A 108,255-nucleotide genomic window follows, 5' to 3' on the forward strand; every position below is an offset into this window, starting at 1 on the left:
TTGGTTGGAGCGCGGGCTCTCACCCACAAGGTTGCTAGTTTGATTCCTTGACTCCCGCAAGGGATGGTGGGCTGCACCCCCTGCAACTAGCAACGTCAACTGGACCTGGAGCTGAGCTGAGCCCTCCACAACTAAGATTGAAAGGACAACAATTTGACTTTGGGGGGAAAAAAAGTCCTGGAAGTACACACTGTTCCACAATAAAGTCCTGTTCCCCTTCCCCTCCCCAAAAAGTATAAATTGCTTTAGGAATACAAAGTGGGATTATTGTTGGTTCTTATAGAATCCCTGCAAAATCCTCTCTCCTGACTGCTTCTGACATTCCAAGACAGTGCCCCAGGTTCAAATGTATATAGGGGACACTTGCCTTCCCACTTCAGCTAGCAGCTTCTTGAAGCTGGTGCTGTTTCTACTGGCCCTGGCCGTGAGTTTCACCGCCTTTGGGGGTCTTCTGGCCTGGGGCTGAGCTTAAAGCAATGTTTTTAACATATTCTCACACTATCCTATAGAGTAGGATACCAATTTGTCTGTAGGATGACAATTAGGGGCCAGATTGGAATAGTGAGGCAGTTACAACCTAGTAGTCAAGGGTCTGTCTTGGGAAACAGGTCAGTTTTGATTTGAGCCCTTACTGCAAGGCTTGGGTGAATTGCTTCTCCCTCTAGGAGCCTGTTTCCTCATTTTTACCATAGGAATAATAAGAGCACATATCTCATGGGTGTTGGAGGGATTTAAAGAGATAAGTAAGGTCCACTATATCTTAACACATGTCTTCACATTGATGGCTGTTATCATTACACTCCTTATAATTCTGTGGGATGTGGACCTTGCCTAGAGTTCCAACCTCATCCTTGCCACTCTTCCTACCTTACTGGATTTTATCCGTGCTGGCCTGGGAGTCAGCCTGGGGACAGATCATGCCTTTGCATCTGCTGTTCACTCTTTTATGTCTCAGTTCATGTCATCTGCTCAGTGAGGCCTTCCTTGGCCCCACTACCCTGCCTCCAACACGTTCTCCTGTTTTATTGTGTTCATATCACTTATCGGTACCTGATACGATGAATTGATGTTTCTTTTTCTCCTCCCATTTGTTTTAAGTTCCAAAATGACACAGATTTTGTCTGTTTTGTTCTTGGTAGCCTCCCCAGCATCAAGAACGGTGTCTGGTACGTCTGGTGTTCCGTAAATCGTGAATTGAATGAATGAATGAATGGGTGAATGAATGAAGGTGTGTACCGAGCTCTCCTGCCTACGATCCCAGATATTCTGCCGAACTTGGCGACCAGCCGCTTCAGACATTGCAGACGGCCCCTTGGCTCCCGGGTTGGGGGCGCCCCTACGCGAAGGCTCCCAGCACTTGAGCGACGCTCCCCAAAAACCTGGGCGGTGGCCGAGCGGGGAGAGGGGCTGTCGCCATTTGGCTACTTTCCCTGAGGGCCGCCGCGAGAGCCGGGCGGCGAGCACGCTCGAGCGGGTCTTTTACGACGGTGCCCGGCGGCGCTGGCCCCGCCCCCGCCCCGCCCCCGCGGGTCGCCCCGCCCCCTTCGCTGCGCTCACTCGGGGCCGCTCCGGCCCCCGCCCGCTTCATGTGGCCCGGCCCTCGGCGGCCGGCGGCTGGGAGCGGCGAGGTAGCGGCCAGCGGCGGCCGGCGAGGCCTGGGAGGTGGTGGCCGAGGCCCAGGCGGCGGCGGAGGCCCAGGAGGCGACGGACGGGGAACGGCGGGAGCAGGCCCGGCCCGGCCCTCCAGCGGCCGCCCGGCTGCAGCATGCGCGTTCGCCGGGGACTGCTGCGGCTGCCGCGCCGCTCGCTGATCGCCGCGCTCTTCTTCTTCTCGCTCTCGTCCTCGCTGCTCTACTTCGTCTATGTAGCGCCCGGCATAGGTAGGAAGGGGGCCTGGGATCCGGGGGGCGGTGGGGGGTGCGCTCTGGCCTCTAGAGGATTCCGGGGATCCCCGCCCCGCCCTGAAGGCACCGGTCCTTGTTGGATCCCCGGCCGGGAGGCGACCCCGAGTCTGGCCCTCTGAAGACTGGGGGGACCCCGGCCTGACCCTCGGGTGATCCCAGGACATTCCCGCCCTCTGCAACCCGACGGGGTTCGGAACCCTCCTCCCCTCGCCAGCTTCCCGCCCACCCCGACGCCCAAACCCCAGCTCCTCCCGACCCTCATGTGCCGTCACACACCCCTCCTTCGGGCTGGGACGCCCCCTTTCCCGCTCTCGCCTCACTGGAACCCCCGCTTCCCGCGTCTCGGCTGGAGAACTCCCACTCCTCCCCCGGGGTCCCCGCAAGCCCTGGTTCCCGGCATTCCGCGCACCCCGAACCCACCTCCCCCCACAACCGGCTCGGCGCTCCTCGCGGAGCAGCGAGACCCGGTGCCCTGGTTTAGAGGCTCCCCACCTTCCCGGTTGCCCTCCATCCATCTCCTCCCGCTTCCTCGGTGACTCCACGGTTTCCTGCTCACCGTCCCTTCCCTACCCTTTCTTCCCTCCACTTTCCCCAGGCACATCTTCCTCCAGGTCCGCCTCCCCAACACACATTCTCCTCCAAGTGGCGGGATCCCTTTCCTCTCCCAGTGGCACCTCCTACCCGGTGTGGAGGCCCACCCCCCCATTCAGTCTACTAACCCACGAGAGTCCCCAGCCTTTTCCATGTCTCCGTCCCACCCCCGCCCCGCCTACCCCCAAGGGCACGCTCTTGTCACTTCCCTGCCTACCCCCCCCCCACTCCCCCATCCCTACACCTCTCTGCGGTCCTCAGCCACAGTTTCCTCCTGAATGAAGACGTGGGGTAGGGGTGCTGGCTGGGCTCTTCTTTTTCTTTCACTTCTGCCCTCCTAGCCTTGAGCTAGAAGGTGGCCCTTCAGTGTTCTATGCTGCCTGCTCGGGGGTGAAAGGGGACATTTATACTGGCCCTAAAAGAGTCTTTGGGAAATGGGGTCGGGTGGAAAGGAGGAACGTGGAGAAAAGATGGAATGGATACTCCTTCTTCTCTAAGGCATGTCCTTTAAAGGAAAGACAGTCTCGGGGCCTTTTTGAACCCCTTCTCTTGCCCGGCCTGCTCCCAACTCTTTGGAGTGTACTTTTTCTCCTAGTAATAACGCCCTGGTCCAGACCCTTGGCTCTTTGGCCCTTTGGCCCTTTGAGCCCTGGACCTTGCCCTTTGGTCCTTGGAGCCTTTGAGCCTTTCGAGCGCTTTGAATCACGCTTCTGCTTGGACCCGCTTCTACCTCTTTGAAGTGTACTTTCTCTTCTAATAAACTGCTCTTGCACTTCTTTAAAAAATAATAATAATAAAAATAAAGGAAAGACAGCCTTTGAAGAAACTGAACCCTGCCCAAGACTTTGTAAGACCACGGAGCAGACATCTAGGACATGAAAAAAGAGATGAGAGGGCTAAGGTCAGAGGACATTGAAGTCAGACTTGGATTTGAATCCCTGCCCTGTATGACCTTGGGCAAGTTATTAAGCCTTAGCTTTTCTCCTCTGTAAAATGGGGTACAAATCCTAATCTCATAGGTTTCAAGGATGGAAGTTGATAAATTCTCTTTTAAAGCACTTATCACCGTACCTGATGCATAGTTTAAAAAACAAAACAAAGCAAAACTTTAGAGAAAAGGGATGGAAGGTTTCAGGAATGTATTCACCTGACTTGGCATCACTACGGGGCTCTAGAGTAAACCTCAGTTTAGGGTGAAAAATGATCAGGAGATGCTGTTGGGGGTGGGACAAAGAGAGTGAATTCTGCTAGAAAAAGTCTGGATTATTTGGATGTTACGAAAAGATTGATGGTTTAATTACAGGGAAATGCTCTGTAGGATTGTAGTACGGTAGAGACTGGTACCAATCTCTGTTGACCTATCAACGCTGAACTAGCTGAATAGAGACATTGCCAGATAGAGCAGGAGATTCTCTCAATTTTTTTTTTTTAGAGCATATTTCACTTGATGGTTAATATTGATGATTTGTACTATAAACTAGATCTAGGAAGATAGAAGAGGCAACATCAGATTGCCCTAACAGTTTATGAGGTGTCGTAGGAAAAGCATCCCTCTAGGAAGCTGCTGTATGTAGCCTGGTGGATCAGTTGAGTAGAATTTTGGCAGAACAAGAACAGGTTGAGTAATTAGTGGAATTAATTGAGAAAAGAGTTCATTAGCATATTGGATATTAGACTCTGACAAAAATGGGTGTGCGTTAATGGACTTGGACCTAGAGGCAGTCTTGGAACCATCATAACCTCTTTTGTGAAGGTGACAGGTTATTTCTGGTGGGTGCATAAATCAGCCATATCGAAATGGAAAAATATATCCCATTGGTATGGTAATAACCCTTTTGATTAGAAAGATTAGAAGCCAGATTCTCCAACAGAAATGGAACTTAATTAAAATTCCTCACTGGTAGATTTTTAGGTCAGTGGAACACCAGGGTAAAGGGCTGCTACTCCCACTCTGCTTAGATTCCTATGTCACTGGTCACTGAAAAGGATGCAAAGCGCTTACATTTTTCATTGTATCTCCTTAAATGTAAATCTTCTAAAAGGCAGACCTGCCTAGAATTCAAATTCTTTTAGTGGGAAAGGGGAACAGTAAAAAGGATGTGGAGTGGTCTTAGGGTTCCTGAAAGCATGGTTACATTCAGCATGGTTACATTGGTGGTTTTACTTATCTTGGCTTTCCTGTTAGTGAACTTAATTTTTCAAATGACTTGGTTTGGACAGTGGGATGGCAAATCTTTTCAAAAGGTTAGGCAATCTCGAAAATTATGAGGTTTTATGTGCTTTGGGATATGAAGACTTTATTTGAGATAATTATTAAAATGAGCTTAGAAAATAACATTAGATTGAACCATATGAAATTTCTGTTTTTGCAGGTCAAAGACAGTTAAATATATCGGCAATTTAGTATGGCTCGACCTAATACGTTTCCAAGTAATGGCAATTCTGTTTTCTGGCATAATGGAAAGTGTCAGACTTGTAGTTCCTTCCAGGTTTAATTTTTTCCAGTCCTTGGTTTTGATTAGCTTTGTATACCCTGTGGCCACATTTTTGCTCAAGGGCTAAAGAGAAATCATCACTCCAAGAGTGTGTTACAGCTATATTCAGAAATAGGTAGACTTGAATTTGAGACGCGAAAAATCATCTTGGTTATAAAAGTTTTAAAGTTGTTTATGTATAATACCACGCAACCACAATTTCAGCCTAGCCATTAACTTAGTACTTCTGAGATCTAACGCCAGCTCTAAATATCAGTGACTCATAATTTCAGAGCAAAGGGGAATTTTCCTGGACGTGAGAGGCCTCTGAAATGGGGGTGATGGACTATTTGACTTAGAAAATTGGATGTGAGGAAACTTAAATAATAAGACTAGTGTGTTTGTAACAAATACAAAGTACTTTTTGCTACTTTGATATCCCCATCCCTATCCAATTAGTATTTTTTTAAAAAATATGATTTCATTGGACGTTATTTTTGTTGTTAATTCAAAAGTAGTGTTTTATATCAGTAGTTGAAAAGTAGAAATGGAAAGGATGGGACGGAAAATATGATGGAGGTGGTGGATTTGAAAAAAGAAGAGGAGGGTGATACGGTGATGAAAATGCCTCTTCTATCTAGTCCTCTCTGCCTGAGTGATTCTTGTTTATCAATCGCCTATTTTACCCGCACTGTTGAAATATGCCTATTCTTTTCAGGGTTCTGAAGAAAACTTTGAACTTATTTGTGACCCTTTACCTTAAGAAAGATCTAAGAGCTCAGAGTACTTCCATATTCCAGTATGACCATGTCTTTCGGAAGATAAGTGAATTATTTATAGATGTGCATATGAAGTGACGATTTCAAAACATCTTAAGTTTATGATGCGATCATCTGGGAAGGCTGTATAGGTTACTGACCTTCCCAACTTGTTCAAGGTTATTGATTTTGAGAGGTGCCTGTGCATAGTTAGAGGTCATAGTCTATGCAATGATGAAATTTGATTAAAGTTCTACCATTTAAACTAATTTTTTTTTTAATCCTTTGAGTGTTGAGGAAAGAAAATGGGGAATGGTTTTTCCCTTTTGGCCTGCTTAGTTACAAGAAAAGTTTGATTTATGGCTGGCTTTTGGAAAGTAGAAACCGGTAATTCTAATCCCACCTGACTTGACCAGATGACCTTGAGGAAGTCACTTGATTCTCTGATCCTATACTTGGCACAAAAAACAAAGTTGTTTGAAAAACTAGAACTCCTTCTTAATCAAACTTCTAATGAGATGTTTTGACATATAGAAAGTTGAGAATTCATTCACATTCTATACAAATAGTGGACCTAAGATTTTAAATAAGATACTGTATTTTGCCGTGTATAATGCACACTTTTCCCCCAGAATTTGTGAGGGAAAAACCAGGGTGTGCATTATACATGGGTAATACTAATTCCATATCTGTATAAATGTTTTTAATTCTTTTATTTATGCTTATGAGTTAAAAGTGTAACTCTAGAAATCAATAACAATATCGATGGATAATCGGTTTTGTTGCGCTTACAACAAACTTGCAACAATGTAGAGTTCTTCGACTTCTATGATGTGTAAATATTGTAAATTTGTTACCAGTACATAAAATTTCTTGTACCATAATATGTTAAAGAATAAATGCTAAAATTCCTTTATAATACAAAAAAACAAGTACCTAAATGTGAACAAAGAAACATTTGAATTCAAACGAAAGATTTTTCTCCCTGAATGTTTGGGCCAAAAACATGGATATGCATTATACATGGGAGCACATGATACACGGCAAAATATGATGCATGTTTTATATAATCAAATGCAACCTTTTCTAATAATTGTCACAGGACAATTTCAGATTCTCCCAGTAAGTATTATATGAAAATAGCCTTTAGTTGTTGTTCCTCACATGCAAATGCCCTCTAAATGCCTCAGTGCACTTCCTGAGCTTTTCTGGAGTGAAATGAATATGGTGACATGTGGGTTATTTTATTTTAGAAAATAAAGAAGCTTCACCCTGCTAAAGACACCCCTCTCTTTCCATATGTGCCTTCATGCGTACACTCACATATTTTCTTTGAGTATTGCGTCATGTCATTCTTTTTAGAAGGAAATCATATTTGGAGAACAGGTTGAAGGTATAAATCTGAAACGGGACCCTTTTGACCAGGACTTTGGTCATGTTTTATGTCCTCTCTGCAGAATTTTGCTGTTTTGGAAACAGGGTCTTGGGTTTGGGGCTGAAATGTCTTTAACAGTGGAAATCTGCTAGACTTGGACAGTCTTTGGAATCACCCATTCAGACTGTATCAGTTACCGCTCCAGGTCGTTGGTACTCGAGCCAATAGATGACTCTGCTCCAATCCAGACGTTTCCTCCACTGAGCGTGACAGGCCAGTGGGAGTGACTTGTAATAAATCACCAGGAAGGAAGGTCTCTCTGTTGCCTTGGCTCTTTAGGGCCCTTCAAGGGAGTAGGAATTCCAAAGCCATGGAAGCCAAATGCTTGCCCTACTTGCCCTAATTTTATAGTTTTTTTAGATAACAGAAGGTACACTGGTTACATCCAACCACATAAAGCAAACAAAACTTGAGCAAGCAAGAAGTAAGAAATGTGATGCTGCTGAGGCCTGTCAGAGAAACAGAGAAAACTGGAGGTTAATGCTGGTCGAGATAAAAGATAATCAGAAGCGAACAGGTTGGGTGTTGCCTTAAATTAATGGCGCTGTTATGAGAAGAGAGAGACTTGTGCGTACTCTTTCTAGTGCAAGGGCCGTTATTTCTAATACTAGCTAAATAAAGGAATGTGTTCCTTTGCACACGAGGTGTATTCTTGTAGAATGTTGTTGAGAATATGCAGGGAATTTAAGATCTGTGAGTCAATAATAATCCAGTATTTGAGTGTTTACCTGTCATGTTACCAGCTATGGGAGATATTTAAGTTCTAGGCTTTTGACTGCTTCTTTCATTTTATAGATGATTTTATAAGCCCAGGGTGAATTATTAACTTGCCCGGAGCAGAAAATTATGAGGTATCCATGAGGCATGTACAGTATGGTTGCAGAGACATGATTAATCACAGGAAACAACTAGAGAAAAATAGAAGATAGTATATAATCAGTTGCTGAATTGTATGATACTGGCCCTTAATGAGTTGGAAGTTCAGACACAGATATTCATTCCTTCATCCTATATATATATTGAGTGCCTCCTCTTGTCAAATACTCTTGGATATCGGGTGGTCTAGAAATGAATAAGGTGGACCATTTCTGCCATTGTGGTGCTTTCATTCTAGTGGGAAGTTTTTGTCCATTGGTATTTTTATTCTAATGGGGAGACGACCAATATACAAGATAATTTCAGATAGTGGTGGGAGTGACTGAGGGTTTGTTTTAGATTGAGTGGTTAGGGAAGAGGTGATACTTGACTTGAAGGGGTAGAACCAGTCACTCACAGGTCTGGGGGTGGCAGCTGTGGTGGGCTGGGGGTGGGCACTCAGCACACATGAAAAGGCCCTGAGGCAGGGATGGGCTTGACTGAATGCAGGGTGACTGGATTTTTGTGAGTGATGGGAGAGTGGTAGGAGATGAGTTCAGAAGGGTAGGAGGGTTCAGGACCTTTAGGCCGTGGTAAGGACTGTAGGATAGACATGACCTTCAGCTGAGAGAAATCAGCCAGAACTAGGTTTGGATCAGTCCTGACCAAGTGGGCAAATACATTTTCTTACCTGCCAAATGGATACTATCTTTTTGATATGCATGTAAAACTGCTTAGCACAGGCTTGACACAAAGCTCTGTGTTTGTAATGATTGTTTATAACCATAGGAGGTGTCCATTTGGTCTAATACTACATAGTACGAAACTGAGAGTTAGGACGATTGGGCTCCAGTCGGACTTTACCAATAACTAGATATAAATTTTTACTTCAGTTTCCTCATCTGTAAACTGATGTAATTGGATAGATTCGAGGGTCCCTTTTAGATCTGAAGTTAACCTGATTCGAGAAACGGTATGTTGAACTTATAAGTATAAAAAGGAATAATGACTTCTGTCACTGTTGAAAATGACCCCATTTAAAAAAATTCAGATTGCCCATTCACTTAGTCTCCCAGCTTTAATGCAACACTGAGCCATAGATTCTGCAGGCCTGCTGGAATGGTGAAGTTGCACCAGACTTCACAGTTTTACTCTTTGGGAGGAGCTCACACTGTGCAATGCTGTTGTTTTAGGACATAGGCCCTAAAAGACTTAGAATTTCTACACTGGGGGAAAAAAAAGAAAGAAAAAAAGGAAACTTGTGTTGTCTTGGTCAAAGGCAAAAACTAAAAGAATTTTATGGAAGTATATCTTTGGGATGTTAAGACCATCCACCCTCCTTTTGTCTTCTGTCATCCTTTTAAGTTCTAATCTGCTCAATCAGTCCTTTCCTGCGGCTTCACACTTTTGCTTTTAAGCATGAAATCGAGCTCTGGACTCATTAGCTCCTGCCTCATCCTCAATCCTCTAGGTAATTGGATGTTAAATGAAAATGAATATTACATTTTGATCCAGTAATTCTTTTTATAATGTGGCTTTTTACTGAAGAACATTGATACCTCCTGCTGATCCCCTGAATTCAGTGTTTTCCCAAGCATGGGAATCACATTGAATAATTTAAAGTGCTGTCTCTTCTCAAATTCCCGCTTGCCCTCCCTCCTTTTGTTAGTTTCAGTAAGCGATTATTAGACTCGAGTTATTGTTCCTCCTCCTCCTTCCCAGGTTACAGAGACACACAGGTACTTTGCTGCGACCAGAAGGGAGCTTGGTCATTGTTTCTGAGGTACCTTAGTTACTGTCATCAATTATGAACAGTTCTCTGAGGCGATTAGTGGCCTAATTATGAAGATGAAAAATGTGGAATGTCAGGTACAGGAAAGTGTATAGTAGGAAAGCTCAGTGTTGTGTTTTAAAGCTTAAATTAATCTAAGGAATACTAGTGAGCACAGTTGTGTATTATTTTCATGGAAGAGCTATAAAACATTTAAATATCAGTAAAAAGGGAGCTGTTGTTTTTTTTTTCACCTTCCAGGTGGTCCTCAAAGTATTAGTAGTCATTTAAACTTTTGCTTAATTCTCATGTGTTGAACAACCATAAACTTGGAAAGATGGAAAAACAGGAGTATTTTTTTCCTCATAGACCTTCTGATTACCCCATTTTGAGGAGTTCTGCTTTTAGGCACTAAGACTAAATTATATTCATGACTGTTATGTATATATTTTCTGATCAGGAGACCATTGGCTCGTAAAGATAAAAAAAATAGTATTTTCCTAAATGATGTGTTGTGATCATGTTTGTGTAGTTAAAAAAGAAAAAGAAAAAAATCTTTCATTCCAGTTCAGAAAAATGACAAAATTGCCAATTTAAAGAAGTTAAACCAGATGGATCAAAAATGATGGTAGACTGGCTTTAGGATTCTTCATGCACTTATTTTGAATTCGTGTATTTTAAAAGCGTTTAATCTCTTAACTTTTTAAGGAAAGATTATTTTATTGATATCCTCACAATCTTAAATGATAGGGAAGTTTTCTGGATGGTAATTTCCTTGTGCCTAGAATAGGGCTGCCACATTACATTGTATGCATTTAAATGTGTAATGAAATGAATGAAGAAACTTGTCTGGGCAAGCCAGCCTCTTCACTGTTGGATTGCGCTTACGGTGGCAGAAGGAACGCTTCTTGTATTAATTCTGATTTCATTTTGCCCAAAATTACTTTGTACTGTTTTTTCTTTTGCTGGGTTTTTTTTCTTTTTTCTTTTTTCTTTTTTTGGTGGAAAAAATCTATGTAACATCAAGTTTGCCTTGTATTTTGGTAATCTAAGTGTGCAATTCAGTGGTATTAATTACATTCACAATGTAATACAACCATCACCACTCTGCCAAATTTTTTGTCACCTCAAACAAAACTTACTGCTAAGCACTAACTCCTTACTCCCTCACCTCAGTCTACGTTCTGTCTCTATGAATTTGCCTTTTCTAGATACTTCATAAAAGTGAATCATATAATATTTGTCCTTTTGTGTCTGGTTTATTTCACTTAGCATGATATTTTCAAGGTTCATTCATGTGGTAGCATTGTCAGAACTGCATTGTTTTTGTGAGTGAATGATATTCCATTTTATGTATTCATCTGTTGATGAACTCTTGAATTGTTTCCACCTTTGGCTATTGTGAATAATGCTGCTATGAGTTTCAGTTCGCAAGTATGTGTTTGAGTCCTGTTTTCAGTTCTTTTGGATATCTACCTAGGAGTGGAATTGCTAGGCCATGTGGTATTCTATTTAATTTTTTATGGAACTGCCAGGCTTTTCCACGGTGGTGGCACCGTTTTACATTCCCACCAGCAATGTATGAGGACTTCAGCTTGTCCACGTCCTGGCCAATGCTTGTTACTTTACTCCCTGCCCTCCCCTCCCCTCGCCTCCCCTACCTTCCCCTCCCCTCCCATCCCTTCTCCTCCCTTCTTCCACCCTCTTTCTTTCAAGTATAGGTATCCTAGTAGGTGTAGCTCATTGTGATTTTGCTTTTCATTTCCTTAATGACTAATGTTGAGCATCTTTTCATGTGTTTATTGGCCATTTGTGTATCTTCTTTGGAGAAATGTTTGTTTTGGTCCTTTGCCCATTTTTTTGATTAGATTGTTTGTTGTTGAGTTGTTAGCAGTTCTTTATATATTCCGAATATTAAACCATTATCAGATACATGATTTGCAAATATTTTCTCCCATTCTGTAGGTTGTCTTTTCACTTTTTTGATAGTATCCTTTGATGCGGAAAACTTTTAATTTTAATGAGGTCCAATTTATTTATTTTTTCTTTTGTTTGTACTTTTAAAAATATACTATTCGGTAGGTAGTATTACTTAACTTTAGCTTCCTACAGTGTGCTCATTTGTTTTTCTGCCTGTGAAGGTCGGATAGGCATTGCTAATGCCTAAGTTATTGGTAGGCATTTTTTACATAAGCTACAACTGATCTGATTTTTGAGAAAGCAGAAGTCAAAGTTTATCTTTCTCAAGTTTGATGCTGGTTTCTTGATTTCTGATTCTTTATCTTTAAAATACTGTTTGCCACACTTGACATGCTCTGTAGATTCCATTAAATATTTCAAGTGTTTGAAGAGTCCTATGACCTTTTCTGATGAAAGGGGGACTATCATATCTTCTTATTTGATGTTTTTCTGTTTGTTGATTATTTTGTTCAAAGACTGAAATAGAACTGAAATTTAAATGTTTTCTGCTTCTAATTGCAGTTCTCTGAAAGTTCTTATAAGGCAGGGCCAGATGTGCGGACACCAAATTTTTGGTGTTGGGGACAGTACAGTTTACTGATTAAACATATGATATAAAGGAGAAATTTGGAAAATATTACAGATTGGTAAACACTGTTAATAAAACACTGCGCTAATTTTTTTCCATACAGAAGTGAAAGAACCTGATGATTTTGAAGATAGGGAAAAGTAAATTTTACTTGGCATTTTGTTGGCCTCAAATCTCCATTAACCAGCACCTTTTTATTTACTTTTTATTTTTTATATTGGGGAACAGTGTGTTTCTCCAGGGCTCATCAGCTCCTGTTTCTCCAGGGCTCATCAGCTCCAAGTAACTGTCCTTCAGTCTATTTGTGGAGGGCGCAGCTCAGCTCCAAGTCCAGTTGTTGTTTTCAATCTTTAGTTGCAGGGGGCACAGCCCACCATCCCATGCGGGAATTGAACCGGCAACCTTGTTGAGAGCTCGTGCTCTAACCATCTGAGCCATCTGGCTGCCCCCTAACCAGCACCTTTTATATTTTGCTATGTAATAAGTGATGGTAGTTAGAATGAAGACCTGGAGACATGACTTGGAGTTTCGTGTTAAGTATTTTTTTCTTTTCCGTTTTGATTTTTGGTTTCCTGCTTCTTTGACTCTTGGTAATTCTTTATTCACCAGAGCATTCTTTTCCCTCATGCCTCCCCAGTCCATGGCACAGGCACAGGATGGCAGGTGGTGATGAAAAATAGCTGCCAGGATGGATGACTAGAAGGTGTGTGATGTGAACATAGGATTATTTTTTTCCTGTTTCCTTCAAAACATTATCAGAAAATGAAGAGATAGCTAAAGAATGAGGAAATAGAAAAATCTAACACGTAAAACCTGCTGGACTCCTACAACTTTGACATGATAAAATTTAGCAATTTGATTTTTTTCCCCTGGTATCAGCTGAACTTCAAATGTATTTATTTAAATGGGAATGATACTGGTAATAATTAAAGACAGGTGGGTACTTAGAAAATTTTTGTATTTTGGGCCTGCGATAAAAGAGAAAAATTATAACTTGGCTTTGCATTTGCCTGATTTGGCTGTTTTCTCAGAGCTAACTTCGTGAATGCAATCTCTATAATGTTACACCCCTGCAGTGTGCTCCCTGGGACAGTGATGAGTGAAGCCCACATTGTGTCTCTGGCCCTTTTCTTACTTCAACGAGGGAAGTAGATTAGTAAAACCACAGCTTTCGTTTAGTGAAAAATTTTCAGTTTTGTATACTCCTGGATGGATGTATTCAATTGTGGTTAACATTCCTTAATTGCCAGGAATCATAGTTGAGTATATTGTAATTGTAGACATGTGAGACAGAAAAAGAATGTAAAGAAATTCTTGAAAAGATGTTTAATGTCTTACCCCCTTGGGCCCTGGGTTGTGCCTGTTCATATTCACAGGGAGTGTTTCTGCTGTTTCTCTCCTGAACAGAGTCACAGCTGTGGTATTGAGCAGTGATCTGATGTTTCTTAGTAACACAGATGCTTTCAGGACCGGTGGAGGAGGGATGTATGTCCCTGCTGAGGCCTCTTCCCTTCCACTTTGAAGAGTGTCAGATTTAGAAGTCTGGCACTTAGTAGGTGCTCAGGAAGCATTTGTCAGACATGATGACTCCTTCTTCTACTCTTCAGTGACTCTCACTGCACTTAGGATAAAGTTCAAACTCCTTGTTGTAGCTTAGAAGACCTTTGGTGATCTGGCCTCTCCTCCCCTCTCCAGCCTCATTGTGCCATTCCTCTCCCATCCCTCCCACTACGTGGGCCTCCACCTGGTTTCCAGCACAGACGAGCCTCTTTCCTTATCTTTTTCACTGGCTAACAACTCCTAAACTCCTTTCCATCCTCAGACCTCTATTTCAGTGTTAAACTCACGGGCCTTGTTTCTGTTGCACATTGTTGTATCGCTAATGCCTAGAACACTGTTTTGGCACACAGTAGGTGCTCAGTTAACATTTATTTGTTAAGTCAGTGAAGTAAAGTTGAGGCATAAAATGTGAGGTTCCTAAAAAGTACAACTAGCCAGTTCCCTGCTCATTTGGGTAAATGAAAGATTGGTGTACTATTAAGACTTCAAGGTGAGGAACTAGATAAAAGGATCAAATAAAAAACGGATGAATTTGTAAAAATGTTAATTACAAGTGATTTATAGCATAGTTTTAGATTAACTATGCCAAATGCAGTCAGATGTTTGGTTATGTGAGGGCCTGGTTTGCTGACAGATGACAAGTAGGAGTTTTAAGTTTTGCCCATTTAGGATTCAACATGGATTTTATTTAAACCTTTTAAGCATTTTGTGTCTTACATAGTATATATATGATAATACTTTGAAGTTGCAAATCACAAATGAATGTATTAATGGTTTGTCTTGTACCTAAACCTTAGATGAAAAAAATTGGTGAACATAGGAAAACAATCGGTCCTCATTTAGGATGGAGCAGGTCCAGTAAAATTCTTATATCTTGCTAGGAACATGGTTTCTGATTTTTAACTGCAAAAGTAGTTAGGTTAATGGCTTTGGTGTTTTCAAATTTATGTTGAAAGCTATACCTCTATGTCTTGAATATGCTTGCCTACTCGTATCTTTAATTTGAGACGTAGTTTTTGCCTAAGAAGTGAGAAACTGTTTTATATTTACTTTCTCCAAGGATAGATGAGGAAAAAACTTTGTGAAATTGAAAGTCCATATGGATGGTATACAAAGTAAGTCTGTTATTCATAAATAACTAGTTTCTTGTGCTCCATGCTATTGTATGGAGGGTGGAAATAACTTTGCCTCTTTTGCTAAGATTATTTTTCAGTAAAAGCTTGAGCTTTTTTTTTTCGTTGCCAGGCTGGCATCCATTAGTTGTCTTGTCTGGAAGGGACAACTGTGCAGTTGTCCCTTCATTGTGCAGTGTTTGTGTGTGTGTGTGTGTGTGTGTGTGTGTGTGTGTGTGTGTGAATGTGAGAGTGGGAGGAAGTGAAATAGTTTGGTTTTGGCTTGATTTTCTATTTCATTGTTGACTTGGCGTGCCTGGCTTTTTCATTCTGGTTTTAAGTATCCAGAAGTCTTATGATGTATGTGAATTAAAAGAATTTGGATTTATATGAATTTCATTTGTCACTAGGGGTAAGAGCTCCTTTTTTGTGGGCTTTCTGTTTAAGATAATGTTTTTCCTTAATTATTTTATTTTATTATCGAAAATGTCAAACATATACAAAAGTAAAGTGATTAGTATAATGGCCCCCATGAACAAAGGTAATTTTTTCACAAATATAAAGATGAAAAGGCCCAAAGCCACCCCCACCCAAAACAAAACAAAACAAAACAACAAAACGTAAGTACTAGCTTTGGCTAATGAATAACCTGGATTTTTAAAGCTTTTGGATAATTGGATTTTATTTTTGTTTAGATGTCTTGTTGATCTAGTTACTTAAAAGAGAGTTTCTTTATATGTGAAAAGGGAAGACAGTCTATAAACACAGGGTTACTGTGAGGATTAAAGGAGAGCATATTTGTGAGATGTTTGCAAGTCTTGGAGTTGTCAGGTATTCAACAGATAAATGTCTCCTTCCCCTTCCACAATCCCTTAATGACAGTGTGGGGTAGGGACCGCGAGAGAGAAAGGGAACTGAGGGCCGCTTCTGCGAGTGTTAGCAATTCAGACGACCTGGAACGTGGTCGAGCAGGGTTGAAGCAGTTAATTACAGCAAAGTTTCCAGAGGATTTAATTTTTTCCATTATGCTGCCCTTCATTTGAACCCTTGAAATTTAGATTTGGAAGAACAAGGGTCAGCATGTTTGCCAAGGATAAGCCTTCCCATGCTGTGTGGTGGTACCTCCAAGGCTCTCTGAGCTGGGGAGCAGGTGCTATGGCTGAGGAGGCGTAAGCCTGCCAGGCGCCCTGGGAGCAGACGATTACTGCTGGTGTGTGTACCACCTGTGTTCTTTTGCTTCCTTGGCCTTTTTTCCTGAGAATGTATTGCTGATTTCCCTAGCTGTGTGCGTCAGCTTTGACCAGAGCCAAGTGCAAAGCTTCCAACGGAAAGAATGGCAAAAAAAAAAAAAGACCTCTTGTAGGACTTGCTTTGGTGCAGATTCTGTGGTGTATGCTTAGTGGCATTCCCCAGTCGCCACAAATTCAACCCCGCCACTATTGATTTTAGTATTGTTTTATTAACTTAATAGCTCTATTATTAAAATAGTAAAACAGTCGGCATAGATTGAAGCTATAGTTTCAGGTTGTATGTCTGAAAAACTGACTCTTTTCATTGTGATATTTGAACAAACACAGATACTTGTGTCATCAGAAACATCCCAGAATCTTACCTAATTAGACTCTAACAAATATTACCACCCTTGTTCTGTTGAACAATATTTTTAAACTATTAAATCAACTTTAAGAATGATAAAAGGAAATTATAATAATTTATTCATAATCATCTTTTCATCACAAGTGTTCATTTTTTTGTTTCTGTCTCATCTTTATACACACAGGTATTTAAAAATTTTGCACTTCAGGAATTGCTAGGCTGAGAGAATTGAGAAGGGCGGCAGCAATATAGTAAATGCTGTGTTTGTGCTGTAATAAGCTTTTACAGTCTCTTTGCTATAATATCTTTTCCTAGGTAGTTCTGTGTTTCTCCACTGTAACTTAACATAGTGTTTTGATATAAGATTAATTCTGGCAAGAGATTCTTGAAAGGAAAGCTATAAAGAAGACATACCTGCTATGTTTACCACTATGTGGAAAACTCGTTGGGAAATTCTAGCCCCATTTGGTGTCAAGTTGATTTACTCTCATTCCTAAATATCATTAATAAAATTAAATAGAAGAATTTCAAATTTCATTAAGTATCCTAACAGTGTGGCTAATTTAATATGAAAGTGTAATGTTTGGTTTGTCTACTCTTTTGATTGGATTCTACAAAGTAGAAATAAAGGCTTTCTCAGAAACTTATTTGTACATAGTGATTATTTTTCTCCAGTCTGGTATTTTTTTTCATTTGTCATGAGTGACTAACCGTTGAATGATTGAGAACCTATTCAGAGATATATCAGATCATTTGAGCAGAAACCAAAGGTTGTGCTGTCCTGGTCACATTAAATATACACATTACTGCCATTAGTTCCTTTGTTTTTTTAAAACGTAGCGTGTGTGACACAGCCTGCCCTCTAAATCTGTAGTTAAAGGAATTAAGTCTGTAGTTAAAGTTAATTTATGTAGCCTTCGCTAGGCTGACCCAGGCTTTCCTAGGCCTTTGGAAGATTCCCACCTGGAACATTAGACATAATGAAACTCAGGAGTTTCCTTTGCTTCTGAGTTGTTGGAAATGATTAAGTTGAAACTGTGATATTTTCTTTTCCAGCCTCTCTTTTTTTGTGTACTCTTACATCCCCATGTACAGAATGGGGAGATTCTTGATGTTATGCAGTTCTTCTTTGTGGACGTGATTATGTTAAACAGTTACTTCTTCTATAACATGACTTAAGCATTCCTGAAAGTCACCATGCTATATAAAATTGTTGATTAAAAACTGTAGCACTTATGAAAAATATGGGATTAGGCACTCAACACTCAAAACTGTATTGGCAACACATTAAAAAAAAAAAAAAAGGAACCGAATGCAAATAGCACAGTTTTACACGTTAAGTGGTTAAGAAAAACCGTAAATATGGCCCTTTGCTTCGAAAAAGACCTGAAGTTTTCTGTGGAAGTGGATATTAGAAGGACAGGCAGTCTGTGACTTGTGAGTTGTGAGGGGGTGGACAGAGTGTTCTCTGAAGTACTATTGAGAGTTGTAATGTCAGGTGTGTGTGGGATGCCCTTTGGTGAACTGAGGGCTCTGGTAGATGTGTGAGGTGTGTGCAGAGTGTGTGCACGTGTGTGTCTGTGTCCTGGGTGTTCCTCATGGGTGGAATTGTGAAGAAGCAAACCTGACATTGTTTATGCTCCCACTGTTCCCAAATATATCAATTGTGTTGCAACAAATTTTCAAAGTATTGTAGCAAAACTTATTTTTGTCTATAAGACAAAATGTGATGTAATTTGTATAAATATGTGAAACTTTAAAATTATTTTTAAAGAGTTTTATCTCAAACTTCCAGAAAAGTTGCAAGTATAGTATAGTGGGTTTTTTTAACTATCAGGTGACTTGATGCTCCATCACCCAAAAAACTAGAGGGTGTTTTTAAAACAAACAAGGGCATTCCAACAAAGGACAATCCAACCTTAAATTTAAGAAATTAACATTGATACTTTATGGCCATCTAATCCTCCAACCCCCGTTAAAGTTTTCCAGTTGCCCCAATAGTGTCCTTTATATCAAAAGGATCCAGTTCAGAATCACTCATTGTGTTTCGTTATCATGTTTCTTTAGTCTCCTCCAAGAAAATCTGGAAAAGTTCCTCAGTCTCTCCTTGACTTTCATGATCTTGACACTTCTGAGGATGAAAGGCCAGCTGTTTTGTAGCATGTCTCTCACTTTGGGTGTGTCTGATGTAGCCTTATGTTTAGATTCAGGTTGTGCGTCTTTGGCAGCAAAATCACAGAAATATTATGTATTTATCCTTCCAGTGCATCCTGTCAGGTGACGTGGGATTGTGATTTGTCCTATTGCTGATGATGTTCGCTTTGATCATTTGAAGAGTTATCTGCCCAGTTTTTCCACCATAAAGTAACTCTTTTCCCTTTTGTGATCAGTAAGTATTTTGTGGGGAGTTACTTTAAAACTATGTAAATATCTTGTTCATCAGACTTTTCAATGTATTTATTTTTCTATCTGTTGATCAGTTTATCACTCCATCAGTCTGGATCCATGCTTTTTAATGTTTAAAGTTCCCTTATTTTTATCAGCATGAGCTTGTGGTTTTACTGTTACTGTCATTATTTATGTTAACGCTCAACCAAACCGTCCTGATGAAGCCCGTGGAAACCCCTTTGCCCGGCATCTATCCTTTTGACATGTACCCATCCTTCTTGAATACTTCCTCACTGGGATAACAGTGTTCTAGGTACGTTTTGTGCTTTCCTTATCCCAGGCCCGGGATCACCTGCTTCTCCACAGAACTGATTCTTTTTAGTGGGTATTTAGAAGCCAAGATCCGGGTGCTGGCGCATCCATTGCTGTGGGAGTGGGATGGCTTCTAGGCCTTCTCAATGGATAGGGCTGTGGGATATGTGGAGGCATACACACCCACACACTGTGCATTTTTTGCTAGCCAAAGAGTGACAAAGTGAAACATTTAGCCCATGTCGTCATGGTGAATGCCCCCCACCTCCCCCTTCAGCTTTTTCTATGACTTAGATACGGACTGGCGGACTGGCGTTTGAGAAAGCCTGTTTCCCAGAAGGGACGATCCTGGTCAACACTTTGCATGTCTGTCTGTCTCCTCTCCTGGCTCAGTAGTCGTCTTCCTGCCTCCCCACATGACAGTGGCAGCAGGCGCTGCTTCCATTTGTTGAACTCTTTCTATAGATGTTTTGCATGTGTTATCCTATTCATTAAAACCCCGGCCCTGAGACGGAATGTTTTACAGATGAGGAGACCAAGGCTTGGAGAGATTAAATAATTTGCTCAAGGCCACATAATTTGTAAGGGGTAGAGGTGTAATTTGAGCCCAAGCCTGCTTTTTTTTTTTTTTCTTTTGCCTAGAGCCTATGCTCTTGAGTAAGTCTGTGCTGCCTCTGGGGGATTAGCATCTATTTGATTAGATCAAAGTTTTTCTGGTCACTGTTTTTGATTCCTTTTGGTTTGGGAAGAGAATGTGTAGACCCTTAAAAGTGACAGTTGGATGAGTTACAATAGCTGTCTGGAAACACTGACACTTAAATGACTCTATGACTGGAATAGCCCAAAGGAGTGACAGGGGTGAAGCCCAGATAAGGGCTTTCTTTTCTGATCCGGACACAGTTTCTCTCTTTATATGGGAAGGGGACTTTGAAGTATGAAGATCAAAACTTTTCTAACTTCTCTTTGGAAACTACTGTGAAAATCAAGGTCTTAAGAAAAGTGTACTTAAGCTGTCTGATGCTTTTTAAGGAAGAGCCGCTTAGACTTCTGCTGAGCTTACGCACTTTATCAGCCCATCTCAGTGTGAATGGAATGACGTGGCTGCTTGTTATGTTGGAAGTGGATGTCCGTCATGTGGTTTTGAGTTGTCTTTTAGGTGCAGAGTTTGTTTGGCCTCTTTGTCCCCCCTTCCCATTGCTCTCCCTTGTGACTGGCGTTAGGGTAGCCGGCTTGGTTTGGGGAACTTCCTCCAGGCTACTCCTTATGCAAAGAGTTGTTCAAAGCTGCAGGCCTGCCCTGGAGTCAGAATGGCACCCTGACCTCGTTTGCACTACTGAACTATGGAGCTGAGCTAATCATATCTGAGCATAAACACTCACTGTCAGTGTGTTTGAAAGTGGTAAGGAAAGTAAGCTTGTTTCTTGATGATGTATAATTATGAAAATAGTAAGGCTATTAATACTCAATTCCTAAACTCCTAGAGAGCAGAGGTGTAGAAAGCTAGCTAGCTTGCTTTCTGTCAATATGGCTTCCAGACCTCGAGAAACACTTAAGTGATACAGTGCTCTGTGGGTCTCTGTTCAGGACAAAGGGAATTCGCCTGCATCTGGGAGATAGAAACCTCAGTGAGCTCTGCAGCTGCACGGTCTGAGCTCCTGTCCCAGCTCTGCAGTTTGTGACTGTGGGCAAGATACTGAACCATTCTGTTCCTACTTCAGTTTCTTCATGGGACGATGATAGTTCCCACCTCATACGGAAGTGTTTTGCAAGGTCCCTGACACTGGTGAGCTTATCTAATAAATGTTAGCTGGTCCTGTGATTGATACTCTGCCTCTTGGAAGACTGCCACTTTAGGTTTGTTTCTGGGACCTAATTTACGTGTATAGGATATAACAGGATCCAAAAAATGACAACATAAAAGAGTGGGAGAGGATATTCAAGGCCAGTGGAACAACTTCTGTATTTAACAGATGGGGAAATGGAACCTTCGAGATGGTAAAGGATGTACTCAGTCTTCCAGGCAACGCCAAGACTAGAACTGAGTCCCAGTCTAGTTATTAAACCAAGGATTTTCATCATGTTAGCATTGGGTGATGATGATGATATGATGACAGCAGGATTTTGTTTTTGGTTGGGGGTGAGGCAGAGAGAGGACTTGGATATAAATAGAAGAAGCACTCAACATACTTGTTGTTTTCATAATGCAGACGACGGTGAATAAGTTAAAAAACACTTGGCAGATGGGAATACACCAAAGATAGTGAGAAAGCATGACTGTAGGGGGCATAGGTTTAAAACAGTTGAATTACTGTCTGCTATCCTTAACAAACACAGGGCAAGTGGAATGTCAAGGTGTTTTGTTGCTGGAAAAACCAGGTTATATGCATCTTTGGGGGTGAGCAGCAAGGATAAACCAGGTGCAAAGGGCGTTGTTGTTCTCTGATCCGTGTGTGATAGGCATTCTTACAGGTCAGGTACTGCTAGGGTTTTGGGTTTTTTCCCCCAGTAGTTTTTATTCAGTTTGGATTAGAAAAATAATATATTCAGTGTCTGAAATTTGGAAAATGCAGAAAAGCATAAAGAAAATAAAGACAGCCTAACATCTCATAACCCAAAGATAATTAATTCACTATTAATATTTTGGTGCTGTTTCTTTCTTTTTTTGGTATGTGTGTAATTTTTGAAGAACATAATGGAGCTCACATTATATGCACAGTTTTATATACTAACTTAAAATGTTAAAGTACACTCCAGAGGCAAAGTGACTGGCAGGTTTTCAGTCCTATAAGAAAATGTAGACTTTTCCATATATCAAAGAACGTTCTTTGATGTGGGTTTTAAATAGTGGTAACATCTAAAGCAGGCTGATTGTGTTACACCTTGGTTTTTATCAGAATGACTCATTTTTTCCTATTGATAGTCTCAGAAATGAAGTAATAATACATTAATCAACCCTCAAGGAAGGTTTGCCTGGTTCCACAAGTACCTTTTGATTGCTTAAAGCTCTTATCTGCTGTCTGTTAACATAATATTCTAGGACCAGTGTACAGGTGTAATCTGCTAATTTATGTTAAATTGACTGGTTGCCAGATAAAGCCAGGCAACCCCAGTTCACAGCAGAGAGGGCAGTCCATTCTTGCCAAGAATAATTTGGTTTGGTCATAAGTAAGTAGAAAGGAAAGCCGAATATTCAAGGAATATAAATCACAGATAAAATTGAAATTCGAGGGTGAGGATTCTTCCCTAGAATATTTTGTGCTTCCATGAATTAATAAAAATAGAACTTCAGGAAACATGAATAGTTGTTAAATAAAGGTTACATATGTTGGACAGTTGGACATACCAATCAGTGTGCCTTTTTGGGTGCTGGCTATTATCACATTGAAAGATATAGTAAATTAGCGATTAGGTTAATGTCACTTATAGTGGTTTATAAGAATTTAAAGTAGTTTTTTTTTCTACTTTACATATGTCAGCATATTAAATTTAATTTCAGGAATATGCCCTCTTTTAATATTTTATAATTAAAGTGATTGTCCTTTTTAAACATTACTTTTCTAAGATTGACTCTTCACACCAGAGACTTACAGATTGTTCCAAATGCAGTTCTCAAAAATAGTGGGTTAAAAATAACACTTGTTCTGGGAGGGAGACTAAGCATGGGATTGACTTGAGGGCTTGAGGAAACTTTCAGGGGGTGGTAATGTTTCCTATCTTGATAGGGATTTGGGTTAAGGGGTGTGTGCATCCGTCAAAGCTCAGCAAATACACACGTTTTATGAACTTTTACACCAAAAGTGAAAAATTTATACAAATATTGATCTTTTATTAATGACATAAATGCCGAAGTATTTAGAAGGCAGTGTACTGATCTCTGCAGTTTACTTGGAAATGCATCAAAGAATAAGATGAACTGATGGATGGGATGGATGTATTTGTGATAAGAAAGTTAAGAGTAGAATCAAGATGGTGAGTATATGGGTGTTCACTATAAAATTCTTTCAACTTTGCTGTATATGTTTGGCATTTTTCATAATAATATGTTGGTTAAAAGAATGTTATAAATTAGTGCCTTTAAGGTCCTAGTTACGATTTTGGGGTAGAAATGGAGCCATTTGAATCTGACCACTGCCTTGACCATTTTCATTTTCACTTTGAGATCGCTAGAGGGAGAGCTAAGAATTGTTGGATTCTTCCTCTTTACTATGTTAAGGATCTCGCAGTGTCTTATTGAACCCAAAGATTTTTCTTTCTGATTATTAAGCTGTCCTGGAAATGACCAAGTGATACAAACCCTGTATTATTGTCAAAGAGGTAGCACGTGTGTTCATTTCTATATAGGATACATAAGCATGATTTTGCCAAGACACTTCCCAAGGCTAACACTCAGTACAAATCTGTATTTTTCTATTCATCTCCCCTACTCTCCGTACGTCAGCCTGGATATTTTCTATTGTCCTGAATTCTCATTCACTAATTCTCCTTTTTTGCTGTGTCTAATCCAATATTAAACCCATCTATGAAATTAATTTTGATTACTGGGATTCCCAGTGGATCTTTTCCTATCGTCTGGTTCTTTTTTTGATATTCAGTTGTTTGGTCCTGTCGCTTGGCATACCTGGTAATGTTGATTGAAAACTGGATCTTATGTATAAAAGTTACAGTGGCCCAAGATTATTCTATCCTCTAAAGAGGGCTCACTCCATTTGCTAGGCAAATGGGATGGGGACTGATCCCATTTATCTTATCAGGGTTTTAGCTGCCCAGAGCAAAGGTGTGGTTTTGGTAAGGCTCCATTTACTTCTGCAGGTTAGCCTGTAGTCTCAGCAAGGAGCCCTGCAAGAATTCAGCTGAGAACCTGAGGTGTTCATCAAGACCCTTCTCCTATGGTGCGTCCTGAGCTTTACTCTTTGTCTCCTCGGGACTTGGGATGAACGAAAACCCTCCTGTGCTCTTGGCGGGCTTTCTGTTTAGTCTCTTAGCATCGGGACTGTGAGGACAGAGCCCCAGAAAGCAGTTTCCAGGCTCTCGGCCTCACATAGACAGGTTCTGGCTCAGGTAGTAAATGGCCATCGACTGTGATTGGATGGCCATCAGCTGTGGCTAGTTGGCCATCAGCTGTAACCAGTGAGCCATTGGCCACTAATATAACTGCTGTGGCTATGCTAGCAAGAAAAGATGGGGGCTAGCAAGAAGATGGGGGCTGAGCTTGCAAGCGGCGCAGTGAGGGTTGAGAATTGTGTGGCTCCTGTTTCCTGTTTCTCCAACCCAGCTGCCAATGAGAGTATAGTGGTATGACTCCCCTACCTATGGCTCCATGGGTGTTCCTTTTGGGCCTGGCCATATCCTGCGTTCTAGTGCAGGGAGCGGGACCAGAGACCCTGCAGGCCTCCCTGCACGACACGGACCTACACCGCTTTGGGACTGACTCATCTCTTTTTTTTTTTTTTTTTTTTAAATGACTCATCTCTTAAGAGGAAAACACGCTCAATCCTTTAACCAGAATGCTGTCCCCTTACATCTCCATTTTGGTTTCTTCAGACCTGAGATACTGCCACAAGTTCTGCTGGTTTCTCTGCCTCTTAGTAGGGGCTCCAGTCCTGTGCCCAGAGTGTTTGCCTGCTTTCTCAGCCTTGTTCTTGGTCCCCAGAAGTGGCCAGTGCACTGAGGGCAAAACCCATTGCAGCGTGTTGGCTCACTCCAAAGGGGGTCGTCCTTTTCTAGGAGTTTGTCCCCTCAAGTCCTCGCTGCCTCAGCAGCTCTCCAGAGTCTTTAGACTTCAAGGCACTAGTCATAGTCAAAAGCAGAAGCCACTTTATATAAATCTTGCTCATGTGTTTTATTCTTTATGTTGTAGAAAAGAAGTTAGTCTATGCTACATATATTGAGGAAGACATGTCCAATTTAAAGGGAATTAAAAAGAAATATAATCTGTTATTAATCTAAAAGTGAATCAGCCAATACAAACTTATTTATACATTGTTACTATGCTTTTTGTCTAACAATATCAGTGGTTAATTTAAAAGTAAGTATAAACATAAAGAAGTTAAATGATTTGTCTAAAGCAGTGTTTCTCCATTTCGGCACTAGTGACATTTGGGCTGGATAATTCTTGGTTGCTGAGGGCTGTCCTGTGCATCGGGGAATATTTAGCAGCACCCCTGGTCTTTCACCCCTAGATCCAATAGCACCCCTCCCCCCCTCTGTGACAACCAAAAATGTCTCCAGATGTTGTCAAATGTCCCTTGCGGAGCAAAATCATCTCAGGTTGCGAATCACTGGTCTAAGAGGGGGGATTAGCATCCCTCATTTGACATATGTTACCAGAGCTGTGGAATAGAATTTTGAGTCACTCAAGTCACCATCATTCACCATCAGACTATCTTCCAGCTTCTTTCTTTCCTGATCATTTGATGACAGAAATGGAAAGCCCTAAAATGGTTATAAGAATACGTGGATTTTGTTCACCGTTAGCTTTTTTGGCCTGCTGTGGATTGGGAGCTTAGGCCACATGTTCTGTGCTAGAGGTGAGAAGACAGACTCCTGGCTCCTAGGGACACCGTTCCAGCCTGTGTGTGGCAGCACGTGTGGCTCTGCTTCTGCCAGCAGGGCTGTCGCAGTCTGTTTTCATTGTGATCTAACGCGTGTCGTCTTTAAGCTGACATGAGCAAATGAACAGAGAAGTCCACTCGGAGAATGTAAATAACCATTGGAAATTTAAGGTAGGAAGGATAGAAAGAGATCAGAATTAGGGCTACAAGTAAGGGTTAAAAGAGAAAAAGACCACTTAGAAGAAAAATGACTTAGAGTAGACCTTTCTGAATGGTATGACACTGCCAAAAATGGTTTAAGCTGTTTGCTGCTCTTTCCCTTACTCTGCAGACATTTTCCTGTGTTCCAGATCACTCTGCTTTGATGCCAAGGCTCTTATTAATAATGCACGGCCTTTTTATGGTACTCCTTTCCCATCGTGCCATAGGTGCTGCGTCAGGGGAGGTTGTTGTAACAGCCGCTCAGCACCAGTGAAGAGGAGAAACCCCTCTGCAGAGCTCATGCTGCCACTTTTCTTGCACCTCTTCCCTTGTATTATAGCAAGCTTTTCACCTTAATGGCTGTGAGGCTTCAATTCGGAGGATGCTTTTTTTCGTCCTCGTAAGGAAGAAGGCTTTTGAAACCTATCCAGAAATGTCTGGGACATGAGGTTTTTGGAGAGCTCTTAAAAATGGATACTGAAGAAAGGAAAAAAGTTGTTCTGAATGTTAGTGTGGATTGCATTCATCTCCGGGACAAGAGCTGTTCTTTTCCCACTGTCCTAGCTGTTGTCTAGATATGTCTTCCAAGTCCCTAATTTCTGTTTTGTAAAACTTAAACTGATATTTTCACATTACCTTTATGATAGGCAGCTGCTGAGAGTCAAACAGACATGAGGGAGGGGGCCAAGGAACGAGTTGTTGGGTGAGCCCTGGGATGCAGGCTCCGAGCCAGCACTGCTCTCCCCCCCTCCCCCCTTTGCCAGCCCACAGCAGTCTTGGGGGCCGCACAGTCTGACTTTCGACTTTCGAGAGCGCAGCAGCTGCCCTCTGCTGCTTTCAAATGCAGGTCTGTCTGGGCCACAGTTTCTCATTTTCTGATTGGTTAGGAAATACTGTGTTTTGATGGACCCTGGGGGGAGAAAAGGAATTTTTGAAGACACTGGGTTTGTGTTATGCATTGAGGGGATACCCCACCACACCTGATGAAGCGCTTGTTGGAGACCGTAATATGGGGAAGGTGTTGCTAGGTCTGTGATGAGCATCTGAGCCTCTTACCATGTCTGCCTTTAAGCTGTGACACAACCTTAACAGGTTTGTTAAATCAGGTCACTACTGTATGCTGTGTTTAAGTGCTTACATCAGGATTTTCCCAGTTAGTCTTCATTGTCAAGTGTTTTAAAGATAGCTTAGAAGTATTTACCTCTAGCAAACATGTAAAGAAATAGAGTGCTTATTATGTTCCAGGCGTTCTTCTTAGTGTTTTACAAATATTAACTTATTTAATCCTCAATGAGGTAGGGATATTGTTATCCCCATTTTATGGATGAAGAAACCGAGGCATATCATGGTTAAGTAATTTAATTTGCCCAAGTTATTCTGCCTCTAGGATTTACTACTAGGTAGTTCTCCTCCAAACTTGATACTTGTAACCACCAAACTATCTGGCAATTAATTCATAGTTTAAAGATAAAAGAAAAACCAGAATACACCTGGTAAGCCAAAACAAAACACATTTGTGTGTGTGTGTAGATAGTTTGTAACTTCTCATCTGAACATTAACTATTTGTGAGATCAAAACAATTTATTTCTATCCTAGGTGCTTCATTAGTCATGTTTAGTCCTCATGTTTAGTTGAGGATTTTTGTCTGTGGTATACAAGCTTATTTCACTCTTCTATATCATTTCTATCTATTTTTCGCTTACAAAGGAATATAAAGTTATATGAAATTCAAACGTATAGTAATACGCAATCTTAAAAAGTCAAAGTCCTGTTGTAATCGCACCTGTTCTTCCAAGTAACCTCTATTACACAGCCTGGTGAGTCTTCTTCCAGGCTTTTTTCTAAACATAAACTGATGTGTTATTAGTTTCTGAGCTCATTTCAGGTATATTAGTGTTGTTAAATATGAAAAGGCTGGTTTATTACTTTATTTGGTAAATTCAAAACCTGGAGTTCTTACAAATTGAATTTCAGAGTTTCCTGATGTTCTTGATTGTGGGTAGAGTGTTTCCTGTCATCCTTCCATCTTTGACTTTGCTTGCCTCATACATTTTTCTTCTTTTAAATATCGTTTATAAAAACTAGAGTTGGGGCAGCTGGTTTCGCACGATGCTTGAAACACCAGGGTTACCGGTTCGATCCCTGCATGGGGATCCCCGCATGTGAGCTGCGTCCTCCATAACTAAATTGAAACAACTACTTGACTTGGAGCTGATGGGTCCTGGAAAAACGCACTTAAAATAAATAAAAGTTTAAAAAAAAAATCACCTTTAAAAAAAACAAACAAACAAGCTAGAGTTGCCAATTATGTTAGCACAGGGTGGGTTGGTTTTTCACTAACATACTATTTCTTTAACCTACTTCATCAAACAGTTTTTTTCTTTCGTGCTGATCATTTCAACTAAGAATGTGGAATGAAAAGCAATATTAATGGGATATTGGACTAGAATAATAAGATATGTATAAATTAAGATACCGACTTCTGAAGATTAAAAATAAAGTTCAGTGGGATATAAATAGATGGAGAGCTATAGCTTGAAATAGATTCCAAATTGTGAGTACATAAGGTCTTTATTACTTAATTGAAACTCTAGACTGGTGTTTGAATTTTTTTTTAAATTGAGAAATATTAACTTTGGAGGTATTTGTCTGCATTTGGAATGTGTTATAAACCAAGAATGTATTTTCAGATTCTTTTAAAGTACAGATCCTAATGTTTCCCATCTCTTTTGTTAATCATTTGATTTTTTTTTTTTTTTACCCCCTACAATTAGAGTATTTAACAATTGTTTATGGGGCTGCTACTGTGTGCTAGGCACTGTTTTGGGTGCTGAATACATGACTAAAACCTACAAAGATCTGTGCCCTCATGGAGCTTATGTTCTAGTCTATAAGGGTCAAATCAGACAAAAAGAAAATTATGTATTAGGCAGTTAGTGCTCTGGAGAAAGATAAGCAGAGAAGGGGAAAAGTGTGGATATGTTTTTTGAAGATGTGTGTGGGGCTGCAATTTTAACTGTAGTGTTTGTTGTTAGGGAAGGACTTGCTGACCTGGCAATTGAGAAGGACTTTGAGGAATTGTACAAGCAAGGCTTGCAGTCGGGGAGAGCGGCCCTCCCGAGAGAGCGCGGCAGAGAGCAGCGAGGGCAGTGGCCTGGGGCTGGCAGCTTGTGTCGGGTCTGTGCGGAACAGCAGGGAGGCTGTTTGTTGTAGCTGGAGATGGGGCGAGTGAGGCAGGGAGTAAAAAGAGGGGTGAGGGTGAGGCCCACGTCGTTTAGAGCAGAAGGGACCGACTTATTCTCTCAGGGACCAGCTGTCAATGTTTTAGGCTTTGCAGTGTCTCTCTGTAGCACGTCCTCAACTCTGCCTGGTGGCTTGCTGTGCTGAAGCAGCATAGACACTACTGTACAGAAATGAATAGGTGTGGCAGTGTTGCAATAACACTTTGTTTACAGAAACAGGCAGTTGGCAGGATTTGGCCCCCAAAGTTTGCTGACTCCTGACTGAGAGCCTTATAGGCCATTGTCCAGAGTTTGACTTGCACTCTGAGCGAGATGAGAATTCATTGGAGGGTTTTGAATAGAGAGAAGTGAGATCATTTGACTTCTGTTTTAAAAGGATGCCGCTGGCTGCCTGGTTGAGAAGACGGTCGAGGGGTGAGGGTGAAAGGGTAGAATTAACAGTAACCAGGACAGAAAGACTACAGGTGGAGCAGGTTTGTGGGAGGGAAGGGCAGTGATTTGGGTTGGGACAAGTTACGTACGGGAGGCCTGTTAGACATCCAAGTGGAGATGGGGAGGGTGCCGTTGGTACCCCGCCCGGGTGTTTGGGGTAGAAGTTCAAGGCTGGACTTATAAATCTGGGAGTCTTCCGCATACATATGGTATTTAGTCATGAGCCTGGATGAGAGAAGGAGAATGATTGTAGCTTTTTGTCTAGACTGTTTTGCCACTTTGAGAGTGTTGTCTCTTAAATGTATTTTAAGTTCACAACCTTCATGCCCTTTGGGTTAGGTTTATTATTTACCACCTATAATCTTATTAAATTATAATTCTGGTTTTTCCATACAGCTTTTTTATGGTGGTAAAATGTGCATAACATAAAATTTACCATTTTAGCCGTTTTAAATGTACAGTCTAGTGGCATTAAGTCCATTCACAACACTGTGTAACCTTCACCGCTGTCCATTTCCAGAACTTTTTCATCATCCTAAATGGAAACTCTGCCCATTAAACAATAATTCCCCAGTCCCCCTTTCCCCTGGCCCTTGGTAATCACATTTCTATTTTCTGTCTTTATGATTTGACTGTTTTACGTACCTCACTTAAATGAAATCATACAATATTTGTCCTTTTGTGTCTGGCTTATGTGACTTAGCACAATGTTTTCAAGGTTCATCCATGTTGTAGCATGTCAGTGCTTTTATTGTTTTTTAAAACTTCTTTGAATAATTAATAGAAGCCTATTGTGCTGTCTCATTTGCAGGAGGAGCTCTTGGCTGCAGAGAGGTCTCAGTAACTTAGCCTTGTGTTCCGTGGTCTGTGTGTCTGGAAAGCTTTAAGAGTTTGTGGAAGTGCCACTGCATCTAAGTTGTGCTACTGTACAGTAATGACAATGATGACATGTAGCTGCATGATTTATTCTCTGGCTAACAGGATTTGATGGGTTTTCTGATATTATATGGCATTTTTAATCAAAGGGTAAGCTTGTCTCATTTGAAATAGAAAACCTGAAAAAGTGACAGCTTAAAAGTAGCAATCAAGTCAGAATAGATTCCTTCTGGAAATGGGATGAGAGGTATTTTGGAGGGCATAATTTTATAGCTTGCTCATTGGACAAATTGCTGAACTTGGGAGCAAGTCCTGCAGTGTTTGCCTCTCGCTTCAAGGCAGCTGTAGTGTTATTTGCAATATCTCCTAAATAACCTCTTCAGTCTTCGCTTGATAACAGCAGTATTTATGGCAGTGAGTGTATTGAGGGAAAACCTGGCTCTCCTTTGGGGTTCAGGAGTTAAGTCCACTGAAAGCTCAGTTGACATGTGAACAAGGCGTTGTTTGTTTAACCAACATTCGGTCTCATAGGCAAGTCCCAGTAATGTTCTTGACTGTGGTGGCAGAGAATGATGAAGGATAGAATTAGAATTAATTTTTAGCCTAACTTCAGGACTGGCAATTGCAAAACAAACAAAAACAAAACCTTCGTTAGTTAAAAAAAAAAAATCCAGAAGACAATCAGAGAGGCAAGAGGTTATTTCCAAGATGCATTTAGCCTTCCCAGCAGACCTTTCAGGTCATTTCCCATAATTCATTGAGTCATCCCAGCAGCGCTGAAAGCAATTAGCTGTAATGAAAGTTGAAAAGTAAGTTCAAAGTGCCCATTGTTCTCTCCTTTGAATTGTGGTTAGCTTTGGGTCTTGGCCCTAGGTTTTCACATTTTTTTTCTCTTTTATTATCTAGTGGGCATAAGGATTAAATTCATATATCAGGGAGTTTGGAGGAGACTTTGCTTTGGTCTCCGGGAACCCTGAGAACTTTTCCTTTTTGCCGCTTAGCAGTGACAGCGACAACAGGCCAAGGGTCTCCCAGGTCTTAGTAGCAAGCTTAGTGGGAGCTCTGACACCAGATCAAAGCAACGATAGACTCTCAGCTTGTTCTGCTATAAAAAGGAAATAACACTTACTTCATCTAAATTAAATGAAACCCTAGTCTTTATTTTTTTCTGAAATAAGGCTTGAGCAAGGAGGAGGTTGGAGAAGAGTGTGTCCTTGGGACCTGTCCTGTCTCACTTTGTCCTCCCAAAGCTCCTGGATGGCTTCCAGAGTTCAGTGATTATGTGTCTTATCAAGTGTACATTCAAGACCTTATGGCCAGTTGATTATAAGTCTTGCCCTTCGGAGGCAGCCCATTCCCATGGTGTATCCACGTAAGGACCATGGATGGTGCTAGCTTGTGGCCACAATAGGAAAGCATCTGAGTCCTTTGAACAGTAGGCGAGGAAACTCAGGAAAGGGCCAAAACTCTTGTCCAGGCAGGTTATTACCCACCTATCCTGGACTGTAAATCATGCTGTGACATGCATTCAGTCCTGTTTGAGTTCCAGGATTGGTTCTGCTTCTCCATCTTGATTCCCTTGCGCTGACTCTGGGAAATTAATAACAAAATTTACTTTCAACTTTTAATTCAGCCCAGGAGCCTTAGGCTGTATCCGACTGGCATATCAGGAGGGCTGAGGTATAGGCACATTTCCAATGTCACCTGATTCTCTACCTTGCCATTGTCCTCTGCTCTGAGGAAATGACATTTGTTTACTGTCTGTCCAAAGGTGGAAAATGGCTCTTAGAGCGCACGCTAACATATGACAGGGAAGATATTTTACCTATCACATTACCCAAATCCATATGTAACTTTGGAGGGTGTGACTTTTAATTCGTATTGCAGTCTGGCTAAATTTAATTTTTGTTTTATCCATGTAGCTGCATAATCAAAAAGCAATGTCCATTCTTTCCCCATGCAGAGAGTCCCACTTCAGAAATCAGAAATAGAGCGACTAGAATCAAAGAAGCCTTCCTTTAACACGATCACCAACAAGTGTTTGCACCCAGCATTTGGGATCAGATCGGTGTGTTTACATTCTCAATGGTATAAAAGGGGATGAAAAATGGAAATAATAGTACGCTTTAGCCAATATTGAAGCCGTCCATGGATTAAAGAATAGCGCTGTCCTGGTAACGCTGCTTTGGGGAAAGTGGAGTGGAGGTGGTGCTGGGGGGGGGGGGGAGACCAAGGTATGGAAGGAGATTATGACCGGTTTTCCAGACTCAGTATCTGTGGTGTTACCTCAGGGCCAGACTTTTGGGAGGGAGATTACTTGAAGACTTCTCATACTCAAGATAAACTTGTCCTGTACTTGGGGTGGCTCATCTCTTTGCGCGACAGGTGGTGTACTATGGTTATCTTAACCTTGAAAACCACGGGGTTCCCTTTTTAGCCGATGACATCAGAAAGTTGGAGTGCTCTCTGGCTAATGCTCTAAGGGTCTTCTGAAAAGGCTGCAGAACTACACGCAGGGAGCAAAGGGGTCAGCAAAACTATAATGCCTTTTAAAAGATCGGCACACACACCTCAGACGGTGGTGGCATTGGAATACCCCAATCCTGTAGTTTGGGAATGATTATGCCTTTGTGTAGGTAGAAGTAAGTCTCTGCTTCTCAGGCTGACTCCCCCCTCATTATTCACTAGAAAGCAGCAGGCACGAGTCATCTTAAACACACAGTATGAACGCTGTTTAACCAGTTCTTTTAAAGAGTGAAAATTACTGCTGTGTAGCTTTTTTCCCCTTTCCTCTCCCAAACACGGGCCAGGACCGGTGGTTCACTGTCTTTCTCTGGTTGTGCCTTTCCTCCCTTCAGCCAGCTGCCTCGTGGTTTTGTATGTGCCTGCTCTAGCCCTGGTAGGGCTTCAAGATTTCACAGACACCACACAACTGCCAAATGCAAAAAGTTGCCCACAAGAGCAGCAGGACTTTTGAAAGAAGGAAGAGATCAATTGGCAGGTGCTTTTGTGCTGGGTCTTGAAGCTACTTGCTCATTCATCCTCCTTTTTTTTTTTGGACAAGGTTAGCACCATCTTCAATCAATAGCTTAACTTTATCTCTGCTTTTATTACCGCTTCCAGCATAAATTATTTAGCACAAATGCAGACATAATCTCATAAAATTACTTAGTATTGGTGTCCTGCTGTGAGCACCATTTTCTTGAGCGTGTTGTGCTCTACTCACAAGTTAGCAAAAGACACTTCAAGAAGATGATTCTGTGGATCCATGTAGAGGGGTCGTTTGGGTGGAAGATTATAGTTCGTGCTACCTGATCATTTTGTTTTTTTCTTCTAGGGGAAGTTTTCTTTTATTCTTACATAGTAGCTCACAGCTTTCCTAGAAACAAATATATATACAGAGGGTGCCAAAAAAATGTATTCACATTTTAAGAAAGGAAAAACTATTAAAATTGTAATACTCGATATATACCAATAACAAAAGATGAATACAAGTCACATGTGACTTCTGCAATTACAAGAGGTGCTCAAAGTGGTTCCCATCAACGTCCAGACACTTATGATGGCCAACTACTGCTTGAGCAACACTGACCAAAGCATCCTCTTGTATACATTTTTTTGTGGCACCCCCGGCATATGATTTAGCTTAGACAACAGAAATTTACTTTCTCACAATACAGGAGACTGGCAGTTCAAAAATCGAGATGTCGGCAGGATTGGTACTTTCTGAGGCCTCTCTCCTTGGCCGATGGATGGTTGTCTTCTCCCTGTGTCCTCGTATGGTCTTCCCTCTGTCAATATTTTTTTTTTAATTCACTTTTTACCTGATAATATTTTTTAATCCCTTAAAAATGTGTCAGTTACGCCATCAATGGACAGGCATTTTATGAGCAGAGATCCAGAAAGTGCCAAGCTTTGGGGAGTGGCGGGGGGGTTGGGGTGAGATTGGGTTGGGAGGAAAGGCAGTAATAAAACTAACCTGAAAACTCAGGGCCTACGGTTGTTTGAGTTCAAGAAAGAGGTTTGTTTTAGGGTGGCCTCATAGTACAGGGACCTTGCTCTATAGATGAAATGAAGTCACTCACCTCTTTAATGATTTGCCAGTTTGTTGAAGTCAAGTCTAGAGCTGAAAATTTTGCTCCTTTTGAACAGTGATCTAATTGTGAAAAGCACAGATGGCAACCAACAGTTTATGAATGTTGGGCATTTACTGATTTTAAAAATAACTGTGAGAAGGGAAAACCAAGGTGAGAAAAGACACTAAAAATCAAATAGCCACATTAGGTGTGGGATCTTCAGCCAGCCAAAGAAACAAAACAAAGTACAGGCACACTCAATTTGCTTAGGTGTTTATAACAGTTCAGGGTTTGCCTCCCGGTGCACTGAACCCCTAGTGCACTGATTGTAATCGGTTATTGAGCAGAGGCCTCTGCTGACAAACCCGCAGGGTCATAAGCAACCTTGAACCCTAGAGAGTCTAGTTATTGGGCGTGGTGGGAAATGTTAATTGGCCTCTCAGTGAACTGGGAGTACTGCTAGGGTTCTTATCCCTTGATAAACTTACTCCCTCCGGCAGTCTTGTTAATATTTAAAAACAAAGTAATAAATCTATTACAAAGCACCGTAATTTAATTTCTGCGGCATGTCAGTACTATACGTTTACCAGCAGAGGGTCAGTATCTGGTCTTTTGACGTACTGAGTTTTAACTCAGTTTAACTGCAGTTTTGTTTTATTTGGTTGTGGGGTGTACTGGCTTAGGAATTGATTTTAGTCTGACAGTAAGGCCAATCTCAGGAATTCGCCATTTTTCTTTTGCTGAACCTACAAATGTGATTGAAGAGATCTGTAAACAAGCCAGCCGTAGGAATGCTACTTGTAAAAGGGAGAGGGAAGAACAGCTGGGTTTGGTCTTCACCGGAATCTTTTCCCCTCCCCTCCCTTTTCATCCTGAGCTCATGCTTTTGTTATGATTTTTCCTGGGATTTTTTTCCTTGTCTTCGTCTTGGGTTTTGTGTCTTTAAGTTTCCGGGCAATAAGAGCATCATTGTCTGAGATTTTGGCTGGTTCCAGAGAATTGCTGATTGATGTTCATTGTGGCTGGAATGGGGGAGTGGTAAGATCTGAAACAGGGGCCAGGATTTATGGACTTTTCTGTCATGCTAAGCATGGGGAATTTGAACTTGACCTTGAAGGTGTGGAAAGCCATTCAAAGAATAAGTGAGGGAGTAACAAGATTTATTCATCATTTCTCTTCAGCTCTCCTATGAAATAGTAAAGAGTTAAATGCAATTCTTGGTTCCAAAAACAAAATAAAGAAATGGGGGGTGGGGGATGTATAGAATGGCTGCTGAATGCTTTAACTTTTTGTTTGTTTGTTTTGGTTTTTCACGTTCAAAAGTTATTTAATTTATTGGAGATGACAATGGTTAGTAAAATCACATAGGTTTCAAGTGTACATTTCTATAATACATCATCTATATATCACATTGTGTCTTCACCACCCAGAATCAGTTCTCCTTCCATCACCATGTATTTGTGAGTGCTTTAACGTCTGATGTGAACATTTCTAAGATATTTACTCCCTATATTATAATTTTTGACCCACTTACAGGATCCTTAGTATAGTTTATATACTGTAATTTAGATTTAGTTGGCAATTTAGATATACCCAAAATCAAACTTCTCTAACTTTTTATTATGAAAAAATTTAACATATAGACAAGTTAAAAACACAGTGAACACATTACCCTCCATCTAAATTCAATAATCATTACCATTTTGCTTTATTTATTGTAACTCTGGCTTTCTGTTTTCCCTCCTGAGCCATGTAAAAGTAAATTATAGATCGATACCAAGATATTTAACCTCTAAATACACCAGCATGCACACCCCCTTCCCCAAAATGAGGATATTCTCCTGTATAACCACAATTCTATTATAACAACTAAGAAAATTAACAGTACTTTCCTAATATCTTATCCAGTTCATATCCCAATTTCCTCAGTGGTGCTCAAAATGTTATTTATAGCCATCCTCCCCCCAAACCACATATTATATTTGATTGTCTCTTTGGTCTTTTAGTCTACAGCTGCCTTCCCGCCCCTCCTGGCCCCAATTATAGTAACTTTTTGAAGAGTCCAGGCTAGTTGTTTTATAGACCGTCCTACATTCTGGAATTGCCTGGTGTCAGTTTGATGTGTTCCTTAATCCCCTGTATTTTTGTAAACAGGAAGATGGTTCTAAAAGCTTGATTCGATTTTAGGTTAAAAGTTTGTATCAAGAATACTCTGAAGGTAATATTGGCTTCTTCCAATGTTAGTGATGCCCAGCTCATCCCTTGGTCATGTGGTGCCTGTCTGATCGTTCCATTGTAAATGTGCGTCTTCCCTTTTGCAGTCAAATCATCTATGGGAAGAGTTTGTTTTTAATGTTCCAGAGCAGTCTTACACGTTTTGACCACACATGATGCTTTCCAGCATTCCCTCGTAGAGCAGGTTGGCCCTTCTGCTTTCCTTGGACTGGGCAGGTCTTGCATTGCTCGATCAGGTGAGGATCACTTAGCTGAAGAAAACAAGTTAATGTCGGATCATTTTGGACCAAGTGAAAGCCAAAGTGATCTAATAAATCACAGAAAATGAGTCCAGCGTTCTGTATGGCTCACAGGACCTCTTTCTGGGATTATAATTTGATGTTTGCAAAAGACAAGCCATCTGGTCTGGAGGAAGGATTTCATACCCACTGGGGAGACCTTGTTTTGCTAAATGTGTGTGCCTTAGAATCAAGATATTTACAAGTGCTTGCTCTGATAGATTTTGCCTTTCTATGGAAATCATGGCTCTGATTTCATGTGTTTGACAATTTGGGTGTTAATATCAGCTAGAATGATACCTCCTGCAAACACTTAAATTCCCAAAGAGTAGATAGCCCTGCTAGTCTGTTATAATCTTCCAGGATAACGATACTATGATTATAATATATTATCCCCATAGAACATGGAGACTAATCTCCTTTCCAAAAGAGGAGCAGGAGGGAGACCACAGAACTGTCTGGAACAATGCTCTGGGATTGTAGGTGAGACGTTTTAACGAGAAGCACCAGAAGATTTAGGATAATTTTGAATCATTTGGGGGTAGGTGAAGGTGGAATTCGGGATTGCGGAAATTATTTGTGTTGTTAAAAAACAAAATTCAACCGAATACATGTGAAGATCTAATTGGCCTTATTAGGCAATTGATGGAATGGGGCAGCATCCCATCTAACAACTGGAGGGGACGCGCCGAGGGGCTGTGCAAATAGGTTTTTATAGGAAGAAGGGTGGGGCAAGGGAGCTTTTAACAGAAGAAGAGACATCTTTCTTGGGGGGAGCAGGAAGGGTTATCATACAGATGGCCTGTTTCTGTGGTGGGATGGAGAGGGCCCACGTGACTGATTACTACATTGGTGTTGATCAAAAAATTCCAGACTGGCTGATTAAGGTTACGTTTCTGGGAGAGGTGGAGACTGTAGTTAGATCAGGTATTAAATCTAGGTTTGGTATCATGGGCTTTTAGCGCAGTGATGCCTATGATTTTTCTCTTTGACAGTGTGGAGCAGTGACGAGGGGGGAACCCTCCTAAGGCAAAGGCTCAGTTGTGGTTTTTCTGCCTCTCCCAATACGAAAACGTATGATCAGTGTTTTAAAAAATGAAAAGAAAAAGACCATGTCCTAAGGCGGCATTGTAGAGTGTGTTCATAGATATTAAATAAGTGCTGTGTGAAAAAGGCATTCTCAGTAACTCTGGAAACTTTGAAATTTTGGGTCACTTCAAACAGATTTGGTTACTGCAAGAATTTTCACTGTTGGAACAGAGAACCTCTTTATTGTACAAGAGATTTTCTGATAGTCACGGAAATGCAGTATGCTAACAACAGTGCAGATGACTTGTAATTCTACAGATGACACTGGACGTCTAGATGGGCAATTTCTAAAATTGTTCGGTGCATATATTTTCCTGTCTTTCTTTAATGGCAAATGTGATTGACGTACTATATACCTTGTTATACAATATGATTTTCTAAATGAAATAACGATTGCTTAGTTTTCCATGGTATGACTCTGACTTAATTTTTTCCCCTAGTATCTTTGTTAGACATTTAGGTAGGTTTGCAGTTTTGCTTTTATTAATGATATTAAGGTAAACATCCTTGAGCATACTTCTTATTTGTCCAGGATGAATTTATTCAGGATGAATACCTGAAAGTGGGAACTGTTGGATGAAAAAGTATGAACACTTTACTTTGATGTCTATTGTCATTGGCCCTCTATGGGTTGTGCCAATTTACGTTCCTTTCAACAAGATACGGAGGTACCTGGCTCACATCTTCACCAACATTTGTTATTATCACTCTTGGATCATTAGACAAGCAACTTGTAGCTTTATTCTAAAATCTTCTGTTACATATTTGTAAAGGGATAGAAGAAACTTAGGTGGAGAGCATTTCAGAGTTGGAAAAATTCAACTCTTTGCTGTAGAATTGCATTATTTTAAAGCATCACAAAATGCAGTTTTTCAGCATGGTAAGAGAAGAAGAAAGAAAATATAAAGAATTGTCCCTTTTGTGACCCACGTCCACTCAGGTAGCTCCGCTGTAATTTCCTGACCGGTGGGCATGGAGTAGGACGTGGCTATGGGAATGTGCTTTTCCATATGATTCAGGCGCCACCCCCCAGCTTTATCATGAAGAGGGGCTAAAGCGCCGTTGTTCTGGAAAGGAAGGCCCCCAGTGTAGGACAGTCACACTCTAATTCTCTGTGGAACAGGAGAAGAGGGAAGGCCGACAGATGTAAATCTGAGGTGTTTTTCCAAAATGAAGAGAGAACACAATGAAATTATAATTGTGGGATTTGATTTTACTTTAATTTTTAAATCTATTTTTAATTATAGTTGACATACAATATTATATTAGTTTTGGGTATGCAATATAGTGACTCAACACTTACATCCCTGACAAAGTGGTGAACACAAATCTAGTACCCATCTGTCACCATACACAGTTATTGTCATATTATTGACTCTTGTCTCTATGCTGTACGTTACCTCGAATTGTGGGATTTTAAGTGGAGTCTGCAGGCTAGTGATTTCGTAGGATCCAAAGGAAAGGAAGAAGAATCAGAATTTACAGGGGTTTGTGTAATTTCTAAAAACACATTCAATATTAGCTAATTTTGTGTTTTGAAAACAGTCAGTGTACACATAAACGAAGGTTTTTATTTGCAGAAGACCGCCTGTGTGTCAGCAACGGCGACTGGGGCTTGATTGAAAAGACTGAGAAAACCATATCCAGTTCAGTAATGCTGTCTTAACAGACCGGGCAGCCAAGGCCCAGAGGGGACCACAGAGGCAGCCGGGGTCAGGACTCAAACCAGTGTTACTGGTCTCCTCAGTCCAGGAATTTCCCTCCACCTTTTTTCCTCAGAGGAAGATTTTTATAAACGATTAAGAGTGTGACAGTCTACGCTAGGTGTTTGACATTGTTTTGTTTATAAGGTTTCATAGCTCTGACTTACAAAGCTATATAAGATTCTGTCAAACGTATGTGTCCCCGTCATCTGTTACTTTGTTTTGCTTGAGTTGTTTTCCAAGCTTTTGCTTTTAGAAATAATTAAATAAAAAACTTGGGGCACAGAATGACCTCATATTTGGCATCATTTATGTGAAATTGCTAGGTCAGAGGGTATGAGCACTTTTGTGACTTTGTTGAATTTGCAGATCGTTTTCCCAAAGGGTTATACCAATTTACACTGACACCAGCAGTTGCTCAAGTATCAGTTTCATTCTGCCCTTTCCTGGCTTATAGAATCTTTTCAATTTGTGCAGTTGCAGAAAAACCAGTATACTTTTAACTTGAGGAAACAAGGCACCTCCAGCAACTGGCCCCAGCATGCTAGTGCTGAGTTGTAATTTGTTAATTTAATCAACAGTATTTATCAGGCATTATAGGCAAAGAAAAGGATAAGAAAGTCTGTACTCTTAAGGAGGTTACAGCCTGATGGAAGAGACATGCTCAGATTTCTCGGGGTCATGGGTAGGAGTTTATGTATCAGTTGGGAAAGAGCCAAGCAGACAGTTCTGATCTTGGGGGTGGGATGCTGTCAGGAAAAGCTGTGAAAAGAGCTATTAAAGCTTGGTATGCGCAGGTGTCACGAGCGCACATTCATACAGAGATGTATCAGCAGTGGCAGGCGACGGGGTCGTGCCTGGTCCCTGGGACAGAAAGGGGGAGAGCTTAGGTCCACACAGTGGGCACAGCCGTCGTCTGGAGTCAGTTCCCGAGAACAGTGGTGCTGTGCTGGTCTGTGTGTCTCACACGTTACCGCAGTGACATCTGTAGTCACTCTGAGACTTTACCCCCCGAGCAGACCAGGCCATGCAGGCGTCAGTGCAAAAGTGCCAGAAAGGTCATTTATAGTCTTCTCTGCCCCGGGGTTCCATTCAGGTTATAAAGTGCTGGATTTGGGCGTCCTTGTTTGCTGGGCCCTCTCGTGAGTGTATACTCCTGGAGGTTGGTAATTGACCATGCTATTCAGAATTTGGGGGAGCCAAAGCTGATCAGCTAAGTGATTACCATCAGCTACTCAGCTAGTAAATATGTTTGGGTAATGTTTTCATTTCTAATCTCGTGTCCCGTTTAATAATTTAACAGATGATAGACTAATAGGACAGTGGAAATGTTTATAGGGTAAGTCATAGCTGTTAATTTTTACCACTTGGGTTGGTTTTTTTTTGTTTTGTTTTTTTTAAATAGCTGGTAATAAAAACCAGACAGGGTGGAAAACATAACCTATGATCGATTTGGTGGTTTTCTGCTTCAAATGGGAAGGATGAGGAAAACAAAAAGATTGATCAAATGAAATTTTTACCCCAGAATGATTGTTGGGATTCCTTACTCTCCTACTTAATGTCTCTCCTCCTTCACCCCTAATTCAGTTTTCTTTAAATACTGTTTGTGTGAAAATTATCACACAGTTGTTCCAGAACATTAAAATAGATGTGCCAAAGGGTGTGGATTTATTGTCAAAAAAGCCTTGCATCTTAAAAACAGAAAAAAATAGCAACAGCTTTGTTTTCTTTCTTAAATGTGTTACTGTGCTCCCACAACCTTGGATCTTAATGTCGCTCACGGTATAGTGTGAGTATCGCTGGGTATCATTTTAAGTGGATCTGAAATGCAAAAATGCCAGGATTCATATGAGGGCTTCAAACTTGTAAAATTTTTATAAAACTTAATAAAATTTTGGGGATATACCATACTCAATTATGAACATTTGCACCGCTACCGAAGTGGAATATTGGAAGCCAGTCATGTTTAAGATATTAACAGTAAAAATCCACATAAAAGGAGCTACTGTTTCCCCAAAAATAAGACCTAGTGGGATAACCAGCTCTAATGCCCCTTTTGGAGCAAAAATTAATATAAGACCCGGTATTATATATTATATTATATCTGGTTTTATATTATATAAGACCCGGTCTTATATTTATTTTTGCTTCAAAAGACGCATTTGAGCTGATTGTCCGGCTGGGTCTTATTTCCCAGGAAACACGGTAGTAAGCAAAGTGTGGGAATGGTAGCTGTGCATTCAAGGGATTCCTAGGCATTGGGAACCTGGGAGATGATAGAACATATTTGTTAAAAACTTGGATTCTGGAGACAGAGACATGTTGTGAAATCTCGACTCCACATAGTCAAGCTACTTATTTAAACCTCAGTCCACTCATCTGTAAAATGAGGGTAATAAGCTACCTCTCTGGTTTATTGTGAGGGTGAAACGAGATTAACACGTTCAGGTGTTTAGAAAGGCACAGGCTCATGGGGACACAATCAACGTAGTACTCTTTACAGGAATCCATCACTATAAGCAGAATAAGTGGATTCAGTCTTTACAGAACACCTGTTGTACACAGCAGTGAACACTGATACTCTCTGATTTGGGGGGTAGAGATGAAATATTTTTCAGGTTCTGGTTTTTCTCAGAAAATATTGGTCCAAAAAGGTAGTTCAGGTTTTGCAGTTATTCTAGCATGGCGGAATCAAACTTGAACATTCTTATGACACACATTTCTGTTCTTTGCTTCCCCTAATTTTTGTTGCATCTTATATATGGGAGGAGGGAGAGCGTGAGAACCTTCCTGTTTTCTTCTGCTTGTTTGTTTGCTGCTTTTGTTCCCTTTATATTCTCTCCCTTTCCTTTATTTTATTTTGAAAGCATGGACCTACGAATGGGGTATAACCTTGAGCCATAGATTTGTTCTAGTGTTTTCCTGGAATGTACTTGAGCCTGTTATGAATCACGTGCTGCGTGGTCTGTAAGGGGTTTTCAGAACAATGCGTGGTGTGGGTAAACCCAGGGAAAGCACACCTAGTTTGAGGGCCCGCCCTGAACACTAAGCAGCACCTTTGCTGACGGTCAAATGCCTGCCCCCCACCCCAGCTCTCCCTGGCTATGGTTAGTATTCATGGTACCCAGCTTTTTATTGTGACATCTTTACCACACTGCATCTGCTGGCCTCAAGATTTGGCAAACAGGGCGGGTATTCCTCCTGCTGCTTCACGTAGAGTGAAAACAGTGCCTTGGGTAAGATTTGGACTCCCAACTTTTAGTATCCAAATGGAACTCTACATACAGAACCTCTTCAGTCCATCCAAAGAAGTTCCTCCCTTTAAGGAACTTAAGTCTGGATACTAAAAAGCTCAGTACTTCATCTGGAGCCATGAATTGGAATAGAGGTGAGTTGACTGGTTTTGATTACTACCCCTCGTCGGCCCACCTGAAATCGGATCCGGGACCATTTCTTCCATGTCAGGCCCCCAAGTATAGCACAAAACCCTTTCTTGATCCCCTCTGTTTTTCTAGCCTCCTCTCACGTGTTTTTGCCACACGTATCCTTCATTCCAGCCATACCGAAGTGCTTTTAGTTCTTCAAATATGTCTTCTCCCATTACGCCCTTCACTTCCTTTGTGCTTCTCCCTTTCCTGTTTCAGAGCTCTTCTTTCGGGACCGTATCCTAGAGTCACCTGTTCTTGAGTAGCCCCCTGGGCCCGCCCTCACGTGATGATTTAGTAGTATTCTCCTGCACTGCCTTACAAAGATGACGGGGTACGGGTTTCTGCTCTGGCTCCCCCAGGAAGACAGTGGCAAGGACTGTACCTTATTTATGAGAGTCTTTGTCTCCATAGCGTAGAGGACAGTTCCTGGCACAGAATAGGCGTATAATGAATGTTGCACCTGGTTTGTGTTTCCTGTGTTTCTAGTTATAAAAATATGCGTGTGTATAAAATTTCACCTTATTTCTTAAACCATCATCATCAGTAGCTAGCATAAGACACAACACACACATACACGCTATTGCTTTGCTTTTCTTCAGGTAAATTTTATTGAAGTATAACATGAAAACGTGCACAAATAAGTGAACACCTTGATGAAGTTTTACAAAATGAATACACCTACGTAAGCAAGAAATAGAAGATACCAGAAGCCCCCTTCCAGCCCTCCCCTCTCCCCTGAGGGCACCTATTCTCTTGACTGCCTACACTATAGATTGGTTGTGCCTTTTTTGAACTTTATGTGGAATTAGACCATGTGTGCCCTGTGGCCGTTGTTCCACAGGGTGTATGAGAGATTCATCCATGTGGTTACAGATCGCGGCAGTTTGTTTGTTCCAGTCACTCATTGTGTATAGTATGCCAACATTCAAATAGGCTACACATTTTTAATCTGTTCTACTATAGATGGACTCCTAGAGTCCATCATTTCAGTTTGGGGCTATTTTGAATGGCTCCTCATATTACAAATAATGTTGCACGAGGTTTTGAATAAACTCCTGCATTATATGAAGGAACATGAAAAAACCAAACAACTTCATGAGGAGTGAGAGTACCAGAGAACATTTTTTTTGGGAAAAGCTGATCTAGTTGGCAGCTCTGCTCAATTAGTACAAAGGAATTACTGAACTTTTCTTAGGAACCAGGTTAGTGCAGTGATACTGGTTGACTCACATTTTGGGTCCCTCTCGTAAAGGAGTAGGGAGCCAATTAGCACAAGAGAAAGGCTTCAGACCCCACATCCGTGCCTCCTGAGGCACAGCTGAATTCAGAAGACTCGATTGTTTATTGTCCCAACTGAGATTTTCACTTATTCACGTTTTTGGTGCATCTTCCCGTGTTCCAGACCCACCAGGGAGCGGCATAGCTGCTTGTCCTCACGGAGCTCACATTCTAGTGAAGAAGATAATAGAAGACAAGACACATAAGAAAATGTGTAGCATGATAAATAGAAAAATAAAGCAGGGGAGGCAGATGGGGGTGTGTGTGTGGGGGGGGGACATTTGGGGTAAGACACAGATTTTAAAGAGTGATCAAGAAAGGAATGTCTTTCTTTTTCGACTTCTCTTTTAGCTGCCCAAGCCAGATGTAACAAACACTAAGGATACACATTCTTAGGATGAAAAACTATGAGCTCTTAAGTGTGTATAGTCTTGTAATTCTGTCTTTTCCTCTTGGGTTCATTTTATCACATTATTTTGCTCCTAATCCGGAATGTCAGATTTCATTATCTTGTGAGGAATTTTATGAGTCACAGTCATTTATTCATGTGTGTGTTCAAGTGAAAATCATGCTACGTGATTCATACGGATGTGGAGGGTGACGGGAATGCTAATGCTGACGGAAAGAGTATGTCTTCCTGTTAGGAGACCCAGTACTTTGCTCCCGGAAACTCTCTGGTTGAAGCCACTGCCCAAGGCTGCTTACATTGGCATCTGGCTGGAAAAAACCTGAACGGGGCTTATTTTTCTTAACTGAATTGTGGACATAAGGGATCCCTCTCTCTAGATCCTGGGGCTGGATTAATAATGATAATTTCTCCTAAAAGTGTAAAAAAGTTACTAGCCTGAATTTGTGGTGTTATTTTAGCATTTATCATGCTGCATGATAATTTCTTGTTTGCTTGTGTCAGTTCCTTATTCTGTGTTGTTTTACTCCACCTTGGCCCCCAGTGGCTCAGTACTGGATGTAAAAGCACTCCGGGAAGTAGGTGGCCAAGGGATACTTGTTGACATAATGGAGGATTTAACAGCTGTAAGCCAATTTAATTTTTTTTTTTTTTAAAGCTGTGGTTTCAGCCACTGTCAATTAGAACCATATTATTGGAAAGTACTGTTTTTCAAAGTAAAGCTCATTAAAATGTTATATAAGACCTGGTCTTATATTAATTTTTGCTGATTGTCTGGCTAGGTCTTATTTTCGGGGAAACACAGTAACAGAAATAACCAAAACAGAGTTTCCCAAAGTGAGTTCTGCAGAGAATCACTTGATGTTACTATTGGGTTGGTGTAAAAGTAATTGCTGTTTAACAGGTTAAAAATAATTGCAAAAACCGCAATTACTTTTGCACCAGTCTAATAGTTATTATGGGGGTGGGGGTTTGGGAAATGGTGGATTAAATAATTGAAACTTTTCTGTTGGAGAATTTCTGTGGTCTTGAGTTATTGTGAGTTGTGGATCTCCAAGGGGGGCTTGACAGCGTTTCCGTCACAGATGGAACAGGGCTGCTGGTAGTTCTGCTTGTTTCTGGGCCCAGACCACCTGGACCACTCAGTCAGCATGGGCTCTGCCCTTCAAGGGGAAACTACAGGACCAGTATCCAGAGAAGAGCAGCCAGGATGCGGAGGGAAGTTATGTTGACACCATGGGAGGGACACACACAGGAAGTGGGGTGTGGGGGGCAGTGAGGGTGGGGTAGTGGTGAGGGTGATTGGGTGGGTGTGAAAAAGATCGAAATTGCCCCTCTTCTAATGTCTGAAGTGTGGGAAAGGGATTTGACTGTTCTTACAAAGGGCCGGACTCGTTCATTTACCCAACCAGTGGGTAAAAATGACTGGGAAACATTTTGGACCCAACCCAAAATAGGATTTTCTTTGAAGATGGCCTATTTTACATGCTGACTCTGTTCTTAGAAGGCATAGGTTTTGGTTGGTGTGAAAGCATTAGATAGTTTTGAAAAGTGTTCTTTAAAATCGCATCTACTCTCAAGTCTATAAGTATGTGATTGTTTTCTTTTGTTTGGCAAAATTTATTTCCTCAGCCTTTTATTTTTTCAGTACTGTGTTAATTCCTGTGGATAATTAGAAAAAGCATTAATAATAGGTGGTTTATGTAAATTTGTTAATTGAATGACAAGACTGACACATGAGACAGTTGCTAGCAAACTAAAACAAAATATAAACAAAAGACTCATGTTTGATACCAGTAACACAGAGATTTGAGAAGGGGGAGACTGGAAAAGTATGTAAACTGGATTTGGAGGATTACTAAGGTTTCCATGGCAGAAAGGAAAACAGAAGCCCTGCAGGTCAGCAGAAGCCCGAGGAGGAAAGCACTGTAGAAGGTTTTTGAGCAAGTGTACTGTGGATAAATCTGTAATTAAGAAAGATCCATAGGGCGGCTTTGTGTAGGACGGGTGTCCAAACTTTTTTCAACGTTTTTCACCAAGGGCCATATGCAGTAAAATACACAAACAGCCGGGCCACTCACTCGAGGTGAAGTAGTATTGCCTCACCTGGTTTATTTCAGTAAACTAAATATATTTTTGGAATTTGCTGCGGGCCAATTAAAAATCGATTGCGGGCCACGGGCCGCAGTTTGGACACCCCTGGTGTAGGAGATAAAAGATTTGTGAGCTGTCTCCTTATGAGTAATCATTTAAGCCATGGGGGTGCTCGAAATTTTTGAGGGAGAGATTGTGGCTGAGCGAGGATGAGGGAGGTCTTAAAGCTTAGTGGTTAGAGCATAGGTAAGCCTGGTTCTAGTCCATCCCTCTGTTGACCTTGGTCAAGCTCCATGGAGAAACCTGAAGCCTCTAGAAGTTGACTGTAAATTGGATGGTATTACTTGCCTCTTACTTGCCTGTTAAGATAATTATGAGGATTAAATGAGATAAAGAATTACGTAATTAAGTGCTCAATAAATGTTATTATTCATTACACAGCTGAAGTTGCCCAAAGCAGTGGTTCTGGAAATGTGGGCCTTAGACAAACCGCATTGGTATCACCTATAAGCTTGTTACAAGTGCAGAATTCTTCCCCCTCAGAGTCACGGCTCTGGGGGTGGGGCCTGGGAACGTGAAAAGCTCTCCAGGCAAGAGACACGGGAAAGTTGGAGAACTCCCCTAGAGGAATCCCTACAGGGGGATTCAGAGCTAAGAAAGGGAGAGAATTTTAAAGAGGAGCTTAATTACGCTGTCCTTTGCAGTGTGGAAGATAAAAAGTACAGAGAAGATTGTGAAATGTGTGGGGAAGGGGGTAGTATATTTTTGACAGTGCCTAACAGCTTTACACCCAATGTTTACTAAGTAGTTGTCTTTATATTGTTGACAACTGGTTTAGTAATGTGTTACAGTAGGAAGGACGATTTCAGGGCAGTTATATATAATATATTTATATATCAAATGTACACATTATGTAGCCCAAATGATTAAAAAAACACTACAGAACCACTTTAGAAATCTGATACTGGGTGAAGTTTAAATCTCATGTTTAACAGGTATTTATGGGCTGCCTACCAACTGTGACCCGGCACCAAGTTATCTTCTGTAAATAGAAAATGAGATTTAACTCTTGTTTTCAGAGGCTTCACAGAATTACCCTTTTTTAAGGATTTGAAGCTGTCTTTTTCCATAGCTTTTTCCAGCTGCAGAGAATAAACACTCTCTGATGTATTCTCTGCGGAGCAGAAGTTAAAGGTGGGGTTGTTTTGTAGTCCATGCAAGACCTAATTTGAAACTGCTACCACCTCATTTCTGAAAAAAGCATTCTGCAAATTGACTTCTTTTGTTTATTATTCTATGGCTCGGGATATACCTTAGAGATGATTTGAAACCTTTTGAAAGATTTTGTGTCCCTATTTAATGTGGGCCACCGGGGGTTTTCAGTATTAAGACTTGGGCCAGTTGGCTTGTCCCCATCTTCACCCCCATCACCAGTACAAGCACCAAACATAATAGTTTGAAATTAAGTAAATTGACTTCTAAGTTTCATCTACTTAGTCGTCGTTTACTGCCCCTTATGTACAGGACATTGTGATAATAATGATGAAATAGTGTCAACAAAGTATGTCTTGTTCAAGAGCCAGGACAGCTAAGGCCGTGCGTATTGTCTGCACGAGGCCCAGGCTCTCCACTGAGGACCTGCCTGGGGCCTGGTTGGAGGTCAGTCAAGTGTTCTAACACCCACCAGAGTTTAGGTTTGTAAATGTACCACCCGTATAAGACAGCCCCCTTTCACAGTGGTGAGGGGGAAGTGGGTACATTAGAATGGCTGTTTTTAAACCTTACAATTTCTTGAACATAGATGGCATAGTATTTGAGATTGCAAATAGAATACAGGAATTATGTTCACTTGTATTTGTGATCTCCTAGTTTCATTATCATAGAGAGACTTCAAGAAAACCCAGTGGAGATCACTCTCCCAAATGACAATGATTGAGCAGTTAATCTGAATTATCACTAGTTAAGAGTATGGTTTTTGTTCTGTTGTTTTTTTGAAGATGTAATTGAGGTATAACATACTAGTTTTAGGTGTACAGCATCGTGATTTGATATTTGTACACATTGCAAAGGCAGTATGTTTTAATTGACGCTTGGACCAAACCTCTGCTTTTTTCCCATTGCTTTTGACTTTGGGACTGAGGTAGGTGAGTAGTGAGTACTGCTGACATTCTTTCATGATTTTCTGTTTCTCTCCAAATACCCCCAGAGAAAAGTAGCTGCAGTCTTAGTCGACCACTTTCAACACCTAGATCTAAGTGTTTCCAGTAGGCAAAGCAGTCAGTGGTTTCCATTCTCTGCGGATAGCCATCAAGTGTTAAGACGGTGAATTAAAGAGAGCAGAGATCTTTTTTAAAATGTTCCATAAAAGTCTTTCTGATTGTCACCGTGCTAGAATACAGATTGGGTATTTGAAGACCTGGTGGAATACAATTCTTTAAAAATATGGTTTCTCTAAAACTGCTAAATATTGACAGAAATTGCCCTAAGTCCTACTAGCTACTCAAAGAATGCTGGTCTCCTGAAAACACTGAACCCAGTATGGAAAATAGAGTTATGGCATTTGTTGGGTTTTAGACCTGAAACGGGTTTAAAAAAAAAAAGAAAGAAAGAAGAGAAACGCAATGTTATGTGTGTGTTTTTTATTTGTTTTTTCTTAACGGTTGCCTTGAAGTCACCTCTTTTCTCTCTTCCCTTCTGTTCTCTGCAGTGAACACCTACCTCTTCATGATGCAAGCTCAAGGCATTCTGATCCGGGACAACATGCGGACAATAGGAGCTCAGGTTTACGAGCAGGTGGTTCGGAGCGCTTATGCCAAGAGGAATAGCAGCCTGAATGACTCAGGTATGTTTTTGGTAAAGAGGTGGTCTGCTTAAAATGTCTGCTCCCAGGAGAGGGAAATTGGGTTCGAATAATTATTTTTGATGGAACAGAGTGCATTGTAAAAGAGGAAGAGTTTGGCTGAATTTCACCTTCCTACTAAAAAAGAAGCGCTTGCAAAACGAATCCTTGTTTGTTTTGCTAATAGTACATTAAGGGTGGTGAGATGATTCCATTTTTTCTCCTAATGCTTTCCAGGGAGGAGGGGGCAAGGAGTATCTTTCAAGATCCCTTTTTTTTTTTTCAGTGTAGTTGCCCGCAGTAGGCAGAATAGATTAAGCATGTATTTAGGATACCAGCAAAACAGGAACACCAAAAGCTGTTTCTGGAAATAATTTCAAAAAAATGTATCCATGCAGCCATCTAGGAAAACAGAACTTTATTGGACTTCCTTACTCTTATTTGATGGCTTCGCATTGTTTTCTGAGTCACACATGGTGGTGATGGTGGTGGTCCCTGTTGCTCTCAAAGCTAATGTGGCCCTGGTTGCCTGCCCCACGGGAAGAGGTGCTCCAGCTCTGTTCTTCCTATTGGGCTCTTGAATTTGATCCACCCAGTAGGACTCTGTTTATGAATGCTTTAATTGATATTTACCAATCATCATCCTGTAATCCAGGAGAGTTTCCACAAATTGAAAAAGTGACTTCTGGAAGAAAAGGTTACTAGTTCACCGGGTTTACCTTCCCCAGTCATGTGTAGTTTTCATCCGGAGGTTTAATTCCAGCTCCATGGCTGAGTCTGGTGATCAGATTCATTCAGCCTTGAAGAAAGCTTTGCAGACTATTCGGGTTGAACATTACAGTGAACACGAGAGTGAACTTTTTCTGCCTCAGTCTCTGGAACTTCTAGCTGTTACCTTACTAAGCGCTAATTATATATAAAGAGGAAAAAAGAACACAAAGGTTAGATGGCTTTCCTAACAGTTTACTGTAAGAACTTCTTCCTAAACACGGCTTTAATATTTTCGTAAAAGACTATTTACATGGGCTGTTCTTTACCTTTGAGAGAAAGCTCTTTTTTATGTCTCTCTTTAACTCTTCCAAAAATTGAACGTAGGAAGTATTTCCAGACGGTTAAATGGGACTGTCGTGAGGCTTGTCCAGTCTAGCCAGGGATGGTTTTCATGTAAAAAATAGATTCTGACACTTCATTTTGCTAAGCATTCATGATTCACCTCTTATCTCTTTAACTAAGGAGTAATGTGCATTCCTATGGCTTCTTACTTGATTTCAGTCAAGCATAGTATTATTAAGTATGTGTATTTAAAAAAATATTCTTTCCTCCAAATCAGTCCGCTCTTCCTCTGTAGTGAGTTCTAAGATAGTCTGCAGCTCAATGTAGAATGTGAAATTGCTTTGCGGACATTGCAGATGAGAATTACTCAGTGGTGCTTGGGATCTCAAGAGAAAGCATCACCTCTCGAAGGGAAGTTAAATCTGTAAAGGAATTGCCCACATCCTGTTATTAGTCTGTCCTGCTGGCCAGTTTAGCAACAACAAAGGACTATAGTTAGCAAACAGAAAAGCTTTGGTGCTTCCTTCTTGTTTGCGAGGAGCGAGTGATTGACTTTTCAGAGCTTTTGAGCCAAACTGCGGTCTCAGGACAAATTGAGCTCTGACCCATACGTAGAAGAGGAATCCCTGTAGTTACGGAAGTCATGGGAGAAAGCTGAGCACATTTTTGTTTCCTGATGCATCGTGTGTGGCATTAGGTTTTGCAAATGATCCCCACACACTTGGTCTCACCTGACTCGAGCATGGCTCAGTCAGTGAGCGGAATTTTATGTTACTCCCATTTTCCAGCTGTAGTACAAAATCATCGGGGGGTGTTGGAGTGCCGTGGGCATGTGCCTTTCCCCAGAGCCTGCCCCAAACCTGCTTTAAGGTGTGTGGTGAAACTGGGAGTCCTTTGACAGCCATTCCAGAGCTCCTGGCCCTGTATCACTCTGGATAAAGGGACTTTTGTGCTGTTGTGACATTTATCCAGTTCACGTGTTCGTGCCTCTCCAAGGTTACATGATGCTAGGACTTCTGTCCGGGCATTTGGCGAGGCAGTCTGTTCTCTCTCAGAAGGTAGAGGGACACATAGCAGGACTGTACCGCTGTCTGGACTTGCAACACAGGATCTCACTAATTCCCTGAGGGGTGTTTGTCTTTGAAAACTCCGCACAGACATGACTTGCACCCTTGGAAGGCATATCCAGGGAGCCATTATTTGACTTTGCATGTGTTTATTCTCAAATTACCATACATCAAAATAATTCTTCCCAGCATCCTTCTGGTAGCAATAATCGTCTGTTTTGTGTTGAATGTGTCTATGTCCCTTATAAAATAGAAGTCTTGCTGTTAAGGGCTGTGTTATACTAGACACTTTACTTGCATTACCGCATGGAATCCTCACAGGAACTCAGTACGGTAACTACTGTGTCCCCCCATTTTAGGGGTGCAGGGGTCAAAGCACACAGGAGTGACAGCAGTGGTGTTGGGATTTGCTGACCTCTGGGTCTCAGCAGTGCCCTCGCGGCCTCTGTCATCTTTGTATCCCCAGTACCTTGTCCACAGCCTGGCACATAGGGGGCACTCAGTAAATGATTTCCGAGCGCGTGAGTTGATTGATTTAACACGAAAACACATTTCAAGTGTTGTAACCTAATTCTGAGATTACCATCTTGGTTGGTTTCTGTGGGTTTTTTTTTGGTTTTGTTTTTTTTTGGTAGGTTTTTTTTAAATGTTACTTTTTTCAGTTCCTTTTTTTACATTTTATTTATTTTGACATTCAGTATTGTATTAATTTCAGGTGTACAGCACAGTGGTTAGACATTTGTATAGTTTAAGAGGTGATCCCCCTGACTAATCTAGTATCCACCTGGCACTCACTATACATAGTTATTGCCTATATTATTATTGACTATATTCTCTATGTTTTACTTTACGTCCCATAGCTTCTGTGTTATTGGCACATCTTTAGCGAGTAAGTATTCAAGAAGAAATATCATATCATTGGAAGTGAAAACGTACCATTTTTATTTATTTCAAAGCAGTTCTTTCTTTGCCTAGCACAGAAGAGGGTACCCTGGGCCCAGAGCTGCTGGGGTAGCCAGATGGCTGGCACCGCTGCCTGGCCATGCCCACCAGGAGCCCTGTGGGCTTGATTTCAGCAGCCTGGACCCAGGTTGCACTGCCCCACCCTGGGAGTCGTGCTGTGGCACACACCCACGTTCAAAGGTCTCCATTAGGCCAAGTGTGGCTAAAAGGCTTAGTGTGACATTTCAGGAGTGCTGGTTTTCTTTATGCTTGAAAGTTAACGTGGTGATTGTCCAGGAAGAATGTTCTTTGAGGGAATCAAGACTGTGAGCCTGGAAATAAGCCTGAAGTAATGACCTGGAGAAGCTTCTTATTGTCCCTGAAAGCCGTTGATATGCGAGTTCGTGAATCCTGCAAAACTTCCTAGGGGGTAAACGCTCAAAAGAATATTGACAGCAGAAGAGAATTCATTCGGTTCATCCACTTAAGCCATTTAGTTTTATAGATGAGATGAGGAGTTGGATGGCCTAGCGTTTCTCATTCTTAAATATAAATTTCCAGGTGCCATTCTGTGTAGCAACTTTTAACTGAAAGGAGATTTTTCACTTCTCTACACACACATGCACACACGTGTACACAAACCTCCCATACTTATGGTCCCAATCTCCTCGTTGACCACATCCCTCAAAAGTCTGTTGCCACAGGCAAATAAAATTAATAAAGCCATTACCAGTGCGCTAGGTAATACATTCAGTGAGACAGATACAGCCTTTTCACCTCGGGTTTTTAGATGCCCAGTCCATGGGCTTCCTTATGTCTGCTGCCCCGCAGGTCGTCCTCCCTCAGCACGCTCACTCTTGATGAACGCTAATTCTTTCCGTTTCACAGATGCTTGTCCCGTGACATCTTTCTAGTATATATACATTTCCACATTTTTTTAAGCAGAGAGGCAAGTGTTTGGTTTTTTTTCTCAAATGGGAGGAAAAAGTGGTGGTTCTTCCTGGATTCTGTTTGTCAGCACTTTCCAAATCCTCCTCAGCTAGGTTTGGTAATGTAAGGGAGAAAGCAGATTTTTGTCTCCATCGCGGATTGGGGTAGCCATGGCAACCAGGACTGCACATTGCAATCCCCTGTAGTGGGGTGGGGGCACTTTAAAAAATACTGGTGCCTGTCTCCTGTCCCCAGAGGTTCTTATTTAATTGGTCTGGGGCATAGCCTGGACATTAGGGTTTTTAAAAGCTTCCTAGATGATTCTAATGTGCAACCAAAGCTGTTGGGCCACTGGTGTGGAGCAAAGTTGAATGAACAGGCCATTGGACTCTGTAGGTAGGAAGGATGTCCTACTTTATCAATGTAAAAACAGCTGCCTTCTTTGCCCTTCGACCTTCCTTGCTGGAAGAATATGTCCTGATTTAAAATAGATTAGATTTAAATGGAAAAGCAAAACCGTGGCGGTAAGACATTCATTAAGCATTTTGTTTGTTTGTTTGTTTGTTTGTTTGTTTGTTTTTTAAGCAGTTCCCTCATTGAACGTATAGATACCTGCTTTAGAAGAGTAGGAAATCGATGTTTGGAGAGGAGCGTCTGCAGTGTGATTCTCCCGTTTTTAGGTAGCTGGAGAGGAGACGTAGGGCCCCACAATAAGCAGGCAGTTTTATTAGATCATGAGCAATTGATTTCCTCTGCCTCTTCCATTACTTCAGAAAGATTCTACTGCTGGTGAGAAAGTAGATGTTATTTAAACCTAAAGAACTTAGAAATGAGGAAATTAGGGTTTTGCAGGGGTTTTTCCCCAACATGTAGGGCAAGATTATTATCCTCTTGACTTCCACTTAGGAGTTGTGTGTTTGAAGGTTTTTTCTTAAAAAAAACAATAAAAAACGACATTATTAATTTAGTAATCAGAAGAATTAGATGAGTGTTTTGTTTTTATCATGTTTTGTTCCATGCTAGTTGCTGCGAGGCTTATTATACCAGTGTTTGAAGTAAGTAGAAAGGAATTTATGTGTGTCTTCAAACCCCCAAAAGTAGGATCATTAAGGTTAGAAAGTGACTTGTTTCCTCTCCTGCATGTTTCTTTTTACTTCTTATTTCCCATTTAGGTTGTAGCTCTAAGGCTTGGTTCTTTCATATAATAATTCATATAAAACAGAATTATTATAATTCTGTTTTTGTTGATTTGCTTATGAAAATGCTTATTATAATACCTCTGGGAATTTCTTTGCCTTCTAGACAAATGTAATTACTGTGCTGCTGTCCCTAGCCAGTCCTCTCTCCACACATGTTCACATCACAAACATAAACAGTTTTTACAAATGAAAATTTTTAAATTTTTTTCCTTAAAGAGGATCATAGTGTGTGTGTGTGTGTGTGTATTGCAGAAGCAAAATCAGACTCTTCCAGAGTTAGTTAGTATTGGTTAGTATTGGAGGTTCTTGACATAGCTTTTTGAAGTATTAATATCTCAGAAAAGGCGCAACTTAGGACAGGTTTCCATGTTGAACTGAGGGCTTTGGGCTAATTTCTGTGTAAATGTAATTTCATCTTTAGGGTTCATGCTGACTTGGTTTATGTCTTTGTATAAAATGTAGGCTTAGTGTTTTTCAGGAAAGTGACAACTAAAAAGGACAGAAAGAGTTCTGTTTCTTTCCTCTCCTGTTAGAGACTGTTCAGTGGTTACCAGAGGGGAGGGGGGAGGGGGTGGTAGAAGAGGGTAAAGGGGTCAAATAGATGGTGATGGAAGGAGAAGTGACTGGGTGGTGAACACACAATGTGAGATATAGATGACATAGTATAGAATTGTGCACTTGAAACCTATGTAATTTTACTAACCATTGTCACCCCAATAAATTTAATTTTTAAGAAAGTGAAAAAATGAAGATCTGAGGGGGTTGGGCATGAGGGGGATAACACAGAAAAAGGTGATCTGAGAAAATGAAAAAATAATAAAAGCAAAGCAAACCAAAAGAGACCATTAAATTCTCTTCGAGTTGCCTCACATTGCGGTTTGTCTTCTGAGTACTTGTAGAGCAGGCGGCCATGTGCCTGTGAAGGGATTCATTGTATTAGCAGTTTGATTCACAGAAACCCTCTCATAGTGCCTTTTAAAAAACATGTAAGTTGAAGATTGTGGGATTGCAAAATGAATCTGCATAGGAAGTTTTAATTCTCATAGAATCAGCATGAATCCAAAAGGATTGGTGAGAGAGATTTTAACACTCTGAAAAAACAGCGCAGTATAATGGAAAGATCTCTAGCCCAGAGTTCAGTCAGATCTTTGTCAAGTACAGGCAAGTCTCCTTGTATAAATTGTGTATATGGTGCTTCAGTTTCCTTATCTGTAAAAAAATAAGAGGTTGGAGGAGCACTCTTCATACAGTCCCCTAAGAAAAACTCTTAAAACACCACTAAGTGACAGTGAAGAGATGTGTGTGTGTGTGTGTGTGTGTGTGCGCGCACGCACACGTAAGAATGAGGATTTTGGGAAACTGGAAAACAGATGGACCTGGTAAAGAACTTAACAGACCCACAAAAACTGCTAGTGTGGCAGCAAGGAAAGCCATCAACCGTTCTAGTTTATACCCCGGAAGCCCCCAGAAGCTCAGGAATTAGCAATATCAGGTACTTTTAGAGACAAGACTAAAAGTGGCAACTAAGATAAAGGTTGGTTGAAAGCTATTTGAAAAGTAGTTGGATACCCACATCCCTTCCCCCGTCTTGGCAAAGCACTGGAGACTTGATAACCTCTAGAGATGGTAAAACAGAGGGTCCCTCAACTTGGGGCCACCTGGCTTGGTTTAGGTGCCCACAGTTCCAGGATGCTTGTAGCCAGAACGGTACCATTTTGGCAGATTAGAATAGGCTTCTCTGGGGAATCTGACCGGACCAAGAGGAACGATCCAAAGATATCCACAGTGGAAGTTTCCAAACCAAATTTCTGGCCATAACACCCTATGATGAAGCACCACAGTCCAAACCGTTCCAGTGAGCTGGTTAGTGCCCCACTCTTAAATATTAGCAGATGACCAAGGATCACTGCAAATACTCAAACAAGTAGCAACAATTTGGGAGAAACAGACTATGCTGGGAGAATATTAAAACAGCAATAATATGTCTTCTCAAGGTAAGAGAAAAAGGACAGCAAACGTGAAACAAGAATATGTTATAAGAAGTGAATATTCAGAAAATAAAAGGACTTTTTGAAATTAAAAATACAGTAGAAGAAATGATAAAAGAAGCACTGGGTAAAATTGAGGAAATCGGTAGGGCAGAAAAATGGCAAGAGGATGGAAAGTCGGATAGAAAAGATGAGAAAATTAGAGGACTGGGAGGTCCAACATCTAAGTCATGTTTTCTGTTCTCCAGCAAGTGAGCACAGAATACATAGGGGAGTAAGTCGTCACAGTAATACCTCAGCCCTGCCACCTCATTCTAGAACAGAGAGACATGGATTCCTAGACTTTAAAGGCCCACCAAATGGTCAACACAGTGGGTGAACATAGATGCCTAACAAGGCACACCAATATGGAATTTCCTGAACAAAGAGAAAGTTCTTTACATTTCCAGAGAGAAATTACTGGTCACCTTTGAAGGATGTGCTCCATCAGCAAGAAAAAGGGAGGCATTAAACTTCGGAAAAATGAAGTTCAATACTGTACAGGGATGGAAGGAACCTCTGGGACACTGAGGAGGGGAGATCGGGGGATAGCATCTGCACATCAGGCACAAAGGAGGGCCAGTCCAAACTGGAGTGGGTCAGAAGGCACTGGCCCGTCTTTGGGAGGATGGAGTTGAGAGAATCCCTGATGCGTGTGAAGTCTGAAGTGGAAATGCAGTGGGAGAGGGCATGGTGTTGAGGGAGTCATTATTCCTTATAAAAGTTGGCAAACAGAAAATCAAGAGTCACTCCAGGAAAAAAAAAAAATTATGCAGGAGACAAAAAGTAATCATTACTTTCCATCTTTCTCAGCTATGAGTAGTATCTATAGAATCATCATAATATAAATCCTAAAGACTTCCTAACCATAATGATCACATATGACTGTTGGGAGACTGGAGGGTGGAAAACGTATGTGTGTGGAGGGGCAGGGGAGGAAGGGGAGGGAAATCCTCCCCCCCCCCCCCCCCCCCCCCCCCCGTCGTGGGAAGTCGGTAGGTAAGACTGAACATGGAAGCATCAAGATTAACTGTGTAGGCAAACAGAGGTAAAGACTGAAGTCATTGGCTAAAAGAAGTGAGAACTTCCTTTAGAGAATAAGGTTTTTATAATTACACTGTAGAGCTATTTAACTGTAATCCGAGTGCACATAAAGCTGTAACACCAATAATAGAAGCGCTGGTTAACAGTCTCATCTGGTTAACGTTTTTATTGATGGGTTCAGACTTTTGGCTGCAGTGAAGAGCTCCCCGAGTCTCGCTTCACCAAAGGTGATATCCAAGGAAAACCTTCTTTGCTAGGCATCTAAGAATTGCAGAATTGATCGCATGGACCAGTCTGAGTTGCCTTTTTTCTCACCTCTCCAGATTATCCTCTTGACTTGAACCACAGCGAAACGTTTCTACAAACCACAACTTTTCTTCCTGAAGACTTCACCTACTTTGCAAACCACACCTGTCCCGAAAGGCTCCCTTCCATGAGTGAGTAGAGCTCTCACTTATAGTCCTCTGCTCTTAAAACTGATATGTCTTTTTATTGGATTCCAATACAAGGGAGAGGATCCTTGCTCTCTCAATATTTCTACCTATAGAAAGATGCATCCCTGCCATTGGAAAGAGGGATTATGAAAGTTCCTGGTGTGCTGACTCTCCTTCAGCCCCTCTGCAAGGTTGCCTGTATTCTTGGTGCCATTTTCTACGTTGTTCACTCTTTCCTTTGTACATGCACCCTCCTTTGAAACCAGGGGTCGGTCTCTTAGGATGTCCCACAGAAAGCATAGGCAACCAGCTTTGTCTTTTAGTATAAATCTTAAACACTGCTTATAACCTGTTTGATATGAGTGAAGTTATTTTCTAAACAAAGTACTAGTTAAAACAATTTTCGGATCTTTTCTTTCTCTCTTTTCTGTTCTTCTTTCCTTCTTTCTTGGACTCCCATGTGTAATCTAAAGCAATGACAACAAAGTATTATGCTTTTTCTGTGTTTTAGACAGTTCCGCTGCTTAACTGAAGTCAGAGATGATGAGTGTTCTAGTTTGGACATGACCAGTCAGGGTCCCTGATAAATTAATTGGGACTATTTAGTGTGTCTGTACTTGTCTCAGGAGCATGCAGAGATGGCTCTAAGCTCAGCCACTTGTCTGCTTCCTCTTTGAGAAGTTCAGCTGCTGTTTTACTTGGTCTTAATTTCTTTCCGCATCCTTGGCAGAAGCAGAACTCTAAAGTCTTAATTTCTTGACTTGCTGCTTTACCCAATAGTAGTGATGAACTGCAATGCAGGGAGTTACAAAACAGAGGAAAGGACTTCCATCCCTGTTCAAAACACAATAAGCTGAAAAGGGGTTGAACTTCTCCAGAGAGTAAACCCTGGACGAAGGGAAAAGAATCTATCATTTTCTGACCTCTCAATTCTTTTTCTCCCCCCCCCCCCCTATTCAGAGGGCCCAATAGACATAAACATGAGTGAAATCGGAATGGATGCCATTCATGAACTCTTCTCCAAAGACCCAACCATCAAGCTCGGAGGTCACTGGACGCCTTCCGATTGCGTGCCGCGGTGGAAGGTAGGCTGTACAGTCAGACCAGAAGTGCTGCCTGGGGAGGCCCACTGAGACGGCCATCGTCCCGAATCAGCACGAGATTCACTGACTATGACATTTCCTAATTTGTGCCCTGCTACCCAGTGAAAACTATTTGCAATTGATGGAAATATTTTGGAGGAACAGGTTTCCCTAAGGACTCCTCTGTAGCCACAGACGTTTGCCTCGTTCCGATGACTGAGCAAGGCTCTTTTGTCTTCCTTCAGGAAGCCACCTTCACAAATTCAGGGCTTCATGCCTTATTCGCCATTATTACCCTGAGGTTAGCAGAATAAAAAGTGCAGTTAGTTAGCCTGACACTGAGAATTGTTTAGTGTTTTCCTGCACGGCTGTAGTCAGGAGGCATCAGTAGTGGGGATCAAGCTTATGACACTGGCTTACACCCATTCTTCCTAAACAAGTATTTATTGAAGTGCTTGCTCAGTGCCAGCCCTGTGAGTGGCCGTGGGACAGCAAAGAGCAGAGCAGACCTGGAACAGGTCGGTGTTCCCAGCCCACTGTCGGAATGTAAAATTAATTTAGTGACCGTCATTAAATAAATACATCTGTGTCAAGTGCACTGCACGTTGTGAGGGAAGTACCGTGTTGTGAAGCGAACTTTTATTTGTATGATTGTACATCGGTAGATATATCTATGTACTGGGTCACTGCGGAGAACGTATGTCTTCCTCTGGGCTGCGCTCCAGCATGAATTCCTTCAGCTGTCCCACACGCGGGGTGGTGCGCGTAAGAACCAGGTCCGCTTACTTGCAAGGGTCGACTTGCCCACGTGGGTCTTTCTTTAGAGGAAGTGGAGGACGAGGTCGCCTGCTAGCATGACTCCCTGAGAGCTGGTCCCCGATTCGGCAGGAGTGTCCTACTACAGAGTGGAAGTTGAGGGGACTAATGGGGTGGCCTCCTTTGCTGTGACCCCCTGCAGGTGGCGATCCTGGTCCCCTTCCGGAACCGCCATGAGCATCTCCCCGTCCTGCTCAGACACCTGATTCCCATGCTTCAGCGCCAGCGCCTGCGGTTTGCATTTTATGTGGTCGAGCAAGTGAGTGGACTTTTCTCTCCTGTCCCGTCTCTCCTGAGACAGCAGTTTTGAGGGCTTCCAGTGAAGCCATCTTCGGTGTGAAGAGCCAATGGCACTGACATCTCATGATCGAGTCACCCTGAGGCGGGAGGGGAACGGAGAGCAGTTCTGCCCTCCTCTTTGAAATGTCAGTTGCTCAGTGCCCGCAGATTGGAGTCCAGGATGGAACTTTGTTTGCCTTTGAACAAAGGCTGCTTGTGCGGTGGCTTTGCAGGAGCTGCTTTGGGTGGTGTCTTCAGGGCCCAGACCCAGGAAGTCCCCTTTAAGATAAGGAGCTGCGAGTAGAAACAGCAGTGTTGTTCTTCCCTTTATGGGGCTGCTTAGTCTTCTAAATGCTGTTTTATGGCCGGACGTCTGCCTTTACGACAGCCTTGGGAGAGAGGAGCTCGGGTGTATCATTATCACCTTTCCTATCAGGTGAGTCAGGGATGATGGCACCAGACCTGCCTCACCGGCCCAGTGATCTCTGCCAGGTGCTTTCCGTAAGCTCTCCTTCAGGCAGGGCTGAGGCAGCGGTGATGTTGCTTCAAGAGTCCTTTTAAAAATAAAGTTCTGCTTCTTGTAGGTTGGCACCCAACCCTTCAATCGAGCCATGCTTTTCAATGTCGGTTTTCAAGAAGCAATGAAGGACTTGGATTGGGACTGTCTTATTTTTCACGATGTGGATCATATACCAGAAAGTGATCGTAACTATTACGGCTGTGGACAGATGCCAAGGCACTTTGCAACCAAATTGGATAAGTATATGTATCTGTGAGTATCATTTCCTTTTAATTAAAGGAGTTTAAAAGGATGGTGAGAGATGCAAAGATGGCGAATCCAGTTAGCTCCAAGCCCGCAGGTCCGTCAGCTGATGAATGTAAGCGAAGTGTAGTGTAGCCCCCACCGTGGAACATTGGTAGGCAGTCTAAAGGAATGACGTAATGACATGTGTGACGACATGGAGGAACCTCGAAAACATTACGCTAAGTGAAAGAAACAAGTTACGAAATACCACGTATTATATGGTTCCGTTTCTGTGAAATGTCCAGAATAGGCAAATCTACAGAGAAAGGGGAGTAGTGATTGCACAGGGGAGTGGGGGGAATGGGGCGTGACTGACTGCTAGTGAGGACGAGGCTTCTTCTTTGGGGAAATGAAATGTATTAACATTGATTGTGGTCCTGGCTGTACAACTCTGTGAATATGCTAAAAATCATTGAATTATGCACTTAAAATGGGTGAAGAATTATATGGTATGTTGATTATGTCTCAACAAAGCTGTCATTAAAAATTCAGTTAGCTACTCGGGTTGATGCATCTCAGCGCGAGGAAACAATTCCAGGTGGCGCGGGCAGTAGTAGCACAGAGAATGTTGTTTTCCTTAAGACAGTCATGGAAGAAGTCCGCCTTTAGGGCACCGATGACTGATTCCGTGCATCTCCTTTCAGGCTTCCTTATACCGAGTTTTTTGGCGGCGTGAGCGGCTTAACAGTGGAACAGTTTCGCAAAATCAATGGCTTTCCTAATGCTTTCTGGGGTTGGGGCGGAGAAGACGACGACCTGTGGAACAGGTACTGCCCTTCTTCTTGTGTCTCCTAGAAACGCTTGAACATCCTTTGTTGACGTGTGCCAATATTTCTTTAGATTAAATTACTCGTTGTGGAACTGCAGAGTCGAGAAGTGAATGCACTTTAAATTTTGATAGTTATTGCCACATTTTCCTCCAAAAGTGATTGCAAAAAGATTCCGACCAGCGGTACATTCACCTGCCCATTTGCTTATACCACTGCCAGCGTCACATAGAAACAGCCTTTAAAATTGTGGCCACATTTTTGCCCGTCAGTAGCCACATGTGGCTCTTGGCTGCTACATCGGACAAAGCAGCTGCAGACAATTCTTTCTCAATTTGATAGGTAAAAATGGCATCTCATCCTTTCCATTTGGGTTTCTTAGGAACCCAGGGAGGATGAAGAGCTCTTCCACACATTCACTTGGTTTGACTGGTCCTTGAATGCATTTGAGCCCTCCTGGGACATCGGTCACAGCTTTTCAACTCGCCCTCTCTCCAGCTCAGCGTTCGGGGCAGAGGGGTGGTGACGCAGAAACTGTGGCTGGCTTCCCCCAGCACCCTGCACCATGCCAGGCACACAGTAGGGGTTCTATGTATATTTATCAAATAAGGATGTAATTTGGAGTCAGGAGGATATTGAAACAATATGAAAACAACCCTCAATTTCACATAGAAACGTTCAAAGTCTCCATGTATTAATGATTTCTCAGAACTCCATCAAGTTGCCAGTAAGCCCACCTTGGGAAATCGTAATCTTTATCATATTAGGAACAATATCCTGAACACCTCCTCTAAATTCTGCTTCCCTCATAGTGACTTCATAAATTGTGAAGTTTTACAGCTAAGATGGGAGGATGTTAATAAGTTCATCTCCGTGGTGATTGGTTTAATGGGCAGAGACATAAGTTCTACCTAAGCAGCTCTGGCTTTGCTGACTTGCTTTGTGTTGGGTTGTGGAAGGAAAAGGTGCTGTCCACCCGTGAGAAAAGTCTCTGTAATGAGACCCAAACAAGCCAGCGGAGAGCGAGAGCGTGTGTACTCGCCTGCCCGGGGCACTCGCTGTTGGACCTCTCACCGAGAACCCACGTCAAACCTTACTCTCGAGAATTTGGAATTTCTTGTTGAATCTTGAATTTCCTTTTTCAAAACTTCTTTGTATTGTAGACTTCTTTTCTAAAACCATGAGCTTACCCAGCGGTTATAGCCAATTTGAATATTTAGGGGCAGAAGTTTGGTTGTTCACCTTAGGGTTTCTTAGCCTCAGCATAGGTTTGCTCACGTGTAGGACTTGATCGTTTTACTCAAAAGCCCATTTCCTTTGTCTGGGACAGAGTACAGAATGCAGGCTATTCTGTAAGCCGGCCGGAAGGTGACACTGGGAAGTATAAATCCATTCCTCACCACCATCGAGGAGAAGTCCAGTTTCTTGGAAGGTGGGTGCAATTTATTTATTCTCACTCTTACAGATATCCTCTATACTTTGCCTTTCCAGATGTCCCAGAATGTACTACACCCCTTGTCTCACTCCCCAACCCCTCTCCCAAGGTCCTGTTCCGACAGCTGTTCTGTCGTTTCCATATGTATTTTAATTGTGAGGCAGACATTTGAGGGTGAAATCAGAATATTGGTGAAAAATTTGATTGTAAACTCTTTCAAGGAAATCACTCATTCTACGTCTTAAGCTGTGTAGTCTCCTCTGTAGCCTTCACGGAGTTGGAGAGGAGTCCACTCGGTTAAAGGTCTCTGACTTCCACTGATGTGACAAAACAGAGTTGGCACCCTTTCTGCAAGCCTCGGTTCTGGAAGGGTGTCCCCCCTGAGCTTCTGTTTGTGTGGTTGCAGTTAATGTAATACCCTGTTTGCTTTCAGTAAGGAAATCCCAGGTTGGACTAATTGGGGTGGGTGGACAGAGTGACATCTCTGCACTTTCGAGAGTGGCTCCCTTGGTCTTTTGTTAACTGGGGGAGGACTGTTCTCCAGAGGGCCAGTTCTGATTGCACGAACTCCGTCTTCATGGGAGTAAGAGGACACTGAGTGCAGACTCTGAACTTTCCCATCTGATGTATTTTTAGTATCTTGCACTTCTCCACTCTGTGACCTTGGGCAAGTCGTTTAACATCATGAGCCTTGGTTTTCTCATTTGCTTAAGGGGCAGATGCATTAAATGAAATAATGTAATAAGTAAAGTGCCTGGCATGAAATAGGAGGCTTTTCTAATAATAACAACATTTAGCATGGAGTAACTGAAGGGCCAGCCACGCGCCCCGTGGCGAAAAGTACTGCCTTGGGTTGTGTCCTGGGGTCTGCCCTGCTCCATCCTCTGTCGTGAGGAAGGTTGTCCCCTTGCTCAGAGCCACGCCTATTCTCTGCGTCAACAGGTATGCTCTGCTGAGGAAGTCCAAAGAACGGCAAGGGCTGGATGGCCTCAACAACTTGAACTACTTTGCAAACATCACATACGACGCCTTGTATAAAAACATTACTGTCAACTTGACACCCGAGCTGGCTCAGGTGACCGAGTACTGAAATGAGAGAATATATGTTTGCTTTACCCACCTCCTCCAAGAAAGCACCCTGATGAGATGTCCTGGGGCTCCACACCAGAAGGGGATTAGAAATACAGTGTCTAATGAAGACTCACAGGGTTCAAGGGAAGAAATGTGAACAGAGAACACGCACAAAACACCTGTTGGACCCGCTGGGCTTGAGGGAGTCAGCTCGGGAACTTCTCTGATCAGGACTAGCTTTCTCTTCTCACAAGACAGACGTCTGTCCTGCTGCTCTCCTCCCCGTCTCCTACCCTGACGTCCCATCTTAGCCACAATCTCCACAACGAGAACTGTGATCCGCCATGGTCCCGCCCCGTAGTCTGTTTCTACGAATGGCCTTTGGAGCTTCTTGGCCTTCGGAGCAAAGAGGCAAACCCACCACAAGGCAGCTGAGTTGTAGGAAGAGCAAACGAAAGGCCTCAGACCATTCTTCATCTCTGGTGTTCTTCGCTTTCTTTTCTTTTTCTTTTTTTTTTTAATTACCTGCTTTGGGAGGGGATTGAGGGTGGAGGGGAGGGATTGGGGAAGAAAAATAGACATGTAGCAATCACTTCTTGAAGAAGTATAATTGTAAATAAGCCATGTAAAATGCCTTTTTAAAAATTTAATTTTATAGCTGGCTTCAATTCAAACTGAGGATTTATATATTAGGTCACTTATTTGGTTGGCAAATGTAGGAACTCTGTTAAAATGCAGTGGAAGAATATATCTCCCAAATTGCTGTCACTTTGGAAGGGAATGGATTTAGGGCATGTCACAAAAGAACAAGAGTCCAGCGGTGGTCACTGGTAGCTTACGTCTTCTGCCCCCGCCCACCGCCGTCTTCCTAACTCCTGTTCTTGACTTTTGCTCAGAATTTTCTGTCCCCTGTTGGGAGGACGAGCTCTTCCAAATCTTTTGCTGAATGAGAGCTGTTGTTTTACAGCAGGCTGCTCTTCCTGCTCAAAGGGGAGGGCTCTCCGGGTCATGCCCCTGGGTCCCTGGACTTTTTGTCCTTTCATCATCATAAGGAGAGAGGATGGGTGGTGTCTTCTTTCCTTCTGTTTTTTTTTTTCTCTTTCTCTCTCTGTCCCTCCCTCCCTCCCTAATTTAAAAAAAATTTTTTTTTTTTGCTCTTGTGGAACGTGGTCACAATTTCTGAAATCTGTGCCTGAATTACCAACTCGCTTCAGTGATGCCTCTGAATATTTTTCCCCATTTGGTTTCTGGACAGGTTCTTTGTAAACATTATTACCTAGCACATAGAAGTAATGGGCAAGTGGAGGATGAAGTCCTCAGCCAGGAAGGGGGACACTTGTGTGCAGTGGGTCATTGTGATCCAGGGGAGATTAAATCAGAGCTTTGAAATTAGACTGACCGAGCTCCAAGGTGCAAGAGCCCAAGTGTTCTGTTCACACCCCATGTGCTTTTTGCAGTCAGATTCCAAATTGCACTTGAATTTGTGCCTCTGTTTTTCCCTGAGCCAAATCCCTCAATTCATATTCCCTGTTGGCTTCTACAGGATTCTGAAAAATGCCAGTTTTCTTCCTTCCTTTTCCATAAAACATATTTATATATCGTGATTGGGAGTACTTTCCGAAAAGTACTTCATATTTTTTTTAATTGCCTTGTTTGCCTTCAAGTTCCTTAATTTTCATGGTTTACATGGATGTGTGTATACATGTGTGGGTTGAGGTTTTTTTCCGTTGCATGTGTTGGTTCCATGGACATATGATCCCCACAGACTGTGGGAGTGATTGGCCAGGCCTTGTTTTTTTTGTTCATGTTTTTGTTCTTTTGAAGACTAGAGTGGTATTTAGAAAATACATGCATTACAAAGTTCTTATCGGCTCATATGAAAGAGCAGGCTTCTGCCCTTGAAAATGCTGGTAAGTTGTATCATATGTTTTAAAGGAATTTGAGAATTTCACGCTTTAAAAGACCTTCATGAGGGAGCATTACATACAGACAGACGTTCATTTGGTTTTCCTTTGATGTGTGGTACATACAGCAATAAAGATTTCTTTCTCCCTGTCTCCCCCTGCACCCCTCGATCTCTGTGCTGGCCTTGGCATGTCTCACCCGTCTCTTTCTCCTCCCCTCTTTCGTCACTGAAAGCTGTGCGCTGCTTTCAATGTGACAGAACTATGATGTCAGTTGGAAGAATTTGCCAGGACCGACTGACTGATACTTGGCAGTGTTGTAAAATGACCTTGTCTGAAGCCGTTTTGTTAACGTATTCACCACGAAGAACCAAATGTTGGCAAAAGGCTAACACCTGATATAAAAAAGAAAATGCTGATCTGAGGCAAGGGAAAGGTCTCTTTTCACTGATTGTAGTAGGGTCACTTAAATTATCTTGCAATCATGTGTGAGTTTGTTTTATTAGTGTGAAATCTCTTACTGTGCACTGTTAGTCATTTATCCAAGTTGACAAGTGTGTGGGGAACTGAAATGTTAAAAACATACAGCCAGGCCCTGTGCTGTTAATGGTGTGAAATTCTCATGTTAAAAAAAAAAAAAAAGGACAATAAGAACCAAATGTGACCTTGAGCATATTTTGGCAGCTGAAACTCTTTAAGGCTACTGATGGGTGACCCCTTAAATCATTCTTATCTTTGATTACTGAGTACTGGGAAAGGTTTCTCCTTTCACACTGTTTTTTTGGGGGGAGGGCAGGGCGGGGGGGAATTATTTGCAAAAACATTCATTTTGACATGACAGGGACTCTTGTTTGAGCCCCTCTACCACAGGCGTTAATGCTGAGCAACAGGCACATGGCATCGATTGTATCCACTCACCATTGACGATGACATTGAACATAGCTAGCTTATTTCCATCACTACGTTTTGGTTTTTTTTTAGCTTGTTCTTATGTTTTAAGAGGTGCCATGGGTACATTTTGCACTGAAATCTAACAATGTTTTAAAAAACACTTTTCACAAAAGTAGTCCTTTGTCATTACATTATTTACTCATGTGTTTGTACATTTTTGTATGTTAATTTATGAATGATTTTTTCAGTAAAAAATACATATTCAAGAACCAAACCGTGATGGTCGTCTCTGTTTGTCTAGAACCACTTGACTTCTTCAGGCCTTTTCTTTCCATTCTCATGGGAGTTCAGCTCCTTTGGGTGTTCCTGAGAGAAATACTGCCCACCCGACCCCTGCAACCAGACCAGTTGAGTGAAAAACAGCTGGTGGAGCAAATCACCGAACTGTGCTATCCGAGCCGTCCCCCACACCTTGGTTTTCTTTCCAGAATTGGCCCAGGTGACGTCCAAGTTCAGTAAGACCTCTGGACCAGGGGAGGGGGAGGGTCGATGTTGTTTGGACCTAGAGGTTCCTCTGGGGCCAGTCCAGAGTTTGCCATCTTCCCGAATCTGCTCAGAGATTGCAATCATAGCTTCTATTTGTTGGATGTTTATTACTCACCAATGTTTATTGAGTGTAAAGTTCTGTGCCCAGGTGCTAAGGATATAATGATTAGCAATAAGACAGGGTCAGTGCCCTCGTAAGCTCGCTGGCCTTTTTTCCCCCTCGTATTCCCAGGTGGCAGGTGTGATTAAAATTCCAACCATGCTAAGTGCTGTAAAGGAGAGACTGGGGGCCATGAGGGCAGGTGTCCCTGAGATGCAGTGGGTGAGCTGAGGGGAGCCGAGCAGGGCACCTGGTGAGCTGTAGGAACAGGAAGCTGGTGAGACTGGAGAGAGATGCAGGGGTGTGCGTGCACTGGGCACTGTTAGGCTGGGACTGGACGGCGCCAGACTGCAGTGCAGGGTCTTGTGAGCCAAAGTGAGAAGTTTGGGTTTTATCCTTAGAGCAGTGGGTCCAAGAGTTTCCAGCATATAGGGCTGGATGTGATATGAATAGACAGTCACTTTTAATAGCTGGCTGCAGGGAGAATGGGGAATTGTGGGGAAGCAAAGAAGTGGAGAGGCCAGTTAGGTGAGTGCAGTCACGTGGGGGACAGTGTGAAGGGGAGATGTGACGTGTGAAGAGGAGATGCTGAGGTAATACAGAACCTGAACACAGATTGCTTTGGGGATGGGGCAGTCTGCTAAGCTGCTGGCTTCCCCACTTGCTTGAATGGCCAGGCCATTGCCTGAGACGAGGGCACTGGAATTGAACCAGGTTCACAGGGATGATCCTGAAATCAGTCGTGAGTGTGTTCGGTTCAGGGGGTTTTGAGAAAAACCCAGCAGAAATGGCCAATAGGCAGTTGTACCTGTTCTGGTTTGGGGACTCAAAGGAATGGTTGGGCCCAGGGATGGATTTGTGAGTCTGGGGTAGAGATCAGTGAAGATCTGGGTGTAGATGACATTGTTCCGGGACTGAGCAGAGCAGGGGAGAAGGTGGCCTTGGCCCAGGCCTCCGAGGTTTCCATTTAATAACAGTTGAGAAGAGGATAAGTGAGCAGGGCAGATAGGAAGAGTGGTAGGAGGAAAACAGGAGTGGATAGGACAGGGAAGTCAAGGGAAGGGGTGTCCAAGGAAGTGGTCCACAGCGTGGATGCAGCAAAGAAGCCCTGCTAGATGAGTGAAAACTAATGATGAGCAACTGGCCCTGTGGCGAGAGCCAATTGCTGCACTTGGGGATGGGGAAGGCGGGGGCCGAGACAGGAGGAAGTGACGCAATGGTGAGTGCAGGCATCTCTTGAATTTCGTGACAAGGGGTAAAAAGAGAAGGCTGGTAGCTGGAGGAAGGGTGTGAGGCTCGGAAGGTTTTGATTTTGGTTTTCCAACAAGAGAAACCTGAGTGTTCTTGAACCAGAGGGAAATGTCCACTATAGGAAGATAGATGACTAGACAAGAAACCAGGGATAATCTAGCAGGAATGTTCCTGAACTGGTGACGGGGGAAGAGACCAAGAAAAGAAAACAAACCCAGGAGGAATGAGGAACGCTTCGTCCACCATTTCCAACTGGCAGACACAAACACACTGTGGAGACCATGGCTGCAGTTAAAAAAAGCAAGGGTCCCTTCCAGAAAGTCACCAGAATGAGACTTCAGCGGAGTTGACCCCTGGTACTACCACTTCCTTCCCACTCAAATTTTTTTTTTTAATTCTGGGGAAGTCCAGTCTTTAAAATAGCAGCTCCCATGTATTGAGGGCTTGTTCTGTGCTGGGGGCCTATGCTCATTAAAGCACATTGTACACAATTAGGCTTCAACCCTGCAAGGTGGACCTTGCTCCCTTTTCTCAACGTCAGCTCTTGACATCTGGGGCCGGATAATCCTTTGTATAGGGAATGGGAGGGATGCTGTCCTCTGTGTACTGTAGGATGTTTAGCAGCACCCTTGGTCTCTATGTTCTAGATGCCAGTGACAGCACTCCTTCCTCTCCAGTTGTGACAACCAAAAATGTCACCAGACCCTAGAACAGAAACCACCAAACCTCTCCTTGCCTAAGGTCCCAAAACTAGCCCGTGGAGCCACCCTGGATTTGAACACCTGGCCATTTTCTACCCCAAGGTCAATGCACTTCTTTTTTGCATATGTGCTCTTAAGAGTTTTTGTAAAAAAAAAAAAGGTTTTGTTCAGACATAGTTCATACTTTTATTGTAAAATAATACGTGAGTACACACTCACTGAGAAAAGTTTTAATGCTAGCAGTGTGGTTGGTGTCGGAATCTATACCTATAGACCTACGTGTATGTATAGGCAGACAAAGATGTATACTTAAAAAAAAACAATAAATTGCCATGTGGTTACTTTTTTTTTTATCTTAATTTTTCTTGGAGACCTCTTCTTCGTGATTGAAGAACTTTTTCAAATAAAACTCAGACATCACCTCCTCAGAGGCATTGCATAGGCACTCAGTGTAAAATGCTATATCCCTCACCCTTATTTTGCTTTACAAGATGCTTACTTTGAATCCTATTATATTTTTATTGGTTCTTTGTTCATGGACTGTCAACCCTGCTAAAATGTAATCCCAATGAAGGTAGATACTGTTTTGTTCTCTGCTCTGTCCCCAGTGCCAAGAACTGGTCCTGTAACATAGTAGGTGTTCAATAAATATTTATTGAATGAATGAGTGAGTGAATGAATGAAACTATCTTATTGCTTTAAATGGCTACGTGTAGTAACCGATTGTATGACTGGGGGTAATCTGTTTAGCTATTCCCCTCCTGATGGACATGGAGCTTGTTTCCAGTTTTTCACTATCACATTATCTGCACCAGTGAGCACAGCTGTACATAAATCCGTGTGCACAAATGTAAGTACATCAACTTGAGATAATCCAAGAACTGAAATTGCTGGTGCAAAAGATTCACACATTTTAAATGTTGATAGAACATACCAAATTGTCCTTACAAAAAGGCAGTGAGAAGGAGAGATGGTTCCAGGAAGTGACCACTGCCAAACCCGCCAGTTCGATCTGGGCCACTACAGAGATTGCTTCCCATAAATCCACTCAGAGACTATCTGGTTGACCAGTGCCCTGTGCCCCAACTTATGCTGGCCCCTGGATCAGACCTTTGCCGTTTCTGGGGCAAGCACGTACACACCAGTATCCCTATATCCACCCTGCCCTGTTCTGTGTAATTCTTCAGCGTCACGGAGGATAGTCACTTCCTCTTGCTGCAACCCAAGACGTGCCTCGTATAGAAGTCCTGTAATAAATTTTTGATGTAATGATGGAATTGGCAGCCTCTTTGGCCACTCAGTCCCAGAAAATTTTACGAACAGGCTGTATGAGTTAACCCTTTTCCCATCTATGAGTGACTGTGCCCTGCAATTGATTTTGCGTGTGATGTGAGGTAGGGGGAGGGTCCAAATTTAATTTTTTCTGCTCATTTTTGCCCATTGTCCCAACAATTATTATTATATATTTTTCTCATTTATTTGAAATAGCTTGTCTCGTACATTAAATTCTGTAACAAGATTCTTCCATTCCATTGAGCTATTTGTCTCATTCTGCCTCCCATGGTTTATATTTACATTACTGTATTTCTATCGTATGTTTTATAAGACAAATATTTCTCATCTTGCATATTTTCCTCCAACTTTTAAATGTAAGCTCTTCTAGAAGTGGAGTATACCTACAGAAGAGTCCATAAATCTAAAGTGAATAACTCAATTGTCAGTGAACACACCCACACGACCTCATCATTATTTATTATCAAAAATGTCTTGGCTATTTTTATGTATTTTATTAATCCAGTGAAATTTAGATTCATTTTGTCGATTTCTATTTTTTAAAATTTATGTAAGATTAAGATTGGCATGGCATTGAATCATTAATTTTTGAAGACTTGGTATCTTTAAATAGTAAATCTTATCTCCAGAATTACCAAATTTTTTTTTTTTTTTTCTGAGAGCTTGGACCATCCACTCCAGCTATGACCAACTCATGATGCTGCAACTACATTTTCATTAGTGGACTTACAACCAAAAATAGTGTTAAAAAAAAAAAAAAAAAAAAAAAAAAAAAGAAGAATCCCTAAACGATAGGCAAACAAATCTTATGGCATCTTTTGTATGGTGGTATTTTGTTTTTAGTTCCATTAAGACTATTCTTTCAACAGAAATGTTAGTTGTCTTGCCACCAACTAGATATCTTGGTTCCAATTTACTTCTGTGGGTGGGTTGGTCTGAAGAATTAGGCTTTGAGAGTAAGAGTATCTTACAGTCATATGTGGTGCTTTATAGTGAAACCACCATGATGAAAGAGCTTCCGTTGACTGACCACCTATTATGTGTCAGGAGTTGTGCTAGGGAACGCACATATGTCGTGGCATTTATTCTTCACCGTGACCTTACATGTGTTGACTGGCCAAATAATTCTCCAGGTAATCCACCAAAAGAACGGTTAATTCAGGAAAAGAAAAAGAAACAAAGCCACAAAGGAGTGTGTATGCACACTTGCTAGTTGGTGACCCACAAGGAAAAAGCCCCCAGACCAACATGGCTTCCCGCTTTATTCACATCCCTCCCCTGGAGGTTACCACGAAGTTCAACAGGAAGTCAGGACTAGAGAGTTAACAAGGGGTGCAGCTCCACCCACAGTCACCCAGCTCTATGGTTAAGCATCTTAAGATGCCAATTCACTTTTATCATGTGGAAAGTATTGTGACCTCCCTTTTCCAAAGGAGAATATGAGATCTGAGAAATGTGACTTCACCAAGGATACCAGCTCCTAAGTGGAATGCAAAGTTGGGTGTGTTTGGCTCTTTCTGTATCCATTATCTTATCTCATTTGATTCTTTATCTGTCACATTGAGAAGGTTCATTCTTTCATTCATTGAGCAAATATTTGAGCGCCTACCCCGTACCTTAGGTCATACCTCATGCAAGTCCTGGACTAGTAGCCGGGGATTGAACAGTGAGCAAAATAGGGCCCTTATTCTCCATGCTAGTTGGTAAGACACAAACAAACCCCATTTCATAGTATGTATGATGTTAGGGAGTGATAGGGTTCATCAGTTCTAAACAGTTTGGCCTCCCACAAGTGTGGATGAGGCTGTGGAGAAATTGAAACACTTGTGAACTGTAGGCAGGCATGTAAAATGGTGCAAATGCTGTGGAAAACAGTATTTCTTTAAAAAAAAAAAAATACCCTAAAAGTAGAATTACCATGTGATCCAGCAATTCCACCTTTGGGTGAACATCCAAAAGAATTGGGAACAGAGTCTCAAAGAGAGATTTGTGCACCCCTGTGTTCAGAACAGTGTTATTCCTAGAAGCCAAAAGTGGAAGCAACCTAAATATTCATAGACAGCTGAATGGATAAACACAATGGGGTACATAGAATAGAATATTAGTCAGCCTTAAAAAAGGACATTCTCATACATGCTACAACGTGGATGAATCTTGAGGATATTATGCTCAGTGAAATAAGCCAGTCACAAAAAGGACAAATACTGTATGAGTCCACTTCTATGTGGTTTTTAGAGTAGTCAAATCCGAAACCTCGTGTGAAATGATGGTTGCCAGAGGGCAGTTGTTTAATGAATATGCAGTTTCATTTTTGCAAGAGGAAAAAGTTCTGAAATTGGTTGCACAACAATATGAATATACTTAATGCTGAACTGTATACATAAAAAATGGTTAGGATGATAAATTTTATATTATACAGGTAACCCTCGTATAACATGGTTTTGCTCTAACACGACTTGAGAATTAGAGAAATCCCCAAACAACACGGAGCGTAATAAGAGCTTTTAAGAGCAAAAAATACCTCATTCAAAATTAGGGAAATCCCCAAACAACACGGAACGTAATAAGAGCTTTTAAGAGGAAAAGATACCTCATTTGGAATTTTTCATTCAAGCTTGGGTGTCGTATCAGATTTGACTGTAAAATTTTAAAATTTATTAGAATTTTAAATCCATTTTGTTCGTGGAGTATTAAGTTCAGAGAATGAAGAGATCTTGTCAAAAAGAAAACACCCTTGGTTAATGGTGCTTAGTAGTGATGACGAAAATATTATTTAGTACATATTAATATGTTATACTTTTGGTGAAAATTGCTTTAATAAAGATATTTCTCTTAATTATAAAAATATAATAGTATGTTTTTTAAAATTTTGGAAGCTAACCCCTTTTTGTACTAGTTCTTTTTTTCGTATAACATGGATTCGCATAATATCATTTTTTAGGAACCTAACAACCATGTTATACGGGGGTTACCTGTATGTAAAAAAATAAAATAAAATAAAATTCTACTTCTCAACAGCTCCTTCCAATAGGAACTGCCATTTATCCCCATTTGCAATCTTGGTAGCCCCTAACGTAATAGGCCTTTATTAAATATTTGTTGAATTAATTTATAAATTAAAAAAAAAATTGCCTCTATTCTGTTTTTCATTATCTGTTCAGTAAGAATGACAAACACGACAACGTCCTGTCCTCTCCTGGCTCCCTCCCCCACTCACTACTCTAAATCTCCAATTAGCTCTCCTTTTAGCCTTGTCCCTGTATCAAAGAACGTCCAGTTTAATATTGTAATCAGCGTGTCCTTCCTGTGGCTCGTCCTTTCTCCACTCGACAGGCTTGCTTTTCCCTGTTTATGTGTAGTCTGTCATTCTTCATGGTCACTTCCTTTTTCTTCGGGTTGACAGAGCCTGGCTTGTTCATTCTTCTCTTGTTGGGCAGTTTGATTTCCTTCCACACTGTTGCTATTATGTGTTACATGGTGATAAACCAGCTAGTACACATCGTTGGTTTTGTTTCCTGGACTCTTTCCTTGTTCTGTGACCCTCCTTCACCATTCGTATTTCTATTCATTTTTAGCCTAACTAAGGGTTGGCAAACTCTGGCCAGCCAGCTGTCTGGTTTTGTAAATAAAATTTTATTGGAACCCAGCCATGCACGTTTGCTTACCTATTCCCTATGGCTGCTTCAAATTACAGTGGCAGAAGTGAGTAGTTGTGACAGAGACTAAATGTGGCCCCCAAAGTCTAAAATATTTACTATCTGGCCCTTTATACAACAATTGTGCCAGTCTCTTGCCTAACTAATTCAGTACATAATTTGAGCACATTAAAAGCCCACCGTTGGGAGCACTAACTTCAGAGGTTTTTTCCCTTTCCTCCTACCTCGGCTGGGAGCCCTCTTTTGATTTCAGATGTTAACTGTCTGCCCTGAACACCCAGTCTGAGCAGCTGACTGTCCCAGTTCTGTGAGAATTTTTTTTCACCCCATATCATTAGATCAATCTGCTTGTTCATTTATCCTTCCCCCTGTACCTTGTAAACTTCTTGAGGGCAAGAATCTCAGCTCTCCTCACCATCCAGAGCAATGCCTGACAATAGATGGTGGTAAAATATTATATTTGTTGAAAGAAAGAGAGAGAAAGGTGCCTTTCCAGACCTCTTTGCTTTTCAGTTTGTCCTTAACAGAAACACGGACCACCCCAAGTTGTATCGAATTCTCTTTATCTGACTGCTCGGGAAGTGGAATCCCAGAGAAAGGAAGTGACCTCCCCAGGCTGTGGGGTTCTGGTTATAGAGTGGAATCCCGCTACAGTGTCTTTTCTGGTCCCTGTCCTCTCTAGAATTAAGAGCAGACTTACATCCCTTTCCCCCCTATTCCTCACCCCGGCCTCCCCGTAAACCAGAGGCCTCTTTCTTATGTGGCTGCTTCACCAAGCCACCCACCACCATTGTCCTGGAAAGAAATCAGGCAGCGCCTGCGGGTGCCAGGTTTGGCAGTAGCGGGGAGCCCAGGGGCACAGGGTGAGCAAAGAGGAGAGTTCAGCCTGGTGGTGAGAGGAGGAGGCAGGGGTGTGCTTTCTCAAGGAACTGGAGGCCTCATAACCACTCCAGGAAGTTTTCTGCCAGCTGCAAGCAGAAGTCATTTCACAAGTGGCATAAATTACCCTGAACAGTTTGTGCTCGCAGCTAATCCGCATGTAACGGTAAATACGAACATTACTCATGCTCGTAAGGGAGCAGCTCTCCCCCGCTGTACTGTCGCACCATAGGGACCAGGCTAGGAGGGAGCATTTGCTTCTGTCATACACTAGGGGCTTCACGGCAGGCCTGGGGGTTATCGTGATGGTCCGTGGTCATCCAGGGTGGCTCAATGTCCCTAAAGCCGCCCCAATGAACACGCAACATAAGTGAAGACAGTGTGTTGCTAAGCAATGGCGGCCTCAGGACAACTGGCCTGGTCCCACTTTCGACTCAATGACCACAAGTCCCTCTGACATGGAAACTGTTGTGCCTACTTTACAGATGGGGAAACAGGCCCAGAGAGGCAAAGTTACTTGGTCTAGTCAGAGTTGGTAAGTGGCAAAGTCAAGATTCACAGGAGAGATTTTTCCAAGCCATACTTTTCTTTCATAATTCAATATAACTAAGAATAAATCCTCAGAAGAGACCTCAAATTCTTAACTTCTTGAAAAAGAAGAACCGCTCTTCTAAATAACCCCAGAATCAGAGGAAATCAAAACTGAGACAGCAAATTATCTAGACCACATAGAGAGTAATAAACAGTAGAGACTGTTCATACCACAGCATGGGAGACACAGCTAATGCTGCCCACAGAGGAAATTTAGAGCCATAGAAACTTTTGATATTAAAACAATTGAAAATAAGTGAATTAAGCATTTAACTCAAGAAAATAAATACAATTTTAAAAAAGTAGGAGTAAGAAATTAAAGGTCGACTCTGTAATTAATGAAATAAAAACTAATTAGTAGAAAGGACAAATAAAATTGGAGGGGAAAGGATTCTTTGTCGGGGGAAGGACCTAAAATAGATAAATCCTGGTAACTCTGATTCAGACAAAAAGTAAAAAGAGCAAGATTGGGAATAAGGAAGGAGACATAATCCAATCGGGAAATGTTTACTCATCCATTCAAAAGCAGATAGCACAACATGACCCTCTGCCCCACGTCGCTGCCCTCAGTCCCTGGAAAGTGATGAACTGAGAACACTCCCAATAAACTTGACAAAGCTGTCTCTGAATCTATTCCTCAATGAACCAGCCAGAGATGGGGACTAATTAGGAGAACCATAAAAAATAGGACACGCCACTCTGTGGTGACAAATCCAGAGAAGATGGATGACCTTAGATGGGTCCCACCCAAGGTTACTCATATAGCCACTTCTGCCTCACAGCTCCGTTTCAGTCCCACCTGCAGACCAAGAGATCAGAATCAGGAAGGATGAGAGAGGTGTACAAAGACCAGAAGTACGTAAGCAAGACCAGAAACCCCAAGAATCTTCACTTTGTGGCTTTCCTCATCATTGTGTGAAAGCGTCTGTTTACTAATCTGACACTGACCGCACAGCTCTTATAATTGGACAATCAGGTTGTTATTCAAATCATCCCCTCCCAAGAGATGCTGCCAGACTGACTTCTGGTAGGTTTCAAAATTTCCCTATCACCGCAAAACCCCACGTTTACGCACTTTTGAAACCCCGATCAGGAGCAGTGACCTGAAAACAGTGAAACGACTTCCAATTTCAAATTTGAAAAGTTCAGCTCTCTAGCGCTGAGGCGTCCTGCTTCTGAGCCTCCTGACTTGCTGGCTTCTTGGGTCACAGTGAGTCCCTTTCACTCACTCACTCTCTCATACATTTATTCATCAGACATCTCTGATACTGCTCACCAGAGGTTAGGTCCTGAGGCTAAGACAACTGACCCCCTGCTCTCAAATGGCTTGTGGCCAGGTGGGGGAGGCAGACAGCTAACTGACCCTCTTCCTGATCGTCCAGGATGAATGATTTGTTTATCTTCTGAGGGGACAATAAGCGCCCTGTTTGGAACCGGTTCAGAAAGCTTTGAAGCATACAAAGAATTTGATGTCTATTCTATAGGCAGTGGGAGCCAAGGAAGGTTCTTGAAAGGGAGTGTGTCATAATAAAGGTGAGGTTTAGGCTCTTGTATCTGGTTGCATATTCATCCATGCATGCATTCATCCATTACATGCTCAAATATTTATTGAGCATCTACTATGTGCCAGGCACTGTTCTGCATACCTGGTTTCCATCTACAGCAGTTAACAAGACAGACATGTCCCTGCCTTCATGGAACCATCATTCTGAGGAGAAGAAAGGGGTAGACAATAAACAAGTAAATATGTGAGTCCTACATGTGCTGAGAGCTATGAAAACACAGGGTGATGGGGTTGAGAGTGAACAAGGCACAGGGTGGGGTTTCTTCTACTGAACTGGTCAGAGAAGAAACTTCTGGGAAGGTGATGATTAGGCTGGGATTTACAAGAAAAGAGGCAGTTATGACAAGAATAGGGGAAAGTTACAGGAAGAGAGAAGAGCAAGTGCAAAGGCCCTGAGGCAGGAAAGAACTTGGCTTGGAGAAAGTGAAAGGAAGCTTTGAAGTGGAGGGGAGGAGGCAAAGGCAGGCCCTCATAGGAACGCTGGAACTTTTGGAAGGGTAGCCAGAGGCCACTGGAAGGAAGGGTGTGAGAGGTGTAGGCGAGCAACACATTTTGATGTTTCTAAAATTTCCCTCTAGCTGCTGTGAAAAGAAAATGTGGCAACAGAGAAGCCAGCAAGGAGGCCATAGGTGAGAATGGCTGTGGCTTGGACCAGAGTGGTGGCAGTGGAGTGGGACAGAAGTGGATGATTCAGGACATATTTTGGAGGTGGTGGTGAGGGAAATGGAGGAATGCATAGGTGATGCCTAACTTTGAAGCTTTAGCTACTGGGTGTTTATTATCACAAGGAACATAGACTGGAGGTTGGGGGTGGGGATGGGGCAGGAATGAGTGTTTGGGGGATAGACATCCAGATATCTTTTTAGAATGTTTCAAGTAGGCAATTAGATATGCAGGACCAGAGCCCAAGAGAAAGGTCAGGATGCTAATGGGAATGTGAGCTTTATTTATTTATAGCAGCAGAATGAGTGAGTCACCAAGCACGTGGCCGTGGGTGGCGGTGGGGGTCCAAAGACAGCTCAGCGGGAATGTTGCTGAGAGGTGACCACGAATGGGATGCCATGACTGAACTTGGCAGCAAGGATTGTGACATCAAGAACCATGTGATGACACACAGGGTAGAAACCTGGTTGGAGGACACCGGAGGAGTGAGGTGAGAAGTGGGTCGGGAGGGCGGACAGTACTCACCAGAAACTTGCTGTGGGACTGAGTAGAGGAACGGGACACTTGTGGGAAGATGATGGAGTCACGAGGGCATGTTATGTTTTTTTACACAAGAGGTCCTGCAAGGGAGAAACTGAGGCTGTACCAAAAAGGTATTGCTTGAAGAATAGGCAACGGAGGGAGGAAGTGAGCCAGACTCCTGTCCCCTGGGTATAACTAGCTGTGTCTGCTCTTTCCTGTGTGACCTTGGGTAAGATACAGGGACGTTCTGGGCCTGCATTTTTCCATCCCCAAAATGGGCTCCCCAAGCCTCAGATAACTTGTATGTTGCAGTGGGCTCATCCTGGGTGGGGTAGGTCCCTGGAACAGAGCAGTCCCCAGCAGGGAGGCAGTTTTGATGGCTGACAACCCTCAGTTTGTCATTGTCCTGGACTGTCCCCAACGATGCCACCAGACTCCACCAGGCCCACCTTGGTCCAATGTTTACAACCAGGTCTGGCTGGCCCCATAGGCTCAGTCTGGAACGCTGTGCTTTTTTGAGGGGAAAATGGAAGTTTAGACTCTGAGGGGCTGCCTGGCCCTGTCAAAGGGGCTGTGGAATGAGATGGGTCTCGATTTGATCCTGGCTCTGCTGCTTCCTGGCTTGGGGACTTGGAACAAGGACTTTTCTTCTGCAGGTCTTAGTTTTCTCATTTGCAAAATGGGTATCATCATCATCATTGGTTGTTAAGAGGATTAAATGAGATGATACCATGTTTCCCCCAAAATAAGACTAACCGGACAATCGGCTCTAATGCGTCTTTTGGAACAAAATTAATATAATTAAAATAAGACCGGGTCTTATATAATATAATGTAATGTAATATAATATAATATAATATAAAACCAGGTCTTATATTAATTTTTGCTCCAAAAGACGCATTACAGCTGATTGTCCGGTTAGGCCGTGTTTTGGGGGGAAACATGGTAGCTGTAGAATCTCTCCCTCCCTCTTTTCCTCCCTCCCTCCCTCCTTCCCTCTCTTCCCCCTTCTTTTCCTTTCTTTCTCTTACAGAAGCCAAGTTATGTTGCTGGAGTCTCTCCCTTCTTGGGTCATGTTATCTGGTGGGGCTTGTGTCCCTGGGGTTCTAATGAGGCAGCCTTGGCCTCCACCCCACTCACAGGAGCCTGGGCTTGTGGGATTCACGGGGGCTCCCCACTGCCTGCATTCATCTGTCTAGCCCTTCTGCTCTCCTGCCTGGGCCCGGTATCAGCAATTGGCCAGGACTATACAGTACAAAGGGTGAAGGGACACTGCAAACCTGGTGGTTGGGCAAAATAACAAGTGTATGGTGGGTCCAGAGAGGTGCGGGGGCTTACCCAAGGCCACACAGCAAAGAGACGTGGGCAGCTCTAGCGGCAGCTTGTCAGGCAGTCTCCTGTGGGGTGTTCAGTCCAGGTGTCAGTGGCCACAAGTTCTGGGAGTAGAAAGGGTGTGGATGCACTTAGCAGCCCCTGGGGCAGAATGCCAAGGACAGACCCTGTGAGGGACAGCACCCCAGGGTGGCTCCTGGCTGCTAGAGTTTAGTTCTGGGCCCACCTGGTGACTCAAGGGATCTGTGTTGGGTCCGGCAGGCACCTTCCAATTCCCTTTCAGCCCTGCAGGCCCCAGAGACACCCAGGCTGGGGTTGAATCCTGGCTCTGCCTCTTAGCTATGTGACCTAAGATAAATCATTACAACTTTCAAGTCTCCGTTTCCCCATCTTTTTAATGGGGGTAATAATAATGGTTAAGCCCTTTGATGAGGAGGATTTAAAATACAAATAAGATCAAGCTACTCCCCTGCTCAAAACCTCCAGAGGTGCCTGCTGCCCTTGGAAGAAAGCCCCATCTCCTCACCACACAAGGCTTTGCAGGGCCCTTCTCTCCCCATGTTTCCCCAACTCCAGCTACTCGGGCCTCCCCTGCCCACTTCTCCAACTCACTGGGCTCATTCCCGCCTCAGGACACTTACCCATGCTGGTCCCTCTGTCTGGCATTTCCCTCCATCAGCTATTTGCGTGGCTGTTCCTTCAACTCAAAGCCACCTTCTCAGGGAGGCCCCTGACCCGCACCTCACCACTGTCTCCCACAATTGTTTTATTTACCCCATAGCACTGAACACTATCTGAAAGAACCATATTTATTTGTTTACCTGTTCCTATCTGCCCCTGAAATGTGAGTTCCACAAATGCAGGGACTACATCTGTTCAGTTCTTGGCTTTTCCCAATACCTAGCGCACAAGTCAATGCACTACAATTATTAGCTACTATGATTTGTTTCTAGAGCCACGTCTAAGTCCCTCAAGGCACCTAGAGTGTGTGAGTGGAGAAAAGCAAGCTCAGGGCCAGCTTTCAGTGGCTGGTTTCTCGCTCACGCATTATTCCGTGTATTCCTTCAGACCCGTTTCCCTGAGCACCCACTGGGTGGCAGGCTCCCTGCGGGGTGCTGGGGGTGAAGCTGTGCAGTGGACAGTCCTCGCTGTGCCAGCTCTCACGGGAAGGATGGCTTGGCCCTCGATTCCTAACCTTCCACAGCTCCCTACCGCCCAGCCAAAGGCCACACTCCTTAGCTCAGCATGTCCACTCTCCCTTACAGGGGTCCAGCGGGCTTTTCTAGTAGGACCTCTGAAGGTACCCAAGGTCACTGCTGCTGTGGCCGTGCCTTTTCTACTCAGGGTCCCTGCTCTTGCTACTGCCCTGGTCTGAGACATGCTCTCCCACTCTAACCCACGGCCAAGCTTGTAAATATGACCACATAAACACACAGGGGTTGCATACTACGCCTCCTGGCCCTTCCAGACCTGCTTATATCCCCTTTCTCCTCCCAGCTCTGGTTAGCCTTGATGCCTTCTCAGTTCTGTGTGATCAGATTGGGTCCTCAGCCAGCCAGCCATTCTTTGTATGAACCTTCTCTTAGAATCACATACTTATCCCATGGCCTAGGAGGGATGATCTTCTCTCTGTTTCACAGAAAAGGGTGCCAAGGCACAGAGAGGTTTAGTAACTTGCTGAAGGACACACAGCTAGCACAGGAGACTCTAACCCAGCAGGCATTCTTTATGTCCCTGCTTTGCTGTCTTAGCTCTTAGCTGGGCCTTTCCAGAAACCCTCCCTATGATCAACCTGAAGGGAACATGCCCTCACACTTCCTGCCTGACCTCTTGAGGCTGCCCTCTGAAGCCCTGGACCATTCTATAACCACAGTGCCAAAATCCCATGCTGGGTGCTTTACAGTCCTCCCCATGTAACATTTCTCATTAGCCTATCATACAGGTGGGGAAACTGAGGCATGGAGTGGGGCGATCACACCGGCACCAAGCTAGAAAGTGGGAGGTCTGAGTCAAACCCAGACTATCTGAACCAGAAACTCAAGCCATGCTCCCCTACTGGTCTTCATGGTTAGTACCACCATAGATGACCACCACAGCTGACCACCACGGCTGACACTACAACCAACCACCACAGCTGGCACCATAGCTGACCACCACAGCCATCCACAGTCCACCTCCTTGTAGCTGGACCACCATAGCTGACACCACAGCTGGCTACCTGCTATCAAGCGCCTACCAGATGGATCATGCCTGCTTCCCACTGTTCTCCCACGTGGCCTCACACTATCCCTGCAAGTTCAGTCCTCTCTTTCACCCCATTTCGGAGATGAGGGAATTGAGGCTCAGAGAGTGGGATGACGTGGCCAAGGTCACTCAAAGCCTCTACACAGCGGCCGTGCGTGTCCAAATGACCAGGCTACCTGTGTTTCTCTCCCTCACCCGGAGAAACTTGAGTCTCCTGGGAAGCTCCAGACTGTCCATTGTTCCCAGGGAGCTGACCAGAGAGAGCCGCCTGCTTGGGCTGCCCCAGGCCCATCCCAATGGCTGTCAATGGGCCTTTGTGTGGCCAGGTCTAGCCCAGCCCTGTCCACACCATATGACTTCCTGAAGACTCCAGGGCTCTCAGCCAGCATCTGTGCATGGCCTGGGAACTCACTACCACAATGAACAGGGCTGGCCCAGAGAGGTCTGTTTTAAGGCAAATTCTGGTGGTTGAGCGTCCCCTGGACATTTGCACTTGCTGTTCCCTCTGCCAGGGAAGACCTTTCCTCAATGTCTCCCACAACCAGTCCCTTCTCATCCTTCCAGTCACAATTCAAATGTCACCACTTCAAAGAAGCCCTTCCTGACATCTAACTCACCAGAATGTGAGCTCCAAGAGGGCAGGGGTTTGTTGTGTGTGGGAGACTAACAATAAAGACGTCAACATTTCAACAAGATCCTTTCTACGAGTGACAGGTACTGGAGAAATAACCAGGTAACTGGGTAGAGAGTGTTTGGGATAGGGGGCCTCTGTGAGGACGTGATATTTGAGCAGAGATTTGGATGAAAGGGAGGCGCCATGCCTGGGGGAAGAGGAAACAAGTGCAAAGGTCCTGCGGCAGGAATATGCCGATGTGTGTGAGGAGCTGCGAGGAGGCCAGTGTGTCTGGCACAGACTGACTGAGAGAAGAGTGAGGGGAGATGAGGTCAGGGAGATGAGATTGGCAGGGGATGGGGGGCTAGGTCATGCACGGCTTTATAGGCCATCAGGAAAATTGTGGCTTTTCCTCTGATTGAGAAGAGTTCTAAGGGACATGATCTGACATGGGTTTCCACTGGATCCCTCAGGCTGCCTTGTGGAGAATGGACTCGATGGGGACAAAATTGGAAAAAGGAAATGTATTCACCCAACCAAATGGAGCTCCCACTGTGTGCCAGGCACAGTCCTGGCACTGGAGATACAGCAGTGAACACCTTCAACAAAAATCTCTGCCCCGGGAGTTCACATTCTTCAGTTGGGAGTCTGAGGATAAACCAGAGAAATGAGTAAACTAGTATGTCAGGTGACGATACGGAAACAGTGTAGGTGGGGAAGCTTCCAGAAGTGTTGCTGTTTATGTGTGCACTGGCATGTATAATCTCCACACTGCAGATGCCTTTTGTCCAAGCCTGGGAGCTCCTGGAGGGGGAGAGTGGCGTTGCATGGCTAGATCCGAGACCCCAGCCTACAGTTGACTCCAAAATCCATTCCTACTTCATTCTACATATGGGGAAACCGAGGCTCAGAGAGCCACTGTGATTTGCCCAAGGTTACACAGCTAATAAATGGCAAAACTGTGGTCGAACTCAGGGCTCCTCTCAGCTGTGGGGTGGATGAACTTGACCCTTGGTGTTCCACTGTCCTGAAGGACTGCCTGGCCTTCATCTGGCGGCCAGCTCTGTCTGGGTGTGACCCCTGCTGGTACTAGGCGCTCTGGGCTGTGAGTCCCAGCCAAGCACAGACTGAAAGCACACAGTGGGTGCTCAGTAAATAAATGAGGTTCAGCAGGCACGGAGGCAGTAGCTCTGACTGCTCCTGGGTGATTATTTAGCAATGTCTAAAGACCTTGGTTTTCACACTGTGGGGTGGAGGTGCGCTGCTGACATCATGAATAGAGTCCAGAAATGCTGCTAAACGGCCAACAATGCACAGGACAACCCCGACCCCAGAGAATGATCATGTTCAAACCCAGCTAGTGGAGAGATCCTGGCCTTGGAGGCGAGTGTTCCCCACGGGTCGCCTTGGCCGGGCCGCTGGGCGCTGGCGCCACCTGGTGGCTACATGAGACACTGCAGCAACCTCCAGGGGACCCAAGACCAGAAATGATCCCTCCAGCGTTCATGTAGTAACACCAACGGAAGTGGCGGCAGCGATCGCCAGCTAGTCCATGGCTCACGGTGTGCCAGGTCAGTGCGAGATGTCTTATAAATCCAAACGCCACATCCACACTAACAGGCAACTCAGAAGGGACATATCTGAAGCTGAACTCCTGAGCTTCCTTGCAGCCTTCTCCAACTCAAAGTTCCATCCTCCTCAGATACCGAAGGAGTGTCTCCGGCTCTTCTCTGTCTGTCACCGCCAAGTTCCTCCCCTGCTCAAAATTCCCCCGTGGCTCCCACCTTATTCACAGTGAAAGTCAAAGTTCCTAAATGGCCCTCAAGGCCCCCACCCCACTATTTAAAATCAAAGCACACTCCAGCCCTCCTTTTCATCCTGCATTCTGTGTTTTGTACACAGCAAGAACCACCAAGTGACATATAGTTTATTTATTTATCTCGCTTATTGCGTAGTTCCTCCATGTGAACAGCTCCGTTGAGGCTGGGGCCATGTCTGTATGGTCACTGCTCTCTCCCCAGCATCCAGCACTGTGCCTGGCACATAGTAGGTACTCAACAAATATTTGTTAATAAATGCATGGGTGATCTGCACAACACCCCTAGCCTCACTCTAGAACTTTGTGGGTTCTAGTCCCACCTCCACCACCAAGGTTGTGTGACATTGGGTTAACCTCTCTGGGCCTCAGCTTCCTAGCAGGAACAAAAATAGTACCCATTGTGTTCTGAAAGCATTAAATGCATTAATCCACAAGTGCTTAGAACAGTATGTGGCGCCCAATAGATGCTCAGTAGGGACACTGCCTTACTTTAGTCCCTTTTCCCAGCCTTCCTCCTCCCCTCTCCACTCCCTCAGCCCTGAAGAGGAAGGCTCATGTCTCAGTCATCTTCTTCAATCCTTTGCACTATAGTAAGTCCTCATTAAATGCTGGTGTTGCAGGAAGGACATTGTTTGAGGGGTGCCCCCTGTTTGCCACGTGCTGTGAGGTAGGCTCTCCTACCCCAGTTTATGTGAATAAAATTATGTTCCCTCAGGGCAGACGCAGGACCAGGGCTTAAGTTGATCAGGTGCCCTCCTTGGGTGAGTTCTGGGGATGAGGGCTTGGACCGGGCGGGAGCAGAGGGAAAGGCTGTCATTCTGCAGAGTGACCAGCAGGGGATAGCAGAGATCTGGGACTCTTCTGTCCTACAGAACATGGGTCTGCCTGGCCAGGAGAGAGAGCGTCTCCCTAAATTTTGCACCCTATGCACCTCACTTGCTTCACCCTAGCCCTGGCTCTGGTCTGAGAGTCCCCATCCTACCAGAAGGTGCCTTTCTTCTGCCCTGCACGGAGCAATTGTGCCCTCCTGGGCTCTGTACCAAGGGCTCCCCATTTAGCCATCACAACAACCAGAATGGGGCAGGTACCGTTATTGCTCCATTATTCAGAGGCAGTAACTGAGGCCACATTGCGTGTTGGGTGTATGGAAGCAGATCTCGTGCCTTTGGATCCTATGCCATCATTGTGTTACACATTTGCATGGTCTCCTTTGGGGATGGGAGGCAGACATTTGTTCCTTAGAGGGTGGACTACAGTAGAGCATAATAACCTGTTTAAAACATCTGTGGACGCGCTATATCAGAGAATCAGAAAATGTCAGAGAACTGGGAGGCTGGGGGAGCCCAGAGATATGAAACTTGACCCAGCCTCAGGGGACAGGGTGGCGGGGGAGCCCACCTGATTTTTCAAGGAGGAATGACAGTTACCCAGGCAGAAGCAGGAAGATATTTCAGACTGAAGGGACAGTGTGTGCAAAGGCCCTGGGGTAGCTCAAGGCACCCCAACAGCTGAGTTTGGCTAAAATGGTATCAAAATGATGGAGGGACAGCAGGATGAGGCAGAGAGAGGGTGGGGCTTAATTCACTGAGACTTAGGGGCAGGGGCAGACCACTGGGGTCAGACACATGACTATTAATGTTCTCCTTTTACAGGTGGGGAAGTTGAGGCTCACAGAGGTGAGGCAACTTGCCCAGACAGCCAGTAAGTGGCAGTCTGGAATTTGAACCTGTTCTGTGAAGCTCCATTTTGCTGCTTTTTGAGGAAGTGCCGTGAACTCAGGAGAGACACTCAATGAGTTTTTGCTCAATGAATTTCCTGAATCTTTCATGTGCCTGGCACTGTGTGGACTATTTCCCAGCACTGTCTTATCGAATCCTCAGAAATTACTGTATGAGGGAAGTTGTCATGCGGGATGTCATGCTGGGTCTCTGGTCCTGCTCCCCACATAGGAACGCAGGATATGGTGAGGCCAAAAAGGAACACCCATGGAGCCATAGGTAGGGGAGTCATACCGCTATAGACACCGGAGGCAGGAGCCACACAATCTGCAACCCGCCATCCACTTGTCTCTGCTAACCGACCTCACTTGCTAGCTGCAATCTGCCTCTCAGCAATCCATAATCCACACTTTACGTGCTAAATGCAATCCGCGCTTGCAGGCTCAGCCACCATCTTCTTGCTAGCCCCCATTTGCTGCTAACATAGCCACGATAGTTATATTAGTGGCCAATGGCTTACTGGTTATAGCTGACGGCCAACTTACCACAGCTGATGGCCATCCAATCACAGTTGATGGCCATTTACTTCCTGAGCCAGCACCTTTCCACACGAGGCTGAGAGCCTGGAAACTGCACTTTTGGCTCTGTCCCCACAGAAGTGCTATTATTTTTCTTTCTGTTACAGAAAAAGAACCAACACTCAGAGAGGGCAAGTGATTTGCTCAAGATCACACAGCCTATAAGTGTCAGAACCAGGATTAAAGCCCAGGCCCTCAGGCTCTGGATTCTGCCCTCTTAACTTGAGTCTCCCAAACTCCAGCTGGCTCTGAATTTTGTGCTATCTGTGTTGTGCCTTCCTTAATCTGTACTTTAAATGGACTCCCCACCTTTTCTTTATTTTTTTAAAACTAAATCTGTTTCTGTACAAAGGAAACGATACAATGTCATCAGCAGAAAGGGAAAACCAGTATCATTGATCACAAATCAAAGCTAATGATGAAAATCAATACAATAAGAGCTAAACAACATCGCTGAATTCTTGCCAGACACTGTTGCTAGCCCAGCCTGGAAACAGAGGGCTGCTGAAGCTTTGTTAAAAGGGACATGAGCGAGTTAGCGAGGTGATAAGGAGAAGCTGGCAGCAAGGGAGCTTTTCCCCTTGAGATGTTCAGAATAGCTGCAAGAGAGTCTTTGTAGAGAAAGCTACCTCTCTGTGAGCCTATGTTTGATATGACCTACAGCAGCTCACAGCTGGATAAGCCACTCGGTCCCGGGCTAAATCCTTCTCTCCAGCTCATCTAAGCCCTCCCAGGCCCTGCATCCAGACCCCAAGTCCATGCCTAGGGTGGGCCAGGGGATCCTGGGAACTTCTGCTCCACCCTGGCAGAGCCCCTCTGGGCAGAGTATACAGCTGGCACTCAGCCTGGCCTCCGGAGCCTGGGCTGCCGAGACTCAGCCTTTGATGGCTGGTCTTCTTTTTTTGTTTTTAATAGAAAAATGTTCCCTGCACCACCAACTCTTTCCTGGGCAGGGTTTAGAAACCATTTCCAGATGGGAAATAATTTTAGGGAAAAGGAACAGAAAATTAGAAGCCATTCTGCCGCCAGCTCCCACTGAGATGAGCCCCGCCACAGCCTTGGAACTTTCCCGAGGTGGGCCGGGCGGGTCTGAATGCGGGAGAGAAGCCAGGGTGGACTGTTGAGACTGCATGTCTCGCCTGCCTGAGCTGTGGTCAGGCCACGTGGGCATCCCTGAACGGTCTGGGCTGCTGCAGTTGGGGGCTGCCCACCCGTGCCAGGCACTCCTTTTACATCCTCATTCCTCACATATATCCCTGATCAAGGCTTTGTATCCAGCTACCATTTTGCAGGAAATGCCAAGGACACAGTGCAGACAATTAGCTCAAACCAGTCCCAGGGAAGTCTGCAGGGCAGACGGCCCAACTCCCACAACAGATCAACTCTGAGGAAAAGGAAAGGATGGAAGGGGAAACAGACATGGAAAGATTTAAGAGATAGCAAGTTTTTTTTTCAAAATAGGCAAGACAAAATATGGTATCTGGGGATACACAGAGGTGATACAACTATAAAGGAACACAAGCGATGACCCTAAACGTCAGGATAGTGGTGACTTTTGAAAGGGGGGGAGGGGGACTCTGAGTGGGACAGCTGGCCAAGCTCTATTTCTTCACCAGGAGGTGGTCTCAAGGAAGTTTAGCTGCCTTATTATAAATCGTTAAGTATAGGCTTGTGCTGTGTGGTCTTCTGTATCTGTGTTGTATTGAAAAGAAAAGATTTTTTTTGAAAGACAGAAATATCCTATGCAGATGACGAAATATCCTGAGCAGAGTGAAGTGGTTTTCCCAGGGGTGAGTAGAGAGCTGAGATTTGAACCTAGCCTGTAACCCACAGCTTGTTTGTCATTTAACCAATATTTGCCAGGGACCTCGCTGCCAGAGAGAGTGAGAGAGACTTGTTCCTGCCCCCGTGGAGTGGAGAGGCCGAGCAGTGGGACAGGTTAGAGAACCGGGAGCCCCTTTGCTAGGACACCTAGGCATTCTGGATAAAATGCGGCAAGTAGCCTTGTACATGGATGACTGAGTTCACGGAATTAAAGGAAATCTTCAGGGGCGACAACAAAAAGGAACCGAAAAGCATAGCCTGAGCTAATGCCAGGGGAGGGTTTACCCACCACGGTGGGATCCTGGAAACTTTGGAAAAGACTTAATTTTGAAATAAAGATTGCAAGAATAGTATGATGAACTCTAACACACCGATTACTCGGATGTACCAATTGTTAACATTTTGCTCCATTTGTTGCATCATTGCATCTTTCTGTCTCTCTTCTGGGAGAAACCTTTTTCTCCCCCTGAATCATTTGAGAATACGTTGCAGTGTGATGCACCTTTTCCCCTAAATATCTCAGTGTGTATTCCCTAAGAATGATGACACTCTCTGATTCAACCATAACTTCCTTCTCAGTGTTCATGACCTTTCTAGGGCTGTAAGGAAGGGCTCCTCTCACTCCCAGGGTTGGCAAAAATAATAACATCCACTACTGGCATGGATGTGGGGAAATGAACAGTCTCTCTGCCTCTTGATGCAGTTGTCCAGGCAGTGGTGGCAGGAGAAGTAGAGGGACCAAGGAAGGTTGGATTTGGGACTCTGGAGTGAAGGGACCTCCTTTTTGGCTCCGTGGTGCACCCTGCCCTTCCCCATCTCACATAACCAGTGTGACCTTAGGCAAGTGACTTCACCTCTCTGTGCCTTAGTTTTCTGATCTGTGAAATGGGGGTGACAACACCTATCTAAAGGGTGGCAGTCAGGGGACTAAATGAGTCAACATGCGTAAAGCACTTGGCTTCTGGTGAGTGCTACATCATTTGGCCGCTGTTACAATTGTTACTGTTAGTGTCACCATCATCATCTCCCTCCAAACTTCACAACAGTGAATCCAGACTCCAGAACTCTATTAGTATATCCAGAGTTTAACTCTTAAAACGGAGTCCCTTATCCTTTAATTTTGCTCTGATCTCAAGGGTCCCAGCCGCTAATATCCAGGACCCTCGTACCCACTCGTGGTGCCCTAGGACCCCATCACTGAGTTGCTCACCCTGACCCAGTCTCCCCTGGCCAGGGCCCTGCACCCTGCCCTGTCCGGGCCAGGACAGACACATGAGCCCAATGTGGACTTGGACGTGGGAGCTCACGGCACTTCCTCCCTCCTGTCTCCATCTGCCTGCGCACCTGGTCCCAACACTTGCCTCCTGAAACCAGCCACTTCCCTGTTCTGTTTCCATGGCCTGGGCACGTCACCATCTTCACTCACCTTTACAACTGCAGCAGCCTCCTTGCTCATCTCTGACTGAAAAAGAAAGACGTTTTATGTTTAATTTCAGGTCATGCATTTTGCTACACGCTCAAACAATACAGAAGCATCGCAACATTTAAGATCATGTATTAAATCTGGACAACCATTAATAGTCCTGGTTTCAGGAGAGGGTGTTAGGGACAATTGGTTCATATTGTGTGCATTTCCTTGTTTAAACCTTGGGATAAATGAGCATTGCTTTTTCTTTTTTTAAAAAATTACATTCCAAATATAGGTAAGACAATAACATGTAAACGACAAAAAGTTCAAATGGCACAAAAATATATGCAATGAAAAGGAAATATTTTCCCCACCTTTGACCCCAGGTTTCTCAGTTCACGTTACCAAGGCAAACTTGTCTCCAGTTTCCTGTAGGCTCTTCCAGAGAAACTCTGTACATCTGCAAAAATACACACGACCACAGACACTCTAGTTACACAGATAGAAGCAAAACACACCCAATATCTTGCATGTTGCTTTTTTTTCACTTGACATAATCTTGTTACTCTTCCTAATTTGTCACATACGCAGCTGTGTCATCCTTTTTCACAGCTGCATATTATTCCATCATGTGGCTGGACCATATTTTACTTAGTTATTTCCTTATTGCTGAACTTCAGGTTATTTCCAGATTTTCTTTTGCTATAACAATAGCAACACTACTGCAGTGATTGTTTTTCTCTTTAATGTGTGTGTGTATCTGTAGGAGTCAAATTTTAGGACAGAGTTGTACATTTTACTTTTCAGCTCGGACGATCAAATTGCGCTTTGTAAAGGTTGTACAATTTATTCTCCCACCAACAATGTGTGAAGGTGCCTGTTTCCCCACAGCTTTGCCAACACCATGTGTTATGAACTTTTTTATTTTTCCGTCCCTCTCATAGATGTAAGCAGATGTCTTAGTATAGTTTAAACTTTTTCTCTTAAATTGAGAGGGAAGCAGACACCTTTTATTTGTTGAGTTAAACAAGCTGTCATTGGTTTGTGTCATATCATGGGTTTGTTTTATTTGATTATTTTCTTTCCTTTTTCCTTCATCCTTAATGCTCAGGCCCATGACATATGTCCGTGGGCATATATGTGTCGTTGTAAGACCAGTAGTATTATTTTATGCATGAGTGTTTTTAATTTACAGACGAGCTCTCCTGATGTTTCTCACTTCTTTCATTCAACAATCTGTTTCCAGGCTCTCTGCACGTTGTTCTACGTGGCTGAGCCTCTCTCCCCATGCTGAAAAGCCATTTATTTCTGCTTTCTTTCCAGCAGGCCATTTGCTCATATCCTTTGGGGCAGAACATTTTTCAGTCATGAGGAAACCTGGGCCTGCGCCTGTCTCCTTTGAAGTTGGGAAGACACGCAGGGCAGTGGGGAGAGAGCTGCAGTTGCTATGTGACTAATGCTGGGTGACTGCGGGCCCCCCACTCCGGCTGCTGCAGCCCAGATGGGCAGAGCAGGCCTGGGCAGCTGTCTGTACAACCAGCCTGGCACGGCATTGGGAGGGGATTTCTTGAGAATTTTGGGGGTATGTAGAGAGATGGTTCAGGGTCAGGACTGTCCCCTCTTTGAGTCACCCAGACCTCAGGCCTTCTCTCTGTTTCTCCCCCACACAGCCCAGGGCGTGTCGGAGAAATGAGACGCTCAGTTCCTTCCAAGAATGCGCTAAGCTAAGTGATGAGGGAGTGAAACCACCCATGTCCACCTTCTCTTCGCGGGCACAGGATGATGGTCCGGGAAGCGCTCTGGCCCACGTAGTCAGGCCAGGGGCTAAGTCACAGAGCCCCCGCCCTACGCATGGTGGGTGCCTCAAAGCCAAGGTCTCCTCGTCAGTAAGAGGCGGAGGAGTCCTGGGCTCTCTGAGTCACCTCTCCTGCTTCCGCTTTCTTCAGCCGTGCCATTCTATCCCATCCACTCATGTAGTCACTAAATATTGACTGAGCACCAGGTACTGGGCATGAAGTAGTAAGCCAGATGGACAATGACTGTGCCGTCCTGAAGCGATGTTGGTGTGTGTGTGCGTTGGGTGGAACAATGCCCACCCCCCACCCCATGTGCACGTCCCAACCCTGGAAACTGTGAATACTCTAGGTTATATGGCAAGCGGGAATTAAGGATGCTAACTAAGCAGCTGACCTTGAGCTCAGAGATGATCTTGGATTTGGGACCAATGTCATCACAAGGGTCCTTATAAGTACAAGAGGGAGGTAAGAGACTCAGAGCCAGGATGCAGCTCAGAGAGGCTGGCTTTGAAGATGGAGGAAGGAGCCATGCACCAAGGAATGCAGGCAGCCTGGAGAAACTGGAAAAGGCCAGGAAATAGATCCTCTCTTTGACTCTCCAGAAGGAACTCAGCCCTACCCCTTGATTTTAGCCTAACGAGACCCAGTTTGATCTATAAGATAATAAATTTGTGCTGTGTAAAGCTACTAAGGTGTGGTGATTTGTTACAGAGGCAACAGGAAACACTACCACACAAATAAACAAGTGTAACATCGTATGTTAGGTGGTGATAAGTGCAGTGGGGAAAAATAAGCCAGATGGAGGACAGCGAATGTTGGGGTGGTTTGCAATTTGAAACGCGGTGAACAGGCACTTCCCGCTGACCTTCCTCACTGGGAAGGTCATGTTTAACAGAGGCCTGAAGGAGGTGAGGACATGAGCCCTATGGATAATCGGGAAAGTGTACCAGATGGAGGGAACAGCAAGTGCAAAGGCCCTGAGGTGGGAGGGTGCCTGGTGCGTCCAAGGCCCAGCAGGGCCGCCACAGTAACTGGGGCACAGTGAGCTGGGGGCTGGAGAGAGGGGAGGTTGTGGGAAGTCCAATGAGCTCCGCTGAGATGGGCCTGGCCCCTAGGAGCCACTCAACAAGATTTCTGAGGGAGGGGCTAGGCTGGCGCCCCAGCCTTAGTGGCAGAGCATGCTTCTCCAGACAGGGACTGAACCAAGACGCAACACTTGCCCAGCTCTGCACAGTTCTGCTGAAGTGGTTTCCACTCACTGAAGTGAGGAAGGAATGCACCCACTCCCTCCTCCACCCCAGCTCTTGTTTCCTAGGCCAGCCTGAGAATTATTCTCCTGTTCTCAGTGCCTGATATGTCTGGGTCCCGGTGGGGTGAGCAGAGATATCACGGCCTCTCTCTCACCCTGGAACTGCCAGGCCTGGGAGGAGAAAGCTGAGCCTCCTCCCTTGGGATCCTGGCCTCGCTTGTGCCCTGAGCTTGGGCAGCTGGGCTGCGGCTGACGGAGAAAGGCCACCATTTCCCCTCCCCTGTCTGTGCTCTGTGATCCCCATGGGGCTGGTGGCCTGCCCTCTCTGGGCCTCAATCTCCACATCGAGGACACAAGAGGTCCTCACACTGATAGCCGGCAGCCACATCCTGCCCACAGATGTGTTTAAATGTTTTAAATCAGTTGCCAACACTTAAAAGTTGGGAAACTTCTCGTAAATCTCTAGATTTCTGGCTTTTCTTGAGAAATCGGAAGATCTAGCAGTTGGTGACGGAGCTGAATAGCAGCAACCACAGTCCCCACCCAGGCCACTCAGTCATGTGTGACTCTTGTCTTGGGATGTTGGGGTGTTTCGAGATGACAACTCTGGACTCTAACGGCCCTTCCAGCTCTGATTTCTCTTTTCCTTCTTCCTTCCTTCCTTCCTTCTCTCTCTCTCTCTCTCTCTCTCTCTCTCTCTCTCTCCCCCCCATTCCCTCCCTCCCTTCCTTCCTTTCTTTCAACAGATATTCCTTGAGTGTTTCATGTGTGCAGGACCTAAGAGGCAGGCCTTACAATGTCCATTTTACAGAGGAGAGGAAGCAGGCTCAGGGAGGGGACGTGGTTTGTCAGGGTCACCGGATCAGTGGTGGGGTCTGCATCTGAGCTGCAGTGGGCTGATCAACTGACAGTTAATCCAAAAGGCCTTTGGCCAAATTTATTGGATACTGACCATGGGCCCGGCACCAGGCCACAGCCCTGAACCAGACAAACAAGATCCTGTCTTCATGGACTGATACTGTAATTCCTGGAGCCAAAGTAATCAACGGAAAAACCCTGGGCTAGCAGGAAAGGGGCAAATCGAACAGCGTGGTGACATGGCCATGGGCACGGGAGGGAGGAGGTAATGTTAGAGCTGTTTCCCAAGGAAGGAGGGTTTGAGGCCGGAGTCCTGTCATCTCCCCTCTTCCTCTCATGTCTGTAGTGGGTGCTGGGAGCCGTCCCACTCCATGCAGCTGGCTTTCCACTAAGATGACGGTCATAGGTGACTTCGCAGCCAGGCCTCCTGGATGCAAGTCCCAGCCTTGCTGCTTACCGCTGTGTGACCTTGGACAAGGGACTTGACCTCTCTGTGCCGCAGTTTCCAAGTCTGTAAAATGCAGACAACTTGAGTGTCTACCACCCACGGGCATTGGTGGCAGTATGAAATGGATTATGAATTACAATCGCCTGAGACACCACCAGTGCACAGTCATGGTGGACTGTGATTAGAATGTCCTTCCGCTAGGAAGAGGCAAGAGGTATCCATTCCCTGGAGGACCGGGGAGTCGCAGGATATACCATTAGAAAGTCCTGTTTACGGAGGCAAGATGGGAACCCACCACTGACTCTACCTGTAGGAATTTTCCACCACAGTAGAGGGTCCCAGCCGCCCTTGGTGCAGACAGGAGACTGGGATGGTGTGTAGCCCTCTGCCCCCTACCTGAACCCAGCCAGCTGAGGGTCCCTGAGGCAAGTGTTTGAGGCGGGGAGGGAGAAGATGGGGGGAAGGCACAGGATCCAGTATCTCCTGGTGGGGGGAGGAGCAGAGTTTTCCATCAGTTCTGGGCAACAGCAGGTGTCTTCCCACCAATGGTAGTGTGGAAGCTGTCCTGCTGGGCCCGCCCAGCACCTTCATGTGACCTGAAGGGTGTGTGGGGGGAGGGGAGGGCTGCTCACACTCCATGAGGGCATGGACCTTGTGTCTGCTATTTGGCACGATATCTCTGTCGGTTCTAAGAGACCCCAGCTTTGTGGAACGATCTCTGTCTCTCTCTGTCTCTGTCTCTGACTCTATTTCTCTCTTCCCCTTCTCTCCCTATCTTTCTCACACACACACACGCTCTGAGCCTCCCAGTTGAAGGCATCACGTCTCCATTCCCTCACACCCACTATGTGCCTGGTCCTGGGGCACAGCAGGGGGCGAGATGGACATGGTCCCTGTTTTCTGGAGGTGCTGGTCAAGTAAGGGGTCATAGACAATTCCCACATGGAAAAGCCAGTGTTGGGGTTGAGGAAGCAAGCCTGGGGGCTGTGGGAGCCCAGAGGAGGCACCTGTCACTAGAGAAGGATGCAGGGTGGGCTTCCTGGGGGAGGCACGGTCTGAGCTGAGAACTGAAGGGTGAACAAGGGGAAGAAGAGGGGAGAAAGGGTTTCAGACAGAGGGCAGTGCCTGGGCAAAGGCCTGGAGGCCAGGGAGAGACCGTGGCCTGGTCAGAGAGCTGCTGGAGCTGGAGGGGGAGTGTGAGGGGCGAGGGGTGGGAGAGGGTCTGGGAGGGATCAGAGAGGAAGGCAGGGCCAAGCTGCAGGCTGGGGTGAGGGGAGGTGGGACTTGTCCTGAGGGCAGGGGGTTCTGGGGAGGTCTGAGACCAGGAAGAACAGGGTCCAATGCTCAGCCTCACAATCCACCGAGACGCAGGTCTTATTCATCTCACAGTTTTCCTTTCTCTGTTCCCTCTTTCTCCATTTCTATTTCTGGCTGTCTTTTTGTGTCTTTCTGTGTCTCTCTCGGTCTCCGTGTCTCTTTCTCTCAGTCTGTGAGTCTCTGTCCGTCTCTATCTCTCCCTCCCCTACCTCATGACACACCTACTTTTAGCCCCCCATCTTCTCCCCCTCTTCTTCTTCCTCCCCCACCCGTGACATACACATCAAATGCTCCCAGAGGAAATGTTTTCACCACCAGCCACTTTGAATGCGCCAGGAGCCCAGCCCCAGGCCCACTGGCCTCAGTCCTGAGAGGGAAACCACAGGTTTTCCCTTTTCCTACACGGTGGGAGACCCCAGGGCAGAGAGATGCCTCTGAAGCCCCATTGCTCCCCCTTGATCCCCTCCTAGTGCCTGTTTCACCCAGCAGAGGGGTTTTCCTGACAAGGGGAGGATGGAAGCAGGAAGAAGGGAGGGTGGGTGCAGAGAAAGACCTGTCTAGTCCCCACTCTGTCCCTTATCTGCACAGTGCAGGCACATAGTAGGCCCTCAACAAATATTTGCCATCTGGATGGTTGGATTGTTGGATGGATGGATGGATGGATGGATGGATGGATGGATAAGACTTAATCCTAAGAACGGTGATCTCAGAGGAAAATTACTTGGCCGTCAGGATCCTGACCTCAGAGTCAGCCGGGCAGCTCTGCCTCCTTCCTCCCCTGGCTCTCTCAAGCCCAAGAGTCTCCAGGGACAGGGTGTGTCTTTGTTCAGAGACAAGCCATGTGATGCCCTGGCTTTTGTGTGGCTTATAATCCCCCACAGTGCCAAGCACTGGACATTTGTGCTACAGCATGTGAATAAATCAACACACATGAAAGCGCGTGAGGCTTAATCAAGTATCTCCGGCATTATACAGTCACAGTGGCATCAAATCACAGCAAACCTGTAGATTTTTGTCAATGCACAGGTGGAGGTGGCTGACACTCAGAGGAGCCAGGAAGGGATGGGGAGACGCTGAGCGGAAGTCCTCTGGCTCCCAGGGCAGTGCCTGTTCAGCCATGTCTGCTGGTCTCAGAGTGACCTCAAGACGACACCTGCTCTTTTAGGTGAGGGAAGAATAAGCCACCACAATGGCACTAGTATTTCTAAAGCATTTACTATGTGCCAGTCTTTCTAAGTATAATCTTATTTATCCTCCCTGAATCCATCAAGATACCACCAGACACACAGAACCAGGGGGAGAGACAGAGACAGAGAGTAAGGAATTGGCTTACATGACAGCAGAGTCCATTAGGCAAGCCTGAAATCTGCAGGGCAGGCTGTTAGGACGGGCAGACTGGAAACTCACATGTTTTCTTCCTTAGGGAAAACCTTACTTCTTAGGGCCTTTCATCTGATTGGACCAGGCCCACCCAGATGATCAGATGATCTCCTTTACATGGTCAGGGGCTAATCACCTCTACAAAACACCTTCTCAGCAGCACCACCTGTGCTTGGGTTCGACTGCATAACTGGGCACTAGTATCTAGCCACAACACACCCCGTGACCATCACGCTACCCAAGAAGCCTAGAAGGAAGGTACCGTGTCACTTCCATTTTGGGTGGGAAAGGCAAGGCTCATTGAACAGCTGGTGGGGGACGGACCGGGTTCAAGGCAGGGCTGTGTATTTCCAGATCCCAGGTTCTTACCCACTCGCAGTTGCTCTCAGCACCTCTTCTCAGTTGCCTCCACCAGGGGAGTGGGGAACAGAGGTAGGAATAGCGCCCAAGTCAGAGGTCAGAAATAGAGAGTCCATTTTAGAGCTGATGCCATTTTTCTTCTATAGAATAGAGAAAGCACTTGGGCTGTGGATTGAGTGGTCAAGGCCAGACCAAGCTTGAATGTTCAAGGAACAGAAAGAGAGTCAGTGTGGCTGGGTCCTGGTGGTAAGGGGAGAAATGTTCCGGAAGAGATAAAGTTAGAGAGGTAGCAGGCGCCAGACACGCAGGGCCTCAAGAGCCATTCTTATGATTTTTACAGTGATGTGTTAGAAGTTACTATTATCCTTTGACGACGGACCAGAGGGGCCCACAAAGGCAGAGGAGGGTGCCTGGGAGTGTGTCGTGAAAGCTCCGTGCATGTGGCCAGGCTGCCAGCTGTCAGATGTGTGGCTTAGGGTATCTGTCAAGGAGTGTATTGTCTGAACCTGAGGGGATCTGGGGAAAGAAGGGAGAGTCGAGGCCAGCTGCTGCCCAAGCACTGGAGTGCAGCCTCTGGAAGCCTCTCTAAGCGCAGGGAGCCAGGCTGGGACCAGCTCAGCCCACCCAGTCTCCAAAGAGTTTTAAAACCACAGAAATAACACATGGGTATAGTCTCCTCCTAAGAAATGAAAACGTTATACTTGAGGCTGTGAAGTCCCCACCTCCCCCCAGCCTCCCCAGGCCCTCCCTTGCTTTACTTTTTCCCCTAGCACTTAGCACCATCTCATATATTAATGTCTTACTTGTTTCTTGCCTGTCTTCCCCTCAAGAATGTCAGATCCACAACAGCAAGGAGTTCAGTTTTTTCCCCTGCAGCATCAATAGCGTTTAGCACAGTATCTGGCACATAGTAGGTACTTAATAAGTGCGTATGAAATAGATGAATGAATGAATGAATGAATGAATGAATGAATGAATTAGTAATGAATGAAAAACCTCCCTCCCATCCCAGTCCTTCTCATCCCCCCAGATGTAACTGGTCTTATCTATTTGAAGTGGGAGCTTTTCAGATTTTATTCCGGTGGTTCTAAAATGGGGGGGGCGATTTTTCCCCCGCAGGGCACATTTGACAATTTCTGGTGACATTTTGAGTGTCACAACAAGGGGGCATGGTGCTATCGGCATCTAACAGGTGGAAGCCAGAGATGCTGCTAAACATTCTACAAAGCACACTACGGCCCCCACGACAAAGAACTATCCTGCTCCAAATGTCGATAGTGTCGTGGTTGACACTATGGGTTGACACTTGGTTGACTTATTTTTTGCAGCCATGCTAGTGTATACAGACTCGTAGAAAATACAGAGATTTTTTTTTTTTGGTGTGTTCTTAAATAAATGGTATCATGTTGCATATATCATTCTGTGCTTGCTTTTCTCTCTTGATAATAAATCTTGGAGATTTTTCAGGTCCACATAGGCAGGCCTCCCATCTTTTTTAACAGCAGTAGAGCATTCCAGAATATGAACTAACCACAGTTTTCTTAGCCAGTCCCTCCTGGTTGACTTGACTTGTAAATTGCTTCCAGGGTTTGATTATTACAAACATTGCTTCAGTAAACATGTTGGGATTTGCCTCACCTCTGGCAATGACCTCAAGTGTCAAGCCATGTGCTAAGGCCTGGCTGCTCCAAAAGTGGTCCCCAGACCAGCAGCCTCTGCATTGCCTAGGAATGCATTGCAAAAGCAGAATCACAGGCCCCACTCCAGACCTACTGAGTCAGACTCTGCTTTTGAACAAGAACCCCGGTGTTTCAGAAGCACATTAAATATCGAAAAGAACCAGTCTCCGCTTAGGAACATCCCAAACACGTTTTTATCCTGCAAAAGAGAAGAGTGGGCTGCATTGCTCCTTCTCTCTGTTTTCACATTTCTCCAACACCTTCCAAAACTTTCCACTTTGGAAGGAAGAACAAAGAAGGGAAAGAAAATACAAACACATGTGCCCGCGCACACAGGCCCGTACACACGCACACACACACACACACACACACACACACACACACACACACACACTTCACCGGTGATGTCATTCACCGTTCAAGTGATTGCTAACAGGCACGTATTTCTTTAATGAAAGCTATTTCCTACCAAAAACAGGCGTGAGGCTCCGTGCAATTCTTCCACAAAAATGTGCAAGCTCTGGGGTCATCCCAGCCCAGACGTCAGAGGTGACGCTTCAGACACTTAAAGGATAGTCAGCAGTAAAAGTGTTTGAAAACACGAGCGCCCTTATGCTTCTCCGTTGCCTGGGAGAAGAACCCATTAGTGGAGGCCTGTCATTCTTGATGGAGAGCTGAGGTCCCTGCAGCTTAAACTGTCAGGACCTTGACTTTGATTACTCGGCTCACCCAGAGGCCCCTCCATCCTCAATCCACAATCTTTAATGGTGCAGAGTCAGGACTTTTACAGCAACCATCTGTAAAAACAAACTATTTTGGGGTCTAGAAAAGTGGTTTCTTCTCTGGGCAAGATTTTTTTGACTTAATTGTCCTCTCACCTCCAACTCTCATGCTTCAAAAGATCAAGACTGGGTAAAAAAAAAACAAAAAAAAAAACATAGTATTTTATTCTACGTTTTTTTAGAAAACAAAACCACATTTGGATTCCATGCCTCCCTCAGGGAGATGACTGTTGCCACTAGGTCCTGAGCTGGAAGGCTTTGGATATCAAACTGAGGAGACAGACTTTTATTTATTTCTTTAATGACTTTTATTTATTTCCAGCCCACAACTACTTTCTCCCGACCTCTGACCTCTGGCCTTGACCTTTCACCTTTCTCTGGATCTGTCTCCCTAAATCTCCTGGACCTATCTCTAAGCTTTCATCTGCTCAGGCAGGGAAAAAAAAGAGTTCAAAGCATAAATATTTAGCCTGAAGCTCTTGGAGAGAGTTTTGGGAGGCTTCTGGCAGTGGGGTTCCAGGCTTGGCTGAGCTCACAGCTTCTCCCAACCTCGGTCCTCCCTGGCTCCCCCCAAGGCTCCATCTCCTGCAGCCTCACTACCCAGGACAATCGGTGGTGGTGCCTAGGGGAAGCTTAGCTGGGGCTTGAAACCAGGTTTAGCTGGCTCCAGACCTTGTAACTGGAGTCATCTACGTACTCACTTAAACAGGGTGTGCTTCAGAATTATCTCAGCAGAGTGGAGGCGGGGGGTGAGGTCTGTTGACATGGAGAGCTCATCTATGGTGGACGCTGGGAATCTGCATTTTGACAGTGTCTTCCCTGCCGCCGCTGTAGATGATTCTGATGCTGATGGTGTATGGACCACACTCGGAAAAAGACTCTCGGATCCTGTTGCTCCTCCTCCTAAAGCCATCAGTATTTCCCTTTCACCTCAGAATAGAGTCCAGAGCCCTGGGAATGTAACCCCCTTTCTCTCATTCACCCTAGTTTTTGAATTTGTATTCTGTCTCTCACCCCTGGGCATTTGTACACGCTGCACCCCTTCCCTGCAGCACCCTGCCAGCCTTCCTTCTCCCTGCAGGTGCTGGGCTGGAAGTTAGGACTCCTGGGTCTTAGTCTCGTCGGCAGCAGTCACATAATAGGACTTTGGACGTGGTCTTCACTCTTTTGGGGCCTCAGCTTCTCCACTGGAGCCTCATAGATTTGACAAGATGCTGGCTCTGTGAACAGACAGCTAGCGCAGGCTCTCATCGCCAAAGCCAGGCATCTGAGCCACCTCACTTCTTGGCAGGTGCTAAGCTAAGTCATGCTGCTGAGAAGTTCCAAGGAAGTCCAGCCCCAGTACCTTGGCTCACTTGCTTTGGCCAAATCAGTGTTTTCCTCACCTTATCTCCAGCTGCCTTGCTCATAATGGTCAGATACTCGGCCTCAAGTTGAGAAATCTGGTGACTCAGAGAGAAAGCAGCTGTGGCCGGCCCCTGCTCCCTGAACCCTTTACCCCAGGACAGGGACGCGCCCTTCCAGACAGAGAAATGTACTTTCCCCACCAGCAGCTCTTCACAAAGTCAGGAGGAAACTGAGGTCCAGAGAGGAGAAACAACTTCCCTAAAGCCACACAGCCAGCCTGTGGCATGTGTACATTACATACAGAGGGTACCAAAAAAAATGTATACACGTTTTAAGAAAGGAAAAACTGTATTAAAATTGTAATACTCAATATATACCAATAACAAAAGATGAATACAAGTCACATGTATACCTTTTTTTGGCACCCCCAGTATTTACTGAGCACCTATTATTTGTAAATCCCCGTGGCAGGTGCTGGGAAGACAGTGGTAAATAGGACAAAGAAGGGAACTGTCCTTGTGGGGATTTCAGTCATAGCCCAAGAGTCTTATTTAAAAAGCTCTGATCATGTGCTGGTTACCCGTTTAAGTGCTTTATGTGATTAATTTACTTACTCCTCATAATAGCCCAGTGAAGGGGCTACTGTCCTTTTACAGTAAGGAAAGTGAGGCACAGTGAGGTTAAGACACTTGCCCTAGGTCACACAGCTAGTGTAGTGGGCTAAATGGTGGACCTCCAAGATATCAGGTCCTAATTCCTAGAATCTGAATGTTCCCATATATGGTTTGGGAACCAATCACATCTTTGCAGGTGTGAGTAAATTAAGGATTTTGAGATGAGATTATTCTGCATTATCCAGTGGAGCTCTAAATGCCATATTCTGGTGGACTGACCCCTGTATCTGTCAGCTTTTAGTACATAACAAATTGTCCCAAAACTGCAGGGAAGAGGGGAAGGAGGGAAACTGGACAACCATGCTTGTCCCTGCAGCACCTGAATGAAGTTGGTCTTCCCTAAACAAACAGTTAAAATTGTTAGCCCGGCTTAAGATTTTGTATTTCTTGCCACATGAAACTCATGACAAGAGCAGACCATGGACAGAGGACAGTAGTCGAGCCTTTGGTTGTATTTACTAGGTGCCAAATATGGGTTACATGTGCCCCGCCAAGGAAAACTGAAGCCCAGAGAGGTTAAGTGAGTTGCCTGAGACCACACAGTGAGTAAATGGCAGAGCTGGGATTTGAACCCAGATCCTCTGGCTCCAGAATATCCGTTGCTCCTAATCATTGCACTAGATGACCTCTCTGGAGAATACAAAAAGCTTCTTTCTCTTTGCATAGCCAAAGTCAAAGTGAGGACATTTGCAATCTTAGTGGTATCTACGTATGTAAATAGGGCCTTGATTTTTGCTTGCAGAAAGCATTCCAAGAGTTACAAACTAGCCATCCTCAGCCTGCCTCCAATCTGAACATGTTTTATTTGGTTCATACAAGTGTTTTACATATTGGAAAAAACGGTCTTTCTTATTTTTTCCTGGCTTCTCTTTAAAAACCTAGGGCTGGAGCTAAGGAGCGGGCTGGATTTAAAGGGAGGGTCTGTTTACTGCAGGAGGAGAGAGAAGAGGAGGCCTGGACCCCTGAATAAGGGTCAGTCTGAGGCAGTTTCCTGTGCCTTAGGGAGGCCTCACCTGGGTCCAGGAGCAACCCCAGGAGCCAGCCATTCATTCCTGCCAGGAGCACAGTGCCCTATTGTTCCCCTGCCAGCCTGGCGCCCCAGGAGGGGAAAGGCAGCTGGGGCCTCCAGTTGGAGCCTAGACTTCACCATCCCTGGGCTCTGTGGCCTTGCTGTCCCTGTTCCTCTCTGGGCTTCCCTTTCCTTATCTATAAAATGGGCTTGCAGCCATCCCTCCCCAACTTCCAACCTTCCCACCCCACTGTCTGGTCCTCCTTTGGGGATCCATCCTTCCCAACTTGTTTGGCTGTCCATCAGTGGGTGGGCACATGATCCAAACTCAGCCAATCAGATTCTTCCTTGGGAGAACCAGCAACTGATGGGGAGCTAAAGCTAAGATGGGAAACTTGGTGCCTTGAAGACCCCGGCCTTCGGTTTCTGCCTCCCATACGTCTGGCTCCTGCTTCTCATTCCCTGGAATTGACCTGTTATTGTCCTTTCCAAATTCCAGCTGCTCAACTTCGCCTTCTAATAACCACCACCCCCCTTTTTTTTCTTTTTTCTCTAAATTAGCCAGGTTTCCTTTCTGCTGCTTGGCATCCAAGAATACTGCCTCATGCCAGATGTCAACGATTACTTCTAAAGTTTGTGTGAGAGTCAAATTATATGCACTGGAGTGTAAAGCAGGACTTTGGAAACTGCAATGTGCTACCCAAACATGAGGAATTGTCCAGGCACATGTAGGTCTTATGAACTTGGACCTTGGAATCGAAATTAGATTCCTGACTCCACTCCTTTCTTGCTGTGTGACCTTAGGCTACTTGATTTCTCTCTCTGAGCTTGAGTTTCCTCACCTAGAAAATGAAGATAGCACTGGTATCAGGAACAGTTATATAATTTCTGGCACTCAAGGTAAAATAAAAATGTGGAGTCCCTTGTTCAAAACATTATTAAGAATTTCAAGATGATGAGAGTAGGGCATGGAACCAAGTGTGGGGCCCCTCTGAGTATGGGTCCCCATTTAGTGGCCAGGTTGCACATCCATAAAGCTGGCCCTGACTGGTATATAGCTTGCATCTCATCCAGACTGGGAAAGGGATGCGGTCAGGGGAAGCTGTATCACGCTAATTTGCATCTGATTGCCCCAACCAGAAAGCACTGGAAAAGTCTCATGAAGGTGGTAGGTAACGGTAGGTTTTATTCATTAAGCACCAAATATGGAACAGATATTTTCATATTCTATCTTATTTAGTGCTCAGAATGCAGAACTTCCCAGGGGCTACTCCCAGTTCATCATGGAGGGAGGCAGGGATCCTGAGGAGGGCCCATTCCCGGAAGACACAGGGTTCCCTGGAGGCTTGAGGACTTTCTGTCAGCCTACTGCAGTCTACAACCAACCGACCAACCTTCCCTCCGTCCCTTTTTCCCTTCCTCCCTTCCTTTTCCTTCCTTCCTACCTTCCTTCCTTTTTTCCTCCCTCCCTCCCCTCCTTCCTTCTTTCCTTCCTTCCCTTTCTCCCAGTCTCTTCTGGCTCCCTCTTCATGTTCCTCCCTAATGCATTTCCCCTAATGCATTTCTCATATGTCTCACCTCATCTTGGCTGTCTCAGAGGACCTGGACTAACACTCTTTTTCATAACAGATTTGGATAAACCAAAAGGAAGAGAGAGAGAGGGCTTCCAGGCAGGCAACAGCATGAGTAAAGGTGTGGAGCTGGGAAAGCCTAGGGTGAGTTCACACCAGAAGTGGGGAAATTAGCTTGCCCTAAGAGGACATCAGATTCCGATGCTTTAGCCTATCTGAGGAAGTACTGTATCACTTTGGAAAAGTCACTGACTCTTGGTTTCACCATCTGCAAATTGGGAATAATAATAGTACCCATTTTATAGGGTCTTGTGCAGATAGGATGGGTTAATGTCAAAAAGTGTTTCAAATGACCTAAGTTACCAACTAAAGTTAGAGCTTTAATTAGGAAAATATTTAAAACTCCCACTCCCTGATGAGGCCTGTTTTCGGCTTTGAAGAAGGCAACACGCATAATATTTTCCTTTCCAGACACAATTTGTTTGTGGACTTTAGGACGCAGACATGAACCAGACCTGGTTCCTGGAAGAGAGACGGCAGGGGTATGAGTTGGAAAGGGCTGGCCTTTCCCAGTCAAATCTCTCTGTTTTCTGAAGGAGTTGGGTTTGGGCATTATGCTCATGACCCTACAGCAGCCAGATAAGATAGCGGAGCTTCAGATGGATCGGAGTTGCCCAGATGTCGTGTCTCTACCGGACAGTGAGCATCGGACACACTGAAACTCTCACAGGGAACGTCAGCATTATTGGCACAGGTGGCAGCCCCTGGTACAGCTGGACACAGAATGGAATTTCCTGAGAGTCCACCTGACATATGGGTTTCACTTCCCAGATGAAAGCTTAGATGCCAGGGTTAGAAGCCTACTGGGTGACACCGTGCCATCGCCACCACCAGCAACGAACGTGCCCATTACACAGATAAGGTAAAGCGACTTGCTTAGGGCCATGTGGCAAATGAGTGGAAATGTTGGGATTTGAATTTAGCTCTCAAGCCCTGGTATGTTCCAACCCTTTCACCTGGGCTGGAGGGGTCACACCTGGGGTAGTCTTCCCTCATCTTCAGTCTTGAGGCCGTACCAGCCCTGCCCTCAGCAGGCCCCTGTCAGTCTTCATGGGTCAGAGGAGGTGAGAGTCCCTGCTAATTTCCAGAGCCTACCTGTTCCTGCAAGATGCTGTAGCCAGAGAGCTGGATGCCCTATTAGCCTGATAAACGTAGAAAGCATGAGCTGTAAAAATGAAAGAAAGAAAGAAAGAAAGAAAGAAAGAAAGAAAGAAAGAAAGAAAGAAAGAGAAAATAATACAATGAAGTGACATTTTGAGTGCTGACCGTGGGCCAGTACTGTGTGAGGTACTTTGGGTGTGTTATTATCTCATTTGGTCCTCACCACAGCCATAACTAGAAGGTCATCTTAGTTAGGAATGTTTTCACCTGCATGAAAGAGAAAAATCTGACTCATGGTGTATTTACTTGATTATCTCATTAAACAAGAAGTCTATAGGTAGGTGGTTCCAGAGAGTTATTCTGCAGCTCTAGTTTGGGCCTGTGCAATTTTCATTGCCTTCCCTCATAATACCTCTACCAACACATCCTCACACAACAGCACCCAAAGAAGAGGCGACAGATCCAGAGGAAAAAAATCTCCCAGAGGGCTCTCCTGTGGCCTCCCCTGGACCAATCTTTCACTGGCTCAGACCAATGGTGGTTCATTTCCTGGGAAGGGGCGGGACCACCCTCCTAAGCTCCTGAACAAAACTGGGTTCTGCTAGCAAGGGGGAAGCCAGGGGCTCCAAAACATTCTTCTCGTGTCTGTATTCGGGCAGCTGGTCTCCTTCCCTGGGGGCAGGGGGCAGGGGGCAGGAGGCATTTTACCCCTGGGTTGAAGGGGAAAGAGGAACATGTTGTGTGGGACCCTGGTCTGTACACAAGCCAGGGGTGCGGAAGAAGAGCTAACATTTATTGAGTACCTCCTGTGTGCCAGGCCCACACGAGGTGAGTTTATCCTCTCATCATATAATTCAGTCCTCACCAAAGCCATGCAAGGAAGGAACTGTTCTTCCCATTTTTTAGATGAGAAAACTGAGACCAAGCCCTGATCGCACATAAGGTGAGAGGCTGGACTGGAATAAGTACTGACTAATTCTCACTGTGTGTCAGGTATCTGATAGGTGTGCCACCTGGATTAGGTCATTACTCTTCACTCCCACCCATTCCACCAATGAGGCACTGTAGCTCAGGGAGGGGGAGCAGACTGCCCAGGGTCACACCGCTAGTACGGGCCGAGCTGGGTTGTGAACCCCACTGCCAGAAGGCCACCCCATGGGGCTCCCCAAATTTGGAGAAAAGCCTCTAGGCCTGTTCTGTGGCCTTTTTGGGATTGTTGGCTTCGCCAGCGGACAAGCTAGATAAATAAACAAGAGGCTCAGGAAACTCCGTTTCCCTTTTGGTGTTCTAAATCTGCTGAGGCCACATGAAAGTCATCCAGCTGCCTTGACAGCCGACATTAAACAGGCAAATAAATGAATCCTTACTATGATAGCAGGACATGTTAAGTACTGTCAAAAGAAAATAGGTTAAGGCAATAGACAGTGATGATGTAACTGCTTTCAAGCAGGTGGTCAGGGAGGGCTTCTCTGAGGAGGTGACAGTTGAATGGAGACAGAGGGACGAGGGATCTGATGGAAAGAGCCAGCTATGCACGTCTCAG

The 108,255-nt window shown here is 44.0% G+C and overlaps 1 protein-coding gene across 2 annotated transcripts; it reads left to right on the forward strand.

Moving 5' to 3' along the window:
- Positions 1-1,548: 1,548 nt before the first annotated feature.
- On the forward strand, positions 1,549-67,637 carry B4GALT5 (beta-1,4-galactosyltransferase 5). 2 transcript variants are annotated; one of them, XM_074317236.1, is made up of 9 exons: positions 1,549-1,880; positions 49,902-50,036; positions 58,619-58,732; positions 59,690-59,814; positions 60,770-60,886; positions 61,491-61,678; positions 62,356-62,478; positions 63,809-63,910; positions 64,856-67,637. In XM_074317236.1, the coding sequence occupies exons 1-9, from the start codon at positions 1,766-1,768 to the stop codon at positions 65,001-65,003; spliced, it is 1,167 nt and encodes a 388-aa protein (XP_074173337.1). In that variant the 5' UTR covers positions 1,549-1,765; the 3' UTR covers positions 65,004-67,637. The 2 variants fall into 2 exon arrangements, with proteins under 2 accessions (XP_074173337.1, XP_074173336.1); XM_074317235.1 differs by lacking the exon at positions 1,549-1,880 and adding an exon at positions 18,975-18,993.
- The last annotated feature ends 40,618 nt before the right edge of the window (positions 67,638-108,255 follow it).

The sequence above is a fragment of the Rhinolophus sinicus genome, linkage group LG13, assembly GCF_036562045.2.
Source record: "Rhinolophus sinicus isolate RSC01 linkage group LG13, ASM3656204v1, whole genome shotgun sequence".
NCBI lineage: Eukaryota > Metazoa > Chordata > Mammalia > Chiroptera > Rhinolophidae > Rhinolophus > Rhinolophus sinicus.

Excerpts from the sequence above, each read along its gene's own strand:
- B4GALT5 (XM_074317236.1), top strand. The coding sequence starts at position 1,766 with ATGCGCGTTCGCCGGGGACTGCTGCGGCTGCCGCGCCGCTCGCTGATC. Across the intron at positions 62,479-63,808 it reads GACGACGACCTGTGGAACAG|AGTACAGAATGCAGGCTATT; the intron begins GTACTGCCCTTC and ends TGTCTGGGACAG. Across the intron at positions 63,911-64,855 it reads GAAGTCCAGTTTCTTGGAAG|GTATGCTCTGCTGAGGAAGT; the intron begins GTGGGTGCAATT and ends CTGCGTCAACAG.